The sequence below is a fragment of the Micromys minutus genome, assembly GCF_963924665.1.
Source record: "Micromys minutus genome assembly, chromosome: 3".
Taxonomy (NCBI): Eukaryota; Metazoa; Chordata; class Mammalia; order Rodentia; family Muridae; genus Micromys; species Micromys minutus.
This window is the reverse complement of record NC_137972.1, coordinates 21,678,230-21,818,935: the sequence shown is the minus strand read 5'-3', so window position 1 is coordinate 21,818,935 and position 140,706 is coordinate 21,678,230. Positions and strand designations below refer to the sequence as shown.

At 46.9% G+C, this 140,706-nt stretch overlaps 7 protein-coding genes across 21 annotated transcripts; 6 read left to right on the top strand and 1 right to left on the bottom strand.

Moving 5' to 3' along the window:
• Positions 1-2,432: 2,432 nt before the first annotated feature.
• On the top strand, positions 2,433-6,926 carry MLF2 (myeloid leukemia factor 2). Of its 2 annotated transcripts, none has more exons than XM_080915075.1 (9): positions 2,433-2,616; positions 3,133-3,210; positions 3,440-3,566; positions 3,803-3,838; positions 4,747-4,800; positions 5,094-5,222; positions 5,389-5,548; positions 6,002-6,214; positions 6,391-6,926. In XM_080915075.1, the coding sequence occupies exons 2-8, from the start codon at positions 3,161-3,163 to the stop codon at positions 6,187-6,189; spliced, it is 744 nt and encodes a 247-aa protein (XP_080771201.1). In that variant the 5' UTR covers positions 2,433-2,616; positions 3,133-3,160; the 3' UTR covers positions 6,190-6,214; positions 6,391-6,926. The 2 variants fall into 2 exon arrangements, with proteins under 2 accessions (XP_080771201.1, XP_080771202.1); XM_080915076.1 differs by lacking the exon at positions 2,433-2,616 and adding an exon at positions 2,683-2,731.
• Positions 6,927-25,551: 18,625 nt separating this feature from the next.
• On the bottom strand, positions 25,552-32,416 carry COPS7A (COP9 signalosome subunit 7A). Of its 2 annotated transcripts, none has more exons than XM_080914301.1 (8): positions 32,250-32,416; positions 31,694-31,898; positions 29,617-29,692; positions 29,341-29,429; positions 28,161-28,363; positions 27,213-27,318; positions 26,903-27,054; positions 25,552-25,885 (listed from the first exon to the last, which is right to left on the bottom strand). In XM_080914301.1, the coding sequence occupies exons 2-8, from the start codon at positions 31,853-31,855 to the stop codon at positions 25,840-25,842; spliced, it is 834 nt and encodes a 277-aa protein (XP_080770427.1). In that variant the 5' UTR covers positions 31,856-31,898; positions 32,250-32,416; the 3' UTR covers positions 25,552-25,839. The 2 variants fall into 2 exon arrangements, with proteins under 2 accessions (XP_080770427.1, XP_080770428.1); XM_080914302.1 differs by lacking the exon at positions 25,552-25,885 and adding an exon at positions 25,901-26,740 and having other exon boundaries at positions 32,250-32,412.
• A 23,459-nt stretch (positions 32,417-55,875) lies between these two features.
• On the top strand, positions 55,876-62,939 carry PIANP (PILR alpha associated neural protein; the record flags this gene model as incomplete). The annotated part of the gene is made up of 7 exons (XM_080914402.1): positions 55,876-55,882; positions 57,781-58,065; positions 58,256-58,433; positions 60,285-60,871; positions 61,577-61,658; positions 62,362-62,583; positions 62,918-62,939. The coding sequence occupies 7 exons, from the start codon at positions 55,876-55,878 to the stop codon at positions 62,937-62,939; spliced, it is 1,383 nt and encodes a 460-aa protein (XP_080770528.1).
• A 6,147-nt stretch (positions 62,940-69,086) lies between these two features.
• Positions 69,087-98,403, top strand: ZNF384 (zinc finger protein 384). 11 transcript variants are annotated; one of them, XM_080914274.1, is made up of 12 exons: positions 69,087-69,102; positions 70,225-70,284; positions 85,675-85,745; positions 86,029-86,266; positions 86,502-86,549; positions 86,749-87,085; positions 87,860-87,952; positions 92,600-92,824; positions 93,469-93,651; positions 95,045-95,123; positions 96,539-96,697; positions 97,123-98,403. In XM_080914274.1, the coding sequence occupies exons 3-12, from the start codon at positions 85,680-85,682 to the stop codon at positions 97,495-97,497; spliced, it is 1,803 nt and encodes a 600-aa protein (XP_080770400.1). In that variant the 5' UTR covers positions 69,087-69,102; positions 70,225-70,284; positions 85,675-85,679; the 3' UTR covers positions 97,498-98,403. The 11 variants fall into 11 exon arrangements, with proteins under 11 accessions (XP_080770400.1, XP_080770395.1, XP_080770401.1 ...); XM_080914269.1 differs by lacking the exon at positions 69,087-69,102 and adding an exon at positions 69,115-69,359; XM_080914272.1 differs by lacking the exon at positions 69,087-69,102 and adding an exon at positions 69,586-69,726.
• A 2,287-nt stretch (positions 98,404-100,690) lies between these two features.
• On the top strand, positions 100,691-108,919 carry ING4 (inhibitor of growth family member 4; the record flags this gene model as incomplete). 3 transcript variants are annotated; one of them, XM_080914760.1, is made up of 8 exons in its annotated part: positions 100,691-100,727; positions 103,878-103,949; positions 106,561-106,727; positions 106,894-106,999; positions 107,149-107,254; positions 107,467-107,614; positions 107,854-107,915; positions 108,033-108,919. In XM_080914760.1, 8 exons carry the CDS (start codon positions 100,691-100,693, stop codon positions 108,070-108,072), a joined length of 738 nt encoding a protein of 245 aa, XP_080770886.1. In that variant the 3' UTR covers positions 108,073-108,919. The 3 variants fall into 3 exon arrangements, with proteins under 3 accessions (XP_080770886.1, XP_080770885.1, XP_080770884.1); XM_080914759.1 differs by having other exon boundaries at positions 106,894-107,008; XM_080914758.1 differs by having other exon boundaries at positions 106,894-107,008; positions 107,146-107,254.
• A 321-nt stretch (positions 108,920-109,240) lies between these two features.
• On the top strand, positions 109,241-122,249 carry ACRBP (acrosin binding protein). Its single transcript, XM_080914584.1, has 10 exons — positions 109,241-109,718; positions 110,063-110,278; positions 110,451-110,545; positions 110,916-111,033; positions 112,922-113,399; positions 114,145-114,277; positions 119,897-120,076; positions 120,173-120,340; positions 121,446-121,529; positions 121,949-122,249. The coding sequence occupies exons 1-10, from the start codon at positions 109,679-109,681 to the stop codon at positions 122,069-122,071; spliced, it is 1,635 nt and encodes a 544-aa protein (XP_080770710.1). The 5' UTR covers positions 109,241-109,678; the 3' UTR covers positions 122,072-122,249.
• A 15,039-nt stretch (positions 122,250-137,288) lies between these two features.
• On the top strand, positions 137,289-138,407 carry LPAR5 (lysophosphatidic acid receptor 5; the record flags this gene model as incomplete). The annotated part of the gene is made up of 1 exon (XM_080914986.1): positions 137,289-138,407. The coding sequence occupies one exon, from the start codon at positions 137,289-137,291 to the stop codon at positions 138,405-138,407; it is 1,119 nt and encodes a 372-aa protein (XP_080771112.1).
• Between the last annotated feature and the right edge of the window lie 2,299 nt (positions 138,408-140,706).

Below are 140,706 nucleotides of genomic sequence, written 5' to 3'. Positions count from 1 at the left end.
GCCATGGTGGCACACAACTGGAGTCCTCGTAGCCAGTAAGCTGAGTGACCATTAGTTGAAGTTGTCCCAGCCTGGGCTATATAGCAAACACATGTCAAAACAAACAACACTCACAGGCAGGGAGGATAAAAGACCGTACATCTCAAGGTAGCAGGGGCTGTCTTAGCGGTGTCTGCTGTTTAATACACTAGACCCAGCACAGGGCAAGTGCTCATTAAATAGCCGTTGGTTGGCCAAGCAATGTAGAACTTGCTTTGATGGCCAGCGGAAAGGTAGCATATACCTTTAGTTCCAGAGCTGCAGAGTGAGACCTTGTCCCAGAGAGGGTGGGACAGGGGTGGGAGGCTTGATTTCAAAAGAGACAAGAAAAAAAGAACATTTGTGTAGGATACCTCTAAGTACAGGCGGCAGAATACTCACTGAAGTAACTTCTTTGTTTTGTTTATTTGTTTTAAGACAGGATTTTTCTGTGTAGCCTTGACTGCCCTGGCGTGTTCTCTGTGTAGACCAGGCTGGCCTCAAACTCACAGAGATCCACCTGCCTCTGCCTCCTGAGTGCTGGGACTGAAGGCCAAAGTAACCCTTTTAAATAATCAGATTTATTTTCTATTTATTTTGCTTACGTGTGTGTGTGTGTGTGTGTGTGTGTGTGTGTGTGTGTGTAAGTACCATGTGTATACAATTCTACAGAGGCCAAAAAGAGGGCACTGGATATCCTGGAACTGGGTTTTATTTATGACTGTGAGTCATGAAGTGGATCCTGGAACCAGGTCCTCTGCAAGACAGCACGTTCCTTTTTCATGTTTTCTGTGTATATTTTGTGTGTCAGTATGCCAGGTGCGTGCACAGCCTCGGATGTCTGCAGAGGGTGTCAGGTCCTCTGTAACCATACCAGATTTCTCTGGAATGGCAGCAAGCATTTTTTTAAAATGTTATTGTCAGCTTCCAATTCAGAGTTTATCCTGTCTCTGCCTCCCAGTGCTGGGATTAAAAAAGCCAGCCCCACCAATCGGCAGGCACAGTGCCACTGAGCTGGCTCTGAAGCCCTGAAGTACTCTTGATGAAATGTCAAACTGCTTTTCTTTAGAGTAAGAAGAAAGGACAATCAAGAGAAATTTAAAGGTCTCATATATCAAATATTAATGGAAAACAAATGTCTTTATGTATATTTTTTTCACTTTGTCAATCTGTCAGTTTAGCTGTATCACAGTTTTTCCTGTTAGCACCTTTTCCCTCTAGCAATGATCAAATCGAAAGAAACTGGGAATCTCTGCTCCCAATCTTTCGCGAGGAACCACGGTCCCTTTTCCCTCAGGGAGTTGTGAAGAATAAACCTTTCTCTTTAGATCAGGTTCCACACGGTACCAATTTGGCTGACAGCCAGAGTAAAGAACTTGGGACAGTTTTTAGTTTGGACCTCTGTGGGTCAAAGTCTACCCAAATACAGTTCAAATCCTCTGACCCAAAGGGGAGGGCTCTTCTCTCCAGCTCAGCCAGATTTTGTGCAAGACAATTAGTATGTCAAAATACCAGTCTCTGGCTTTGGAGTCAGGCCTCTTGGGCTTACTTTTTAGCTCCGCCCCTGGTGGTTCTGCTTAATTTAACTCTCCACCCCTTTATTCTTTTAAACTTTAGTCCCTTGACCTACCTACATGCTTAGAGCAAAGTTTTAAAGACATAAGAGCTAGAGAAATGGGACTGGAATGTAACTCAATGGTGGGGCATGTGTTTGGCAAGCCCGAGGCCCTCAGTTGGATCCTGGGCACTAAAACCAAAACGAGAAAACCGACAACAAAAAGCAAACAGACTTCAGAACTAATGCTTTTGCCCAGGCCAACCCTTCACAGACAGGTCCTGGTGTGATCCAGAAGCTTAAGTCAACACCGTGTCCTAAGGCGCTGAAGATCCAGCCTGGCCCAGGAGCGCTCTCTGGCGGCCAAACTCCCAACCTGGCATCCCTTCCCCGGTTGGCCTTTTCCAAAGCTGAACTAGACCTGGCTAAATTGTCACCTCCTCCTTTGCGTCACTCGGAGGACCCCGCCCGCCGGAGCGTCTCTCCAGAGGGACTGGCCCCCGCGCTCCCCTGGTTAAGCGCCCTTCCTGCAGTGTGTTTAAAGGTCCCCGTAGGGATCCGCCCCACCGGTCGCCCCCAGACAGCCCGCCTCCCCGGGCAAAGAAGGTGCGGCACACCCTGCCCCCACGCTGCGCTCAACTCGTCCCTCCCGATTCCGCTACGCCCTCCCCCACCTTTGCTGGAGCCTCTTCCTGTCCCCTGATCCCCGAGCCAGCTTAACGAGACCTGCCCCCGGCCCCAGAGGGCCCGCCCTCCGGGGCTCCGGCGAGCGCGCGCCGCCCCTCCCGTACAGGTGGGTGGAGCTCCCGTAGCCCGCCCCCAGGGCTGTCCGTCGTGACGTCACTTCCGTTCGGGCCGGACGGAGGTTCGGCTCCTCGGGCCGAGGGCGGGGGTACGGAGGTGGCAGCTGAAAGCAGGAGGCGGTGCGGGAGGCGAGAAGCTGCCGCGCGGACCAATCCCTGCGTCCCGGGCCGCGACCCTGCTCCTGCAGCGCCCCGAGGAGAGGCCGGCCGGATGGGCCACTGAACCCAAGTCGGGGACCGGTGAGGCCAGAGCGGCGCGGCCAGCACGGTTGCAGGGATGCGAGCCCGGGAGTGGACCTCCCTCTCCGGCTCGCCCGGCGGGAGACACGGGTTGGGGCAGTGGAGGACCGGCTCGGTGGGCAGTGAGGCCCGCCCGGGGAGGCCTGGTAGCGGCCCGTGGCTGCAGAAGAAGGCGGAGTAGTTGGGGTCATTCGTGGGGTGGCAGGCCGCCGTTCGAGATTCTCATCGAGGCTGGCGTCGGAGGAGGAGCTGACCGTGGCTCGGGGAAGAGGATGGCGGGCGGGCGGGGGTGGAGGGGCAACACTAAGAGGCTTGGGGAAAATTCCGTGACCGGCTTGGAGAGCTACTCGCTCTTATGATTAAAAGGTTATACGGTCCACCTGCCGAAGGGTCTGCCTGGAGTTTGGAGGGGTCAGTGATAGTGTGTGCAAGAGACAGCTTTTAAGAGAAGCTAACCTGAGCTGGTGTGCATAAGGCTGGCCGCCTGCATGAAACTCAGCCTCCGTATCTTCACAGTGTGGAGCCCCCTGGAGCTGAGATCAGGATGTTTCGCTTCATGAGGGACGTGGAGCCTGAAGATCCCATGTTCCTGATGTGAGAATTCCCTCCCCCTCGTGCACTCACCCCACTCTGGTTCAGGTCTGAGCAGTTCAGACAGACCTCTGGGTTCCGGTGTCTGGAACCGGTTACAATTAGCTGGATACTCAGCTGCAGCTCTCGGAGGGAAGTTGGCATCTGTGCCACTCTGTGCCCTGTCTTATTTTGGGGAGGTGAAGAAGACTGAGGTCTGATCTGCCGTCTATATTGTACGCTCACTCCACAGGGACCCCTTCGCAATTCACCGTCAGCATATGAGCCGCATGTTGTCAGGTGGCTTCGGATATAGCCCCTTCCTGAGCATCACAGATGGTAACATGCCAGCAACCAGGCCTGCCGGCCGCAGGATGCAGGTAACAGTTGGAACGTACTGAGACCAAGGGTGATTAGTGAAGTATGCTGCAGTTCTTGTCCTACAACCAGCTTGAAAAGGACATGATCTGTGTAGGAGGCAGAGGAGTGGGGTGGGAGAGTCTGGGAAAGGGGCTTTGTGACTCGTGTGGAGAGATGGGGGGGAGTGGAAGCACTAGCTTCGTTTGGTATAGTAAGGTGGTAGAATGAAGTTCTAACTTCCGTTCTTATCTTGTAGGCTGGGGCTGTCAATCCGTTTGGGATGCTGGGAATGGTGAGTCCTTGTCTTCCTCTGTTCCTCTATCTCTCTCTCTCTCTCTCTCTCACACACACACCCCTTAGATGTTATTTCCAAATGAGCCACTTTGGTGGCAACGTTAATCTCGGGTGGTCTCAAAACCTTCTCTTTGGATAGTTGACATAGTTTAGAGCCCATTAAGTATAAATCATGGAGCTAGGGCTGGAGAGATAGCTCTGGAGTTAAGAGTACCTGGCTGTTTTTCCAGACAACCAGGGTTTGATTCTCAGCACCCACATGGCAGCTCACAACTGTCTGTCTCTAGTCTCCGGGCATCTGATGCCATCTTCTGTTCTCTACCATGCACTGCATGAATGTAGTGAACAGACATACATGCAGACAGAACACTCATACATATAAAAATAAATATAATACTTGAATACTGCTGACACCTGGAAGTTCTTATCCACTGGGGAAAGCAAAGTTGGGTAGCAGTTCTTTTGAGGAGGGTGAGTTTGGGACACTTTACAGCTCTAAATATTCAGAGGGTTTTTGTTGTTGTTTTGTTTGGGGTTTTGGTTTTTTGAGACAAGGTTTCTCTTTAACAGCCCTGGCTGTCCTGGAATTTACTCTGTAGACCAGGCTGGCCTCAAATTCCGCTCTGCATGCCTCTGCCCCCAGTGCTGGATTAAAGGCATGACCATCAGTGTTTAGCATGCCCAGAGGTTTTATTTCATTGCCTTTCGGTCACTTCCTTAAAGATAGGGAAACACGCAAGTAAGAGAAGAATCAGAGCAGCCCCAGAGCCCAAGGAGGTGGCCAGCAGTTTATGGAAAGGAGTTTGAGTGTTCTGACTAGATATAAGAAGGAAAAGGGGTCTGTCCTCAGGTGAGTGACAGGCCCACAATTGCTGACACGTCTTCCTGACTCTCTTTTTTCCTCAGTCTGGTGGCTTCATGGACATGTTTGGGATGATGAACGACATGATTGGAAACATGGTATGGCTTGCTCCACAGTCTTTCCCCGCCTTGATCTCCGTGGCAGCCAACATGGTGGAGGGGGGAGGGGTTCTAGTGAAGAAACTGGGTTGGACTAAGTTAAGCCAGAGCACCAGGGTCCTGTGCTTGTTCTTATACCCCTGAGTGGTTACGTATGTTATTGTTGGGTGCTATTGGAGCGATTGTGATGCATTTCCCATTCCCGCATATTTTAAGAAAGATGTGGCAAGAGCAAGCAGCTGAAGGGAGCTCCCTTCTGCAAAGTAGGCCCTCCTCATTCAGTCCCTCCTCAGGAGCACATGGCCGCCGGAGGCAACTGCCAGACCTTCTCCTCCTCCACTGTTATCTCCTACTCCAACACTGGGGACGGTGCCCCCAAGGTTTATCAGGAGACATCTGAGATGCGCTCTGCCCCAGGCGGGGTGAGTAAGGAACTCCCCTGTCTCAGAGGAGGCAGGGTTGATTGGCACCCACAGGAGCCAGGGACCTCTTTTCTCAGGAATGGGTCATGGGTGGTGTACTCATCCTGGGGTGATGTAGCCAGGACTTTGTGGGGAGAATTGGATGTGCCTGTTCACTTTGTCCCAGATCCGGGAGACTCGGAGGACAGTCCGGGACTCAGACAGTGGTCTAGAGCAGATGTCCATTGGGCATCACATTCGGGACAGGGCTCACATCCTCCAGCGCTCCCGAAACCACCGCACAGGGGACCAGGAAGAGCGGCAGGACTACATCAACCTGGATGAAAGTGAGTGTGCCTTCCTTCCAAGTGGCAGCCCCTAATCCCGTTCCTGTGCAGCAGAGCCTAGCTTTCTCTACCATCCCACAGGTAGCTCAGGCAGAGCTGTGGGGGAGCCCTGTGCTTAGGCTCTGTTGTCAGCTTCGGGGCTGAATCAGGTGTTGCCAGGAAGGGGCAGAGCTTGACTGACGTCAGGTGCTGATGATGTATCCTCCCGTATTGGGATCAGTGGTTTTTCTTTTCTACTCCTTGTCTTTCTCAAATTAGTGCTTTATTAACTTCCCATGGTGTGTAACTCCTGGCGTCTTTTCTCCGGTAGTTGTGCCTCAGGCTTGCCAGTGACATCCAGGAACTGTGTTGAAGCCAAAATGACTCCCAACCCACATTCTTCCACGCGTGATCTCAACCTTTGCCCCGGTTTCTGATCTCGGAAGGCTTCCATGTCTGCTCTCTGTTCTTTAGGTGAGGCAGCCGCGTTCGATGATGAATGGAGAAGGGAGACATCACGATACAGACAGCAACGTCCTCTGGAATTTCGGCGGCATGAGGCATCTGTGGGTGGGGGACGAAGGGCTGAGGGGCCTCCCCGCCTGGCTATCCAGGGACCTGAGGACTCCCCCTCCCGACAGTCCCGTCGCTATGACTGGTGAAGGCCCTAGGCTCTCAGCCTCTCATGTAAGTGCCCAGGAGGGAGGAATAGAAGTATGGCAGACCAGAGAAGGCTGGGTGGCAGACCAGTGTAGCTTAGCTGTCATGGGAAGAGAGACTTGCTCCTTCTGAGTGGCTGGAAGACACCCCTAGACGCCAGGCTTCTGTGTCCTTTCTCACAGGGTCACCTTTCCTTCCTCCAGGTACAGACTGAGAGGCTGAGAAATCATCCTTGAAATGACTGTCCTTTCCAACCTCCATCCCAATTTAATATTAAATTAACAGGCAAGCTGGCCCCGCTTCTCCCTGGGGTCTCAGGGAGAGCCTTTGACTGCCCCCCCCACCTTCATTTCTGTCTTCATCCCTCACCATGTGTCCCCACCCATCCCGTATCCACTAACTTGAGTTTTCATGTTGCTGCTCCATCTCCAAGCCGCCTCATGAGCTTCCCGAGCCCCTGCCACACATAACAAGGGTTTTTGGGGCAAGCTCTGGGTTTAGGGATCTCCATCCCTCAGCTCCCCTGGACCCTTGCCCACTCCTTTCTCAGAGCCCCACTGCAGATGCCATGGTCCTATAAGGGCTGTGGAGAGGGTGGGCTAGTTCCCAATTCTTTGTCCCTTCCCCCCACATCACAAAAAACACTTTCCTATTCCCTTCTCTGCCTTTATAAAAATAAATGATTTGTGCAACTTGTAACTAGGTGTTTATGGAATAAAGGAGAATGGAAAAAAAGTAAGATTCTGTTCATCTTTTGTCTCAGTTCAACCTTCCCTGTGGCCCAGCTGTCTCAGTTAGGGTTTGTTTTTTTTGTTTTTTGTTTTTTTTTTTGCTGTGATGAAACACCATAACCAAAGCATCATATAAAAGCAAGCATTTATTTGGGGGATTGGTTGTTGCAGAGGGTATGTCCATGACCGTCATAGTGGGGAACAGAGCGGCAGGCAGGCAGGCATGGTGCTGGAGCAGTCACCCTACATCTGGTCCACAAGCAGGATCAGAGACTGAGAATGGCTTGGCCTTTAGGAACCTCAGATTAACACATCTGAGTCCTTCCTAGATAGTCCACCACAACTGGGAACCAAGCATTAAAGTATATGACCCTTTGGGGCCATTCTCAGTCAACATCACCACACCAGCTCCTTCAGTAAGGATGGGGCTGTTGCAGCTCAGGGATAGGCTGAACGGTGGAAGAAAGTGACTGACTTGGCTGCTCCCCTGGTGTTTAACTGTAACCTCATTCCAGGGTCATATTAGGGTACAAGGTGTAACCTATGGAATTGTCTGTCCTTTCCTTTGGGCAGAGTTGTTAGCCAGGACTGGGCAGACATGCACAGGTAACTTTACACAAGTCTTCAAGAGGGAAGGATTTCTCAAACTCAACAGCCTCCAGTTGCTGAGAATTTGAGCCAGGGAAGGAGATCGGTGGAGAAAGTAAGCTGGAACCCGAGCAGTCTGGAGGACAGGAAGAGCTCACATTTCTCAGCATGTTCAACTCTTGCCTTGCAGCCAAATGGGTCACTCTGTCCCTCCTGCATGCTGGGCAAGCAGTCTGCCACTGAGCCAGGTTTCTTTTGTCCCTCTGCAGACAGGTCTCACTGTAGCTAAGAACAACCCTGAGCTCCTGACCCTCCTGCTGGGATTATAGGCATGTTCCACCATGCTGAAGCATTTCAGGTTTCCCCTACTCAGCTATTTTTCTGCTGATAAAAGTCAAAATACAAGGCCGGGTATGCTGATGGTGAGTGTCTTCAATCCCAGCATCTGGAAGCAGAAACAGGTGGCCAACCATGGCTACATAGTGGGAACTCTTGTCTCAAAACAAGAAAAAGGAACCATAAGGTTTTTGTGTGGCATTCAGGCCCTGACTTCTTAACCTAGAGCAATCACTGGCTGGAAGTCTGGTGAAGACTCATACGCTGCCCGCAGCACCGTTGCCTGGGTTTTGAAGCTGGTAGACTGAACCTCAAAGCATCCCCACACGTTTCAGTATAACCTCTGACGGGTGAGAGACTGGTTGAAGAAGACCAGAGGCTCTGTCTTCCAATCACCTGCTCTTCTCGCTTACCTGAGCCTCAATTATATAGTTACACTCCAACTGTAAGCAATCTGAGGGTGTAGCTCATGCCTGGCTTCCCTCAGCATTCCAGTGCTGTTCTCTGGAGTCTTGTTTGTTTTGTGGGGTGGATTCTCCCAGGTTTACAGGCTTGTGCTAGCCCAACCAGCTTTCAAGTGTAGCTATGGATGGACTAGAGCAAGACCAGGGCCCTGGCTTCACTCTTAAATGTCACAACCAGGGCTTCACATCTGGGGTCCCGGTTTTCAGGCGTGTAGGTGAATTGTTTGTGTAGTGCTGGGGATGGGACCTGGGGCTTTTTCACACATGCTAGGCAAGTGTTCCACCATTGAGCTACAACCCCAGTCCTTAGGAACTAATGCTCCCCTGGTCTCTAGGGTTGGTCATGGTCACCTTGCTTCAGCCTAGTCCATGTGATTGTAGTGCTTAGCAGGACACACAGGATACAAGGTACCTCTCAGGCAAGACAGTGAGTTCCAGAAGAACCAGCCATCCTGGGTACCCTCCAGCACCTCGCCTCTGAGTGGTGGCCTTTGATCTCGGCACTGGGGAGACAGAGGCTGATGGGCCTCTGTGAGTTCAAGGCCAGCCTGGTCTACAGAATGAGTTCCAAGATAGGCAAAACTATGAAGAGTCTCTGTCTCTCTGTCTCTGTCTCTCTCTCTCTCTCTTCCTCTCACACACATACACACTTTCTTTTTGTTTTTCCAGGCAGTTCCTTGTGTAGTGTCCTGGCTGTGCTGGAAGTTCCTCTGTTGAGCAGGCTGGACGTTGAACTTTAGGATCCGCCACTTCTGGGATCAAGGATGTGTGCCACTACCACTGGCTAAGAGACCCAAACAAACCAAAAGAAATAAAGTTACTCCCCTAGGAATGCTAGGTTTTGCTCTGGTCAGCTCTGCTTCTGGGCTCGGCCTCCCTCTGCAATAGCTTCCACCTCAGCCCCAGACAGCACACAGACATACTTAGGTCTGGCCCCACCCCAGAAAAGTATAGGTCAGAAGAGGCGGGTCCCCAGCGGGAGACCAAGTTGAGCAATGCAGAGGAGCACACTCAGTAGTGAGCAAGCCCCAGCCTAAGTCCACTGCTTAGGAGCTATGACTCTAAGAAGGTTCTTCATCTTTCGGAGTTAGTTCCCCTAGCCTATGGGCTTTTCTCGACGCCAGAGGCGTGGCTTCATGGAGTCACACCTCAGGACTGTGAGTGGAGTGCAGAGGGCACATCATATGGAATACAAACCAGTGTTCTTATGTTGCTATTACTCTGTGGTGCTCCTTCAACTCCTGCTCTCCTCAGAGCTCCTAAAACGCTTCCGGTATGAACCGGAAACCATCCTCTTGGCCTGGACTTGGCCCCTAACCATCATCCTTTGTTTCCCCGTCTCAGCCCTCTCTGTGTGACGCCGTGGTGCCGGGTGGCAACAGTGGCTTGGCTCCGCTCTGCTGCAGTTTGCAGTTCTCTCTCCTGTTGTAATGGCCTCAATCTTCCCCTACTCTGTGTCCAAGTCCTATAGATGACGTTACCTGGAGAACCAGGAAGTGGCCTGCAATTAGATGACAGCAATGCTGGGCATGGTGACACACATCTTTAACCTCAGGACCTTCACTTCGGAGGCTGAGGAAGAACTGAATTCAAGACCAGAGTAGGCTACAGACTGCAGTCCTTGGATGCCAGCCCAGGCCATATAATGTCTCAAAAGAAACTAAATTAAACTGAAGTAAACCCAGCAGTCTGTTCTGTTAGTTCAGATTCTTCCCTCCTTCCTGTCTGTCTGTCTGTCTGTCTATGTATCCATATACTTTTTGGGTTTTTGAGGCAAGGTCTCTCTACATACCCCTGGCTCTCCTGGAATTCATTATGTACACCAGGCTGGCCTAGAACTCACAGAGATCCACCTGCCTCTGTCTCCTCCTGAGTGCTGAGATTAAAGTTGTGCACCAGCCTCAGCTCATATATTTTAAGTTTACTGCTCCCAAGGTCTAGGGGTGAGGAAGCAGCAAGGGCCAAGGATCTCTTCTCTGAGGCTGTTCTTGTTAAGCTAGGGGCGAAAGCAAAGAAGCCTTTTAGCTCTTTCTGTTTTGTTTTGTTAGTGGGGAGATAGGTGGCTGCTGCTGTTGTTGTTGTTGTGTTTTAGATAAGAGCTTGTTATGTAGCTCAGGCTGGCCTTGAACTTGCCACTTCACTGCTACCTCAGGCTAAGATTATAGATGTGGAACCATGCCCAGCCTTTGTGTGTACATGAGTGTGGCACTGGAGAAGCACCTTCCCACTAAGATCTGTCTCCATCCCTTGTGGGACACGGTGTGGGACAGGGGAAAAAAGAAGGCCTAAGTGTGTCATTACAGGCCCTGGGAGGTAAGAGAAATACACCACTTGCTGGGGCTGGAGGAGAGGCCTTGTGTGGCTAGTTTTCCACACACTGTTGCTTCACCCTTAGGTAGAATTGGTTTTGGACACAGAGCTGGTCCTGCTTGAGGGAAGGGAACAGTGGGATCTGCCGTGCTGAGGCTCCTGGTCGGCCTAAGGCCCTGTGCACGCCCCTGAGAGAGGGCTTTAGAGAGATTGGGGCGCCTTGCCCTTCCTCTGCCCTCTTACATTCCTCTGAGCGTGTCACCTCTCAGATGGGCATAGGGTGTCCCTCCTTGTTTCTTGTAACATCAACATCCGCACCTCTTCCTGCCTGTCCCCTGCAGCGCGGGGCTATAGGCTCCTCAGGGACAGAAGTAGTAATGTCTTCCAGCTAGGCAGCTGACCAAGCAACTGAGGGGGTTGAAATGAAGAGATGAGGGGCCTAGAAAAGTGCTGTGGGACTGGGGTTGGGGCTCCATAGGACTAGCAGAAATAGCATAAAGGTCGAGGTGACAATGACTGGGAAGTGGTTTATGCTTCTTAGTGAATGTAGACAAAGAATCCTGGGCTGAGTGTAGCTGAGTAGACAGAGAGCTTGCCTGTTTTGTACAAGGCCCTGGTTCCATCCCAGCAATGTAAACATCACACACACACACATACACACACATACACACACACACATACACACACACACACATACACACACACCACACACACACATACACACACACACACACCACACATACACACACACACACACACACATGTTTTGTTTTGAAACAGGATCTCACCATGTAGCCCAGGTTAGGCTTGAATTAAAAATCCTCCCATCTCAATTTTCCAAGTCTACAATCCTGATAGGCATGTGCCACCATGTTCAATCTTACTTTGGCATGTTGTACAGTGCTGGGTTGAAGCAACATCTTATACGTGGTGGATGAGCACTAACTGCTCTTGAATTTCGGGGTGGGGGTGTTGAGAGGGTCTTATTCTGTGGTCCACACTGACCTGGAACATACGGCAATCCTTCTACCTGAACCTAAAAGTTGAAGCTGTAGGCTCTACCACTGTGTCTTGCTATGCACCTTAGGTCCAGTCCCAGCACCATTTATAGGTCTGTCTGTCTGTCTGTCTGTCTGTCTATCTCACTATCTATCTATCTATCTATCTATCTATCTATCTATCTATCTAGGTCTCATGTACCTCTGGCTAGCCTTGCATGGTCTGTACAAACAAGGATGACCTTAAAGTTCTGATTTTTTTTTTTTTACCTTCTCTACTGAGTGCTGGAATTTCAGGCGTGTGCAAACCACATGCAGTTTTCTATGGTGCTGGTGACTGAGCCCATGGCTTTGTGCGTACCAGGCAAGCACCCTGCCAACTAAGTCACTTTCCCAGTTCTGTGTCATTTATTTTAAGTTTGTTGAGATTTATAAGACTGGATATAATTGGACTTTCTAAATGTTCTATGTATGCTTGGGAAAAGGATGTATATTCTGTTACCCTGCAGGCAGCATTTCTTTCTTTCTTTTCTTTCTTTTTTCTCTTTTGATTGTTGTGGTGGTGGTGGTTTTGCTTTTGTTTTTTGAAGCAGAGTCTCACTACATAGCCTTGGCTGGCCTAGAACAATGTAGACCAGGCTGACTTTAAACTCATGGTGATTTGCTTGCCACTGCCTCCTGAGTGCTGGGATTAAACATGTAGACCACCATGTCTGACCTTTTTAAAATAAAAACAAAAAGAATTATGTGTATGGCTATTTTGCGCACGTATGTCTGTGTACCATGTGTGTGCCTGGTGCCAACGGAGACCAGAAGAAGGTGTCAGATCTCCTGAAACTGGAAACTACAGACGATTGTGAGCTTCTATGTATATGCTAGGAACTGAACCCCAGTCCTCTGGAAGAGCAGCCAGAGCCCCTCATTACTAAGCCGTCTCTTCAGCCTGAGAATGTTTTCCAGGTGTCATTTGATCCAGCTTGTTCTAGGTCTCGCTGTTTGTTCAGTGCCTGCTTATTGAGATTTGGGGCTGTTTCTAGGTTCTTTCTGTGGCTGTGATAAAATACTCTTGAGTCACAGCAACTTGGGGAAGGAAAAGGTTAGAGTTTCTCATCCAGGGAAGCCAAGGCAGGAACTCAGGCAGGAACCTGGAGGCAGGAACTCAGGCAGGAACCTGGAGGCAGGAACTCAGGCAGAAACCTGGAGGCAGGAACTCAGGCAGGAACCTGGAGGCAGGAACTCAGGCGGGAACCTGGAGGTAGGAACTCAGGCAGGAACCTGGAGGCAGGAACTCAGGCGGGAACCTGGAGGTAGGAACTCAGGCAGGAACCTAGAGGCAGGAACTCAGGCGGCAGGAACTCAGGCAGGAACCTAGAGGCAGAAACTCAGGCAGGAACCTGGAGGCAGGAATTCAGGCAGGAACTGGTGGGAGACCCACTGTCTCCTGGTTTGATCCCTGGGCTTGCTCAGCTCTCTTTCTTAGACAGCCCAGGCCCACATACCTAGGGGTGGTTCCACCCACAGTGGGAAGGGTCTTCCTACATCAATTGACAATGAAGAAAAATCTTCTCAGCTATAGTCACAGGCCATTCTGATGTTGGTAATCCTTCAGTTGATGTTCCCTCTTCCCAGTCTACTCTAGGGTTGTGTCAAGCTGAAGCTAACTATAACGTGAAGGTCTAACAGGTTCGATCACAGTTAACAGGACACCATCAGGCCTTGCTCACTCCTCCTTTCTGTTTTGCTAAACCATTAAATTACATTACTAAAGCTAGCTCCTAGGGTCTAATCCCTTACTTGGCCACTTCCTCATGCCTGACTATAGCTCCAAGGTCCAGCAATCAAAATCCATTATTTGGCCACACTGGCTAACCTGTCTAATCATGACTTACCATTAATCCTGCCACAGACTTCCATTATTTTCTCCTCCAATACCCACTCCTGCAGAACGCCTGCTGCTGTCTTTGCAGATCCAATAAGCCTCCTTTGTGCTGAGAATTTGGTATCTGGATGTGTTCAGGGCCAACTCCAAGGCCCCTTCATAACAGATGCTTTCAAATGTACTTGCGGATCTACCGATTTTCCCTTAAGATTATCTTCCCTGGGTTGAAGCTAGCTCCATCTCCAATGGTTAAAAGCACTGACTGTTCTTATGAAGGACCGGAGTTCAATTCCCAAAACCCACACGGCAGCAAACAATGCCTGTAATTCCAGTTCCAGGGGATTTGGCCCCCTCCCAGGCAAAACACCAATGCACATAAAAATAAATTAATTTTTAAAAAATCTGCCTTCCTGTGGCTTAAGGCTCTATAGTTACAGACTTTACATTTACAGACATTATTTTCTTGGAAAACTGTTTTTTTTTTTATCATTATGTAATGTCCCTTTTTATCTGCTAACTGATAATACTACGACCATTTTTTTTTTTTTTGTTGAAAAAAAATGATTTTATTATTTTGTGTATATGGGTATTTTGTGTGAATATAAGACTTTGTATTATATATGTGGTGGCTGGAGGCTGTGGAGACCAAAAGAGAGTATCAGATTGCCCTGGAGCTACCAAGTGGGTGTTGGTATTGAGCTTGGGTCCTTTGGAAGAACAACCAAAATGTCAGGTCTCAAAGAAACCTAGAACAAGTCTCTCTCAATCCCTGTGGCTCCTCTCAGCGTTTCTCACCCCACCCACTGGGCTTCCCTTCCCTTCGCCCAGCTTCTAATTCCTATGTGAACCGGCCATTTTGGCAGAGCCAAAATCTCTCATGGCCTCTTGGTTTCACTCTTGGTCCACACCACCACCACCACCACCACCACCCCCGCCCTGCCCGCCCTGCCCCACCCTCATTCCCTTCTCTAGTCTCAGTTCAGCCTGGACCCTTCATATGCCTCTGGCTGAACTCTCCCTCATATCTACAGTAATTCCTGTCTCCTCCTCAGCCATAGCTAGGAACTGTTATGTTCTCATTTTTGTTCATTAACCTTGAGCCATCTCTCTTGCCCATTAATTGAAATTTCTTTCATTTTATGTGTGTGTGTGTACATGTGTGTATACATATGTTTGTATGCAAGTGTGTGCATGAGTGAGTGTGTATGTGTGTGTGTGTGTGTGCGCGCGCCAGAAGATAACCTTCCTGGGAATCAAACAGGACATCAAATAGATCAGAAGTCCTTTTGTTTGCTGAGCTGTCTTGCCCGTGCCAACTGAACTTACTTTGTTTAGTGTTTGATGGTATATTTTCCCCATTCTTTTAACCAACTTGTAGGATTTTGGGAAACTGCATAAGGTTGAACATCTTAAAGTTTGTTTTGATGAATTCTGTTTTCACTGATATGTGTAAACAGATGATTTTATTTTTAGGAGCTACTAATACATTTGATTTGTTTCTAGCATTTTATCTGTTTGTAGCTTCCCACTTGTGGTCTCTGTCACAACTTTCCAGATTGTGTTGGTTTATTTGGGTAGTTTATTAGGTTATTCTTTTTCTTGTTTTTGTGTTTTGTTTGGTTTTGAGAGAGGGTTTCTTTCTCTGTGTAGCCCTGGCTGTCCTGGAACTCATTTATGTAGACCAGGCTAGCCTTGAACTCAGCGTTCTGCCTGCCTCTTATTTGAATGTTCTTTAGTGTTCTATTTTTTTTTTTAAGATTTATTTTTATTATTTTTGATGATTGATTGTGAGTCTAATCTTTAATGGCTGAGCCATTTCTACTGCTCTGTTTTTGATATTTCTAATTATGTGCAGGCATAGTGTTTGTGTCTAGATGTGGTCCTCACATGAGTGCTGATGCCTGCAGACCCAGAGGCACTGATTCTTGGAGCTGGTGCTTGTGAGCAGCTGGTGCTGGGATGCTGGAAACAGAACCTGTGTTCTTTGAAGGAGCAGCACACACTATTAACCACAGTCTTACTCGGGGTTTCTATTCCTGCACAAAACATCATGACCAAGAAGCAAGTTGGGGAGGAAAGGGTTTATTCAGCTTACACTTTCATATCGCTGTTCATAACCAAAGGAAGTCAGGACTAGAACCCAAGCAGGTCAAGAAGCAGGAGCTGATGCAGAAGCCATGGAGGGATGCTGTTTACTGGCTTGCTTCCCCTGGCTTGCTCAGCCTGCTTTCTCCCAGTCCAGGGATGGCACCACCCACAATAGGCTGGGACCTCCCCCCTTGATGACTAGTTGAGAAAATGCCTTACAGCTGGATCTCATGAAGGCATTTCCTCAACTGAGGCTTTTTCTCTGTGATAACTCCAGCTTGTGTCAAGTTGACACAAAACCAGCCAGTACACCCACCAAGCCCTTTTATTTTGTTATTTTGAGAGAGGGAACCTAGGTTAGCGATAGCCCTGCCTCTGCCTCCCAAGTGTTGGGATTACAGGTCTGTGTCATTCCCTGTAAGTAATGTATTGGGTTTTTTTGGCTTTTTGTTGGTTTGTTTCACCAAATTCCTCTGTTACTCCATCACCTCTCTGTATACATATTTTAGTGGTTGCAGGAGGGGTTGGCAAGGTTCTTCTATAAACGGCCCGCTAATAAATATGTTGGGCTTTCTTGGCCTAATACCTGTTCCAACACTCAACTTGGACTCTGTAGTAGGATAGCAACTTTATGCAATATCTAAGCAAATGAGGCATAGTTATATTCAAATTTTATTTTTAAAAGGCAGCAGGTGAGGGCAGGGCGGGGGTGGGGGGAAGTTCCATGGGTAAAAATGTCTGCCTCGGAACCCGAGTTTCACTCCCAGAACCTGTATTATAAGAAACCAAATGGCTCCACATATTTGTAATTCTATTGCTGGGAATATGGGGACCACAGGACCCCTGGGGCTCAATAACTAGCAGCAGCCTAGCCTACTGGTGAGTCCCAGGCTGGTGAGGGTCTCAAAAAACAAAAACAAAACAAAACATGATGTTCATGCCACCGGCACATGAACATCACACACACACACACACACACACACACACACACCAGGTACCAACAGACTTAACACACTTTAAGGAGTAGGGCTTACCAAGTTCTTCCCTAGGACAAAGGACAGGTATACCATTGTCTATTTAGAATTCATTTTACCACTGTGATTGAAATCTGAAGGTATGTTAGCACCATCCTGGTTCCTTTACCTTCTTTTATGTTTAGCTGTCAAAATATACAGCATCACATATGCGCGACGAGAATAAAATGCTACAAATAATGAAACTTCACATACTGAAATTTTATGCTGAGTTCTAACATAAAATAATTCATCTCAGGGCTGAGGATGCATCCAAATGTGTTTGCCTAGCACAACTAAGGTTCTAGGCTCATTCTCTAATATCACAAGAAAAAAGAATGGAAAATTTCATCTTGAAGGGGTTAGTACACAGAGGTGGGGGTCAGGGAAGGAAATGGGTTGGTTGGCTTGGTTTTGGAGGCTGGGTCTCCATGTAGGTCTTGCTAGACTTGAACTCGTGACCCTCTTCCCTCCGTCTTCTGAGTGCAGCAATTTCAGGTGCTGCCTCTCTATTCCTCTTCTCCAAAGCATTTCTTTTAGCTTTATGTGTGTCGGTGTGTTGCCTGTGTATGTTCCATGTGAGTAGCTGGTGGCCGGGGAGGTCAGAAGAGGAAGGGCATCGCCATCAGATCCCCTGGGACTGGAATTAGTGATGAGTGTGAGCCACACTGTGGGTACTGGGAGTTGAACCTGGGTCCTCTGGAAGAGCAGCCAGTGCTCTCTTAAGCACTGGGCCATTTTCCAGCCTCACTAGGCTCCTGCTGTTCTTGATGCTTCAAGTTTCCTTTGGTGTCACTTCCCTGTTCTCTCAGGTTCTTCCTTTAGCATTCTCAGAGTGTATTTGATGACAACAAGATTCTCTCTCACTCAGTGTCTGTGTTTCCTATTTATGTCTGAAACATGCTCTCACTGAGTACAGGATTTTGAATTATTTCCCCTTAACTATTTAAAAGTCATTGGATGGGGACAGATGTGGTGGCATGTCCCTTTAATCCCAACATCTCTGTAAATTTGAAGCCAGTCTGGTCTACAAAGCAAGCCCCAGGACATCCAGGGCTACACAGAACCCCCCCTCCCAGTCTGAAAAGCTATTCTCCCCCCACCCCCCAATCCTCCCACCCCCCACTCCCCCCAACCCCTCTCAAAAGTCACTGGAAGGCTGAGTGTGGCAGCACCACCTTTAATCAGTCACCTCATTGACACAGCAGGTTCCAGCTGGGGCTACCTAGTGAGACCTTGTCTGAAAAACAGGAAACGGAAAAAAGAGGAAAAAAGGCACCCCAGTTCTCTTCCGAGCCTCGAGTTTGAGTTTCAGTCACCCACTATGAAGGGCGCAGCTTTTGGCTGTTTTTTTTTTTTTTTTCCTTCATTGTCGGAGTTTGAGCACAATGTGTCTAGATGTGGATTTTACCAAGTACATTTTGTTCACTGATCACGCCTTTTGAATCTGTTAGGTTTTTTTTGCTAAAATTTGGAAGTCTTAAACTATGCTTTTTTTCCCCCCAAATCATTCCCCTTTATACTCTTTCCTCTCCTTCTGGGACTCTAGTTGTCATATCTTTGGTGTTCCCTCAGAGATGCAAGGTTCTGGTATTTTTAATTATTTTTTACCTTATTCAGATGGATAATTTCAACCATGCCTTGAAGTTGCAAAGCATTTCCTCTGTCTTCTCTATTCTATTATTAACTCTGTCCAGTAAATTTTCACTTTATTTTGGTGTTTGGAGACAAGGTCTGGTTATGTGCCTTCAGATGGCTTGGACTTGTTACATAGATCTTTCTGACGTCAAAATTTCAGAACTCTTGCCTCCATCTGCCTGGTGAATTATAGGCCTCGATAATTTGTAAAACTTTACTTACTGGTATTTTTTTTAATGTATTTTTGATCTTTTGAGACAGTGTCAATGTAGCTAATACTTTCTGAACCTCAACATGTAGACCAGGCTGGTATTGAACTCACAGAGATTCAATTGCCTCTGTCTCCTGAGTCCTGGGATGAAAGGAGAGTGCCACCATGCCCAGTGGAATTATTATATTAATGTGTGTGTGTGTGTGTGTGTGTGTGTGTGTGTGTGTGTGTGTGTGTTTAGCAGGTTTCAGCTGGGGCTACCTAGGGAGACTTTGCCTAACAAACAGGAAAAAAAAAAGAAAAAAAAAAAAAGGCATCCCAGTTCTCCTTGGAGCCCAGAGTTTCTGAACAAAGCTTTGCTCTGTCTGTCTCCCACATACATATACACTAATATATTATATGTATTACATATTATACACACACACACTGCCTCCTGGGTTCTCTCTGCTAGCACCTTGCTGAGACCGCTGGGTCTTGCTCCATGCTCACCATCTGGAATGCTAAACAGACAGCTGGGTCCTCTGCTTCAGCTACCAACTCTTAAAAAACTGGACTTTAAGAAACTAGAATTGCCCCGGATTTTCCCCCTTCTCCTTCTTCCTTCTCCTTTTTTTCTTTCTTTTTCAAATATACCTTTAAAAAAAGATATGTTTATTGTATGTATATGAGTACACTGTAGCTGTCAGACACACCAGAAGAGGGCATCAGATCTCATTACAGATGGTTGTGAGCCACCATGTGGTTGCTGGGATTTGAGCTCAGGACCTCTGGAAGAGCAGTCATTGCTCTTAACCACTGAGCCATCTCTCCAGCCCCTTCCTTTGGTTTTTAAAACAGGGTTTCTCCATGTAACAGCCCTGGCTGTCCAAGAACTCACTGCAGACCAGGCTGACCTTGGACTCACAGAAGCCTGCCTGCCTCTGCCTTTGCCATTGCCTCCTGAATGCTGGGATTAAAGACGGGCAAGGAAACTGCTACTACCCAGCTTCCCCAGACTTTCATGCCTAGGCTAGCCAGAAGGGAAACTTTTCTCCTGGAAAGAGATTATAACTAGTCACACTACTTTGCAGAGACAATGATGGGTCAATTGTGGGCTGGACCACACCCTGACCTAGATTGCTCAAATATGCATCTGGTTCTCCACTTAAACCTTAATCTCACTCCAGGACTTCAAAGATGAACTGGGGACAGGGATCTTTGTCCCTCCTCTCAAAGTGGCCACTCCTTTCTAGTATTACTTTGGCTTAGGCTTGTGGAGTACAGCTGCAGAACCTTGCTCCATGGGGCTCAGACTGGGCTCCTAGGTCCAATAACAGGTGCCATGGAGTATCCTGCTTATTCACACGCGTGCACACGCGTGCACGCGCACACACTGCTGTACTGCATCCTGCCTCAACCTTCAGGGGAGGCAGAATGCAGTCTATAATGGTGGTCCTCTGTCCGTGTTTTCCTTAGCCAGACCAAAAAGAGAAACAGCGGGGTCTGGATCAAATGCTGTGGGTTCTGGTGTCCTGTGTACCTGGGTGCCCTGACATTCTGCTGGGAATAGGGAACCGAGGTCCTGGGTCCATGCTTTCCTTCAGGGCATCCTCAAGCTTGACAAGAAGGTAGGGCCCAGGCCAGGAGAAACCGGTCTGATTCAAAGCTAGTGCCAAGAGTAAGAGGGCCTGAAGAGAGAAGGCCCTCATTGGGAGTTTAGGCAGGCGGAGCTCTTTAAGATGAAGGTCTTCCCCAAGGTGCCTTAAGGAAGAGAGGATCCTTGCTTCTTCATACTGTTCCATTTGATGGTGGATGCGAATGCATACGCTTTATTTGGGGTGAATGGGGAATTAAATACCTTTTGTGGGAATACCCAGGAAGGGAGGCAGAGGGCTCAGGGCTACCTCATTGGCCTGGAGAAGAACTTCAGGTGTTTGTGCTATATGCCCCAGTGCAGGAGCCTCAGTGGAGTGTCATGGTAACTTGTTCCAAGAGCAGGTAGAGGCAGGCAGGTATTGGCTCCACTCCTGCTGGCACCCTGGTACACAGGAATCTTCAGAATGCGGTTTTAGTTCATCCAACTTTACCCATTCTCATGTCTATCTGATAACAAGGGCCCCCATGCCTTACACTCCCCCTTTACAGATTTCTTTTTATGTCTATGAGCATTTTGCCTGCATGTATGTCTATGTACCATGTTCACCCAATGCCCACAGTGCCAGAAGAGGACATCAGATCCTCTGGAACTAGAGTTACAGGTGATTGTTGAATGGAAAAAAGAAAGAAAAAGGAAAGGACATGACTGCTCCTGGGTATGGTGGAGGAGAAGGTTTATTATAGACATGTGGGAGAGCATGGCCAGAGGCAGACGTCTGGGAGAGTCCAGAGTGGGCATGACCGAACCATGGAGGGAGAAGTGGAGGGAAAGGGAGAGTGGAACCAAGTGCAGCAGCCAGGAGGCCAAAGATACAAAAGGAGGCGGTTAACCAAAATGTCTAATTATATAAGGAAGAGCCTCTGGGGGAGTTACGGTTGTTAGCTGCCATGTGGGTGCTGGGAACTGAACTCAGGTCCTCTTGAAGAACAGTCAGTGCTCTTAACCAGCTGAGCCATCTCTTCAGTCCTGTTTTGATATCTTAAAATAGGCATCTCAGCCACTTGTCCTGGGTTTGAAAATTAACAGTTTTTAAATGCTATGAGGATACTGGGAACCAAAACTGGGTCGTCTGCAAAAGCAACAAGTGCTCTTAACTATCAAGTCTTTTCTCCAGTCCCAGAAAACAGATTCAGGTAAAAAGAAAAAAAGTCACCTGTGATGGCTTGAATATGCTTGGCCCAGAGAGTGGCACTATTTGAGGTACGGCCTTGTTGGAGGAAGTGTGTCACTGTGGAGGTGGGCAATGAGACCCTCCTCCTAATCACATGGGAGTGAGTCTTCTCCTAGTGGCCTTCAGATGAAGAAGTAGAAAACTCTCAGCTCTGCCTGCACCATGCCTGCCTGGACACTGCCATGTTCCCACATTGATGATACTGGACTAAATCTCTGAACCTGTAAACCCGCCCGATTGAATGTTGTCCTTTATAAGAGTTGCCTTGGTCATGGTATCTGTTCACAGCAGCAAAACTTTAACTAAGACAGAAGACATCACCTCAAACTCTATTTCCCAGAATACTTAACACAAACTTGTTCTATATAATTTCAGGCTTTTCAGTCAGCATATAGTTGCTGTTTGGTCTGTCACTATGTACTATAATGCTGAATTCTGTGCCAGAAAGTCTAGGCCTAAGAGTGAATTTTGTGGTATAAACCTTGTTCCTTAATTTAAAACTATTGGTTAAATAAAGTTGGCTATAGCCAAATACTGGAGGGACTGGAGGTAGGTGGGTTTTGAGTTTCCTGGTTGGAGGTGGAGAAGTTAGAGGAAGTGAGAGCATGAGGGAGATAAGTCATGAGCACTGGCCACCAAGTGTTTGGGGATATACTGCCTGAGAGGTAGCCATGCCAGCAGTTAGAAAGTAGAATAGGGGATCCCCTAGTAATTGTCAAAGCCAAATAAAATCTCCAGAGTCTGATAGTCTGAGTCTCATTTATATGTAAGCTAGTCAGGGATAACCATAAATTGGTTCTACTACACTAAATTTTAGACTTAAAAAAGAGGAAAGGGCTGGACAGGATTGTCCATTCATATCTAGAAGGTTGTGGGTTAACACCTCTGTGAGCAGGAACTTGCCTGTGGCCTCTCCCAGGATGGCCCATTTCCTCCTCAGATCTCTCCAGTTGCAGTCTTCGATTTGTTTAAAAGTCATATCCTTTGTTGGGTTTTGTTTGGTTTTGTTGACCTCAGGCAAGATGTGGCTTCCCTGCCAACCACTTTTTAGCTCATCCACTACTCCTCAACACTTAAGCCTTCTTATAACCATGCACGTAGCACCAAAGGAAGACAAGTCCTGTCTTGCTCACCTTCCGCACTCAGTCACCTTTGCTCATCCTTCCCAGATGGTGGCCCGGCCTTTCTCTGTTCTGCAGAGCCCTGCAAAATCAGCCTTCGGTTCCAGGTCGTCATAAGTCTGGGCAAGAGTACTTCATACCCAGGACTCCACAGCTTAGGCCCAAAGGCCACAGAGGATGGAAAAAACACATTCTAGATTCTAGCATGTGCAGTGTGTGTATGTGCACATATGCATACCACGTGGCCATGAGTGTATGGAAGTCAGAGGACAACTTGAGGGACATTTACCTACTAAGCCATCTCAAAGTCCCATTTAAAACTTACATATACACAGAGACTTGGGGTGGCTTCCCCGATACCTCCTACTCTGAGATAGGGTTTCTTTGTGTAGCTTTGGCTGTCCTGGAACTTACTCTGTAGACCAGGCTGGCCTTGAACTTCTGCCTCTGCCTTTCCAGTGCTGGGATCAAAGGTGTGCATTACCTGGCTTACATAGGAACTTTGATGCTGGTGGTCCATAGAAATACTGCCTTTGGTGAGCACTTTTCATCATGACTACCTATGTTTCCATTTCTCCCACCCTCTTAAAAACACACTGGATTGCCCTGTGGTGGAAATGATCCACCATTACTGTGACTTCATCTTGTTGGTGTAGTCTTTCTGTTCTTGCTGTAATAGTGAAGACTATCTCAGTAGACACTAACCATTTATCCTGGTAGGATCCTCAGTCTAGTCACCATGAAGTGATTCCTGATGAGCATCACTGAGCCTAGAAGCCAAGTTGGCCACACTTGAGCCTTGATTGGACCACGATCTTACCAAACACGATCAGACCCAAAAACTGCTCCCACAGAGTCACACTCAAGCCCACTGGCTCTCGACTTAACTGCAGCCTTGTGACAAACACTAAAGCAAGAGTTCAGCTCAGCTCTACCTGATTTCTTACCAAGTGACCAAAACCAGCATGCTGGGGGATTTTGTTTTGCAACAGGGGCTTGCTACGTAGACCTGGGTAGCCTGGTACCACATAGCCCAGGCTGACCTCAAACTTGTAGCAATTCTACCTCAGTGTCATAAATGCAGGGATTACAGGCACACACCGCCATACCTAATGAACATGCTGCCTTAAGCCTCTTAAAGTTCGGGCTGGTTTGCTGCACACAGTAGCAGATGCTTTGTTTCCATAAACAATGTTTTACCCACCTGTTAGACTGTTACCCAAGTAGAGGAAAATTGCCCTCCCACTTATGGATTTTAGTAGCCTTTTAATGTATGGATTTCACAGGATTGTCATTATTGTTGGTATGTGTGCGTCTGTGTGTGGCTATGTTGGAGCGAATGCAGGTGCCAATCACTAGGTCCTCATGGAGCTGAAGTTACGGGCAGATGTAAGCCATGTATTGTGTGGGTTGGGACTCCAACTTGGGTCCCTTGCAAGAGTTGTATGCAGTCTTAAACAATGAGCCATGTCTCCCTCCTCTGGTAATTTCTGACCTTTAACAGAATTTTATAAAATACCACATAGGAAGTTCCAGGTCAGCTTCCGCTATGTAGCAAGATCCTGTTTCAAAAGACAAAGGGGAAAATTCTATAAAACACCGACTGTAAGTAGATACATACAATGGCCCATGCCTGTAATCCCAGCACTGGAGATAGAAGCCAGATAGTCAGGAAATCCTGTCTCCAAAAAACAAAGCAAACTAAACAGACTGAGCAGAGGACACGCGGGGACCAATCTCCCTTCACACAGTGAAACCAAAACCACAGGGAACAAAACTATGGAAACCCACTACTTTGTAAGCGAATTTCTATTTTGTTTTTAAAATTTCAAGGTTTTCCGGCTGGAGAGACGGCTCAGCCGTTAAGAGCACTGACTACTCTTCCAGAGAGCCTAAATTCAATTCTCAGCAACACATGGTGGCTCACAACCATCTGTAATGGGATGTGATGCCCTCTTCTGGTGTGTCTGAAGACAGTGACAGTACTTATATACAAAAATAAATCAATCAATCTTAAAAAAACAAAAAACAAAACACAAACCCTGAGCACTCAGGCATAGCGGCACAACTTTAATTCCAGCATCCAGGAGACAGAGGCAGGTGGATCTCTGTGAGTTTGAGACCAGTCTGGTCTACAGAGCAAGATCCAGAATAGCCAGGGATACACAGAGAAGCCCTGTCTTGAAAAAACCAAAACCAAAACAGAAACAAAAACCCGAGAGCGATTGCTACTTCCCCAGCAATTATCCTCCCTTCCCTAAGCTCTGAAAGCAAGTGGCCTGGTGCATCACAACCACACAGCACTGTGCTGTGAGGGATACAATGTGAATGTCACCCCCAACCCCCTCCTAAGAAATGAAGCCAGGCAATTCAAACCCAGCTTGGGATTTTAGAGCCGTTAACTGTAGAAGGCTGGTCTGGAACTAACTTACAAGAAAAGGAGGTAACTAGATTACAAGGGGTCTGAGGTCTGGCTCACAACCATCAGAAACTGGCACCTTCAACACACTGCAGCATCTGGGGCATTTATTTCAGAGGCAAGAGAATCAATTAGCTTGTTTCAGAAAGCTGAGAAACCAAGAGTGCCAACTAAACCAAGTTTGGCGGTGCACACCTGTGATCCCAATGCTTGGCTGGAGGCAGGATCCTAAATCCAAGGTCCTTTGTTCAGGGCCAGCCTGAAATACAAGACTGTCTCAGAACTGGAGTAACTACCCCCAAACACACACACCAAACCACCACCAGGGCACCAGTAGTTGCCCCTACTTTCTGGTCTAACGACAGCACACTTTAGTAGTTAAGAGCAGCTCTTCTATAGCCTGGCTCGGTGGTACATGTCTTTAATCCCAGCACTCGGGAGCAGAGGTAGGTAAATCTCTGTGAGTTGAGCCAGTCTGGTCTACAGAGTACATTCCAAGAGAGCCAGGGATACACAGAAAGACCAATGTTTCAAAGGAATAAATGTTGAGTGATTGAATTTGTCCTAAACCACCAGCTAGAGAACAGCACAGGCCCAGTCAACAGTAGACCCATTAGGCTCTCAGACAGCACTTCACACTTGACTGAGGGTTCAACTGCCCCCCAGGTTAGTTAGCACTTGCCACCTCTAGGAAGCAAGCAGTGCTCTAGGCCAATCTCTTCTGGCATACATACATACTTCTTGGAAACTCTTAATTTGGACAAAAGGGACAGAGACCAACAAATCTAATAGTTTTATGTTCTTTCACTGTGAAAAGTCAAGTTCACTACCAACACCTCCCTTGTGATTCTCTGAGGTGGAAGGAAGCGTACTACACTGCAGGTCCCTGGGCAGGGACAGACGGTCAGTCTGCATCTCCACTGTCAGGACATGGCGGTGCTCAGTAGGTGCCCGTTACTGCTGACCATGGGCTGAGGGATGGAGCAATCTGTCCAGGGTCTAGGCTTCCTAGCTGCTAGGCCCATAGTCTGCAAAGTATCTGGTTCTTTTCACTTGGCACTTGGCTTTACAGTGGACTGGGGATTAATCTTCTCCCTGTTAACAAACATCAAAGACAAAAGAGGCCCAGTTCCTGGCATTTTTGTACATAGATTTCTCATAGATTTATTTCTGTGTCATGTTATATATAGACCTATTGATATATACTTTTTATTTTTAATATACAATCTATATTTCCTTCCCCATCAAAACCACAGGAGGAGATATAAATCCTTCCAGGATTTTCATGGGCTTCCTAAGATGATTAGCTAACAAAGAACCATTTCTTAACATCTCAAAAATAGCTGTTCTCAGGCTCTGGGGTCACTGAAGCAGCAGTCCCAGGCCCAAGGAGATGAAAGAGGACAAGAAACAATGTAGTGTGATGGGGTTCTGGGAGGAAAATGTCCAGCGACTCCCAGGATAGCAGACTGGCTCCAGAACTCTAAGGCTGGGATGAAGGTGGAGACCCCCTTCCCCATGGCTTTTCAGATGCAGCCCATTAGGCAAGGCAGGGAGGAGGAACTGCAGATTAGGCATGCAGGGGTAGGTGTGGGTGAAGTGCCATCACCCTCCGCAGGATTGCCAATCTGCTCAATGACAGGGGTAATGGGCAGACACAGTGCTGGAGAGTGATGAGAGCAAGCGTGATGGGGAAGAGGCATGAAACATGTAAGAAGTACCAATATAACATGACCTGTACTGGCCTCCTCCCTACAGAGGATGTGGCTTATGCTTGGGGGTGGAGGAGATGAAAAGTCATGAGCTAGCATTATCAGCTGGCCAGGGGCACAGGAAGGCTCTGAGGACTCCTAAGGGGTAGGCAGGTAGGCAGCTGGGACCCCACATTCCCAGGGAAGAAACAAGTCCTTTCAGTTCGACTTGGACCAAATCTTGGCGCTCCCTCGGAGTCTGGCAAGGGGAAGAGAGAGAGAGGGGATGCAAGGGGTCCCCTAATTCGTAGAGGACACCCCCACTCCCAACCCCATGCATATGACTAAAGCAAGTGGAGCAGCCAGGTCCCTGAGGTAAAAGTGGGGTACCCAGAGACAAGCGGCTCCCACATGGGCTCACCCCTTGCCCTTTGAAGCTTTCTTGCTGGGCTGGCGCTGGTTGGTGCCAGGAGCTGGTTCTCGCAGCTCTGTCAGGTGCTGCTCAGGATCCTGAGAGGTGGCTGCAGCAGCAGCTGCTGTTGTAACTTTAATGGTTTTCTTAAGGTTGGCAACCTATCAGGATGAGAGAAATGAGGATAGCCAAAGGAGGTTCCAGAACATGACAGGTCCTGATAATTTTATCAGTCTGCCTCAACCATACCCCAGCCCCAGTGCCCAGGCCAGGTGCCCGGGCTGGGGCGCTCTAGTTCATCTCGTCCCTGTCTGCCCACCTCACTCTCGATCTGCTGCTTCAAGCCCAGCTGCTGCTCCTTGTGCTGGTTGGCACGGCTGACTTGCTCTTCAATGCCTGACAGCACCACCTCACAGCCTACGCACCTGTGGGAATCAGGGCGGTCGAAAAGTGTCAGCAGTAGGAGGCAATGATCAGACTCATAACAATGTGACAAACAAAGACAGAAACAAAAGCCTCAAAAGCAAGCCTGTCCTCACCTGGGCACCTGGGCACCTGCTACAACCATATTCTTTCTCATCAGCAAAAAAACCCTCATCAGCAGGATAAGAAAGGAATAAGGAAGTAGCTGAGTGGCAGAGACAAGGTGAGTGGGCGTGGTGTGTGCTTAGAGAAATGGCTCAGTGGTGAAGCCCACGTACTGCTCCTCCAGAGAACCTGAGTTTGAGCTCCAGCATCCACATCAGGCAGCTGGCTCACAATCACTAGCTCCGGGAGGATCTGACCCTTGTGGCCCTGTGAGCACATGCATTCCCTCTACCCCTCTATCACATACAAACACATAACTAAACTAACAAAATGAGAGTAGGAATCAGAAAACAAAATGGGAGAGCCAGGCATGGTGGTATACACCTGTAATCTCAGGACTGGAAGCAGAGGCAGGATTTTCAGTTCAAAGCCAGCTTGTGATACATAGTGAGATCTCAATAGTTAGACAGGGGTAAAAGAGAGGAAAAGGAGAGAGGCCCATCACGGCCCCTGGTGTTATGTGCTGTTGTACTAAACCCAGCCTGAAACAGTGACAAGCCTCCCACTAAGAACCATCAAGAGCACCTCCCATTCCTTTCCCCCAGGGTCCCCTTCGAACCTCTGTGTATTCAGAAGCCTTGGGAGAAAGCACTGGTCTCTCCTCTCAGGCTAACCCTCCGCAGCCCAGTCCCCGCTCTGCTGCTGTGTAAGGAGGAGTCAAGATCCGACAACTTCTCACCACTCTTGCAGGGTGTGGGCGATGGCACTGAGGTCCTGGCGCTGGATGTCCCGTCCAATGCTGTAGTCAACCTCTAGCCGCTGATTGCGCTGGTCCAGAGATCCACGGAGAACATCTGCATATACAGCCTCGATCACAAGGTCTTCCAGCTGGCGCACGTTTCGAAGGGCGAGGGCCTCTAGCAACACTGCATATGGGATACACTGGGCCCAGAGGTTAGACCAGAATTTGTGGGGTTCAAAAGCAAAGGACTTTCCAAAATCCTCTTCCAGATTTTCTCCACTGTCCAGGCTCATATCCCTCCACTCCTATCTGTAAACCACTTCCTGGAAAATGTTGGTTCTGAAGCAAATCCTATTACTGCCTCAAAAATATCACCAGAAAGATAATCTTTCAACCTATATTTCCTTCCTTCCTTCCTTTTCTTTCATGATATTCTGACACATGGCCTCATTCTATAGCCCAGGCTGGCTTAGAACTCACTACGTAGTCCAGGGTAGACTTGACCTCACATCAATCCTTCTGCTTTGGACTCCCAATCGCTGGGCTTACATGAGTCATGACATCAGACTCAAAAAAGACAATCTTAAAACACGTGACAGATGCTCTCCTACTATGCCCACCTCCTACTGTAGAGAAAGAGTATGACATCGTCCTGACACTATTTCTTTGGATGTAGCTAAGGAAACTGTTTTAGATCAGGTTGGCATCAGAGGATAGCAGAGTCTGGAGTTACTGTTTAGTAAGCTGACTTAGCTGTGTTACAAACCGGTATTACCTTGGAGGAGTCTACAACCGCAAACCTGATGCCAGCACAAATCACCAGGGCTCCATTCTACTTAACAACTGAGAGCATGAAGCACTGTAACAAGACTGTGCCCATGGCTCACACATCTTACTACAGCCCTGGAGAAGAGCCCCAGTTCTAGCTCTGAGGTTTGTTGGCCTGGAACTCCATATGGTGAATGAGATAGGTCAGCATTCTAGTGGCTATTTTGACTCCAACACAAAAGACAAATGACTTAGAACTTCAGTTCAAACTGAGACTCCTGACTAACGACTGCAGTAATGGAGCTTCAGTTCAGACAGGGGAAGACAATGGCTCTCCTACAGACCCCCAGGGGACTCACAGCAGGAAGTCTCTGACTTTGGACTGGCAGCTGGTGGGACTGTCACTTACCTTAACTTTGGCAGCCAGAGTGACAACTGACAGATGTCGAAGCTTATTCTTCTGGGCCTCAGTAAGTGGGGGGAGATTCCTGGCTTCAGCTAGAGACAGGGACAGAAGCCCAGGGATCTTGTTTTCATCAGTTCCCTACAAGTTTTCTGCACCAATTATGGTCTCACAGTGCCCAGGTTCACTTATGGCATTGAGGTAGGGCAAGCCAGGAATTCCTTCCAAGTCTCTCCAGAAACCACCCTTCTGCTACCACAGACAGCTCTGGCCCCTATTTACCTAAGTAGTCAGCATAGGTCCCATAGGCAAACACCGTGAGCAGCCGGAAAGTGGAGGCAAAGTCGCTTTCTGCCAGCTGCAAGAACACGAGGGAGTATGTGACAAGAAGGCCCTGTTTTCAGCTTTCAGACCCCAGCCTTCCCAACAGTGCTTATCCTGGTCCATCAGGGGTTCCTTTCTGTCCATAGCCCTTTGCTGTAGGTCTAATTCCTACTCTCAATCAGGGCTGAAAACTTGCAGTGTCCCAAGCATCACACATACACAGCAGACATTGTAAATTATGTGGTCCCCAGAGGGTATAGTTTGTGGCCACTGCCTCAGAATGTCCTCATAGTGACGTCTGACATTATCCATAGCATCTCCCCTCCTGCCACTTATCCTGGCATGTAACCCTGCAGGTTTTCACCTAACTATCTTTTAACAAGGCTATGGACCCAGCACCTGCTAGCCAACAAGGACCCAGTAGCTGCAGCCCTCGAAGTAAATTATTGATAAATAGCTGACTTATGTATTTTCATCCATTTATCTGATCTCTTTCCCTGGAATACAAGCTGGAAATGCTTCTTCTACTTCATCTTAAGGATATATTTTAGCTCAGTGTAGATAAAATCAGGAACAAAAGCCAGTTTCTTGTGAAAACAGCAACCCAAAAAACATTCTATCCTCTGATTCAACAAAAGGTCTTCTAATGCTTGGGTCGGTTTAGCCACACTCTACCGTCAGACACTCATGCTAGGCTGGTGTCACAGGATTGGTAATCCACCTGCTCTATACTTTTTAAGCTCTTGACTTGGCCACTTATTTCTCTGACTGGTTCTCATCACTGTGTTCATAGCAGTTTGCCACTGCCTCAGGGAAGAAGATGGCATCTTCAATATCTACCTTAAATGAATTAGAATGTGGGAAACTTTGGCGGGTAACACGGCATAATTCAATATGCTCATAGTCTCCGATTTTAGATGTCAGACTTTCCCACAATGTTACTTCTTAACTGTGAGGGGAAGTGCTGTTTTAGGTTTTTTTTTCTCACTGCAGTTCTGAGAACTGAACCTAGACTGAACTTTGAATACTACAAACAAGGGCTCGTTCACTGAATACATTCCTACTCCTGGTCTAAAATTTGTGGTCCCCTACCTTAGCATCCCAAGTTCCGACATGGAAGCCACGGCCTCACAAATGCTAGGCAACCACTCTTTATCAGCCGTTTCAGGTTCTCATCACCGTTTTAAAGAGAAAACTGAGACTTACAAGGTTTTTTTGATCCAGGTGACATGATTTGTTGTCTTGTTTTTAAAACAGTGTTTCTCTGTGTAGCTTGCACTGTCCTGGAACTCAATCTGTAGACCAGGTTGGCCTTCAACTCAGAGATCTTCCTGTTTCTACCTCCCAAATGCTGGTGACAGGAATTTTAAGAGGTTTCACTTGGCACAAATCTTTAATCCCAGCACTTGGGAGGCAGAGGCAGGTGGATCCCTGAGTTCAACCACAGCCTGGTCTACAAAGAGTTCCAGAACACAGAGAAACCCTGGCTTGAAAACAAACAAAGATATTCTGGTGTACAAACTGAAATTTATGAGTGGTATTCTGAATGACATATTCTTTTCCTTAAAAATTATAAATTTGTGCTTCCTTCGGCAGCACCTATACTAAAACTAGAACGATCCAGAGAAGACTGGCATGGCCCCCAAGCAAAAATGACACTCAAATTTATAAAGCATTTCATATTTTTAAATTAAAAAAAAATTTTTAATCTTATCCATGAAGCATAGGCAGGAAGATTCCCGCACATTCAAGGCCAGCCCTGATGATGATTACCAGTTTAGGGTAGCCAGGACTACACAGTGAAACCCTGACTCAAACTGGGTAGGAGGAGAGAGCAGTAAGTTCACAGGCCCCTTTTCTGTAAGACACGGAAATACGGGTGGACCTTTACTTGACTGCTTACTTTTCCAAGTTGACAGCTAATTACCAGTACCCTGTTCACCTGAGTGGTTGCTGATTACAAAATGAGCCCACCATTCTCAGAGGAAACACTGGTCCCAAGGTTCTTTGTGAACTACCCAGGCAAGCAACACACCTCTTTAACATTAGGCATATCCAGCAGTTCCCCAAACACGTAGACACCAGGAGCCTCCAGCACTTGGTGGATGAGTGTGGCCAGTGCTGCCCCCTTAGCCGACTTGGCGAGGAGCAGAAACTGCTCCTGGTTCTGCCCTGTCACCTTCACCTCCGCACTCATGGCTGCACGGAGGTGCGGGACTCTGGCCTCAAGTTTTCTGGAGCTGCAAGGGAAGAGGAACGTAAAACCAAAGGTCCTTGAACCCTATGAGTGGCCAGCTCAAGGACAGGGAACTCCACTCAACAGGTACTAAGTCACTTTTGCAGTGAGCACTCGGGCCAAGGGTTCTAAACGCCAACTCCAGGGTTCCTTAAAGTCGGCCACATCCTGGCTGCCACGCCCACCCTCTCCCCAATCCCGGGCATAGCCCCAAACCCCACCACGTGCACCCCATTGAGTTCCAAGACAGACTAGCCAGGGAGGGAAGAGATGGCACATGGTGTGTACCCCAACGACGACGAACCCCTAGTCCTGAACTCGTGTCCTGCACGTGCCCGCAACCACGTGACCTCACCTTCTCGCGCCTCCACCCTCTTCCTTAAAGAGACAGACACGGCTCTGCGGGTCTGCGCCCAAGGCCAGGTCGTACTCTGGGAAGAACTGCGGCCCACGGCTACTTGGAAGCCTCGTCTTCCAGCGTACGGGGCGGGGCGGCTACTCCGTCACCTCCGGCAGCGGCTCCCAGCCTTTCCTGCCACCTCCACGCAGGGTCGCTCTAGCCACGCGCTTCTATGGCCAGCTTCCGGCCGCACTTCCGCTCTCGTGCGTCGGGTTCCCGGCGGCTATGGCCTGCTTCCGTTTCCCGGCCGCAGTGGACGCGAGAGCGGCACCTAGCTTCCGCTCTGTCGATAAAGCTTTATTGGTGCGAGAGCTGTGGCTGCGGGGTGCCGAGAAAGCCCCAGCTCTGGGCAAACGAGCCTCCCGGGAGCTTCAGGAGAGGGGACAAGGGCGGCGCCAAGTTCCTACAGTGACCCGAGCCTTAGAGGAAGGCGAGAAGACGCAGAAAGGAAAAATAGAAAGGAGAGAAACGTGGCTAGAAGTTAATAGATAACAATAGAAGCTAAGGAAGTAAATAATCGAGGTAGTCCAACGACTCATCTTTTTAAAGAACAGAAGAAAAGTTTAAAGGGCGGGGCGGGGAGGGGAGTGGTGACACATAGCTGCTCTCTGCGTTTTGGAGGTAGAGGTAGGAGGTTCGGGAGTTCAAAACCAGCCTCAGCTACATGGCTAATTCCAAGCCAGTCTGGGCTACGTGAGAACCGGTCTCAAAAAGAAAGCAAACCCCCAAATGACTAAGGAGAAAGAGAAGTGCATTGGTTAGGCTTTTGAGGTTTTCTTTCGTTGTAATTTCACACCGCATGACCAGACTTTTGGCCATGGTTACTACACGTAATGGTTGAGTTATGTTTTTAGTATTTGAATCTCAATTACCAGGAGAAAAGTACAAGTGGAACCAAGGCAGATGAGGAAATTTAAAAGTTAAAGGATTCAGCTGGGCACTTGTAATCCCAACATCCAGGAGGCTGAGACAGGAGATTGCTGTGAATTGGATGCTAGCCTGGCTACAGTGTGAGAGACGCCGTCTCAGAATACTTTAAATTTCATGGTGGTGCACTCCTTTAATCAGGTGGGTTTCTGAGTTGGATCATCCAGCATAACCAGAACTACTTAGTAAGACCATGTTTCAAAAGGAAACAGAACAAAAATCCTTACAGAAACCGTTTAAGGGGCAAATTAAGGTAAAGCCAGATTTACTAATTTTTTTTGTTGTTGCTCTTTTTTTTTTTTTTTTTTTTTTTTTTTTTTTTTTTTTTTTAGGGTTAGGGTTAGTGTTTGGGTTAGGTTTAGGGTTCGGGATTTATGAATCAGGGTTAGGTTTAGAGTTACAGGTTAGGGTTAAATTTAGGGGTTAGGGTTAGGTTTAGGGTCAGATTTACTGTTACATAATCTGTAATCCCATCACTCAGTAGGCTAAGACAGGAGAATTGAAAGTTCAGGACCTGAGTTCTGGAAGTAACCTCTGGAAGTAACCTGTGAGATAAAGAAACATAGGGTCCAAGTGCATGCCTATCTGAGTCCATTGCTTCCCTGCAGAAAGCAAGGCATGGGGGTGCACTTGGGAGGCTAAGTCAGGAGTATCTTAGGCCCAAAGACTGTCTGGGCTACATAATGAGTTACAGGCTGAGAGCGGGAGGGAAAGAGAGGAAGGTAGGGAGAGAGAGAGAGAGAGAGAGAGAAACTGCTCTTCCAGAGGTCCTGAGTTCAATTCCCAGCAACCCCATAGTGGCTCACAAACATCTATAATGAGATCTGGTGCCCTCTTCTGGCCTGCAAGCATACATGCAGGCAGAACACTATACATAGTAAATAAATAAATCTTTTAAAAACGGCAACAAGGGAAAATGAGGGGTAAACTGATCTAAATTTGATTTGCCCTTACCCGCATGACCTAGTTTGCTTTCTATTGCCATGCGAAAACACTGGCCAAAACCGACTTCAGGAAAGATATTATTTGGCTTTCATGTCCTGATCACAGTCCATCTTGACTGGAAGTCAGGGCAGGAAGTGAGCAGACACCATGAGGGATGCTGATCACTGACTTGCTCTCTAGGGCTCACATTAAACACCTTTCTTACACCTCCAGGACTGCTTACCTAGCAGTAGTATCACCCATATGGGTACTCACACACCAATCATTAATCAAGAAAATAACCACAGGGCTGTAGAGGTGACTTAACATTTAAGAACACTTGTGTGGCTGGAGAGATGGCTCAGTTTTTAAGTGCCCTAGCTGCTCTTCCAGAGGTCCTGAGTTCAAATCCCAGCAACCATATGGTGGCTTACAACCATCTGGAATGAGATCCGATGCCCTCTCCTGGTGTGTCTGAGGACAGCTATGGATAATAAATAAATAAATCTTTAAAAAAAAAAAAAAACAAAAACACTTGCTCTTGCAGAAGACCTAAGTTTAATTCCCAGCACCCACAGCATCTATAACTATAGTTTCAGGGGATTAAGTGAATGGGCCATTAGGCACCCATCATGCACATGGTGCACATGCATACATGTAGGCAAAACACTCAAACACACAAGTACTTTTTAGAAAAGTCCATAGATTTGCCTATAGGCAATATAATGGGCTCATTTTCTCAAAGGAAGTTCTCTTTCAGACGATTCTAGCTTTTGTTAACTTGACCAAACAAACCTAATCACCATATAATAGCTTTTTTAAACCGCTGAGCCATCTCTCCAGCCCCTAAACAAGATTTTTAGACCATTATTGTGATAGCTCACAGACAGAAGGAGTAAGATCAACCAGAGACTATTACAAGTGTTCAGGTGAACGACAAAGTTGATTTGGACTAAGCGGAAAGAGTAGAAATGACTTGGCAGACTCAGAGTATTATTTGCAATTGGATGAGATGTAAGGCGTGAAAGGAAAAGTTTTAAGAATAACATCGTAGGGGCTGGAGAGACTGCTCTGTGGTTAAGAGCACTGGCTGTCCTTGCAGAAGTCCTGGTTTCTGTTCCCAACACCCATAAAATCGTTTAACTGTTTAATTACAATTTCAGAGGGTTCTGGCCTTCACAGGCACTGCATGCATGTCATGTGCACACACACGTGTAGAAAAGATATTCATAACACTTTGTTTTTTATTACAGAGTTTCTCAACTGTTTTGAGACAGGTTTCCAGGTGCTGGCCTGGAACTCACATAGATCCACCTGCCTCTGCCTCTTGAGTGCTGGGACTAAAGTCACCACCACATCCAGCCTAAAGTCTTAAAAAGAAAACAAGCTGGTCATGATGGCTAAGCCTTTACTCCCAGTACTTGAGGGAGGCAGAGGCAGGAGGATCTCTGTGAGGTCGAGGCCAGCCTAGTCTACAGAGTGAGTTACAGGACAATCAGAGCTTCATAGAAACCATGTGCTGAAAAAAAAAGAAAGGAAGAAAATGATATTACAGCCAGGAGTGGTAGCAATATATGTATAATCCCTTGAGTTGGGGAGCTAAAAGAGGATCACATGTTTAAGGCTAGCCTGGGCTACATAAGAAGATTCTTTCTTGGGAAAAGATTTGAGCAAACAAAAATAAGCTGAAGTTGTAGAAAGCTTTTAAGGTGTACATCATGGGCTGGAAAGATGGCTCAGCCGTTAAAGGCTAAGCTGGTGGCTAAAGACAGAGTGGTAATCATTTAAATTTCATATAACATTTCCAGAAAGTGGGAAAAGAAAGAATTCTTATTCTATGAGTCGAGAACTATTTCAATAAAATTAGTCAAAGGCAAAATGAGATTGGAAACTGTAGGTCAGCATCACAAGCCGACACTGAAATCTTCAGCAAAATATTTGCAAACTAAACCCTAAAGTGTGAAAACTAGGGCTGGAGAGATGGCTAAATGGTTAAGCGCACTGACTATTCTTCCAGAGGTCCTGAGTTCAATTCCCAGCAACCACATGGTGGCTCATAACCATCTGTAATGAGATCTGAAGCCTTCTGGTGTATCTGAAGTGTACTCACATACATAAAATAAATAAATACATCTTTTTTAAAAAGTGTGAAAACTATCAGGACTATCTTGAAGTCAGACATGGCACATGCCTGTCATACCAACATTTAAGATGTCAGAGCAGGAGGATTGTTCTTTGTTATAGCCCAGTATAGGTTATGGTGTGAAATGAAGTCTTAAACCCAAAGAAATAGAGAAGGCTGTGTGTGTGTGTTTTACACTTTATATTTTATTTATTTATATGAATTTATATGTGTGTGGGTACATATGTACAAGGAATGTGTACAGTGTAGGTGTCAATTTCAGTAGTTAGTTCTCTCCTCCCACCATGTAGGTCCTGGGTATTAAATTCATGTCACCAAGCCATCCCAGTGGTTCCCAAGGAGATATTCCCAAAGAGGACCAAGATATAAACACTAGCTTCGTCAGATACCAAGACATACATTATGACTTACGTAAGACCACAGATATAGTCCTGTGGTAGACCGCATGCTTAACATATGTGAGACTCTAGATTCAGTCTACAGTACAAAAAGAAAGTATATTATTGATACGTGTGTGTGTGTGTGTGTGTGTGTGTGAGCTTGTGCATGTGCGTAGACAGATGGGCCACTGGACCATAATAGCCTAGAAACAGGTTCACACACACAAACTTCATTTGTGACTGCACCTTGGAGCAGAAAGATGCAGAATATACATTTCACTAACTCGGAGAACTGGATATATATGAAGAAAGAGAGAACTGGATCTTACGGGTGGACCTGGGATCTGAGGACCAGAGAGAATGGAGCAGACTACCGTCAGGTGCTGTACACAGCCTTACTTCAGTTTCAGTGTATGTTTATACACAAATGTAACAAAGCTTATCCAAGAAAGGTTGTTTGAGTTCAGAAAAACATGTAAATAAGCACCAGGAAACACATATTTACAGAGCAGCCCTTTCCCAGAGCATTCTCAGGACAGACAACTTAAACTCAGTTGCCTGGCACATGCTATAGATCATATCTGGGGAAGCATGAAAGCACACTGAAACAGCACTTAGGAAATCCTTTCACCAGTCTGGGTTCTACAGCTGAAAGACCCCCCGAAGGGAGACCCTCACTCAAATCTCAGGAGAGGCGCGCACCCAGCGAGGCACTGAGACCAGACTTGCTGCAATCGCACGAGGAAGTTTATTGAAAGTGAAACAGAGTGAGATCTCAGGCCAGCATGCTGGGGTCGAGACTCATACACCACCCAGGGGTAGAGGAGTTCGATCCCGGCCTGAACGTGTAAAGGGCTTATAAAGGCAAAAACCACAAAAGAGGGGGAGGAGAGGGGGAATGAGGAAATTCAAAGGGGACAATGAGGAAATTCAAAGGGGAAGAATCATACATTTTTTAGCCGTACACCCGAGCACACCTAGGTCGTTGAAACATTCCACAGAGGTCATCCGGACCTTCTGTGGTTATTTTGGGAACTCAAATCTCAAGAAACTTCCGGGAGCAATTACCTGCAGAGGCGAGGGCCCTAGGGCAAGGAATCAGTGTCCTTTGACAACTTTTTACTCTTCACAGCTACATTCTGAGATCAAACGAGAATCAGCACCTTCTGTAAGTTGAATGTAAATGTTCACAGCAGGCACAAAATCCATGTCCAAGAACAAACCAGGGCACAGGATGAAACTGAGGTACAAGATGCTCTGCCTTTTTTCCTGGCACCTCTTCTCATAGCTCCCCAAGACAGTGTTCACCATGGGTCCTTCCTTTGACCTTCTGGTACCAGTGTGACGACGCCTGCGCTGTCACTGACACTGAGCCTTGGACAGAGACCTGGAGGATTGAAAAAGAAACACACACAGACACACAGATAGGTCACACAATAATGGGTGAATGCCAACCAGGCTTTACTCGGGACTGCTTTTCTATGGGGTGAACAACAAAGTTTGGGGAGGCCAGGTGCAGTCACGAGTGTACAGAACAGGATGTCCTCAGGGTAGAGATAGCTCGGGTGGATTGTTCTAGGGTGTGGTTAAGAACCACAATGGATACAAGGAAGGAGTTCTTTAGCAAAACAAGTAAGGGAGGGGAAAATAAGGTCAGGTTCCAACACCAGTGCAGTAGAGAGTAAACCTAAGGTTCTAGCAGAGAATTTAGAATATATTCATGAATTCAAGACTGAGACATATTTATTTTTGCATTTGAAGCAATGCATGTCTACAGTCCTGCCCTCACACCTCTCAATCTCTTCCTCTGCTTTTAGATTAGAATCTGGGATATGAACCAGGTGAGAAGTACTTAATACTCATAGTAACTGTACAGCAAAAAGATTGATATATTTGGCAACAATTGTTCATCAAAAGACAAGCCAACAGAAGGGGATAAGAGTGCTTGCCTAATATTTACAAAGTCTAGAATCAATCCCCAGCAACACATAAACCCAGTCTGGTGGTACAAACTGTTGGCATTAGGACAGCTCCTACCCCTAGTGATGGCACCACCCACAGGTGACAGGAATCTGGCACATCCATCGCCATGGAAACAGCCAAAGCATTCCCAGGATACACAGGTTCAGAAGCCCACCTCCACCTGAGAGCAAATGATGTCACTACCCCCATAAAAGACTGAAAACCCTCCCCTCTCTCTCTTGACCCTGATCCCTGTCCCATCCCTGTTCTATTAAACCTCTCCACGTGGAACCGTGTTGGTTTGATGTGGTTCCGTGATGGTTTGGTGTGGGCATGAGCAGAGAAATCTAATTAACACAAACTGTAACACCAGCACTCAGACTAAAAGAGTCTTAGCTGACTACAGTGAAAGTCCCCAGAATTAAAAAGGTTTGGTCTCACCTTAGGAGACTAGGGTGAAAGGGTCATCTTGGATGCCTAGTGTGTGAGGCCAGCTGGGTTATATTCAAGCCTGTCTAAGAAAGACCACCCACGTGAGAAAGACTTGGGGGACTAGGAAGATGCTGGCCCGAGGGCAAAGTGCTTTCCATATACTGGAGGACCTGTATTGACTTTATCAACGTCGTGTAAACTAATGCTGGGCACAGTACAATACACTTGGAATCCAGTTCTAGAAATAAGAAGGGAGACGGGAGGATCCCTGCAGCTCACCAGCCAGTTAGGACTAGCAGAACCAGCAAGCCTCAAACCAATGAGAGATCCCATCTCAAATCAAGGTGGGTAAGTCCTGAGGAATGACACCCAGGGTTGTTTCCTGGCAGCCGCATACACATGAGTAATAAAATATGTGGCCAGGGTGAGGCCCTAGGTCAAATCCCCAGTATGAAAAAGAGAGAAAGAGAAAACAAAGATAATGCTTCAGTATACTCACACTTATTTAAAAGATGTGTTCAAGATGCATAGAGAACCACACAGAAAAAAGAAAAACAAAGCCGTATGAATGTGAGCTAAAGGTTTGAACCAACACTTCACAAAAGACATCTGCAAGGTCAACAAGCAGAAGGAAAGGGCCCCAGCTTCATTTGTCATGAAGGAAATGCAGAGTTACAGCCACAATAAGCAACACTGTCCACAGCAGAGATGCTAAATTAAAGCCCAAAATACCAGATGCTGACTGGGGTCCAGACAAAGAAACTCTCCTGCACAGACACTGCCAAGTACTAGAGGTTAAACATTGTGCTTTTACATATATTGGCCTCAAACTTAGCTGTTTCTTCACTCAGAGAATTGGAATACAGGAGTGTACCACTATGTCTGGGTACTTAAATCACTTTGGAAAAAAGAATTTAGTCTTATCTAAGAGAGTGGGATAATTTAACTTCCACATATATAGAAAATACGGATGATATCATTACATATATTATGTTGGATATATGGTGGGGGGAGGCTTGTGTCTGCTCCACCACAGGGCTGGGGCCGCTGGGGGAGGCAGGACGAGGGAAGCTGGACCACACTTAACCAAGCAGGGCTTGTGTTAGGCTGTGGGAAGCTGCAGGAACACCGCTCTGAGGTTAGGAAACACAGTCTGGGGCCGCGGGGACAGACAACTGGAGCTCGCTCGGGAGTCCTCGGGCCTGTGACAAGGCCTGGCATGGCCCGGTTCCCAGGCTTTTAGACACCCAGACACCACTGGATACCTCATAAGTGCTGGGAATGGAGTGGGGGCCCACAGGCGGGTTCCTGCTAGGGGCCAAGGTAGAAGAGGTAAACTACGTATGGTCCTGTGGCAGGATCCGGTCTAGTTGGACAGTTGGCTTGGGCTTAATGGTGGCCGCAGGTGGGAACAGAGAGGCCTTCTACCTCACAGATTAGACCACATCTCTGTAGGCAAAGGACTTCTCTACAGCTCTCAACAGCAGGTCCGATGAAAAGAGACAGTCCATGGTTTTAAGGCATTTATTATCATTGTAGAAAGTGGATGAGTAAAACTGTACCCCACTTCTCAGGGTGGGCCTGAGATTAAATACCTTTTGCAGGGAGGAGTGTCTGGGAAGAAAGGCTAATTGCCTAAGCCTCCAGGCCTTTAGGTACCTCACTAAGATGAAGATCTGCCTTAAGGCTACATGACTTGTGGTTAAGTCCTCACCTGTGGGCTTGGGCGTTACCCTAAGTGACTGATGGCCAACAACCTCTCTACAAAGTGCTGGGGGCTGTAGCTCTGTGAGAAGGGCCTGGCCTCCTGGAAGTTTAGGTTAACACCACCTACCTCCTCTTAGGGTCACCAGGGCTTCGACCTTATCTCGACCAGGAATCAGGATACCTTTCACAGCCCACCGCCTGTTTTAGTTAGGGTTTTATTACTATGAACAGACACCATGACCAAGGAAAGTCTTATAAATAACAACATTTAATTGGGGCTGGCTTACAGGTTCAGAGGTGCAGTCCATTATCATCAAGACAAAAACATGGCAGCATCCAGGCAGGCATGGTGCAGGAGGAGTTGAGAGTTCTACATCTTCATCCGAAGGAAGTCAGGAGCAAACTAAACATCCTCAGGCAGCTAGGAGGAGTGTCTCCAAGCCCACCCCTGGAGTGACCCACTTCCTCCAACAAGGCCACACCTTCTAATAGTGCCACTCCCTAGGCCAAGCATATGCAAACCAGCACACCGCCCCACAATATTATCTTCAAAATTAAACTATATTGTTAAGGAATACATACCCATTCATAGAAAATATTAAAGAAAAATAAGGGGGCCAGATGGTGGTGGTATAGGCCTTTATTCACAGCACTCAAGGCCAGGGGGGTCAACAGATTGGGTTTTAGGACAGCCATGGCTACTCAGAGAAACCCCCGTCTCAAAAAACAAAACAAAACAAAAAAACAAAAACAAAACAAGAAGAAGAGGAGGAGGAGGAGAAAGAGGAGGAGGGGAGAGGAGGAGGAGGAAGAAGAAGGGAGAGGGAGAGGAGGAGGAAAAGGAAAAAATATAATAAGGGTGCTGAGGCCATAGCTCATAGAGTATGTGCCTAGCATTACATACCAGGGTTTGAGACATAGCACGGGGTAAACCGAGCATGGGAGCCTTTGCCTGCAGTCTCAGCTCTCAGTACTGGAGGCAGAAGGGTCAGGGGGTGCAGGTCCTCAGCTGCATAAGCAGTTTGGGCTATGTGAGATCCTGTCTTTGAGAAGGAGAGAGATCTTCTTATGTATTTATTTCATGTATATAAGCACACTGTATCTGTCTTCAGACACACCAGAAGAGGGGCATCAGATCCTATTACAGATGGTTGTGAGCCCCCATGTGGTTGTTACACTGCCTTTCACTGGTGAGCAATGAGCGGTATGAAATTGGGCAGGGACACACTGTCTTTTGAACTACATTAAAAGCTAGTTTATATGGTGATTACCCAGTGTGGATGCTGTTACTCAGTTTATAACCTCTGTACGTGCTCATTACATTTTATGTTTTGCTACCTTACATTTATGGCTATTACATTACAAGATAAGAGAGGCTTTAAAATGCCTTTGATTCAGGGCTGGAAAGATAGCTCAGCAGTTAAGAACACTTATTGCTCTTCAAGAGGACCAGAGTTTGGTTCCAGGCACCGCCAGCGGGCTTACAACTGCCAGCTCCAAGGTATCCAATACCCTCTTCTAACGTCTGCAGGCACCTGCATGCGCATGGTACACATAAACTCATGCAGGCACATACATATACACATAAAAAAATAAAACATAAATCTTTTTTAAAAAACAGGAAGAGGTAAGACTTAAACAAAAGCAGAGTTTTTCTTAATTTGTAGACATTATATTTATTTGTTTATTTGATTTTTTTTTTTTTAAAGATAGGGTCTCTAGCCTGGCCTTGAGCATTTTGTACAGTTGATGATCCTCCTGCTTCTCCTTCCCAAGTCTGAGATTATAGATATTTGCCACTGTGTCTGCCTGACCTATGTAAAAGGTATTTTTGTTTCGGCGTATTTGATCATGCTGTGAAGTCCAAGATTGTGTTATTTACTGAACAAACCTGATTTTAGTTGTGGTGTGGCTCAGCCTTAGCACACACCTTTAATCCAAGAGCTTTCTGCTTGAATATTGTAAACAGGATTAAATAAAGTCAGCCATAAATCAAAAGGCGGAGCAAGCAACCAGTCGACAGGAAGTGAACATAGGATTATTAAGAAAAAAACCATAGAGAGTAAGAGGGAGCCAGGAGGATGGATAGAGAGACACACAGGAAGTAGGGAGGACACTCAGTTTGGAGGAGGGTTTTGGAGATGGCATGAGAGAGGGGCATTCCTGCTGGAATGACAGTTGATCAGGAAGGTCAGCTGGGTGTTTTCTCTGCCTCTCTGAGCTAGTGGGCTTTCACCCTCGGCATCTGGCTCTCGAGTCTTAATTGGTAAAAACCAACTGAGATTTTGTTTAAAAAAACAATGTTTGGTTTAACAGGATTTCACTATGTAGTCTTTGCTGGTTTGGGGCCAGTCATGATACTGTACATCTAACTCCAGCCCTCAGGAGGCAGAGGCAGGGACATCTCTTAACTTTGAGGCCAACCTGGTCTACATAGTAACCAGGGGCATTTAGTGGGGATATGTCCTTTTAAAAGAAAGGATTGTCTTTTTTTCCCTTTATTTCCGTGGTGCTGAGGATTGGATCCATGGCATCATGCTACAAATACCATTTTCACCGAGAAAAATATCAGAAGTAGTTTCTCTAAAAGCAGGGCGAACGAACAGCTTGTCACTCACTGCTGGTATTCATGTTGCACTAAAGGTCCTGGTCCCCATAACAAAAGGAAACTGAAGGCATAGCATTGGAAGGGGGAAGCTAACTACTGTCTTTTGTTGATAGCACGATTACTTTTGTGAAAATGCAAAAAAAAAAAATGTATAGAAAAATTGTTAGACGGGAAATTTGTCAAGGTTGTTGGGTATAAAATCTTATTGCAAAGCAACTGTATTTCTATGTATCAGCAAAACCAACCAACCAAAACCACTGAAAACACGATCTTTTTTTCTTAAGAGAGTATCTCTTTTTTTAATTAATTAATTTATTTCACGTATGTGAGTACACTGTTGCTGTCTTCAGACACACCAGAAGAGGGCATCGGATCCCATTACAGATGGTTGTGAGCCACCATGTGGTTGCTGGGAATTGAACTCAGGACCTCTGGAAGAGCAGTCAGTGCTCTTAATCTCTGAGCTATCCCTCCATCCCTGAAAATGCATCTTGAAAAAAAATTACAATAAAATCAAAATAGGACCTCAGCAGTAAATAAAACAGAAGATATACCCTATCCATATGCCCCTCCCAAAAGTCATACTTCAATGAAAGACACCTAAGAAGACCCTAAAATGTGGCTGGAGAGATGGATGGCTCATCAGTTAAGAGTTCTTCCTGTTTTTGCAGAGTTTGGTTCCCAGCTGGAGTGATCACAGAAAAAGGAGCCTCAGTTGAGGAAATGCCTTCATGAGATCCAGCTGTAAGGCATTTTCTCAACTAGTGATCAAGGGGGGAGGGCCCAGCCCATTGGGGTGGTGCCATCCCTGGGCTGGAAGACCTGGGTTCTATAAGAAGCAGGTTGAGCAAGCTAGGGGAAGCAAGCCAGTAAGCAACATCCCTCCATGGCCTCTGCATCAGCTCCTGCTTCCTGACCTGCCTGAGTTCCAGTCCTGACTTCTTATGATTATGAACAGCAATATGGAAGTGTAAGCTGAATAAACCCTATCCTCCCCAACTTGCTCTTTGGTCATGATGTTTTGTGCAGGAATAGAAACCCTGACTAAGACAGTAGTGAATATCATAGGACCAGATAGAATGGTTGTTGGACTGGGAGCAGAGTCACTGTTTAATGGGCTCAGGGTTTCAGTTTTACAAAATGAAGTTAAGCTGTATATTTATAATGCTAACCCTCAAGAAATCGAGTCAGGAAGATCGAAACTTCATGGTTGGGGCTGAAGAATTGGCTCAGCAGTTAAGAGAGAGTACTTGCAGGGTTGGAGAGATGGCTCAGTGGTTAAAGGCACTGGTTGCTCTTCTAGAGATCCTGAGTTCAAATCCCAGCAACCCCCATCCCAAAGGATTCCGTACCCACTTACCTGCTTCGTTCTGCAGGTACTAGACATGCACAGGATGCTGATATAGAGATGCAGGCAGAACTCATCAAATACATGTTTTTTAAAAAGAATTCAAGACCAAATATTGGCATTTATTTATTTTTGAGCTGTATGAGTGTTTTGTCTGCATGTATGTCTGTGCACCATGTGTGTGCCTAGTGCCCAAGTAGGCCAGTAGTGTTCACTCCTGGGACTGGAGTTACAGAAGATGGTGAGTGTTACCTTGTGTGTTGGGAATTCAACTTTAGTCCTCTGTAAGAGTAAAGAGTAATCCTTTTCTTTTCTTTTCTTTTCTTTTTTCTTTCTTTTTTTTTTTTCTTTTTTTTGGTTTGTTTTTCAAGACATGGTTTCTCAGTGTAGCCTTGGCTGGAGCTCACTCTGTAGACCAGGCTGGCCTCAAACTCAGAGATGCCTGGTTCTGTCTCCTAAGTGCTGGGCTTGAAGGTGTGTGCCACCACCTCCCAGCGAGTAACTAGTAATCTTAATCACTGAACTTATTTTCTATCTTCTTTATATTTCGTTTTAATTAATTTTTTTGAGATAGGGTCTGACCATATAGCTGAGGATGGCCTTGACCTCTTGGCTATCCTGCCTCAGACTCCTGAGTGCTGAGATTCCAGGTGAGTGGCTTCAGCCAGTCTCTATACTAAGGCCCTGTTCTAAAAACAAACAAACAGCCTTTTTCCTCGTTGCGGGTCTGAAGGCAAGACGGGTCACCAGCAGCAGCTCTACTGGAGTCACCCACGGAAGTTCGGCCAGGGCTCTCTCTCGAGTCTGCTCGAACCACCATGGTCTGATCCGTAAACACGGGCTGAACATGAGCTGTCAGTGCTTCCGGGAGTACGCGAAGGACATAGGCTTCATCAAGTCGGATTAAGCCATCTTGAATGGATTATTCGACTGTCTACCCAGTGAAACCGGATGATGCTAGTCTTTGTGTACAAAGAGTAAAAAAGTAAAGACTTAAAAAACAGGCAAAGACTTATGGAGATGACGGAGAGGGATGGCATTACATCATGCATGTGTTTCCTACTGTTCATTTTGGGGTCTCATGTATCCGACACGGGCCTTGAACTTTTTCTCTGTGTGTGCATGTACTTGTTTGCTTGCATATACAGGTGGCCGTGTTTGTGTTTGTATGTGCACACAGAGTCCAGAGGACAGTGTTGGTGATCCCTCCCGGTTTCTGCCTCTGCAACTGGCTTTCTCTGTCATTACTGGGAACCGAACTCAGATCCTCTGCTGGTACTGGGATCCTTGTACTGAGCCATCTCTCCAGTCCTGACCTTGAACCTCTGACTCTCCTGCCTTCATCTGCTGCCAAGCCCAGTTTACGAGGTGCTAGTGATTGGATTCAGGGTCTCATACATTCTAAGAACGCTACTAACTGAACTATATCCCCAACCCATGAACGTACATAATACCACAGGACTGTAGACTTACACTGGATGATAAATATTATGTTCTGTGAATTTTGTCACCTAAAACTTTTCCCATTTATACATAACATAAAATACGGTTAAAGAAATATATAAGGCAGCTATAGAAAAAGCTAAGTATTAAAAATAGTGATTTCAACATTTTTGTCCTTGTCTTAGGGATTTATTGCTGTGAGGAGATATCGTGACCAAGCCAACTCTTATAAGGAAAACATTTAATTGGGGCTGGCTTACAGTTTCAGAGGTTCAGTCCATTATTGTCATGGAGGAAAACATGGTGGCATGCAGGCAGACATGGTGCTGGAGGAGCTGAGAGTTCTACATCTTGATCCACAGGCGGCAAGAAACTGCCACCCTAGACCTAGCTTGAACACGTAAGACCTCAAAGCCTGCCTCCACAGTGACACATTTCCTCCAACAAGGCCACACTTAACTAGAGCACTGTTCTCAATGGGCCACACGTTCAAATACAAGAGTCTGTGGAGGTCATTCCTATTCATACCACCACAACCCTGTTTAGTGTGTACATGTGCTCCCCTCCTTGAGACAAGGTTTCTCTGGGTACCCTGGGTATCCTAGAACTTGCTCTGTAAACAAGGCTGGCCTTGAACTCACAAAGGTCCTCCAGCCTCTGCCTGCCAAGTGTTGGGATTAAAGGAATTTGATTCTACCCCCAGCTCTCTGCATATAATTTAGAATAATAAAAACAAACATTTTTTAAAGAGAAAATTGTTCAATCTATACACACCAAGAAAACATTGAATATTTTCATGTTATGTTTAGTTTTACATGTACTTTATGCTTATGGTAACTAGTAAGATTTCAATGCATACCATCAAACCTATAAAAAAATCAAGTACTGACAAAAATATATTCATATAATTTTATTCCAAATGCTCTTAAAAATCTGTACATGTATCTCTCTCTCTCTTTTAAATAAAGTTGTAAGGGAAAAAAAAAGAGAGAGAGAAAATACTTAAAGAGGGACAAGGGGATAGAAAGACTAGCCGAAGTCGAACAACAGAGATGGAAACAATACAAAAAGGTTATGAGGAAAAAAAAAGACAATTAGAACCTAGAAACAAAATGACCTGCTGGGGGAATCATACAGATGCAGATAGAGAGGCGTCTGATGGGAAACAGGAACCAGCAATGAAACCTCGGAGGACAAGGTAGGAGCAACCAGAACAGCAGAATGTCCAAAACATACTGGTAAAAGACTGGTATGGTGGCTTAATCCCAGCAGGCAGAGGCATGCAGATCTCTTGAGTTCAAGGCCAGCTTGGTCTACAAAGAAAGCTCAGGAAAGCCAGGGATGCTACATAGAGAAACCCTATCTTAAAAAACCGAAACCAAACCAACTACAACAACAAAATGAACAGGGAAAGGAATTATCCTGCTGACCGACCTTTGGGCATAGAAACATGGAGATCTTAGGCAGTGTTCACACGAGAGATTTAAGGTGGTAAGTTAGGGCAAAGCCTGCCTGAGAACAGATTCAAGATGAGAGAGCACACATGCGTCAGAATTCTATGCCTGTGTAAAAGGACCAGTGATTTCTATTCATCAATAGAGGAAGATCTCACAGACCCATGACAAAGTAAAAAAGGAGCCATAAAGACTGGAGCAAGGGCTGGAGAGATGGCTCAGCGGTTAGGAGCACTGACTGCTCTTCCAGAGGTCCTGAGTTCAATTCCCAGTGACCACATGGTGGCTCACAACCATCTGTAATGGGATTGATGCCCTCTTGTGTGTGTCTAAAGACTTATATATAATAAGTAACTAAATCTTTAAAAAAAAAAAAAGACTGTAGCAAAAGCTCAGCTGTAAGACTACTACTGGCTGCTCTTCCACTGGATCTAGATCTATTCCCAGAACCCACGTGGTAGCTCACAACTCTCCGCAACAGAGTAATTGACACCCTCTTCTGGCCTTGCAGCATACTGCATAGATGTAGCACACTTAAATGCAGGCTAAGCATCCATACGCATAAAACAAATAATAAATTCATCTTTTCAAAACAAATGGGACCTACAAAATGGCTCATTGGTTAAGATCCTGATGACCTTAGTTAGATCTCTTGGTTCTATATAGTTAAAGGGGAGAGGGAAGTTGTCTTATAACTTCCATACTTGGTCTGTAACATGAGCACCACCCCCAACACATAAGTGTATACAGAACATTTATATTTCAGTGACCTTAATATAGTTTGTTGATAGGACACACTTGTGTAGCTTGTGTGAGGCCCCTGGGTTTATCCTTAGAACAGGGAGGAGAGAGAAAAAGAGATATTTTTATTACTATTTTTTGACATCTCTGTTTTGCTTATTAGCTTTATTTTTGCTTTATGTGTATGAATATTTTTGCACAAATATGTATGTGATGCCACGTGTGCCTAATGCCAAAAGATGTCCGAAGAGGACGTCAGATCCTCTAGAAGCGGAGTCACAGATGATAGTGAGCCACCACCAACCACTCAGCCATCTTTCCTGCCTCAATGGTGTTTTTGTGTGTTTGTTCTTTGTTTTTTGAGACAGGATCTCACTCTGTAGCTCTGGCTGGCTTTGAACTCAGTACATGGAGTAAGCTGGTCTTGAACACACAGAGATCTTCCTGTCTCTGCTCTGGAGTGTGGGGGATGTCCTGAGTGAAAGTGTGAAGGGAAGGGGAGAAGCTCAGAGAGAGGGTGAAGCCTTCTGTGGTTTGAATTAGAATGTTGACAGTGTGTGCAAAATCTATCAACCCCAGTTTCTTCTTTTAGGGTGTTTGCTGAGACTGCTTACTTACAGACACAGTCTATAGAAGCTAGCTAACTCCTCCCTCTGTGCACTGACATTCAAGGTTGTTGGGTAGTTGGCGCTGTTCCCTTAAAGTGCACACAACCCACCAGATCCCAGATTTTCTGTCCTTGTGTTTGTATATGTTCTTTCTCCATCCCCTCGCCACCTCGGGCTGGGCTCTGTGGCCAAGCATGCTACCCAAGTGCTGGGATTAAATGTGTGCACCACCACATCTGCTATTTTATTACTACATTGGTATTTTTGTGAAATGAGGATTGAATCAGAGTCATCAGCATGCTGAGAAAAGCTCTGAATTATACCCTGAGCTCTGTCTGGGGGAAAAAACATGTTAAAAAAGATTCATTTACGAGTGTTTGCCTTGGGCTGGAGGAATGACTCAGTGGTTAAGAACACTGATTGTTCATTCAGAGGTCCTGAGTTCAATTCCCAGCAACCACATGGTGGCTCACAACCATCTGTAATGGGATCTGATGCCCTCTTCTGGTGGGTGTGAGGACAGCGACAGTGTCATTAAATAAATCTTTTTTTAAAAAAAAACGAGTCTGCCTGTATGTGTATATGTATGTATGTATATGTTGTAAGACCCCGAGGAGTCTTAGCTTAGGAGCACGACCCACAGAGCACAATTAGACGATAGATCGTTGTAATAACAAGAGGTTTTTATTCCATGTACATGGGGTTGCTCATCCTTGAGGGAGAATCAGCTTGAACTCAAAAAGCACACATTTTTTATACTTTTTTGTGAGGGGGTGAACTACTATTTTACCATTGGTCAGCAGTATAATTCTTAGAAAGAGGAGAAGAAGGGGGGAAGAAAGGGGGGAAAAACTTGGGCAGCAAGGTTGTTGACAATTTGCATTCTCCTTGAAATTCAGTACAGGGAGGGAGAAGGGAGTTGTTTTGTCTTAACTCAGCTTGGTCAGCATAGCCTGACCTGTCCACTAAAACTTTGTTTTTACATTTTCAGAGCCTTTTTATATATTTCAAAACTTTGAGGGGTTTTGTCCTTGTTTTGTTTCTTAGAATTGGGTGGTTAGAGCATGAGTTAACTATGACACGCGTCAGGACCCTATCTAGAACTTTCTAGAGGGCCAAATGGCTATCAGTAAGTATATTCTGTGGTTTTTCTGAGAATTATTCTGGGCCATTGTTTTTATTTGTCAGGCACAGGCGGGATCTCATAGCCTTGGGATGACTGGAAAATCTCTGAGTCTGACTTAACTATTTCTGTGTCTTTAGGGTCTCACGTTCTAAAAGAATGGGGTGTTTTGAAAAAATCTCAGAGCCCCCCCAAAACTTTGTTTTTCTACATCATATGTATGTATGTATACCATAGATGTCCTAATGCCTGCAGTGACCAGAAGAGGGGGCCAGAGTCCTTGGAACTGAAGTCAAGTGGCTCTGAGCAACCACCTGAGCACTGGGAAGCAAACCTAGGGCCTCTGCAAAAGCACTGGGTACTCTTTACCACTAAGCCTCCCTCCAGCCCCTGTGTGTGTGTGTGTGTGTGTGTGTGTGTGTGTGAGAGAGAGAGAGAGAGAGAGAGAGAGAGAGAGAGAGAGGGAGAGAGAGGGAGCCATTTGCTCTTTTGGACATGTGCTGTTACCAATTCAAAAGAGTAAATTGCAAAAGGTAAGAACTTTTATAAGAAAAACTTTAAGACAATACACTAGATAAGGAAAACACTGCCTGTCCAGGCCGTCCAGGATTGGCAGGTTAGCAATTCAATGCAATTGTCATCAAAATCTCAGGGACAGTCTTTACAGAATTTGAAGAAGAAAACAAACCTATGGTTCTCACAGAAATTCAAAAGACCTCCATGAGCCAAAGCAATTCTAAGTAGAAAGAACAGTCAGAGGCACTACCTCATCTGACTTCAAACTCTACAACAAAGCCATAGTGACAAAGACACCATAGTACTGGAACAAAACAAACACACAGGGCAGTGGGACATAGCCAGAGACCCAGAGATAAACCTGTACAGTTATGGAAACCTAACTTTTTAAGACAGGGTTTTTTTGTGTAACCTTGGGTGTCCTGGAACACAGAGATCCCACTGCCTTGGCCCCCTAAATGCTGGAATTAAAGGTGTGTGCCACCACTGCCCTGGCTTTTTCCCCCTTCCACTTTTTACAGAAGTTTTGAAAATATGCATTGGCACAAAGAGATGCCATTTTCAATAAGTGGTGGTAAGACTGGACATCCACCTGTAGAACAGTAAAGTCAGGTTCTTGCCTCTTTTTTAAAGATTTGTTTTATTGGTGAGCACACTGTAGCTGTTTTCAGACACACCAGTAGGGGGCATCAGATCCCAAACACTATGTGATTGCTGGGAATTGAACTCAGGACCTCTGGAAGAGCAGTCAGTGCTCTTAACCACTGAGCCATCTCTCTAGACCCAAGTTCTTGCCTCTTACTATGCACAAAAATTAACTGTATCAGTGACGTTAATCTGAAACTGGAAACACTGACACCGCTACTGGAAAGAACCGGACAAACACTGTAGGTCACAGACAGGCACAGGCAGGAGATTGCCAAGTGGGAGCCTAATAACACAGGAAATAGCCCCAGGAACTGAGAAATGGGATTGCATAAAATTTAAAAGCTTCTGTACAGCAAAACAAATTATTAACAAAGTAAGTAGTCTATAGAATTGGGGGAAATCTTTAACAGCTATATGTCAAACAATACGTTGCTATCTAGAATAATTAAATAACTGTAAACATTAAGTACACATGAACAAACCTGCCCATCCGTAAGTGGGCCAATGAACTGACTAGAAGCTTATCAAAAGAAGGACAAGGGGGAGGCCTGAGAGATAACTCAGCAGTTACGAGCATGTGCTCGTCTGGAGGGCCCAGGTTTGGTTCCCAGCACCCAAATAGTGGCTCACAACCATCTGCATGTCCAGTTTCAGAGGACTCACGCCCTCTTCTGGCTGCTGCGGGCACCAGAATACGGACACACATGCAGGCAAATCACCCACTAGAAGAAATACTTTTTTAAAATGTATTTCTCTCTCACACAATACAGCCTGACTGCAATTTCCTTCCCTTCTACTTCTCCCACCTCCCCAGATCCATTCCACACCTCCTCTGTTTCCCTTCGGAAAAGAGCAGGCCTCTCAGGGGTATCAACCAAACACGGTACAAGACACAATGACAAGGCCCAAACCTTTGCATCAAGACTGAATGAGGTAACACTGTAGGAGGGAAAGGTCCCAAGAGCAGGCAACAGAGTCAGAGACATCCTGATTCCCACTGTGAGGAGTCCCACAAAAAGACCAAGCTAATAGCCATGACAGCAATCACAGGACTTAACACAGACCCATATAAGACTCCACTGACTGCCGCTTCAGTCTCTCTGAGCTCCTATGAGCCCCACTTAATTGATTCCGTGGGCTGTGTTCTCTGGATTTGACAGCTTTTCCTCCGACTCCTCTTCAGGGATGCCTGAGCTCCAAGGGGAAGAATCCAATGGAGATCTCCGATTTGGGCTCTCTCTCCACCTAATGTTTGCCTGTGGGTCTCTGCATTGGCTGCTGGAGGAAGCCTCTCTGGTGATGACTGGGCTAGGCACTGATCTATGGGTAGACCAGAATATCATTAGAACTCATTTCATTAATTTTAAGAATTATATTTTTAAATAAATAAAAAGAAGTATAGTTGGCTGATAAATATTTTTAACGTATTCAAGGGTCTGAGGAGATGGTTTAATGGGTAAGAGTGCTTGTTCTTAAAGTGTGAGGACCTAAATTAAAGTCCCCAGAATCAGGCTGGAGAGATGGCTCAGTGGTTAAGAGCACTGACTGCTCTTTCAGAGATCCTGAGCTCAATTCCCAGCAACCACATGGTGGCTCACACCCATCTGTAATGGGATCTGATGCCTTCTTCTGGTGTGTCTGAAGACAGCAACAGTGTACCCACATACACGAAATAAATAAATCTTAAAGTCTCCAGAATTCACATAACAAGTTGGGTATGACTATGTATGCTTGTAACCCTGGGCAGGCGTTGGGGGCAGGGAGGGAGAAGCAGAGCTTGCTGCTCAGCCAGCCTAGCTGAAGTGGTGAGTGTCTCCGAAATGGGGAGAGACGCTGTCTCAGTGCAGTGAGGTGAACACGGATAGAGGAAGACATCAAATCACCTGCTTTGACCTTCGCGTGTGTGTGTGCATCAGCATCTGCAGACACATGTATGTAGATGGTACACGCATGCAGTGGCGAGATAGCTCAGGATAGATGTGCCTGCTGCCAAGCCTGAATGAAGAACTGAACTCAACCCCCAGATCCCAGGAGATTTTATCTTTTATCAGAATGAGCTTTATCTAGAAAGCCAATGGCAGCAACTGTTGGCATTAACTTGGAGAAAGAGGAAGCCTTACCCACTGCTGGTAGGAGCATAAACTAGAGTGTTCTCTGTACGAATCAACGTGGAGGCTCCCCAAAACAATACGATTCGAATTTCCACATGGTCCGGCCATAATATCTTGGGCATATCCTCAAAGGATGCTGCATCCTCCTACAGAGACACTTGCTGGTTCATGTTTATCACTGCTCATTTCACAATAGAGAGAGAGCAGATCAGCCTAGATGTCCATCAGCAGATGGGTGGGTTGGGAAAATGGGCATAGAAACTTCACTGAAAGCCACAATGAAAAATGTAAGTATGAAGCCTGCAGGGTAATCACTGGAAGGTGAAAATATTAGATTAATTAAGATAACTGTGGCTCAGAAAGCTAGACACCGCGTGTTCTCTCTCAGATGGGGACCCTAGCTGCTAATTGTTAAATAAACGTATGTCGTGGGAGTGAATGTGGGTAAATGCTAGGAAACCAAAAAAGGTTCATAAAAAAAAAAAAAAAAAAAAAAAAAAGAAGAGGCCTTAAGTGAGTGGGCAGGGAGAACAATAAGACACATGAGGTAGGAAAGCAGGAGGGGGCAGAATGGTAGAGGGGGGGCAGGAAGGGGTGGGCAGATGGGAGGAGAATATCCCAAAATGAAGTATATGTGAAGAACCACAAAGGAACCTGCTGTGTTGTGAACTGAGTTTTACAGAGAATATGAATTACAGGATGGGAAGTGGGGACCCTTGCCTGTAATGCCAGAGCTTGTAAGGCAGAGACAGGAATATCATTGCAAATTTGAGGCCGGTGTGGTCTCCATAGAGAGTTCTAGGACAGCCAGGGCTAGATAGACTATCTTAAAAACAACGGATAGTGAATTACAAATTGAACCCTTTAGATTTACATATGTAGGAGAGAAGGAGAAAGGGGAAGGGGGCGGCGGGAAGCAGTGGAGAAGCAGATAAGTAGAAGAAAGTCTTTGGAGAAAGCCCTCCCGTAGTGGGAAGCAGAGAAAGGAGGACTGGTCTTAAGAAAGTTCGACATGCTTGCACACAGCTGGAGAAAACCAAGTAGAGAGGGTCAGGAAGGCCTCGGGATGGGAACAGTGGCTGCGACGACAGCTTTGGGTCTGCCAGAAGAGCAGTGGTGCAGGAAAATGGGGAGGGAGGGAAGAGGGGGAGAGAGGGAGAGAGAAACAGACAGAAAGGCAGACTGGGCATTTGATGAAAGGAAGAATCCAGAGAAATAAGCAGCCAGCTGGGTGGTTCTGTGATTCAGTGCTCCTACCACCAAGCCTGATGACCTGAGTTCAGTCCTGGGGAGAGACATGATGGAGAGAGAGTCGCTGCTTCAGTAAGCTGCCCTCTGATCTCCAAACATGCACCAGGGCACAAGAACACAGACGGACATTTGCCAGACCTGTAATAGCAGTACTCAGGATGCTGAGGCAGGAGGATTGCAAATTCAAAGCCAGCCTGGGCTATAGTCAGACAGAAATTCACCCAGACAAATACTGGGAACACTGTCTGAGTACAGCAGTAGTAATAAAGACACCAGAGCCTTGCACATGCTGAGCACGTGCTCTACCAGTGACTCACGCCTCGAGCCTGTCACGTGACGGCTCACTGTCTCCCTTACTAAATCGTAAGTCCTGAAGATTGTGGTGACTTTGTTCTTGCTCTTCACTGTATACCTTGGTCCAGTGCCCTACCCAGCTTGTAGTTAATGTTCGAAAAATATTGGCTGATGTCTGGGTGTGGCGCTGCATTCCCATAATCCCCAACACTTAAGGAAATGAAGACAGAAGGTCAGGAGTTCAAGATTACCCTGAGCTACACAGTGAATTCAAGGCTAGGCCAGACCATATGAGACTCTGTCTCACATAAATAAGCATTTGTTGAAAGGAATAAAAAGGAGGAGAAAACCCAGTAAAATTAATTGATCCTGATCCAAAGCATCATGTACAAGGCACTATTTTGCTGAATGGGCATTCATTTGATCAATCGGTCCTCAGGGGGTTGCAGCGAGTCCACTAGAGCTTTTCCGACGCTCCCTGGGAGCCTAGGCAGCGGGGCGTGAGTTGTCCCAGCTCCCTTGCAATGCCTTGAGCAGTGCTTTCCTATGATTTGCACTGTCTTTCTTCAGCCACTGGGAGACACTGGGCGAGAGGGCATCTCACTGACTCACTGCTGTTTTGACTTGGAATGAAAGGCTGTCGGGGACAGGCAAGGGGGAAGAGTAGCTGCTGTGGATGCTGATCCCAACAGCAGGCTTCCTTCCCGGAGGTGGGGAGGTGGGAGTGCCGAGTAATGACGGTGCTAAGGGCGAGGACCGTGCTAAGGAGGAGGATGGATGGCCAGGAGGGGTGTGTCTGAGGGCGGAGCAAAGAGATGAGGGGATGCAGGCAGATGGAGAGAAACCGCAGGGGATGCTACAGAGAGAATGGAAGGGGTGAGCGTGGGCTGGGGCCGTCTCAGACCTTGTTCACCAACCACCGAGGATGGAGCTTTTACCATGTGACAAAGGTGCAGTCAGGATGTCGGGTGAAGACAACTAGCAAGATGTTTTCTCTCGGTGTTTGCGGGAAGATGATAAACAGCAAACAAATATAAAACCATGGCCCAGAAAAGACGAGGAAACACGGATGAAATGGAGGCCTCTTTAGGTTTTGGTCAGAGAGCAGAAGGTCACGAAAGACAGCTGTAGGTAAACACAGAGAAACCTTGGAGGTAGAAGGAGGCAAAATCCATGGATTCTGAGGGAGTGGCTTCTGATGCTCTGGAGCGACAGGGAGTCTGCTTCAGCAGAGGCACTGTTTATGAAGGGAGCACAATTTTCTTTCCATTGTACTTGTTTAGTGTGTGCTCGTGCACACGCTTACACAAGGTGGTCAGAGAACAACTTTGTAGGAGTTGGTTCTCTCCCTCCACCCAGTGGGTCTTGAGTGCCAAACTCAGGTTGTCACGTTTAACATCTCACCAGCCCTTGAATGTTTTGAAAGGGGAGAGCATGGTACGGTTTAGACATTATTTTGTAAAAGATGAAGACAGAAACGAAGGAGCTCCTAAGAGGGTACTACAATCCCAGATTCGGAGTAACAGCGTGGATCAGGCCTCTAACAATAAAGGCAAACGGGGTAGATCCTGGACATGTGCTGAAAAGGGAAGAAACTGAAAATCAAAACAGTTTTAGATTGAACAACAAGGAGTTGTCTCGTCCTAGGACAAAGAGCACTGGGCAGAAGAGGGGTGGGGGTGGGGGTAGCTCAAGCCATCTGTTTGAGTCACGTTAGGTTTGCCTGGCTATTAGACATCAGAGTGGATATGTCAAGTGGGCGGTTGGACAAATGAGTCTGGCACTCATTTGTAAATTTAGGACTCACTGACATTTACAGAGTGTTTAAGTCCTGGGACTGGATGAGATCACTGGACAAGAACGTGGAAAGAAAAGAAGGCCAAGGACTAAGCCCTAGGAGACTCTAACATGTGGAGGTCAGAGCTGAGGAAGACCAGAGAGGTTGGAGGAGAACCAGGGACATGTGGGTTCCTAGAAGTTTGGGGTTAATGCAGGGAGAAAGGTTAGATATGAATGGCGAGGGCCAGAGGAATTTTATTAAATTTATTTAGTGTGTGCTCACATCACTTGTTCAGGGGGTTGGTGACAAGTTGAAGGCGACAGTTCTTGCCTTCCATCATCATGTGGGTCCTGGGGATAGAACCCGGGTAGTCAGACTTGGCCCAGGTCAAGGGAGTTTTAAGAGATTAGAAAAGGGCTCTCAGAAGCCTGAATTTAAATGAGATTGGTGTGGGCCATTTGTGAACGGCCAGGGAGAAAGGTTCCAAGAGGGAAGAAGAGGGTGCAAACCCCTGAGGCAGGCTTCTAGTGCTTCCTTCTAGGAACATTCGCCGCAGAAATCCTTAGGAAAGAAAATTGGAGATACCCAGAGGCTGGAATCTACAGGGCCTCCTTGTAAGCCATAGTTAAGTCTTGGATATTCTGATTCTTGGAAAAGCTAAGTAAAGTAATGGTCTTGAACCATTTAAGGACTGTTTGGGTTGCTTCAGAGAGAATGAATTATGCACTGGGTGAGAGTGGTGTGTTGAGACCACACTAAGTTGTGTATGCAGTCTCCTCTCCCACTTCTCCTTGGTCTTCTTACCCATGGCCTTGAACTCCCTTTCCACCCTGGCCAGAGTTGGGGACTCAAATGTATGGGTGACTCAGAACCTCAGAATTGCTCCGGGTTGCAGGCAGAGGGGGTCAGAAATCATGGGGTCTTATGAAGCTGAGCTTAGCTAGAGGGGAGTCTTGCCATCACAACCTGAGGGATTGGAGGTCGCGCCCCCCTCCCATCCCTGCTCCTCTTCCGAACCTTGCACCTGGGACAAAAGCTGAGCTCGCAGCGTGGTAAATGGAGGGTTAAGTCGTGCGTGGTCTACAGACGTGAGAAGGAGAGGCGGAGACCAAGTGGTTCTAGTCGCCCGCCGAACCCAGCCGAGCCCAGCCGAGCCCAGCCGAGCCCAGCCGAAGCGAGCATCTCCCGCCGCCGCCGCCGCCGCCGCCGCCGCCGCCCCGCGCCCCGGGCGCCCGCCCCCCTCCGGCTCCAGTTCCTCGCTGCCAGCCAAACCTCCCGACCATGCCCGGCGCCCCACCCGCTTCTGCGAGCCCCCAGCCCCGCGCAGCTCCGAGCGCCTGCAGTCGTCGCGTCGCCACACCAGGCATGCAGGTGAGCGAGAGGGGACCCAAAGCCCCTACTGGCAGGGAGCAGGCTCTGCCCTCCTCAGTGCCAGCTCCGCGCCCTTCGCCCCCCACCCCTCCTGGCGCGGTCTCCAGCCGCCTCCAGTCGCCCAGAGCTCCTTTCCACTGTGCTCTCCATCCCTCCGCTGTCCTGACTCCATCCTACCCTCTTGGTGCAGCAGTCAACGTCTCCGCGTCTGCCTCCATCCCGCCTTTAGCTCATCCTGCAGCTTCGTGCATCCTCCTGCCTCAGGTCCCCTTTCCGCTCTGGGTGCTCCCTCCAAATCCTATGGCCGATCTTTTTCTCATTTTCCCGGTTCGCGCCGCTTTCCAGCCCTGCCCAGGGAGCGCAGGCCTGTAGGATTGGCGGGATTGGGGGGCTCTGCTAGAGATGGGGCCCGGTTCCCCCACCCCACCCCCAGTTCGTCTTCTGCGCACAACAGGTCGGTGAGGAGCGCGAAGGGGGTGGGGTGGCGCACCAGCTTGGGGACTGCGGACTTCCTGGAGGGGGTGACACAGGGGTATCAGGAGTGTGAAGGGGCTGGAGTTGACATTGGTGGTGGTGATGGTGGGATGTAGCAGACGAAGGGGCAGGTGCTCCCTGGAATAATCGGCCACTGGTGTCGCTGAGTCCTTATCCGCTCCACTGGTTCGGCTACCATTTCTTTCCTCCGGTCTCTAACCTACTCCCACCAAGCCTCCCCCCCCTCCCCCCCCCGCGCCCCGGCCTTTTTCCTTTCCCTTCTCTTTCACCTGGCCTCCAGCTCTGTCTCCATATCTCTTTACATTTCAAGAAACAATTCTTAACTCCTCCATCTTTGCTGTTCTGTTTCCCCCGCATCCCTGTCCCTTCCTTTTTTGCTTTTGCCTTCAACACCGTGTTCTAATCTATCTCAATGACTTTCTCCTCAATCTCTGATCTCCACCTTTTCTTTCCACTCTCTTTGCTTCTGTCCTGACCAGACCCCCCCATACTCCTGCCCCCCCATGTCTGTTCTCTTTTCCCTCCCTGCTGTCTTCTCTCTTCAGCATCCTCTGCCAGTCCCCTGTAGCCCCTTTTCCCTCCCCATCTCTTCCCTTCCCAGCTGCTGACCATTTTCTCACTCTTGACCAACCTTTTCCCTCTCAGTCCTTCACCTCTCACACCCCACTCCCTTCCCTAGCTTATTCCCTGGGGATATCCAACATGCAGACATAGACTAGGAATCCAGAAGACACAGTGTGTCACATGCTCCTTCGCTCTGAAGAATCTAGCCCCCCTCGGGATTCGCCACCCTCAGTTTGGAGACTGCACTTCCTTTCAGAACCAACCATCTAGACTCTCCTAGGACTTTTACCCAGAGCAGCCACAGTTGAGGGGGCGGCTTCCTTTGAGCTCCACCTTCTTTCAGAATGCACCTATGCATTTGGGTGGTTAAACATCAGGAACAAACCCCAAACCTCGTCCTGTAGCTTTCCTCCCACCTACTATTTTCTCCCATTTGTCTTTAAAGGCAGCTAGGCAGCTAGCTTCTAGGCTTCATCACAAAAGATCCTGGCACTACAAGAGGTGACCAGGTTTCTAGCATTCCCCCCCCCACAACACTCACTAAGATTGACTTCCCTTCCCTCCCCCACTTGAAAACTCCCTCCCTAGCGGTAGGTGCTCAGGGAATCACAAGGTTCTTGGCTCTAAATTAAGATCCAAGAAGCTTGGAGCTGTGGGCAGAGGAATTGAGAAGGAAGGAAGCCAAAGAGGCAAGAGTAGACAGACACCGGGGCCAGGAGCTACCAGGACCCATCCGGGATGTTGTAGGTGGGGCAGGGGGCTAGTCTAGGGAGTTTTCCCCCAAAAGTATGACGAGAAACAGAGGGTTGGTTCTAGGAAGCAGAAGCATGGCTGGTAACTATGCAGCCCGGGTGGGGCAGGAAGGAGCAGAATTCGTGGATGGAAGAGCTGGGGGGCATACACAGGCCAGAGTGGGGTGTGACACTCTCATCTTTCCTTCAGTAAAGGCCAAAAATCTGGGTCACAGCTGAGGAAGACCTCAGATCCAGAGTGCAGAATGTGGTAAGTCTGGCCCAGCAGGGGGAGCTTGGAGACCGCTTTCCCTGGGGAATTGGCCCCTTTCCTGCCTAGGCTAACTCGGGGCCTATTGAGGACTACTAGCCTCTAGGGGAGAGACAAAATGTGACCAGGGTCTTCCTAACACATACTTGCTCTGGCAGAGAAATCTGGAGGGAGGTACCCAAGACTCCTGGTGTGAGCCCGTGGCCTGGGTCTCACCTGCTTTCTCTCCCTTCCTATAGGCCTGCTCAACTGCTGTCCCAACTCCTCCCTCTCTGGCCACTGCTGTTGTTACCCCTATCACTGCCTGCTCAGGGCTCCTCCCATCGATCCCCACCAGCCCCAGCTCGTCCCCCATGCGTCCGGGGTGGGCCCTCAGCCCCTCGCCACGTGTGTGTTTGGGAGCGGGCACCTCCGCCAAGCCGATCCCCACGGGTCCCAAGATCACGTCGGCAAGTTCTGCCAGGCACTGCACCTCCTGCTACCCCATCGGGCTTTGAGGAGGGGCCTCCATCATCTCAGTACCCTTGGGCTATAGTGTGGGGTCCCACGGTGTCTCGGGAGGATGGAGGGGACCCCAACTCTGTCAATCCTGGATTTCTGCCCCTGGACTATGGCTTTGCAGCCCCACATGGGCTGGCTACTCCGCACCCCAACTCAGACTCCATGCGGGATGATGGAGATGGGCTCATACTTGGGGAAACACCTGCTACCTTGAGGCCCTTTCTGTTTGGAGGGCGTGGAGAAGGTGAGTAAGCAGGCTGGTAGGGATGTGAGGGATTGGGGGTGGGTGGGAGGGGTTGAAGACTATGGTCTGCCGAAATTGAGGCCTTATCTGTGAGTGTCTTCAGCAAATGTGCCAGGTTCTAGGCCGGCAAAGGATGCAGCGGTGGAGATGCTTGTCTGCACTCTGAAAGAGTTCAGGTCCATTGTTGAAGACAGATGTTGAAACACTTGGGCATGAGTCAACATAATAAACACCCTCAAAGAAGCACTTCCAGCGTGTTTTTAGGAAAATAAGAGAAGTGAGAGACTGTTTTACCCTGGGGACCAGAGCAGATCAAACAGTTGCCACGTGAGCTAGATCTTAAAAACAGAATAGGTATTCCAGGCAGAGGGAAGCCATGGAGGAAGGTCACTACTAGGGAATGTGTGAGTACATATTGCGATGGCCACTAGTTTAGGAAGATAATCTGATACCTCTACCCCATTTCTATACAGGAGGATAGTTCTCTCTGACCTTGGAGCCTCATCCTCATCACATGTATGTGTAAGATTTGGTACATGTAATGTGTGGGAAAGTAGAGGAGCTGACAGCTAAGGAAAAGTTGATTACAAGAGAGGAGGGAGAGTCCAGAGGAGACAGGCAGTGTGGATTCCTATGGCAGCACTCAGCCACACCCACTTTGAGCCTGCCTCAGGCCTCCCAACAGCTGTCTTCCCTCTTCATCAGGTGTGGACCCTCAGCTTTACGTCACAATCACCATATCCATCATCATTGTTCTTGTGGCTACCGGCATCATCTTCAAGTTCTGGTAAGCTGGGGGAGACGCCCAAAGGTGCGTAAAGGCTAGACACGGGTAAACATCAAGGATGCAAGTTTCACAGGAAATCGTGGAGGGAAGGGCTTGAGGAAAGCTCACCGGAGTGGAGGACTGAGGGAAATCAGTGTGGATTACTTCAGGAAAAACACAAGGGTAGTGGGAGGAAAAGGGAGTTCTTTATCTAAACTGGGGCTTTGGTGGGCAGCTCTCTGCGACAGAGAAAACTAAACCAGGCTGCAGAACCCTTTCTTGGGGCTTCTGTGGAGGAGGGAGAAGATCAGGAGCTCCCTTTGTACTACTACATTTAATAGTAGGTCACATAGTCCTTCACACTTTACTGAGAGAATCGTTAGATTCAGGTGCCCAAGTCATTAGCTGACTTTGAGCCTGAACTAAATCTGCCAGGTACCTGCAGAGGAGAGCAATTTCCTCTGGACATCAGAGTGACGGGGGGCAGTTTTAAGGGGCTTTGTATAGGTGAGGATGAGGCATTAAGCTTCTGGCTCTCCAAAAATGGTCTAGAGGGAAGCAGAAGGTATAGTCTGATGGGAGCTTGGTCTCAGAAGCCAGTTTCTTTGCTGTGGAGAAGTTGGGGGTATTGGGGAGGGAGAAGCTGGGTTAAGCAGGGATGCTGGACTGAGATAGAAAGTACTCCAATGTGTGAGAAGACCTCTTTTTCCTTCTGATGCATAAGCTGGGACCGTAGCCAGAAGCGGCGCAGGCCCTCAGGGCAGCAAGGTGCCCTGAGGCAGGAGGAGAGCCAGCAACCGCTGACAGACCTGTCTCCTGCTGGAGTCACTGTGCTGGGGGCTTTTGGGGACTCACCTACCCCCACCCCTGACCATGAGGAGTCCCGAGGGGGACCCCGGCCTGGGATGCCCCAGTCTAAAGGGGCTCCAGCCTTCCAGTTGAACCGGTGAGGGCAATGGGATGGGAGGGGCTGATGGGATGGGAGGGTGAGGAGGGAAGAAGGCATTGTAGGTCTCTAGACCTTCAGTTATCCTTCCCGGGTGGGTGGTCTTTCCTAATGCAGTCCATGATTCCCCTTCCTGATCTGGTTCCTGGCCTCCTACCCCCCCCAGGGAGCTAGTCAGGTCCTCTCCAAGGGGAACGGGGCTCCCTGCACCCCAGGTTCTGTCCTATTCTCCTACCACCCTATAATTCCAGCTCTGCCCTCTTAACCCTAACTTCTCCTTCAGCTTCAGCCTACTCCCTGGTTCCTGATTACGCATTTTCCCTCTTCCTCTCAGGATTCCCCTGGTGAATCTGTGATGCCCCCCCCATGTGGGGTGCTGCCAAGCAGGAGGCCAAGTGGCCAGCATAGCCACCATCCACTGAGGGTGGGGCAACCATGGGGAATCGGAGCCATGGTGGGGGGCTCCTAGCTCCTGTCCTTGCACACAACCTGGGACACTCACTAATCCCGTGGGCAAGCCCAAGCGTTTGTCCTCCAGTGACTGGGGTCTCCCATTCCCACCCTTGCACATTCACATGAAAGCCTTGCACACTCACCCACACCCTCACAGGCCATAGCACAGTCACGCTGCTCCTCTGCTGTCCCCATTCACGTCTGCTCAGCTGGCTCCTTGCTCTCTTCCCTGTGTTGCCTGTGTTCTGCCTCCTTTACATTCTCTGTGCCCATCTCAGACTGGGCATGAGCATTTCTGGCCCCAGTATATGGCATAGTGTGCCCACTGTGCCTCATCAACATTCACTGGTCTAGCTTCTGTGGCCCTTGCATGCTGCCCTAGAGGTGGGTGGGAGGTGAGCTAGGGGCTCCTTGGACCATTTGTCATGGCCCATTCATGTCTTATGTTTCACCATCCTTCCCTCCCATTCCAAGGATGCTGGCTTTACTGAGGGCTCCCCAACAGGAATGGGGATAGTGAGGCCCAATTGTTAGACTCTGTCATCTGAAATATGGGTTTGGGAGAGTCACCTGCTGCACTATAGGAGAAGGGACTCCCATGTCCTCCCTTCCCTCCCAAGTCCCTTGTCTTGTCTGTCCTGGCTGTCTGTGTGTGTGTGTAAGGAATTTGGAGCCCCCTTGATAGGTCCTCAACCTCCCACCCTCCCCTAAGGCCTCCCTAAATGTACCTAGGCTGCCAGGAACTGAAGCCAGCTGGTTCAAGGCCATCGGGAGCTCTGCCTCCATCTCCACCCTTCTCTTCCTGGGTCCCTTCACATCCCCTCATGTCCCCTCCTTCCCTCTCCCCTTTCCTTTCTTCAGGTTCTTCCCTTTCTCATTCATCTCTTCAGCTCCCTTCTCCTTCTTACCTGGCTCCTATGCTGTGATATATATTTTTGTATTCTCTTTCTTCTTGTGGTGATAATCTTGTGGGATGTAAGTTTCAAAATTTTCAAATAAAGCCTTTGCAAGATAACTGAGTTCCCTGTTTTGTTTTATAACGCCCCCTACTCCCAACACACACGTGCACACACCACATACACAGAGAAGAGAATGGGCAGGAAGAATGGGAAAGGGGAGATATGGAACTTCTTTAGATTAGATTGTCACCTGGCCTACTCTACCTGAAGTACCTTAGGACAGGACGAAGGAAGGAACTGGAGAGAGGCTCCAGAGGAGAAAGAGCCCTGCAGGAGAGAAACTGCAATCTAAAGGCTATGTAAGGCTTGCTTGTTCCTTACTAGTAAGGGTCAAGAGACCAAAGTCAGAGAAAAGTGGGGACATTTCTTAGGACAGGCAATGGGACAAGCCTGATTGATTGCCCTGATTGACTTGAGACTCTTGTCTCTCACCCTGTAGTCCAGGCTAGCCCATATTAGATGCTCTCACCTTGGCTCCTGGGATTACAGGCAGTGAGTCACCACAGCACATTGGGCAAGATGGCTAAGGCAGAGGATAAAGAAAGTGCCAACGGGAGAGAAAGACGGCAAACTAGAAAGGATGAGCACCCAGGAGAGGGTGCTCTCTACCTGCTCTATTTCATCCTTGTTCCTTAACATGGCCCTGCCCACAACTGCCCACCAAAAGGCTATGCTGCACCAGGAGCCCTGTGTGCAGCTCAGTGTGGTTTTCCCACTAGCTAAAGTGTGGGGGTGGGATCAAGGGGTGTGTCTGGGCACGGAACACAGGCTGCCCAGCAGGGAGCAGTCACCTTTGAGGTCCCAATTCTAGGTTTGGCTCTTTAACAACCCTAGTAAAAGCCCACACATTAGTTTCTCAGCTGTTGCTAGGCTCTGTTGCTGTGGTAACCACCTAGGTCTTGTGTCCTGTTTCTCAGGGGCCCCAACCCCCATCTGTGCCTCACCTGCTCTCTGGAAATGGGTAGCTCCAGGGAAGGAGACAATATAGTATCCAAGAGGGCAGTGTGGGCTGCCTGGAATGTACCTGCCTCTATATGTTTTATCTTTGATGCTATAAATAGGAATGTATATATGTGTGCGCACGTGTGTGTGTGTGTGTGTGTGTGTGTGTGTAGGTGTGTTTTAGATGCCGAAGAGCTGTACTGTATATTGAAGGGAGTATGGCTGAGCCCCTAAAGCACATGCTGATGAGTGTGGGAAGGAAGGAGTGTATTTCTTAGGACAAGAGTAGTGTTAGGACAGGCTGCTCCCGAGGAAAGCCGCAATTGGGGTAAGGAACAAACTGGCAGAGGTATGAGGCAAACAAGCCTTCTGAGGAGGGCTGTCAGCACACTGCACCAGGAGGTTCCAGAGGGAATGGAAAGGGAGGCTGCCAGGAGGAAACTGAAGGGGCATGTCGGGGTAGGAAGAAGGGCTATGTGGAAGGGGAGGGAAGAAGACTTCTTAACCTTTCCAGCTTTCCCCATAGGGCTGGAGTCCTTGCCAAGGAGAGTGGGAATGAAAGAGCACTTAGTGTAGAAGGGCAAAGTGCTCATGTTTGGAGTGCTCCCGGAGCTCTCACCTTCCACAACTCTCTCTTTAGAGGGACAGTGTGACCCTGTGGCTCATCCATATGCAAAAGGCACACATGAAGTCCCCTAATGAACAAGGAATTAATTGCCATCTGATTAGACTGCAGTCCTCCTAAATTTAAATAAATTAAACATACCAGTGAGACACTGGAAGTCTCACCTGTTCCCTTTCCCCAGATGCCCTCTCCGCCAAGGAAAGGCAGATGGCTAGAAAGATGGGAGAAAGAAGATGTCTGGATCGACTAAAGGAATTATGCCAGTCTGGGTCAGTGTCTTGCTAATCATGACAACTAATGCATGGGCCCTGGGGAACAGACCTTAATTTTTCTCTTTCTTAAAGCTCCAACAGTGACTCGGGCTTCAGGTCTTCAGAAGGCTTCAGGCAACAGTGTCACAGAGGAAAAAAAGAACAAGGACCAAGCTGTTCTTTTGAGGACTAAATGTTTCTTGGAGGCCACAAGTCACAAGCCTAATTTGAGGATCTCCTATCACCAAACTGTCTTTGTGAGGGAGTGCATTAAATGACTCAGCCGAAGTTAGTTCTCCTAGGCACGTTTCTGGAATGCTTACCGTGGTGTTTGTGGCACCCCAAAGCAGAGAATGGGGAAACCCCCAGGAGGAGGGATCTCCAAGCAGAGCTCAGGGTGTGGAAATGATTCAAGATGGGAATTGTGCCAGATGGAGAACCCCAGGCTAAAATTAACAGCCCTCCTCCCCACCCCACTTTGTGTCCCACATTTACTGCTCTATAGCTTTGTTCTAGGGATTTAAAAGTTGCTTCTTATAGCAAAAGGCAGGAGGAGGGCTGCCAGAGGCACGGGGGCTCAGAAAATGGTTGATAAATGTACAGGGGAGGCAGAGCTGAAGAGCCAGGACTTAGGGGAATTACTATTCTGTTTCCATATTTCTTTCCTCCTCCTCCCTTCTTCCTTCCTTTTTTTTTTTTTTTTCATCTTCTCTTCTTATTCTTCTGAAGGCAGAGTCTCTATATAACCCAGGCTGGCCTGCCCAGAACTTTGAATACCACCACAGCCTCTTGAATGCTGGACTTACAGGCCTCACCACTTAAGCCATGATCCTGCTAATTTGCTACTGAAATCAACACAGACTGAGTGCTGGGCTCAGAACTGTAATAAAAAGGAAGAGACACCTGTGATTCCAGTGTCTGGGTGACAGAGACAGGAGGGTGAGGAGTTCAAAGGCATCTTAGCTGTGTGCTGAGTTTGGGTCAGTCTGGACTCTGTGAGACTATCTCAAAAACAAAACAAAACAAAGCAAAATGAAACAGTGGTGGGAGATAGACCCGATCTACATAGTGAGTCAGAGCTACATAGTGTGACCCTATTTTAAATAAACATATAAAGGTAACTTTTGCTATTCCTGGCTGTGACTTTGAGGGGAGAAGTCACTTAAAACTGACAGTCCCACTTTAATTATCTGTAGACTAAGATCACAGTTCTTTGTTAAGAGTAATTTTGCTTTCTCACTAGGGGGACTCATTGGCTTGAGCCAAGAGGGACCTGAGCTCCTGCTGTGTAGACCTGTGGCTACAAAGACTTACTAAATAAACAAATAAACACTGATTTAAATACTAAAGATTCTTTCCAAGTTTGGAGCTGAGGTGGATTTCTGGTAATCATGTCCTTTAATCAGCAGCCATTTGAAGCAGAGGAAGCCGCACCAGGGGCCTGCAGAACAAAGGAAATTTCTAACAGTTATAGTCTCTAGAGAGGTAGGGGGTCTCTGAGCCTAGCAGATTAGTGAAAGTAGCAGATGGGCTGTAAAGCAAGCATTTATGAAGTTAGTGCTATTGTCCCATCTTACCCTGGGGCTGTTACAAGATAACAGTTTAGCAGTTTAGGGAAGGCTGGAGATAGGATAGAAGGAAGTTTATCTCTACAGGGGCTGCGACTGTGACTTTACACAAATATTATTTCAGTATCTTTTGTGAAGTTTCTTCTTCCCAGGCAGTCTTAGTAGGGATTCAGATATACAAATTAATTAAAATTAACAGTGAAAGCAGTAGACCCAGAGGCTCAAAATCCTATCACTTAGGAGGTGGAGGAAAGTGGATCAAGGCTTCAAGGCCAGTTTTAAATACACCAATGTAAGATCCTGTCTCAAGACAAAGACATAGAAGGATGGTGGGAGGGAAAGACAGATGTTTCTCTGAGTTCAAGGACAGGTTGGTTTGCAGAGAAACCCTGTCTCAAAAAAGCAAACAAACAAACAAAACCAAAAAAGAAAAAAAAAAAAACTAACTAAACGGCAAAGACACAGTAAATAATATGAAATTAAAAAAAAAAAAGCCTTGGGTTGCAAATCGGGAAAAAGTTTCCTGCAACAGTTCACAATGAATTGTTCATTTATGTAACAAACGTTTACTGGAATGTGTAATAAATCCTGAGATCCGTTGATAGCATCGGGAGCAATTCAAAGTCCTTGCCCTTAAGGAGCTGGGAGAAGGTGAGCTAGCTGTAAACAACATCAAGTATGTTGAGTGTTGTGTTCAGAAGTAAAGCCGGGTAAGAGAACAAGAGAAGGCCAAAGCAAAAAGAGTAACGGTATGGTCGGAGGAAGACCGACTCAACTTTGACAGCACTGATCCCGAAACCTCAAACAACTATGGACATTCTTACCTTTCTTGAATATTCAAATTGAGTTTTCCCACCCTAGTTTAGCAACGAGGCATTCGTGAAGACCCAAGGAAAAAAAAAGGCAAACTCCCTACAAAAAACAAAACAAAATAAAACAAACAAACAAACAAACAAAAAAAAAAAACCAAGAAACTAGTCCACTCAGAAATGAGCTGTGACCCCTGTCTTTTAAGATTCCGTAGGGTCTCTTAGGGGCTGAGGAGTTGGCTCAGCTGTAAAGAGTGTTTGCTGCTCTTCCGGAGGACCAGAGGTTCGGTTCCCAGCACCCACACAGGGAAGCTCGAAGCTGTCTGTAACTCCGGTCTGTTGAGGGTACTTGCACACAAGGTATATATTTGCACAGATATATGCATATAAAAGTAAAATAAATCCAGAAGAAGGGGGGGAATCTAAACTGCCTTTAGTGTCTTGATGCATAATTCATGAACCTGTTCAGCTTTCATCCTCCCACTTCCCCAGAAGTCTCTTCCGGAAGCCCGGGAGCGCTCTTTGCTCAGCTTCAGCCCTTGAACAGAACCAGTCTTCACTTCCGTTTGGGCGTCACATCCACGGAGCGCTCTACAGATCCCTGGGTAGGAGCTACTTCCGCCCTTACTTGTCGTAACTTCTGCCCTAAATATGCCCGATCCCTAACAGCGCCGGAGGTGTTCTACCCGTTCCCGGAAGTGACTCGATCTCTGAACTCTACCCCTACCCCCCCTTTCCTGCTGCCACCCTCCTACCGCTATTTTCCCCCCTCCCCCGTCCCCTTTTCGTTTCCGGTTCTCCCGCCTTCTCGGCGGAACGACTGCTCATTGAGGCTGGGGGGGGGGGCGGGGAGGGAAGTGGGCGTGGAGGAATTGGGGTTCCCGGGAGCACGAGCCGCAGCACCACTTCCGGGTGAGTGTTCAAGAGGGCGGGGGGCCCCCACACGCTGCCTCGCGCCCCCGCCCTGCGGGTGTCTAGCGCGCAGCCCGTGCGAGTGTTGGGGGTCTGTCTCGCGCCTGCAGTGCATGCCCGCGCGCCCCGCCTTGCGTTCCCTATCCCGCGCCCTGCGGGTCCTCCCACTCCCTCGGCTCCTTCCTTTCCCTGTGAACGCCGCCCCTCCCGCGCGCTGGCTCTGGCGCCGGCGCCGCCGCCGCCGCCGCCGCCGCCTGGTGAGTCTCGCGCCGCTGCAGTCGGTGCGCGCCAAGCCCCTTGCTCCTCCCCCTCCCCTTTTCCTTGGGTGAGAGGGGAGGGGGGGTCCACGATCTGACTGTGAGTGTGTCTGTCCCGGAACCGGAAGTGGTTGTGGAGGAGCGGGCGATGAGGAGGAATGGGGGGGTTTAGGGGGCGGGTGCCTGTCTGGTGGGTGGCAGAGTTCAGCTCCCTAGAGGGGTGAAGGAGGGACGTCCCAAAGACGGGTCTTTGAGGAAGGAGTGGGACTTGACATCGGAAGGACCCGGTTCGGTGTCTCGGGGGAGCGAAGGTTTTAGGGGGACAGCTGGGAGTCTCCAATTTATAGACCACTGAAGGTTGAAGGAGGTACTTCTTGGCACAAGGCCTTGGGTAGGAAGGGGGCGAAGTCCTAGCTGAAGTGTGTGTGGGGGGACGAGGCTAGAGGAAGTGGTTGGGCCTGAACTTGGCGCTGTGCCTGACACAGGGCTAGGGCATCCCCCTACCCTCAGCTTTGCTTTCTAAAGCCACTTGCCAGGAGCAGGACCCCCCTTCATCTCTTATGTTCTGTGACTCATGGTTACCTGTAGCCCTGGGGGAATGAAGAACTAAGTGTCTGAGCCTAGGAGTGGAACCCAAATGCTGCTGATAGAATTCATCTTAGTTTTGGGGAACTGGCTTTATTTCCCTCACGTACACTTAGTGGGTGTCACTGAATGCCTGTGACTCTCGACCTTCCATCCTTGGATTGTTGGTTGGGGAAGCTGTCTGCTTTCCAAATTGCTGACAGTCAACTTCTGAGGTTCTCTACAGTTCTGTGGTGGCCTTTCCTTACTGGCCTCTGTAACCTAGACAATTTGTTTCCAGAAAGTTCAGGAGCCCTGGAAAGGAGAAGGATTAAGACGACAGGAGGAAGAGAGAGAGAGGGTAAGACAATCTTGGTTTAATGATTTGGGGAGAGATGGGTCATCTCAAATGGTTTTTCTTTCTTTCTTTTTTTCCTTAACAGTGCGATAGAATTATTGAAGTAATCAACACCAGCGCTTGCAGTGAGAGAGAAAAAGGCCTTTTCTTACTGTTTCTTTTTCTTTTTTTTTTATGGTACCCAGGAGGTTTTTGTGTAAAAAATTAGTACTGTTTCTTTGTTACCTTTCATGGCCACTGGCATTCAACAGGAACGAAATGGGAAATGCTCAGATGAAGTCACTAAATGGGCTTGCATTTCTGTCAGAGAGATGTATTCTACTGTGGAGACGCAAGAACTCTGATGACAAACATAGTCTTTCTGGTGCAGCTTATAGAAACAAACAGAGCCAAGTTTGGAGTTTCCCATTCTTAGTGCCAAGTGGAGTGTTTGGGTGACTCCGTTGAGTGATGAGACTCTAACATGAGATAATTTGAGTTTGATGTTGTCAGGTAATATTTTTTGGGGAACACTGCTTCTTGGATAGTTTGAAATAAAAGAGATTAAATTATATGGTGTCTGTTCTAGTAAATCTTGGGGAAAAAAATCAAAATATGAGACCTAATAATGGTAATACTGAAACCTTTGTATTTTATTTGTTGGAAACAAGATTGTGTTATGAAGCTAGTCTAGCCTGGAACTCACTAAACCAGATTGGCCTTGAACTTGAGGCAGTCTTCTACTTCTACCTAAGTGTATGGACTATAGGCATATGCCACTATGAATGGCAATAAAAAGGTTTTTTTTTTAATTTTAAGATTTATTGATTTATTATATAAGTACACTGTAGCTGTCTTCAGACACACCAGAAGAGGGAATCAGATCTCATTACAGAGCCACTATGTAGTTTCTGGGATTTGAACTCAGGCCCTCTGGAAAAGCAGTTAAGATGGCTCTTAACCACCGAGCCATCTCTCCAGCCCAGAAAGGCTTTTTAGTTGAAAAATAGTGGTTATAAACAACAGTTAGGAGCACCGGTTGCTCTTCCAGAGGTCTTGAGTTCAAGCTCCAGCACCCACATGGCAGCTCACAACTGAATATAACTGTAGTACCATGAGATCAGTACCCTCTTCTGTTACACAGATGAAACACCCATATATTTAAAATCCATAAATAAACAAATCTTTAAAAACAATAAAGGGCTGGAGAGACAGTTTGGTTGGTAAGTGCTTGTCATGTAAGCATGAGGACCTAGGTTTGCTGCCCAGAATCTATGTGGGAAAGTTGAGCATGGTAAGCCCAGCCCTAGGGAGGCAGAAATGTGGATGGATCCCTGGGGCTTACTAGCTAGCTAGCCAGCTTACCAAAATTGGTGAGGCTTAGGTTGGTGAAAGATACTATCTAAAAATAAAGTGGATGGCACCTGAGGTTGTCTTCTGGCTTCTATGGCCACTTTATAAACACAGAAAAGACAGAATAGCAAGTAACGTAAAGTGGTCGCCACATCAGGCAACACCGCATTAAGCCATGACCTCTCTTACCTTTGGGTGGTTGGAAACACCGTAAGTGGCAGGGTAGAAGAGGACAAACAGTGAGAGAGTGCTCACCCTACTGCCAGCATCTCTTCACTGCCAATAATTCCTTTTGAAATCAAATCTTTTGTACCTTTAAAATTTGTTTTGTTTATGATTGGGGAGGTCAGAGGACAACTTTGAGGGAGTTGTGAATTCTGGGGCTCAAACTCAAGTCATTAGACCTGGTGGCAAGTGACTTTTTCTGCTGAGCCATCTTGGCAGCTATCTTTTTTACTTTATTTTTTAAGGTGGGATCTCATGTTGCCAAAGATGACCTCGAACTTGTGATCCTCATGCCTCCATCTGAATACTAGAGACATCAATTTTACCTCACTCAGGTTTAAGTGGTGTTGGGAATCAAGCCCAAGGTTTTATGCATGCTGGGCAGGTGCTCTACCAGCTGAGCCACATCACCAGATAGAGCTCGGAGACTGGAAAGAAAGGTGCTAATTTAATTATGATTTGTTTTTTCCTTTCTGTGGATCTAGCCTTCCCTTCTTACTGACTACATAGTTGAGGCTTGGTGGAGTAGCAAAGCTACACCAAAAAGAGGTCATTCTTAATCGGACCTCTTTCCTCTTACTACTCCTTTTCTGTTCTCTGGAACAGATGTCCTAGAGCAAAGCCAGTTCTCTAGTTCTTTTCCTTTTTGTTTTTGTTTGTTTTTGAGACACAGCCTCACTGTAGCCCAGGTTGGTTTTTGCATATGGAAGGTGTGGCAGTGGGAAGAAAAACTATGTGTGTGGGTGCTTGTGCTATGGTGCAAGGAGAGTGGTCAGATGTCAGCTTGTGGAAGTCAGCTCTCGCCTGTGGGTTCTGAGGATCAAAGTTATGTTCACCTTTGTCCATTTAACCCTGTTGACAGCTCTAGATTGGTCTTGATCTGGAGGTCATAATCTTCTTGCCCCAGCTTCCTGAGTGCTGGGATTGCAAGCATGTGCCACCACACCTGACCCTTTTTGTTTTGTTAATATGTGTGGTTATTTGCCAGCATGTATGCCTGTGTACCACTTGCATGCCTAGTGGCTGTGGAGGACAGAAGAGAGTCTCCTGAAACTGAAGTTACAGGTGGTTGTGAGCTGCCCATGTGAATGCTGGGAATTAAACCCAGGAGACAGCAACAAGTGCTTTTAACTATTGAGCCATCCTTTACGCCTTCTCTCCTGCTCCCTACTTACTTTTTCTTTTTCAAGATTTTAGTTATTTATTTTATATATATGACGAGTACGTTTTAGCCGTATTCAGACACACCAGAAGATGGCATCAGATCCCATTACAGATGGTTGTGAGCCACTGTGTGGTTGCTGGAAATTGAATTCAGGACCTCTGGAAGAGCAGACAGCACTTTTAATGGCTGAGCCATCTCTCCAGCCCCCTATCTTTATTTTTGAGATGAGGTCTCACTGCATAAACCAGGCTAGTCTCAAACTCTCCTGGATTCTCCTGCTTCTGTCTCCTGAATGCTGGGATTAAAGGCTACACTAACTATCACACTGAGCTCTTTTTTGTTGTTAAATGTGTCATTATAATTAAAACTGGTAAAGATGTTTTATGTAGAGATGGTGTCCCTTGTAATATCAGTGGCCTTCTTTAAGTTGTGAGAATTTTAGGGAGAGTGAGTGGGAAAATGTAAATGGGAATTTGAGTGAGAGGTAGCTGGGCACCATTTGCATTGCTATTCAGCTATGACCTTCATTCCTGGCTGACCAGCCAACCTCATAGCAAGGAATATAAGGATTTAGGACAACTTAACAGCAGAAAGGTAGTATAGCTTGTCATTTTTTAACATTTATTTTTGTATGTACTCACAAACACATGAAGTCAGAGGATAGCTTGGAGGAGTTGGTTCTTTCCTTCTACTATGTACATTCTGGTAATGGAACTCAGGTTATTAGACTTGGCAGCAACACTTTCACCTGCTAAGACATGTTAGCATGTCTGTAGTTTTTGAGATAGGGTCACACATGGTATCCAGATTGGCCTGGAACCATGTAGGGCAGATGCCAGACTCTAACTCAGAGTAGTCCTAGGCAAGAGCTGCTGTGTCCTACAAGTGACAGCACTCTCCTCGTGTGTGGTTTTACAGCTACATACTAATGCTTTGTAAGCACTTGTATGTCATTTTACAGCTCCATACTTACGCTTTGTGAGCAGTGATTGTTCTGTGCTTGCTTTGGGCTGACCTTTTATTAGAAGTGCCTCTTTATTTTATTTTTAATTTTTTATTACATTTTTCATATGGGGTGCACCACAAATCACATGTGTACTTTGTCTGTACTGTGTGAGTCCTAGGGATTAAACTCAGGTTGCTAGGCTTGGCAGAAAGTGATATTACTGGCTGACCCTATTACTCTAATCTTTTTTTAATTAAAAAATATTTTAATGTGTAGGAGCATTTTGCTTACATGTATGTATCTGTACCGTATGTGTGCCTGTTGTGTGTCAGAAGAATCGGGTATGGATGGTTGCAAAACACCATGTGCTGGGATCTGGACCTGGGTTTTCTGTAAGAATAAGTACTTTTAATTTCTGAATCATCTCTTCAACCTTGGCTTGGAACTTAGTAATCTGAGCTATATCCCAATCCCTGTTTTAAACTACTAATTTACTTTTTTGAGATAGGGTTTCATATTTCTTAGATTGGCTTCAAACTTGTTATGTAGACTAAGATGGCCTTAAACCACCTTTAAAAAAAAAATTATGTGTATGTCTATGTAAGTACCCATGCCTTCAAACCAGAGGATTTGGATCCCTCTAGACTTGGACTTCAAGGCAGTTTTGAGCTACCTGATGTGGGTGTTGGGAACCAAATGTGGATCTTCTGCAAAAGCAGCACATACTCTTAACCACCAAGTTGTCATTATTGTCCCAACCCTAAACTTCTTTTCTTACTTCCACCTTCTCATTGGCCTCCTAATGAATTGTGCCTTTAAAAAGCTATTCCACAGTTCAATCAGGTCAGCTCCTTCATGACGAAGGGGAACATGGTAAGACCAGTTGATTCCATGAACATGGGCCCAATGTCACAATTTCTGTCTGGGAAGTAAGTTCCTGGGTCAGAAGCAATTGGGTGTGGCATCCCATGATGGTGGATAATCAGGGAAAAAAGAGAAAAAGGAAAGGAAAGGACATGACTGCTCCTGGGTATGGTGGAGGAGAAGGTTTATTATAGACATGTGGGAGAGCATGGCCAGAGGCAGACGTCTGGGAGAGTCCAGAGTGGGCATGACCGAACCATGGAGGGAGAAGTGGAGGGAAAGGGAGAGTGGAACCAAGTGCAGCAGCCAGGAGGCCAAAGATACAAAAGGAGGCGGTTAACCAAAATGTCTAATTATATAAGGAAGAGCCTCTGAGGGAAGGTATGCCAGCCATACCTTGTAACGTGTAGGGACTGAAGGATACTGGGAGAACCTGGAGGCCAGGTTAAATAGGCACCTCAGCTATCTGCCCTAGGTTTGAAACTTAAAATATTCTGTAAGGCCACCAATAGTACTTTTGTTAGAACTAGGAAAGGCAAATCCATAAGTGTCTAATCTAGTAAGGGAGAAGTACTTTTCCTGAAGTAGTCAGCTTGCCATCAGGTTGCTTGCTGGTGCCAGAAATGATGCCTTATGGATGAGCAGCCCCTGAAGCCAGGTCAGCAGTGAGTGGAAGTCCATGTTGTCAAGCCCAAGCATAACTTCCATCTCTGCAACCATGGTTTTTTGTTTACAGGCGCGTTGGTTAATGACAGTGATGGGGTTGTGGGAGAGGCTCATTGGCCATAGAATGGGTCATCCTATCATCTTGCTGTCAGGATGTTGGGAAATGTGGGTCCACTGTCACAATTTTTGTCTGACGAGTAAGTCCTTAGAAGCAATTTGTCGTGGAATCCCATGATGGTGGATAATGAGTGAAAAAAAATTGATTTTTGAAGTCACCTTTTGATGGGTATTTACATAGGACACCAGTATCTTAGCATCTTTCACTTATTTGGAGAGATCTACCCAAATTCTTATTTCCCAGGTGTGTGTTTCACCAATTTCCTAACCATGTTCTTTCCAAGTCCCTGACTATTCAGCCAGTCTATTGGCTACACCCCCATTGTCTTGGTTAGGGTTTTACTGCTGTGAACAGACACCATGACCAAGACAACTCTTATAAAGGATAGTATTTAGTTGGAGCTGGCTTACAGGTTAAGAGGTTCAGTCCATTATGATCAAGGCAGGAACATGGATGGCATGGTTCAGGAGGAGCTGAAAGTTCTATATCATTCATCTGAAGGCTGTTAGCAGAATACTGGCTTCCAGGCAGCTAGGAGTAGGGTATTAAAGCCCACATCCACAGTGACACACCAACTCCAAGAGGGCCACATCTTCTAATAGTGCCACTCCCTGGACGGAGCATATACAAACCATCATCACATTCCACTCCCTGGCCCCCATAGACTTGTTCAAACATAGGAGTTTATGAGGACCATAACTAAACATAGCATAATAAAAAATATATTTAGTCCAAATTCAAAAGTCTTCATAGTCTATAGCAGTCTCAGCAATGTTAAAAGTTCAAAGTCTCTTCTGAGATTTAGCCAATCCCTTAACTGTAATACCCAAAGCAAGACAGGAAACCAGCTGGGCAAACTCCAAATTCTGCATCTCCATGTTTGATGTCAAAGCAGTCTTCAGATCTCCACCTCCTTTTTCATTTTTGTTGACTGCAACAAACTTCTTTCTCCTGGGCTGGTTCCACTCCCTATTAGCAACTTTCCTCAGATATCCCACAGCTCTGGCATTTTGAACATCTTGGGGACTCCAAGGCAACTTCAGTGTTCTTATTCCAAAGTCTGGGATCCACACATCAACTTCTGGGCTCCACCAAAGGACTGGCATCACTTCTCCAGCTCTGCCCTGTTAAGCTCAGGTTGATCCCCTCCACTGCTGCCGCTGTTCTTCTTGGTGATCATCCCATGGTACTGGCATCTCCAGTACACTGGGGTCTTCCTCTGCAACTAGGCTTCACTAATAGCCTCTCATAGGCTCTTTTTATGGTGCTAAACCTCAGTTCCTTTGTATGACCACTTCAGTCCTGTGCCGTCAACTACAACTGAGATTGCACCTTCCCCGGCCTCTCATAGTGCCAACCTCAGCTGCTCTCCATGACTCCTTCCTGCCTTCAAAACCATTATCACCTGGATGACTCTTAAACACTACCAAGTCCAGCTACAGCACAAGGTACAACCTTGGCCTTCTCTGAAACAGCTTCTTTGTGCTCTTAGGAAACACTTCCCAGAAGATTTCACCTCAGTAATTCTGGTCTCTTAATTTCTTAGCTCAAACTAACCAGCATCAATTGTCCCAATAGTCCTTTCTATTTTTTACTCTAAAGCCAGAGCCACATGGTTGAAGCTGCCAAGTTCTGCTGCTTGCTGGGGCTGGAACATGGCCCCCCTTATTTTGTTACCAGCTTTCTGTTTTCTAACTCCCTCATTGCCTATACTTGGCTGTCCTGGAGCTTGCTCTGTAGATTGACCTTGAACTCAGAGATCAGCATGCCTGGATTTAGGCTTCACCTAGAACTTGATCAGTCTCTGGCTGGCCTGCCTTGAACTCAGGCTTTATCTCCAAGGATTAAAGGTGTGTACCACCATATCTGGATTTAAATTTAGTTGAGTAAGATTTTGCCCCAAAGTCCTGGTCCTACTTCCTTAATCTGCTATCTCCTAGAACAAAGGATTCAGTTCATTTCACTTCCTTGTTTGTACCCCTTTAATACTTGAACCATATATTTTATTTTATTTTATTTTATTCTCAGCTTGCTGTGCTTATTTAAAATGCTCCTCATGAGACTTAACCAGAGAACAAAGTCTATGATGGGCATTTCTGAGACTTCCTTTGTCAATGCAGTTAATCTGAGTCTCTTCACCTTGGCCTTAAGCAGACTCTTTAGACAAGGGCAAAAAGTAGCTACATTCTTCACCAAAATACCACAAAAACAGTCTCTAGGCCACATACTGCAATTCTCCACTAAAACCTCTTGGGCCAGGTCTGCACAATTTAAATCACTCTCAGTACCAAAGTCTTCCATAGTCATATTAGGATATCCCATTAAGCCCCATTTAAAGCAGTTCACTGCTTTCCAAATCCAAAGTCCCAAAATCCACATTCTTCCAGACAAAAGCATGGTTAGGCCTATTACAGCAACACCCCAGTCCCTGGTACCACTTCTGTCTTAGTTAGGGTTTTACTGCTGTGAACAGACAAAATGGCTATGACAACTCTTATTTTTAAAGATAGATTTATTTATTTAGTGTATATGAGCACACTGTAGCTGTCCTCAGACACACCAGAAAAGGGTATCAGATTTCATTACAGATGGTTGTGAGCCACCATGTGGTCACTGGGAATTGAACTCAGGACCTCTGGAAGAACAGTCAGTGCTCTTAACCTCTGAGCCATCTCTCCAGCTCCTAGGATGAAGGTCTTAAAGATCACACCTACTCCATCCACAAGGTCACACCTTCTAATAGTGCCACTTCCCAGGCCTAACATATATAAACCATCACATGCATGAATTAGTAAATAATTGCACATCTGGCCATTTCTCTTTTCAAGTAAAATATATGTCCATGTGTTCTACCCACAGTGAGAATTTCCTTTTACCCATGACTTTCAGGGTTATTTCAGAAAGAGGTGGTAATACTGCAGCGTCTACTTCTTGGTTGTCCCTGCATAAAATACAGAACCATCAGTAAAAAGGCCCATTTTTTTCCCTACTTCAGTCAACTAACTGATGATAGGGCACACCCATGAGGCTATGGACACAGGCTTGGAAGCAGACAGTCCTGTAATAGAAGTAGAAACCATAGGTATTTGGGGAACGTCTTCATGATGTAACTTGCTTGTGCCATCTATGTTGGGATTACAGGCTGTCGTGGGTTTGGTTTGTTTTAAAATGTAATAGTTATATATGTTTGGGGGACCTTGGTGTGCCACTGTGCATATACATAGGTCAGAGGACAACTTGTAGTTTTCAGTTCTCTCCTTTTACAACATAGGATCTAGGGATTACATCAGACTCAGGTTGTCACACATGGCAGCAAGTGCCCTTACCTACTGTGCTGTCTTGCAAGGCCTTGGCTGGTTTTTAAGACAGGGGTCTTGTGTGTCCCAGACTGGCCTTAAATACTCTGTATTTCAAAGGGGAAAGATGGCCTTGAATTCCTATCTTTTTTCTGCCTTCTACAAGTGTATAGGCATTTGCCATCATTGGCTGTTTTATTCATTCATATTCCATTCCAAAATGAATTGGTACCTAAGTGAAGTTTCAAGAGAATAAGATGTTGAATGGCATGTCCTTTTGCTGTTTTCAAAAACTTCATCTAGTGTGGTTGCTCACACTTTTAATTCCAGCACTCAGGAGGCAGAGGCAGGTGATTCTTTGTGAGTTCAGGGTCAGCCAGGGCTACATAGACCCTGTTTCAAAAATATAAAGCAGCCTTCAATTTGGGAAAATGGAGAGATGGCTCAGCAGTTAAGAGCACTTGCTGCTCTTGCAGAAGACCTGGATTAAAATTCCCAGCATCCATGTGGCAATTCACAATGGTGTATGTCTCCAGCTCCAGAGTCTTCAACATGGATATGAAGCATGTACATGGTACATATACATACATGCAGACAAACTCATACACATAAAATAAATTCTAAAACCCCAAATTTCAGTTTGGGAGTTGGGAGCGTAGCTTAGTGGGAGAGCACATTTGGCTAACACTGGAGGCTCCATATTCAATCCCCACTATTACTCAAATACAACATTGAAAACATGCTTTAAGAACTACCTGAAAAATAGTTACATCTTAGAAAAAGTACAGGTGTTTGTGCAAGTATGTGGGATCAGAGACAGGACAGCTTCAGGTATTGTTCCTTTGGAGCTGCCTGTTATTTTATTTGTAGTCTCCCACTGACCTGTACTCACTGGTTAGGCTAGATTGGCTGGCCAGTCAGCCCCAGATTCCTCCTATTTGCCTTCTTGGGGTTTACACACTTGCTAGTGTGTGTGTGTGTGTGTGTGTGTGTGTGTGTGTGTGTGTGTGTGTGTGTATACACATGTGGATGACAGTGGATAACCAGTGGGAGTCTGTTTTGTTTTTTCCACTGTTCTGGGGACTGAACTTAGATCTTTAGGCTTGTTTGTCAAGAGTTTTGACAACTGAGCTCCCAAAGTTTTAGATTTCAGTTCCTAGATCAGCACATGTCCTCAGTGTGCTGCTTCATTTGTATGGTCTTGGTTTCTGTAAGAACCCCTTACTGTATAGTCCTGATTAGCCTTGAACTTGATACAGTCCTCCTTTTTCTAGAGGGCTGGGGTTACAGGCCTGGTTACCATGTTTGGCTGTGTATGTGTGCATGTGTGCTTGTTTTCAAGATTTATGTGTATCAGTGTCTTGCCTGTGTTTATCTACGTGACTGTGCAGTGCCCTCAGAGGCTAGAGCATTGGAAACAGTCCTGAAACTGGGCCTACATGGTGCTGAGAACTGAACCTGGGTCCTCTGCAAGAGCAACACATACTCTTAACCTCTGAGCCATAGCTCTAGTTTCTCATTTGTTTGTTGTATGTATATATGATTGTTTGTTTGAGAACTGGTCTCTCTGTAGCCCTGGTTGTCCTGTAAACCAGGTTAGCCTCTTAGAGATTTGCCTGCTTCTGCCTCCTGAATACTGGGATTAAGGGCATCCACCACAACCATCTGACTGGTTTTTCATTTTGTTTTTTAAAAAAATTTTTTGATAACTTTACACATGTGTAATGTATATTGTTCTTATGTGTCCCCCATTACCCTTTATTCCTTTCCTTTTGGAGGTTCCTATTTCATGTCCTTTTATTTTTAAAATGGCTCAGTTTTAAGATTGCTTGCATAAATATGAGTATGAAGTTATTTACTGAAGAAAAATGACTCCCCATGTTCTAATAACCTTAACTACCAATCATTGCACCTCAGCTAGAAATGGGGGCCTCATAGACCTCAAACTCATGGCAACCTTGAACTCCCTCAGCCTCTGGAAGATTGGCCCTGTAGGTGGGAACCACTATACTCAGCTGCTTTGTTCAGTTTGCTTTTTAAATTTTTGTTTGTTGGTTGATGGATTGTTTTTGAGAGTGAGTCTTTTAGCAAGCCCAGATTGGACTTTAAATATACTATAGTTAAGGATGACCTGCAGTTCCTGGTCTCTGTCCCTCTCCCCCAAATGTTTGCTATCACAGGATTTTTCTGTCTCATCTCGCAGAGCTCTTTTCTTTAACCCCTTCCCCTCCCTACCTGGGTTTACTTTCCTATCCTTCAAGCTCCTTGTTTGAAAAAGTAGCAACTGGGCTTGGTGATACATGCCTTTAATCCCAGCAGCATTTTGAAAGGTAGAGGCCAGTCTAGGCTATGTGAGATATATATTTTGTCTCAAAAACACTGAAAACAAGTTGGCTCTGTGGGTAAAGTTCTGCCCTGCCAGGCCTGATAACCTGAGTTACACAGTAGAAAGAAAGCAGGAAGGCTGGAGAGATGGCTCAGTGGTTAAGAGCACTGACTGCTCTTGCCAAGGTCCTGAGTTCAAATCCCAGCAACCACATGGTGGCTCATAGCCATCTGTAATGGGATCTGATGCCCTCTTCTGGTGTGTCTGAAGAGAGCAACAGTGTACTCGAATATCTAAAAATAAATAAATCTTATTTAAAAAAAAAAGGAAAACAGGGTGTCCTCTGATGACTTTCTGTTTGGAAGTAAGTACAAACTTTCCCACAAACAATATAAATAAAATGTAAAAAAAAAAAAAAATTTTTTTTTTTTTTTAGTTAGGGTCTCACTGTTAGCCCTCCCTGGCTAGCCTTGAACTCACAGAAATCTACCTGCCTCAGCCTCATGAGTGCTAGAAATAAAAGCATGTATCACCACTCCCAGCTAAGATTGTCAGGATTAGATGGTATACATTATAAGGTCCTCATTTTCTTAAGGATGGGTTTTATGATTCAGCTGGGTAAAGAAAGGTACTTTCTGAGCAAGCTGGAGGACTAAGTTTGGTCCTCAGAACCTATGTTAAATATAGAAGGAGATGACTGTGCAGAATTATCACCTAGCCTCTCTACATGTGTACTGTGGCACATAGATGCTGACACCACACATTTAAAAATAATCTCAGCCAGGTGGTGCTGGTGCACACCTCTAATCCTAGCACTCAGGAGGCAGAGGCAAGTGGATCTCTGAGTTCTAAGTTAGCCTGGTCTACAATGTAAGTTGTAGAAAAACAAAGAAACTGACTGGGAACCTCCCCCAAAAGACTCTTAACAGTCTTGAACATGATAAACAATGCTGCTGTATCCCCATCAGTGGCGGTGGGCAGTGGCCTCAGTTGCCTGTGGTAGTGGTGCTGTATGCCTTTTTACACTTCTGTATGTTGTATAAAGGTCATTCCCAGAGTTGAAGTGGCCTTAGAACCCCTAAAGAACCCATGGAGCTTTCTCCGCTTACCTGAGCAGGAGGAAAACATGAGCAGTGTGAACTTGGTGATCTTGTTTTCAGGGATTCTTTATGGGGACATTTTTATTTTTGGATTCCTCTTTTGTGAATTTTCATGTCTATAATGCATTTGCTTCCTTTTCTTTGGTGCTGGGATTAAAAGCATGTCCCACCACTTTCTGGCTTTTTTATTCCATAGGGAGAAATTAGAAATGAGACCTTCCACTTGGTTGGTTGGTTAGCTGGCTGGCTTTTGGTTTTTGCTTTGTTTTGCTTTGTTTATTTGAGACAGTTTTTCTGTGTAGCTTTGGCTGTACTAGAACTCACTCTGTCCACTAGGGTGGCCTTGAACTCAGAGATTCACACTTAGGGACAGTCATCTTCTATTTTATTTCTCTTCAGTGGAAGAGAAGGACAAACAAACCTTGTAACTGACATTTGAGCTCCTAGTTTTTTTTTTTTTTTTTCAAAATTTATACATATAGAGAGACGACTAGTGTTCAAGTCATTATACAAAATAACATTGGTCAGTGGGAAGACATCAATGTAGATCATCATTACCCTCAAAGGCTGGGCCAGGTTGGATCCTCTTAAACTATAGTCAGATTGTTTCTGTTGCCTTAGGAGGTCCTGAAACTCCCTAATATAGAAGGTCAGGCAGGATCAACTAGGTTAGCATCTTAAAGGAATTCCATAGCCTCGTGGTCAGCTACTCACTGCTGTAGATATTCTAAGAAACAGTTAGCAATAGTGTGCTCTGTGGATGTGCCTGGGATGATTGTCTCTCTGAAGGAAGGAACTGACTCCCTTAAGATATCCTCTAACTTCCATACAGGTACATAAAATGCACATACACACTCATACAGACATAAATGAAATTTTAAAAAAATTTAAAGGGACTTGAACATGTACTTTTGATAACTCTTGGGAAGGAGTCTTGGTACCAGTCCTCTGATAATACTTAGGGTGAGCTTTTTGTTTAACTCAGGACCAGGAGTTGCCTGGCATTGCACAGTCATTTAGTATTGATCCTTGCTTGTGTAAAACTGCCAGAGCCACAGATTTGGTACATTCTTTGCCTTGGCTGAAGTGAATTTAATTCCCTTTGTAGACTTTTTAAGAAAATTCAAGGGTTAGCAAGATAGCTTAAAGGGCAAAAGTACTTGCTGACCAAACCTGATGACTTGAGTGTGATCCCTGGAACCCATATGGTAGGAGAGTACTCTTAGAAATTGTCTCTGGGGGCTGGAGAGATGACTTAGTGGTTAAGAATTCTGACTGCTTTTCCAGAGGTCCTGAGCTCAAATCCCAGCAACCACATGGTGGCTCATAACATCTGTAATGGAATCTGATGCCTCTTCTGGTGTGTCTGAGGACAGCTACAGTGTACTCACATAAAATAAATCTTAAAAAGTGTATGCTTTGACTTATATATGCCTGTACTCACATAATGTAAGCAAATAGACATAAATATAAGAAAATGTATGATGCTGTCTCCAAGCAAAGATAATGGCATGGATCTCTTGGAGCTGGAGTTAACAATTATTTGTGTGCTCCATGATATGGGTGCTAGGATTCAAACTCCAGTTATTGAGCAGGGAGCACTCATTACCACTGAGCCATTGCTCCAGCCCCTTTACTACACAGAGTGTGTGTGTGTGTGGGGGGGGGGTGGGGCTGCATGTGCATGTGTGCCTCTGTATGGGGACCTGATGAGTTGGAGTTTGTTCCTTGATCACACTCTTATGATACAAATTGAGGCAGTGTCTCTTGCTAAACCCAGAACTAACTCCTTTGATAGTCTGGCTACCCAGGCAGTCCCTGACTCCAGATTATGAGTATTAAGATTACGGGTGAGCCACCCACCACCCGCCTGGAATTTATGTGAGTTTTAGAGATACAGACTCAGCTCCTCATGCTTGTTGAACCATCTACCCAGCCCTCTTCATTTTTCTTTTTCTCTTTCTCCCTTCCTTCCTTTGTTTTTCTTTTTGTTTGTAGTTTATTATTTTGGTCAGTTTTTGATATGGATTTTTTGTGTATCCCTGGCTGTTCTGGAATTCACTCTGTAGACCAGGCTGACCTTGAACTGAGAGATCTGGCTGCCTCTGCTTCCCAAGTGCTGTGATTAAAGGCCTACACCACCATACCGGCCTCATTTTATTCTTTGTACATGTGTGTGCATGTGTTTGTGTGTTTGTATGCACATTTGCATGCATGTCTTCTTCGTGTAAGAAGAGGGTTTTGCTTTGCCCAGAGCTGGAGCAGTAAGGGCTCTTAACCCTTAACTGCTGAGCCATCTGTTCAGACCCTAAGACTCACTGGAAATCTGCCTCCTGAGTGCTGAGATTAAAGGCATGCATCACCCAGACCTAGCCAGAGCTTCTTATAAAAAGCTGGTAGTCTGTGAAAAATGCTTTCTTTTCTTCCAGATGCTCCAAGTTCAGTTCCTAGTACAATATTGAGTGGCTCGCAACCACCTGTAACTCCAGCTTTAGGGTATTTGATCCTCTCTTCTGGCCTCCAAGGGCACCTACACATACCCACACACAAGACACACACACACACACACACACACTACAGTTTTTTTTTAAAGACTGGTCATTTTTTGTTTCTCACTGAGCAGCCCATTATGTTTATTACCCGGTGAGTTATCCTGGATGGTCTTCAGTCTTATGTGGCATTGTCCCAGGCCTTGTTAATACTCAAAGGTGTGGCAGTGCATGCTGAGAATCCTAGGTAGAGAAGAGACGTTGGAGGATCACAGCCCCAGTTTGGCCAGTGTGGTCTGTTCAGATTGCTCGGGTTCCTGCCAGCTGAAAAACCTTTCCTGAATCTTTTTCAAGTGTAGAATTGTGGTTTCATAGATGTGTTGATTGGAAATCTGGGGAATTTTTTTTCCAAGGAAAATGGATAAAAGGGAAAGGGGAAGTGCTGAAAGATAGCATGCCTATTTTCAGGCCTGTGAATGCTTTGCTATGTGTGCCCTTGGACACAGCATTTCTATAACTCCATTTCTCTTCAGAGTAAAATGTCAGTTCTGGTTTTTTGAAACTTGATAAATACTCTGTGGCTCAATGGGATGAATATAAATTTTAAAAGTGTGTTTTGGGGTGGTGGGCCATATTACTCAATGGTTGTTTCTATTTTATTATTATTAGAGACTTTGAGTAGGTAGTTCATACTGGCCTCAGTCTCCAGATTGTTGAGTGCCACTTTGTCTGGTCTGGACATTGAGGTCATGATTGTTAATTCCCAACTATGTGGTCAGGTGCCAGAGATCAGAATTTCATCAGCTACTCTCTGCCATTACTGACATTCAGTTATTCATAGGTGTGATATGTGGTCTGTCTTTCAGGTAGAATGGAAGAGTCTCACTTCAATTCTAACCCGTACTTCTGGCCTTCTATCCCCACAGTCTCAGGGCAGGTAAGTGATATTTGTTTTGTTCTCCCGAGTATTTATTTCAGCTCTGAGTAGTAAGTTCATCTTGCTGTTGTTTCTACCTACTGTGTGGGAGCTGAAGCAAAGTGAAACACACACTTCACTGAGTCCATTCTTACTGAGAGCGACATGCTGTGGGTCTGGCTCCTTTCCAGAAAGAGAAATCAACTCCTCCTTGATCTCCAGGGAGGACAATGAAAAGTCCTTAGGGAACAGACAGAATCCTTTGCTCTTTCTAAAGAGGATACTCCTCTTCCTTTTCTCTTAGATTGAAAACACTATGTTCATCAACAAAATGAAGGATCAGCTGTTGCCAGAGAAGGGCTGTGGACTGGCGCCACCTCACTATCCCACTCTGCTGACAGTGCCTGCCTCAGTGTCCCTGTCCTCTGGCATCAGCATGGACACAGAGTCCAAGTCAGAACAGCTGACCCCACACAGTCAGGCATCTGTTACCCAGAATATCACAGTGGTCCCTGTACCATCTACAGGACTCATGACTGCGGGTAAGCACCCCTGCTCCTCTTCAATCTGAGGTGTTGATCTCCCATGATCAGTACCCCAGTCTGGAGGGCTCTGAGGACATGGGGAGTGGGGTATGTGTTTAATTCCTCAATCAGATTTTTATTAAGTGCCTACTGTGTACCTAGCAATGTGCTAGGCATTGTGGGGGATACAAAGAAGTAGAAGATGCGGTCCCTGCCTTTGAGGAGGTGACATTCTTTCCTTCTCTGAATCAAGGAGTCTCCTGTTCTCAGAGGTGGAGAAGAGAAGGGAGTCAATCAAGGGGTAAATCTCACTGTTGCTGGGGGGACTGGGGACAGGGGTTAGGAAACCATTATTTTTGTACAGGGTTTGGGCTTTCCTTTAGACTATGGGCTGGAGGGTGGTGGTGAGGGGTTACTTAGACAATTGTATGGGGAAAATGAGATAGATGAGTGTCAGAGATGAACAGCATGACCCCATCTGCTTTTCCTCCCAACCCCAGGTCCTGGTTTGGTGATCACATCCCCATCAGGCTCCCTTGTGACCACAGCCTCATCAGTTCAGACTTTCCCTATTTCGGCTCCCATGATTGTCTCAGCTCTTCCCCCTGGCTCACAAGCCCTACAGGTGGTCCCTGACCTCTCCAAGAAGGTAGCATCAACCCTAACTGAGGAAGGAGGCGGAGGTGGTGGTGGAGGTGGCACTGTGGCTCCTCCTAAGCCTCCTCGGGGCCGCAAGAAGAAGCGGATGCTGGAATCAGGGCTTCCTGAGATGAATGACCCTTACGTCCTTGCCCCTGGGGATGACGATGACCATCAGAAAGATGGCAAGACCTACAGGTAGGAATCAAAGCCAGGGGCAGGATGGGTTGAGGGCCACTATTTGAAGTCTCCCCTATCTGCTTTGGGTCCTGCCCCCAGTTAGGCTCTGTGCTCTAAGCAGCTGTTGGCCTGAGAGCATTTGCATGTCCCGGTGTCCTGATTGTGATAGGAAGGTGGATCTACGGGCACCTGTAGTTGTTTAGACCCTTCCTGCACTCCTTTTTAAAATATAGGTCTGTCATAAGTCTTGACTAGTTTTTCAATGACAAGAGAGTTTCTCTCTTGTAATAAGGCTTCAGACTGGGTTCTAGACAATGTCTGCAGCTTTTTTTTTCTTTCTGTTCATTATTTTCCACGAAATCCTCTGGTAAGCACCTTACCTAATCTGTGTGCCATCCACCAGCTCTTGGACTGTGTTGAGCACTGAGTCCATCAGCCCCTGCATGGTTGGGATGGGAGGAATAGTACACCTAGAAAATGACTGGTCGCTTTCTAATTCATGGAAGTCATTTTGGTCCTCCACTTTCTCTTATGTTGTCCATTCCAAAAAAGCACATGCATAATTGCATGTGGTACTGTGTACAAAGAAACTCCTTACCTTTTAAAACTTGAAATAACTTTAACTTCCTTGAGAACTGTCAGGGTCCCTAGTGGGTTCTGGGCACTTGGTCCCAATGTTTGAAATGGGTTAACTTTCACACAGCTTTGATATAGACAGGGGCAGATTTGCATGGCTGGGAGACTGGTTCTGTCCTTAGTGTACCGAGATGGGCAATGTTGTTCCCATTTTAGGAGCGAAGGGAACTGCGGCACAGGAAATGGACAGAGCCTTGGGCTCATGGATTCAGTTCCCGGCTCCACCACGAACTTGCTGTGTGACCCTGGGCAAGTCCTTTTTCCCCTCTCTGCGCCTCAGTTTCCTCATCTGTAAAATGGGGAAAATTCTTTGTATGCCTCCCATTTGTTGGGAGTATAGATGAGATAATCTTTAAAATGTTGGGAAGTTCAGAAAGATGAGAGCTAAGCATTATTTAGCATTATTTACTTGAATTGTATAGTTCTTCTATGGAGACTGTCCACGAGTACACTGTTTAAATACCTCTTTGTACATGAAAAAGAGGCCCGTGTTGCTATGCAGAATATATTGAGCACTGCAGAATTCCAGCTGTAATCCAGAAGTTCATTGTAGCTTTATTATTACAGGTGTACCCCACTTTATACAATAAGTGTTCCTGGAAAATGTTTACATCATACCATATTATAAAGGTACCTGACAAGTTTGATTCATTTAAAGGCATTCTTTTATTATATCAGTTAAATGAAAATCCCTTTAAACTTGGTTGTGTAGATAACCTGGATTTTTTTTTATGTATTTGCTTAAAGTGAGGTCATGTGACATGAGATGTATTTGCTACTGTGGTGAAGGTGGAGGCAGTCCTTCTGATTGACCAGGGTCTTCATTTCTGCCAAGTTAATTTTTTTTTCTCCATACTAAAAGTTATTGTGGATTTCCCAGCTATGTGTGGATATATACATGGATATGTATATAAAGAATTGTGAGTACAGAGTTGGCAGGATGCCTTTTGAGACCTTCTACCCTCAACGTTTTTGGAATCCTTAAAAGCCCCCATACATAAATGATAAAAAGAGAACCCTGAAAATGAAATGACTGTATTCTAGTTGAAAAAAATTACTTCAGAAACTTAAAATTCTAAAGTCCAAAGTGATCTTATAAATCACAACGAATCCTGGCCACCTGTCCTATAAAGAGTCCTGATTTTGGTGCACGTGTGCCCACTTCGCCCATCACAGTTGTCGGTAGCACGCCTAGGCAGTGGAGGGATCAGGTGCTGTTGCTGTGGACAATTCAACTTAGCTCCAAGTCCTTGTTCCCATCTGTGGAGTAAATGGGAAGGTCAGTCAGACTTCATTATGTGAAAATATTTTGAGGGGAAATCAGAATATTTGAAATTGTTTTCAACATCTTAGAAAACACTGGGATAATAATGCAAAGTGACCATTAAATCCAAGGCCAGTGAATTGCACACCGTCCTTAATGTGTCTGATATCCATAGTGTCCACTGACGTACTGGACTGGGTGGTGTGCACGCTGGCTTTCCCTCCCTATTGCCAGAGCTGTTCTGAATCACATTCTTTATAGCCAGTACCTTACAGTAAAGGACTCTTGGCTTCTAGGACCACCAGAGTTTTAAAATACAGGTTGAATATTCCCCATTCAGAAGTGGTTAAGACTTTGGCTATTCTCAAATTTTGGAATATTTACACATACATAATGAGACCTGTAGGAATGGGACCCCAGTCTGAACATGAAATTTATTTCTTATGCTGGATGTAGTACCTGGCACACAGTAGCAATCTGAGGAGGCTGACAGGAGGATGAGGAGTTCATTGCCAGGCTGGTCTCTATAGCCTCTCAGAAGCCTTTTGAGTCAGCTACTGTGGAGCTTTTTCATGAGACTGTTGGGTTTGCCCACCTTTCTTAGTCCTGGCTCAGAAAGGTATAACTATCCCCCTCTTTCCACCCCTCTTGGAGTAGTGGCTCAAGCCTATGAGCACTCTTCCTAACACTTCAGACTTCCTCACTCTTTCTCTGAAGTTTCTCCAACCCACTTAACTGCTGGGGTGTCCTGGGGCTGCTTGCTTGCTGATTCTTCATGTCTAACTCAAAAAGGCATGGCTTTCTTCTTTTCCATCTGCCAAGATTTACAGCCTGCCTTCCCTGTGGTTTTTCATTTAAACGTGAATAAAATTGTGTTCAGGCTTTAAGTAAGAAAAGGGAATTCATTTGTTTCAAATATACCTTATTTAGATAACCTAAAGGTAATTTTATATAGTATTTTTAGTGAACCTCTGTTTGGATTTCCATCTGTCCCATAAGGCAACATGTAGAATTTTCCACTTGTGGAGTGATGTCAGTACTTAGTTTTGGATATTGGAACATTTCAGGTTTTAGATTTTTGGATTAAGGAGGCACAGCCTGTACTTCAGTGGTCATCAAAGGTCAGTAACTTCACCTGGCAGATGGGTATTCAGCCTCTACTTGAATACTTCTAGTGCCAAGACTGTGTAGTGTTAGGTTAACATGTGGCATCATTATAGCGAACAACTTGCCCTTTGACAAATAGCTTATTTTTGGAGCTTTGGGGCTCTTATAGAATTAGAATACTTGCAAGGTTATTTTGAGTAGAAGCAAAAGGTGCTTAATTAAAAGCACCTACCCCCATCCCTGGCAATAGCAGCAGCAGTTGTGGTTGTCATGATGACCATCTGACCATCATCATGTCATTGAACCCTAGGTTCTTTTGAAACTGGTTATTCTGTTGCCAGACTTTGGTTTTCTGTTGTGAGATGGGGGTCTCAGGCAGCCCAGGCTGGCTTGAATTCCTGATTGTCCTGTCTCCCACTTCATGGGTGCTGGGACTATAGGTATGTGCTGCGGTACCCAGCTTGCCAGTCTGTTTTCAATTATGTTTTTCAATTCTTCTCTAACTAAAGCTCTGTTGAAGATTTCTTTCTGGTTTCTTAACACAGGGCCTCTCAGTGTAGCTCGAGCTGAAATGCAAGCCCATCATTAATTTTTTTATAATTAACTTTGATTTTAAGGGTGATAGGATTTAAATTAAAATGTATGTTGGAGCTGAGGATATAGTTCAGTAGTAGAGCACTTTCCTGGTATGTGGCAAGGCCTAGGTTTAGGCCTCAGCACTGTAAAACGTCTTTTAAACAATGAACATGTTCTACCTGCACTGAGAAATTTTAGTTATGGAAGGAACTTACTTGGCACCGTTAGTTCGGTGTCATATAAGTGACATTATGTCAAGTTACTGACCTCAGTCTTTGTAAAATACTTGTATCATCATTGGCTCACCTGTAGATACTGAGGCTGTTAGCAATAATGATGTTTTATTAATAAAGATTTAGCTTACCTTTGATGGTCATGAGTGTTTGCTGGCCCTTGTAGAGGCAAAAATTAATGTCATTATTTTAAAGATGAGAAGATTGATGTCTAGGTTAGTGGCAACCTGTAATTGAATTCCATTGGACTAGAGTTCAGGTATCTAGACTCTGTTTACTTACCATGCTGATCTCTCCTGCGGTGTTTGGATGTCTCAGTCGCTGATAAACTGGTAGTCAGAGTTTCCTTCAGAGTTACAAAGTGAGTAGAAAACAAAGAGTGGTTATCAAGTTACTGTGATTTTAGTGAATGTGTTAATATAGATATCACAGCAAATGATATTTTCTCAGAGGGAACTTGTTCTTTCTAGTCTTGATCTTACCTGCTTTCAAAAATTCTGAAATGAAAAGAACACAGGAATCTTCCCATACCCTTTGATGTCCAGTTTACAAAGATGGCTTAATTTGGAGAGAGACCTCCTTCTTTGATATTGTTGGATAGTATCAGAGCAGGAAGGATCCACTGCACTGGTTCAGGTGCTGTGGGTGTCATCTAGGAGACTTAGTATTGGCTTCAGTTTTGTGTTAACAAAAGGAAAGGTTTAGTATAGCATGCATTGCTTTTCAATCATTTTTAAGACTTAAGGATTATAATCCACTCCTAACAGTTACCTTGGTCTGTTTCAAAAGCAGTTTTCATTTTATTGGCTTGAGACTAGAGGCAAGGGCAAACGATTAATGGAGCATCAGCTACATAGAGATCAGATAAGGGTTGGGAAAGCCCCTCCAAGTAATTCTGGTACTTTCCGTCTCCATCTCTTTAGCAGTCAGTATGAAAGGGATGTAGGGGAATGATTGAAAACAATTACCTGGGGATGGACGCTCTCATCTAGACAGCTTTCCTTCATTACTGCATGGGAGACTTGAATACTAAGGGACAGATAGATAAACATGGAGAAGCAAGGTTGAAAACTTAACTGATCTAATAAAATCTTTATCAGAGGTTCTCAACCCTTTGGAGGTCAAACAACCCTTTCACGGGGGTCACCTTAGATCATTGGAAAGAACAGATAGTTACATTTTGATTCATTGTGGTAGCTAAGTTACAGTTATGAAGTAGCAATGAAATAATTTTATGGATTGGGTCATCACAATATGAGGGAGTGTATTAAAGGGTCACAGCATTAGGAAAGTTGAGAACCTCTGATCTGTATTCACTCAGCTTATATTTTTCTTCTTATCCAAGTTGAATGCTTAATTTTGTGTACTTAGGGTCTCTAGTCATTTACCAAGCATTTATTGAGTATTTCTGAGTCCTGGGCACTGTGTCAGCTTAGGCAATAAAGAGAAATAAGAAGCTGGGCTTCGTGGCACATAGCTATTATAATCCCAGCATTTGGGAGGTAAGAAACAAGAGTATCATGAGTTCAAGGCCAGCCTGAACTACATAAGACCCTTTCTTTAAATAGGAAAGAGAAAGCTTCTACAAGTCTCACTGTATAGTTGGAACAGGAAATAGGATCAGTTAATCAGTTAGGTGGGCTTCTCTTGGCAGAGTTGTGAGGCTCAGCAGCACCTCCTGGTGGAAAGACTCTAATGTTGCCCTTGCTTGGCCAGGTGCCGGATGTGCTCACTGACCTTCTACTCAAAGTCGGAGATGCAGATCCACTCCAAGTCACACACGGAGACCAAGCCCCACAAGTGCCCACACTGCTCCAAGACCTTCGCCAACAGCTCCTACCTGGCCCAGCACATCCGTATCCACTCAGGGGCCAAGCCCTATAGTTGTAACTTTTGTGAGAAATCCTTCCGCCAGCTCTCACACCTGCAGCAGCACACCCGGTAAGGCTGCTTTTACCCATACCTAGGTAGAAAACCTCCAAGGTCATGTGGCCTGTGCCAACCATTCTCTCCTTTGCCTTTTGAAATCTTAACTCTTTTGTTACTGTCTGAAAATTAAACTATGTATCCTAGCCATGTGGGGGGCTTTGAAAATTGTGATTTCCAATCCCCAGTTCTGGAACGATTTTTGTGGTTTTTTTTCTGTGTCTGTTTGGAAATCTTCTACAGAGCAGACCCTGCTTTTACTATATGCTTCAGTTCAGAGCCATGGTGTGCATTCAACTTCAGGTCCATGGGGAACAGGCGGTATTGGCCTATGTTCAAATTGCTATTTGGAAACAGGGTAACTGTGGTGAGTGTGTAACTTAGGAAAAAGCTGAGGGTTGACAAGACTGAGTGCTGTAAGGTTACTGAGAGCCACGGGTTGCAGTCTTCATCTCACTGCCATTCTAGACACCGACTCGCAGTCAGCAACAACCTAGACATGGGTGTCCTCTTCATTAGCCTCGCAACCGGAGCTGTATTGGGAGGAGGGGGGAGGGGTGCTCTCACCCGTCAAGCAGCATCATCTCACCCAGCAGAGAGCTGAGCCCATGGTGTCGAACTGCTTCCTCCTCCCCCTTCCCTCCTCTCCTCTCCGGCAGGATTCACTCCAAGATGCACACGGAGACCATCAAGCCCCACAAGTGCCCGCACTGCTCCAAGACCTTCGCCAACACCTCCTACCTGGCTCAGCACCTCCGTATCCACTCGGGGGCCAAGCCCTACAACTGTTCCTACTGCCAGAAGGCCTTCCGCCAGCTCTCCCACCTCCAGCAGCACACACGGTAAGGGAGAGGGGCGGGCTGTTGATCCCGCCCCGCTGGCATGCCCTCCCCATCCCCCGCCCCGGAGACATACAACCACCCGCATGCGGGGGGCGGGGGAGAGACCTGGCTGGAGGTGAGACCTGGCTGGAGGAGAATATGACTGGCAACAGAGAGAAAAGAAGTGGATGCCAAGAGAGTCTTTCTGGAGCACAGACTGTATTGAAAAGACACAGTGATTGTATGGTACTTTCCTGATTGATTAAAGACAGAGACAAACTTGGAACAAAGATGACTCTTGCCTTCGTTCTCCTCCCTGAAAATGCCAAGCACACTTCTTACCAGATTTCTTCTCTGGTGCCTCAGGGCACCAGTTACAAATGGGAGATGTAATCAGATGCAAGCTGGCACCAGCCTGGATACAGCAACAAGCAAGATTCCAAGGGATGCTAAAGGAAGAGCACAAAAGGAAACGTGAACTGAACATTCAGAGAGAACTGGAAACAAATAAAGTCCTTACTTCATAAGTAGGATGCTTGCATTTAATATGTCAATGTGGAATTATTAGGGAGAAGGGAGTCTGACAACTTGAAGAGCTGATGGTTTCCATTGGTGATATCTCAAGATGAAGTCCAGATTCCTGGCAATTGACCATCTCACCCTGCTGCTTGTGGAGATGATGATGTTCTCAGCTGAAATCGGTCAGACTTGGAGTTTGCTGTCTTCGTGTTTTTGAGGCCTTGATCACAGAGATGGTCTGAAGTCCCTAAAAAGAAGCAGGTGTTGGTGCATCCTCATGTCTTGGGCTCATCGTAATAGATAGAGTGCCTTGTGGTATTGGGGGAAGAGGTCAACTTTGTTCCAGCCTCAGGATTTCCTGTCACTAAGGGCTTAGACTGAAGGGAATATCCCTAGGAATTTCCATGAGTTTCCACTGAAGTCACTGCTTTCAACAATCATTGTAACTTGGTCTTTGATCACAGAACTATCTCTGGATATGATGTTCAAGGTTAAGGGAACAGTTTCTGCCTAGAGAGTAGAGACCAAGGAGGAAGTGTTGTATATTTTTATTTTTCCTTATAATGTGTTTACCTTCTGTTTCTGAATGCTCACTCGGATGGTTGCTATAGGAACAGATTTGTATGTCAAATCATGCCCTGCCTGTGATCTGGATGCTGAGCCCTCAGTCCCTCTTCTCCCAGCAGAATGAGGATCTCCTTGAGCTGAGCGCTATAGGCAGTGAGCAGAGATCAGGCATTACAAACTGTTCCAGGGCAAAGAGGAGCTAGAGCTGGCACCTCGTGCACATGCGTCTGAGGAGCTTTCTTGGGAGGCAACCTGATGATCTTGTACGGAGCTCTTCTCTAAGTGACCTTGCTCATGTCCATACTCTGCCTCTTCTCACCCTGTATAGAATCCACACCGGCGATAGACCTTACAAATGTGCACACCCGGGCTGTGAGAAGGCTTTCACACAACTATCCAATCTGCAGGTAAGCATCTGGGGTCCACATGAGACCTTGAGTCTGAGACTTGGGAGGGTCGTTTAGCTAGTACTGTGATTCTCTTAAAATTCTCTTAAATTCTCTTAAAAGTTACTGAGGTAAAGCTGGGCCTGCTAGGCTTTAATCCCAGCTGCTTAGAAGGCTGAAGCAAAGGATCCAAAGTTTGAGACCTGCCTATGCTACAAAATGATTTCAGCCTGAGCAACATTATAATAATAGTGTCTCAAAATTTAAAAATAAAATTGTTGTAGAGTTAGCTCAAATAGTAAAGTGCTCACCACAAACATGAAGGCTTGAAATTGATCTCTAGAATGTTTATGGAAAAAAAAAAAAAAAGGTGTGTGTGGAGGGGGTGGCTGGAGAGATGGCTCAGAGGATAAGAGCACTGTTTGCTTTTCCAGTGGTCCTGAGTTCAAATTCCAGAAAACCACAGGGTGGCTCACAACCATTTGTAATGGGATCTGATGCCCTCTTCTGGCGTGCAGGCATATATGCAGGCAGAATATACACCCATAATAAATAAATAAATCTTAAAAAAAAAAGAAATTAGTAGTCTTGGTGTGTGCTTGTTGCTGGGAAAGTGGACACAGGCATCCCTGGAGCTCACTGGCCAGCCACCCTAAACAAATTGGCTAGCCCCAGGCCACTAAGAAACCATGTCTGAGAAAACAAAGTGGGTGGCTCCTGAGAAATGACACCAAAGTTGTCACTGGCCTCTGAATGCATGTGCACACATGTACATCTGAACACACACCCCAAAAGGTTACTTTTTAAGGACAGGAGGTTGATAAGATGGCTCAATCTGAAACATACTTGCCATACAAGCCTTGTATGACATGTATGCCTGCAAGCCAGAAGAGGGCACACCCTCGCTTGTGTGTATGTAGACCTGTTGTGGCTGTTGATTCGTGAATACAGCACAGTTGATGTCTGCTTCTGTAGCTTTCCACCTTATTTGTGACAATATTTTTACTGAATCTGAAGGGGGTTTTTTTGTTTTTTGGTTTTTTGTTTTGACTAGACTGGTAAGCCTTAGGGGTCTTCCTCTTTCCACAGCACTTCACCCTACTCTGATGTGGATACTGAGGATCTGAGCACAGTTCTTAATGCACAGCAAGCACACTATCCACTCATTATATTGATCTGTGAGCCCCTGAAAAGGAACATGTAGTCCCCATACCTTGCATTAAGAGCCATTGGAAGCCATTGTAACCTTTAAGGATATGCCATCTGAGATGCATTTCCTCTCTTAGTCACTATTCCTAAAGTTTTATTCAAAGCAGTCTCTACTGTCTTCCTGTAGAAAGGGGGGCTAGGATAGCCTATGCTCACCTTGGGGCTGTCTCTCTATAAAGTCTAAGGAAGAACTGGAACTTATGTTGGTTTCTCTCATTGGTTTACAGTCTCACAGACGGCAGCACAACAAAGATAAACCCTTCAAGTGCCACAACTGTCACCGAGCATATACAGACGCCGCCTCACTGGAGGCTCACTTATCTACACACACAGTGAAACACGCCAAGGTCTATACCTGCACAATCTGTAGTCGGGCATATACATCAGTAAGTACTTTGTGTCTCCAGCCCCATCCCTTACAACAGCACTCCACTGTGTCCTTTCTTGATGGAGATCTGTTGGTGACTGGCTTGTCATCTGCTTTCCCTTCCTCTCACTTATTAGTCAGTACTCAGAGATAATTAGCACCATAAACAAAATAACTCTTCATTCTAGACATAAAAGGCTAGCTTTGTGAGGGAACAAGATTTCAGATATTTTCTGAGATTCTAGAACAAGGTTATAATGGCTCCTCTCAGAGGTCTTTGAGAGAAATAGGTTTCTGTCTGCCAGCTCAGTGTCCACAGTGACTTCTAAAGATTCTGTTCCTCCTTCATAAATAGATATTACAGAGTAAGAGCCCAGGTTGACAATTGCAGGTTAACTTTTTCCCTTTTATCTTAACTTTTTTTTTTCTATCCACCTCTCTCAGGAAACATACCTTATGAAACATATGCGCAAACACAACCCTCCTGATCTTCAACAACAAGTGCAAGCAGCGGCGGCGGCAGCAGCAGTGGCCCAGGCCCAGGCCCAGGCCCAGGCTCAGGCTCAGGCCCAGGCCCAGGCCCAAGCTTCACAGGCATCACAGCAGCAACAGCAGCAGCAGCAGCCACCTCCACAACCACCACACTTCCAGTCCCCTGGGGCAGCTCCCCAGGGAGGGGGTGGTGGGGACAGCAACCCAAACCCTCCACCCCAGTGTTCCTTTGACCTGACTCCCTATAAGCCGGCAGAGCATCATAAAGACATCTGCCTCACTGTCACCACCAGCACCATCCAGGTGGAGCACCTGGCCAGCTCTTAGAGATCCGTACTGCCATCCATTGGAAAGAGAGGAGAAGTCCTGGTCCCTTCTTTGTCAACTCTTCTTGGTGGGAAAGTTCTCTTCTTCCTTGACAAGTCCTGTCTCCAGCTCCTTGGGTCTCAGGCATGGCTTTTCTTCGCAAGATATCCATCCGTAATCTCAGCTGCTCCTGATTGGCCAAGGAATCCTGAGCTGATAGTGTTATCCAACAGCCCCCATCCAAGCAGAGCTTTTAAAACTGGGGCTTGGTGCTTGAGAGAAGGATCCGCTGTGACCTCACATCTTGTCCAGTGTGTAGGCACTTACCTTTCTCTCCATCCTCAAAGTTGGGGCTGATAGAAGACTAGTGGCTGGCCCTCCCAGATAACAGAGAAGGAAGCTTAAGTGCTCACCAGCCTTCCGTTCTATGCTTACCTGTAAAAGAACCAGAGTTTGCACGCAGCCTGACTCCTGTGAGCCATTTCTTCCCCTTACATGGTCTCACTTCATAATGGGTAGTGACTATACCATTTTATGTAAGGGGGTAATAGCTATACATGGTTACCAAGGTGCCAGAGATTCCCCAGGTGACCAAGGGTGGCTTAAGAGTGTGAGTTATGATTTTTCCTTACAACCTCCTTCCTTCTCTGCCAACCAAGGGCCTATATACTCAGTCTCACTAACCCAGTCCGAGGAGCTCTGGGAGCTGTGTTAGATGTGCTCTCTGCAGTACCATCTGGGCTTTTGCAGAGGAGGAGAATTCAGGGCACACAAAGGACTGGACTTAGCCTCCCTAGGTGCCACGGTCAGATGCTGGACATGGATTTATATATAAATATATATATATAAATATATATATATACCTGCTCATCAAGGCCATCTTTGTTGTAACCATTTCTGTGTTTATAAATGCATTATCTCTGAGAATTTTCATATTGATGTTTTATTTTTGTCTTATTTTTTTTCTCCACCTTGTCCTCTGGCCATGGCATTTTAATTTTCCCTTTCAATTTTTTTAATCATGGGAGATTTCAGATAAAAGAAAATTAAAGTAATCAGGAATTATACAGTTGTTATAAAGCAATTTAAAAATGAAAAACTTATGTACAAACTAAGGGGTGTTTTTAGAACATTGTATAGAAATAAATTCATGTTTAAGGATGAGAGGCAGTAAGCAGCTCATGTAAGCTAGCATGGGAAAAAGCTATTTGGGGAGCTATTCCAGGACAGCACAAAGGATTTAAACTGGAATGTGCAGAGCATGGATGCTTGGGTGGTAAGCCACCTTGTGTTATTTCAAGGCCTTTTCAGTTTAGAAACGTGTGTACAAATGCTATCTTGGGGATTGCACTGCCTACATGTGTGAGAAGAGATTTCACTTAACAAAATGGCCATATTCCTTAACCTTTGCCTTCCAAAAACAAACAAACAAACAAACAAAGCAGGCCATGGTGGTGCACAATGTTACTCAGGAGGCAGGGGGTTGGGTCTCTGAGAGGCCAGCCTGGTCTACAGAGTTCTAAGATAGCCAGGACTACATAGAGAACTTTTGTCTGTTGCAGGTGAGGTGGGGGCACAGACATGTATGGCCTTTTAAAAGGACCTGCACTACCTGTGCCTCCCCTATTTTATCCAAATTCTCCTGGGCATGTGTATATATACATAGTGTCTCATTAGACTGCAGTGCTTAAGACCAGAGGTTTTCAGTGATGGAAACCATAACCAGCTACTGGGTTTAAGACTGAAGAAATACCTAAAGCAGAGCTTCTCATGACAATAATAGTTATGTTCACCTAAAATGGAAGACCATTGTATTGGACAGAGCATAACAAGAAACCTAAGACTTCTCACAGTTTACCATGAAAGGATTCAGCTAATTTCCCAAGACTGCTTCATGAAGATTAAATCCTTCATACGGTACTGAAAATTTGACGAATGTTCTCATATCTGAGAACTGACCAACTGTCATTACTTAGTGATGTGGATAAATAAGTCCCATTTAATTTGGGGCTGGCATCCAGGACAGTACCTCAGTATACCCCATTGGTTAGCTGCCTGGTGCATTTTTTACGCACCGACTACGGAGAGTTTGACAGCTGTGTTCTCATCACAAGGATTAGAATCAGCACCTTCTTTGTGGGTGAATATTCATTTCGACTTTCACTCGATGATGCCTACTGTTCTCATTGTATAGAAAAAATTGGGCAGAGTAAATTACCCAACAGCATGCTCTTAGAATGGCGTCCATATCCGGCTGCCTTGTCTTACCGTCTGCTCAGTAGTAAACTTGAGCTTTTATTGTGTCCTTTATATATTTGGGCTAAGGGAGCTAAAATTTTATCTTAAAAGTGTTATGTGGTGTAATTACTGTGAAAGGTGTATCAACTTGAGGTTACACCTATTTGCAAGAATCTACCACACTATTAAGGGGTTTGAGTTCTGTTTCTCTAAGATACCAACCTGCCAGGCTCTTGCTTTTGTTCAACGGGTGATACCTTCGACTATTGTGAAGGCTGATGTCTATCACATACCTTGATAGCCCAGTCTTTTCAGATCACGTTAATACCATAGTTAAGTTCAAATACAAAACATAAACATGAGATCTCCCATAGCTCATGCCTTTCGTTCCAGCATTTGTGAGGCAGAGGTAGGTAGAATTCATGAATTCGAGGAAAGCGAGGGCTACACAAACTGTTGTAGAAGAGTGAGTGATGAGAAATGTAAAGGGTTAAATTTTGCAAAGCCCGACAACTTCTGAAGAAACATCTACCTTCTGCTTGGGCTGGGACTTTGATGACCAAATTCATAATAATTAAGGCAAAACAGCTCGATTCCCTATTTGTTGAGAGCGGTTATTTACAGAATATAACTAGACAAAACAGATTCGCCCATTTACCAAACATGCCTAGTTTTGGAGGGAAAAGTTTGCTAGAGAATGCAAAATGGCGACTTCGTGTGATGTCATACCTGTCGCAGAAACATACTGGCGTCTTACTAAGGGCGGAAGCCAGGCTAAAGCAGCCTCCCTGTGGGCGACCCTGAATAGGCGCGCAAAAAACGTCCAACGCCGGGCGGATGTATCCGGGGGCGATAGATTAGCAAGGGCGGAAGTTCTTTCGGATACGGAAAGGCTGTAATCCAAGAATGGTTACAGCGCCTGTCCGGTTTCACTCACTTCCGGGGAGGATCGGAAGTTGCTTTGTTTTGCTTCAAGATGGCTGCTGGGATGTATTTGGAACATTATCTGGACAGTAAGAGCCTACTGGAGAAGGGCGTCATCGGTCATAGAGTAGTGTAGAGGGTCCGGGTTAACAGACTATATGGCCCCGAGGTTCTGGTAACCAGAAGATCACAGTTGGGAAAGGATTCCGAGGGACGATTTATTCGAGGGTGAAAAGGGAGGGGGTGGGGCAGTGGGAATAGAGGCCTCGCTCAAGGTATGGATGAAGGAAGGGCTGCCCCTTGAGATCGGGGCTGGGTTTTAAAGGGGTAAGGGTAGCAGATTAAGTATTTTCTGATTCAGTTACTGAAGGTAGATTGTTTTCCTAAATTGTGCGGGGTCGTTAATCACTCACTGCCATTTGCTCTAATGCCTTTGGTCATTTATGTCTCAAAAGTGGCTTCTCATTAAGTTTGCTAAGTGTAATAGAACGACCATTGAGTTGATCGCTGAAATGGTTTACCTTATAAGGAAAATCCAGTTCTCAAAAAAGAGTCTGTCTCTCCCTCCCCCCCCCCCCCCCGCCGTTTTGTGTTAAGAGACTGTGAAGTGAGAAATAGGCTGGGGATGTATTAGATTTTTATGCCAAACTAAAGTATTAGCATCTTAAAATAGCGTATTGATTTTATTTTCTTTTAAAGATTTCATTTATTTAATGTATATGAGTACACTGTACAGACACACCAGAAGAAGGTATCAGAAGTCATTACAGATGGTTGTGATCCACCATGTGGTTGCTGGGAATTGAACTCAGGACCTCTGGAAGAGCAGTCAGTGTTCTTAACCACTGAGCCATTTCAGCTCAAGTATTGATTTTAATAAAAGAAAGTAACTGATCAGTTAATGGTAGCAATCCAAGTCAGAAGTGCAGACCTGGTCTTAGAGAAAGACTGTAAGTTTTCAATATTAAACATGGCAAGATTGTTTGAATGCCTTTGTGATTGAAAGACAAGGAAAATCCAAGGTGAATTCTGCTTGGAAAATAAACTATACCATCAGCAGTGTAGGACACTCGGCAGTAATGCCAATATTACTTTACCATCTTTGCCTTAGAAGTAGGCATAAAATCTGAAAGATTATTCAGGAAAAAGGAACAGACAATAAAAAACAGTGAGCTCAAGGACAAGATGTTCGTGCTGACAGTACAAGAAAGCCTCTGATCTAGTGTTGGCAATACTAGGAGGAAGAACGTCACTTGAAAGAGAAGGTAGTACCAACTGCCTCAGACTTTTCTTTAGAGTAGGATGAAAGATGAGTTATTTGATTTGGTAATCTGTTACTAGTAATACTAGTGACTAGTGTTCACAGACTTAAGTTCAAATAGTCAGTGTTCTTACCCACTGAGCCGTCTCTCCAGCCTGAGATTTTACTCTTTTTGGGAAGGTTTAACTAAGAATGCATTTATTCAGTTGACACTTTCCATACACAAGGCAATTCTAAACATGAGGGAAATTTAAAATTGACCCAGGTATGTGTCCTGGAAGGTTGGGGAGACAGACCCACAGTAACTATTAATTATTTAATTATGGTTGGATCCATACTAAAAATTCTAGCTAGACCATCTTGACAGCCTGTGTGTGTAAAGTGTTTGTCAGCATCCGGGAAAGTCCGATTCTGAAACTGAACTTTGAAGAATAAGCAGATGTGGAGTGCGGGAGCAGGCAGTGTGGGTGGGGTGAGGAGGACAGGACTCCTGGGATGTTGCTGGCAAGTGTCAGTCGTCAGAGCAGGAAGATGGCAAGGCTGAGTGAGCAAAGCCAGGTAGGCAGTGTAGAACACAGCCATAGGTTACAAGCATAGTGAGCGCTAAGGTTGAGCGCAATGAAGATGGAGGTAGAAGCTCAGAGAGAGAAAGCTAGTGTATAGAATAAGGTCACCAAAGAGGAAGAGGTTAGGGCGCTTGCAGAGACAGGAGGTTAGCTGAAAGAGGGGAGGGTCTTTTGAGAAAGGGAAAATGAATTCTGTCACAGATAAATCCCTCATTTTCAGGGTTGGGCATGTGGCTCAGTTGATAGGTGCCTACCTCGAAGGGGACCCTAGGTTTGATCCCCAACATTGTACACTGCTGGCATGTTGACACAGGACTATTAGGACCCAACACCTGAGAAGAATCAGAAATTCATTGTTGGTCATTCTTGGCTGCAAAGCAAGTTTGAGGCCAGCCTGGGCTACAGAGACCCTGTCACGCACGCACGCACATACACACACACACACACACACACACACACACACACACACACACGAAAGAAAGAAAGAAAGAAAAATCACTTTCAAGTGAAGGGAATACTGAACCATACTTTCATTTTTTAAAAACTGAATTGCATTTTAGAAAAGTATTTTAGGGCTGCAGAGATGGCTCAGTGGTTAAGAACACTGACTGCTCTTCCAGAGGTCCTGAGTTCAATTCCCAGCAACCACATGGTGACTCACAACCATCTATAATGGGATCTGATGCCCTCTCTTCTGGTGTGTCTGAAGACAGCCACAGTGTACTCACATATATAAAAATTAAATATTTTTTAAAAAAGAAAGAAAAGTATTTTAATTATTTTTATTAACTATGCATCCATGGGAATGGTGCTTGTGTGTATGTATATATGTATATATACATGTATGTATGTATGTGTGTATGTATATATGTATATATACATGTATGTATGTATGTATACATGAATGCATGTCCCCCTTGTAACTCAGGAACATTGTATCCTCCACAGCTGAAGTTATAGGTACTTGTAAGCCACTCAGTATGGGTGCAGGGAACCAAACTTGTCTTCTGGAAGAGCAGCCAGTGGTCTTATCTGCTGAGCATCTCTCCAGCCTCTGAACTTTACTTTTGTCGTATTTTTCTGTTCTTGGTTTTGTTTTCTTAAGACAATATCTTAATGTAACCAGATGGCTTCAAACTCCCTATGTGGCTGAGACTGATTTGAGTTCTCAGTTCCCCCACCTCCTCCTCCTCCTGTCTCCAGCTTGAAGGTCATTTTCTTAAGGAGCTGTCGGGCTAGGGGTGTAGATCAGTGGCAGCACACTTGCCTAGCGTACTCAAAGCCCCAGGTTCCATCTGCAGCGTCAACAAAAATAATAAATAAAAGGTTAAATGAGAAGACAGCTGCAGCAAGCTGAGGAGCACTTGCCAAGACTTCTGTGTCGTCCACTAACTCTCTCTGTGTCTTCCCAGGTATTGAAAACCTCCCCTTTGAACTGCAGAGAAACTTTCAGCTCATGAGGGACCTAGACCAAAGGACAGAGGGTATGTATAGAATAACTGGCTTCTGTTGATCACTGTGTGTTTGCCTGCTTTCTCCTACGATAACATCTGGTAAGCTGTGACTGATTTGGGGTTGGGGGGTAATGTATATAATATATATGTATGTAGCATGTATGTATATATGTGTATCTCCATATCGTGTGTGCCTGGTACACAAAGAGACCAGAAGACAGATTCAGTCTCCTGGAATTGGAGCTAAGGATGGTTGTGAGTCACAATGTGGACACTGGGATCCAAACCCAAGTCCTCTCTGCAAGAACAGCCAGTGCTCTTAACCCCTGAGCCATCTTTCCAGCCTGACTTTCATGGAATTCTTAAAGAAGATAATGGTCATCCTCTTTTCTACTTTCCCACATCAGAGGAAGTATTGAGGCAGTACCTCAAGGACTCAGTGATGCTGAGCTGGCAAAACAGTTCGGGGGTGGGGGGGGCAGTGTTTGCTACCAGGCCTGATGACCTGAGTTTGAGCCCCAGGACCCACACGATAGGAAGACCCTCCTGGAAGTTGTCCCTGTGACCACAACCTATGGGCCATTGCACACACTCATCCACACACATACAAATTATGTACAAAATAAATAATAATAAGGTTCAGAGGTATTGCGAGTTTTGTACCTTCTTCCTCAAGAATTGAAGATACCAAGCCTAGACATTTCTCCTGGTTTTGTTTGTTGCTGATGCATGAGAACCACAAGTTCTACCTCATTGCAGTGTTTGTCATCATCAAACACAGCACCTTAGACTGCATACAGCTGCGTGGTTGGCTGCTGGGAACTTTGCTGGGAAGCTATTAAAAAGAAAGGGCAGGGCATGGTAGCATAGGCAGTAGACCTTTGTGAGTTTGAGGTCAACCTGGTCTATATATTGAGTTTTAGGCAGGCAAGGGCTACATAGTGGAACCCTGTTGTGCAAAAAGAGAAAAGAAAATTCTGAGGTCATCTCAGGTACCAGAGTTTGAGGTCTGCCTCAGCTACATGAGACCTTTTCTCAAAAAAGAAAAGAAAAAAAAAAAAAAAAAACAAGAAAACTAAGATACAGTAATAAAAGCAAAAGAAAGGAGACAAAAGGCATCAGTTAACATCTGGAGTGCTGCGCTGTATTCCTCAGCTCAGAGACATCGATGTCTCTCCTTGGACGCGGAGCTGACTTGGCTCTACCGAGGTATCCCCTGGGATCCTAAGGAAGGCTACACTGCGATGCTCAGGTTGCTCTGCTCCAGATTGAAGGTTCACTTTGAAGGTCCTATTATGTTCCATCCTATGTAACCGTGTTCAAAGAGGTAACAGACTAGGACGTGAAGCCATGACCTAAGTTGCTCTGGCTAAGTATCTTCATGGACATCTGCCTCTGACAGCTGTCTGCGAGAGGGTAGAATCAGCTGGACTCCCTTGCAGTGCCATTGTCACTCTTGATTCTGTGCACCAGGACCAGCTAGAGATTACAGAATTATGTACTCCTCCCACTTCTTGGAATGCAGTGCTGTATGGGCATGGCGTGTTCCCAGATGCCCCCACTGCCTGGTGCTGCCCTGGGTTACAGTCTTGTGCCTCTTTCCATTGTCATTTTTATGAGCCCTACATAATGTTAGAGGGTCCAGGTCTTCAAGTCAGTGTTCTGGAACATCACCAGCCCTCTAGTATTAAGGTGTTTTGAGCATTATCTAAGATGAACAAACAAACAGAAAAAAAAAATGACAAGAATTGTGGGCAAGTTACAGTGATGAGCAACTTAAGATGAGCAAGCTGAATGTGGTATCTCACAACTCTCAACATTCAGGAGACGGAGGCAGGAGGATTTGCTTGTTTGAGGTCAGCCTGGACTATATAGTAAGTTCTAAGACATCTTGAGCTACAGAGTGAGAGTTGGTACTCAGGGTGGACAGAAAGGATGCAAAAGCAGTGTTCCTTGAAGGAATTAGACATGTTAAAATTTCAGACCCCAAGGTCTGGCTGCTTAGGCGGGAGTATCATAAATTCAAGGCCAACCTGGGCAAGACCCTATCTCAAAAAAAGAGATCTGGAGGCCAGGGCACCAGTGAGTGACACAGCCTGGTTTGCAGGAGTCAGGGCAGGGCTGTCTGGAGATGCCATTAAGAAAGAAGATGGCCTTTGGAACCAAACTCGCAAGACAAGCAGCAAGCAAGCCCTGCAAAGAAGCATCTTGAAATGCCATCAGAAGTGTACTTCATGTTAACGTGTTGTACAGAAAATCCCACAATGCCTTTGCAGTAGTCTCAATTCCAACTGTGGCAGCCATGTTTTCTGTACCTTGAAGGTACTTTAAGACAGACTCAGCCAGGCACACTGGCACATGCTTATAATCCCAGTGTTAGAAAATCTAAGGCAGGAGGATATTTCAAGTTCAAGGCCAGGCTAAGCTACATATTAACACTGTCTCAAAAGAAGCCAAAAAAGGCCCAAATAATTTGAGTATGTTGCATTTCCTGAATACAAGACATAGTACCGGTGAATGTTCAGTACAGTTCACTTGAAGGTTTTGATGGCCATTGGAAAAGGTCCAAGGAGCAAGAGGAAGAAGTATGTTTCATCTAGCCACCAGGAGCCATTGTGACCCAGGCCTGTCTCTGTTGTAGACCTGAAGGCTGAAATTGATAAGTTGGCCACTGAATATATGAGTAGCGCCCGCAGCCTGACCTCCGAGGAAAAATTGGCCCTTCTCAGACAGATCCAGGAGGCCTATGGCAAGTGCAAGGAATTTGGTGACGACAAGGTGCAGCTGGCCATGCAGACCTATGAGATGGTATGGCCCTGTTCACAGCTTCCCACCTATCTCCCATCTAGTCCTCAGGGTCTTAGACCCCCTCCTCTGGCTGTGTTGGGATCTGTTTTGGGTCTGGGAGATTCATCAATCCACCTTAGGTGTTTTCTTTCATCGGCTTGGACCTCTTCCATTCCTTCCCCCACAGGTGGACAAACACATCCGGCGACTGGACACAGACCTGGCCCGTTTTGAGGCTGATCTGAAGGAGAAACAGATCGAGTCAAGTGACTATGACAGCTCTTCCAGCAAAGGCAAAAAGAGTGAGGAGGGGGGCGGGGCTGTGAGATGCAGGAGAAGAGGCCAACTCCAGCAACAGGAAGCAGTACCGCCTGAATCAGGAACAAGGAGAACTTAACCCTTTTTTGTCTCTGCCTTCCGGCTTACTCTTTCTTCCTAGAAGGCCGGACCCAGAAGGAGAAAAAAGCTGCCCGTGCCCGTTCCAAAGGGAAAAACTCAGATGAAGAAGCCCCCAAGGCTGCCCAGAAGAAGTTAAAACTTGTGCGCACGTGAGTATGCCAGAGAAAGCCCACCTCCCAGCCGGCCCTGCTTCTTGCCACTTTCCCTGTCTTCTGTGCCAGTAAAACTGTCACTGTGGCATCTGCTCGATGGAGAAGAAGCCACACACCTCATTTGCCTCACCATGATCTTCTACCATCTCAGAGCGCAGGTTGTAGCTTCCCTTCCTGCAGATGACATTTGTCTTCCTCTTGGCATGCAGAAGTCCTGAGTATGGGATGCCCTCAGTGACCTTTGGCAGTGTCCACCCCTCTGATGTGTTGGATATGCCTGTGGATCCCAACGAACCCACATATTGCCTTTGTCACCAGGTGTCCTATGGAGAGATGATTGGCTGTGACAACCCAGATGTGAGAACCATTTGCCTCAGGGTTGGGGGAGGAGCTCTGAGGGTGTGAGGGCGGGAATAGAAGGAGGTGGTTTGCTTGAAGAGGGGTGCAGAATGGGATGCTGGTTAGGTTGGGTTGCTTGGGACTTGAGGAAGTTTCTAAACTGGAATAAAGGGCACTTCTCAGAGTCCGGCGGTGGCCCTTCCTCTACCCTGCTCAGGTCCCTCCTTGATGACTTGTGTTCCATCTTCCTTTTCCAGTGTTCCATCGAGTGGTTCCACTTTGCCTGTGTGGGGCTGACAACCAAGCCTCGAGGGAAATGGTGAGTGACAGGACTGTGGCAGGGGAGGCTGGGCTGTCCCAGCGCCCAGTGCAAGAGAACACACAGGCTTGTCTCATTTTCTGCTTGCCTTACTCTTCTCTTCATGTTGGGTTTTAGGTTTTGCCCACGCTGCTCCCAAGAACGGAAGAAGAAATAGGTTTCCTTGGATTCCATCACAGACTTCTTCTGAATCCCCCTGCCCTGGGCTAGTGGACAGAGAGAAATGCCTGTGCTAGGGACGGGGAGTCCAGGGAGATGAGGACAGTGCGCTGACATCATCCCTTCTCCCTTCTCCCCACTCGGTGCTGAGGCTGCATCCAAACCCCAGTAGGGAGGGTACCACAGCCGCTGACGGTGTGTTCCTTCCACCTCTCCCTCAGCTGGAAGTAACCCCACTCACTGTCCTTCTGCCTCCGTGGTGAGGTTGGTGCTGTATTTCAGAGGGAGGGTCCTCCATTCCCCCTGCTTTGACTTAAGGACTGGGGCAGTGGAGTGGGGCATTCTCCCAGTCCCCTCCCCCCATTGGGAGCTAGGTAGGACAGACTGCCTTCTCTGTGCTCTTCCTTTTCCCCACGGGGAGGGATCTTCTAAGTCATTTGGGCTGTGGCCTAGTTGAGTGGTTACCCCAACCTCTATGGCCCAGGGATTTCTGCTGACTCTGAATGGGAAAAGGGCAAGGTGGAACAGATAACTCACATGTAAAAGGAGGTGGGGTAGGTAAATAAAAGCTGTCCGTGCTAACCTGCTGTGTTTATTCTAGAGACTGTTTACATATGTGTGGTAAGCATCCTTTTTGCATCCTCTGGATTGGATGGGAGGCAGGAGGATGGCTTGCCAGAAATAGGACAAGACATAAAACCCAAAATGGGCCTTGTCCTGTGGTATCCACAGCTTCTCCACCTGGAGGGGTGCCTTGCATTGGGGGACTCAGAACTTTGTAATTACGTATCTGCTCTCCGTGAAACACCTTTCACCCTATTCCAATAAATCATGTATTTGCTTTATATGTGTGTGCTGTGATAGTGTTAACTTGATTTCTCCTTTTAAATACAGCATAGATACAAAACAGGTACTTTATTTCCATCTCCCACTGAGTTGTGTTAGGCGCCTCCCTCTTGGAATAGTATCCCTTAGAGCACTAAATCATCCTTACACATGTGTTCGCCTTGGTCAGCCCTGCGTTCATTTTAACTTTGGGTCTGTTTCTTGCCTAAGAGGTGTCCTCCCTAGTTCCCCCCGCCCCTCCCCACCTTCATTTCAGACATTCCAGCTCCGCTGCCCACGGCACTGCCTATACTCAACAGCCTGGTCTCCAGAAAACTGCGGACGCTGCTTCACGAAGCCCACCATCTTTATCTGAAGAAGGAGTGATAGTACACACCTCCTGGGTCGAGGTGTTAAGTGGCAGGAAAGAGCACCCAGACAGCTAGCTCTGTGGTTGGAGAAATGGGATTTTAGGTTCATTTCCCGGCAGCACAAAAATAAATCCGAAGAAAGTGGTACCAAGCAGTAGAGGTCCTACGTTGTTGAAGACACGCTGTTGAGCCTGGACTGGAAGGGCTGCAAGTAGCCTGTGGCTTCTGACTTCGCTCCTTGGCCCGCTACTGGTGCAGCTCAGATGGGGGTCACCTCGTGGCCTGGCCCCGCCCTCACCTCTTGTGACGTAGCGGCCGTGCCTCCTGCCTTCCGCGCTAGCTTCCCGAGGGCCCGCCCGTTGGAGGTCGCTTTGTTGTGAAAACGCGGGTGGATCTTCCCAGGCCGTGATGAAACTAGCTGCTGGCTTCCTTCTGATGCTTCTGGAAGGTGAGAGGTGACGCTTGGCCCGCTGGAAGCTGCTGCGGTCTGAAACCTCCGGTGGATCTTCCCCTGGGCTCCCTTACGCTCCTGAAGGGCTCTGTCCCCTGAGCTTCCTTTTTTTAATGGGTTCTGAGGCGGCTGTCTGCAGGTGGTTGAGTTGTACCTGATACAAGCCTGGGAGAGGTTGGTCTTTTATCTCTTGTACCTTCCACTATAGACACACACACATACATACACACTCCAGTTCTTAGTTCATTGACGGAGGGTCTACTGATAGACTGTGTCTGGCCACTGGACCCGGAGTGCATTGTGGGTTAAAGTCCATTCTTGTCTGTCCCCCTACCCTGCAGTGCTGCTCCTGCCTGAAACAACCCTTTCAGCTGAGGAATCTTTAGCCACCACGCCAGGCAGCCCTCTCTCATCCAGTGAATATGAACGCTTCTTCGCCCTGCTGACCCCAACCTGGAAGGCAGAGACCACCTGCCGCCTCCGTGCAACCCACGGCTGCCGGAACCCCACTCTCGTTCAGTTGGACCAATACGAAAACCACGGATTGGTACCAGATGGTGAGGGCCAGACTGGTGGGAAAACCTAGGCATCCAGAGGTCACCTAGGCTCAGGGCAAAAGCTTCGCGCTCGTTTGAGAGTCACCCCAGAACCTGTTCTCATTCCTGGAGACCTTGACTCAGCCCTGGCCTTCCTGTAATCAGCCTCTCCATGGGCGCTGTCCTTCCTCAGGTGCTGTCTGCTCTGACCTCCCATATGCTTCCTGGTTTGAGTCCTTCTGCCAGTTTGCTCAGTATCGTTGCTCCAACCATGTCTACTATGCCAAGGTGAGAAAGGTTGGATCTGCTGATCCAGGGCCAAGGGAGTGCTGTCGGGGTGGGAAGTTGAGGAAGGGCTCCGGGAAGGCCGTCATGTTAGTGCACATACCCCATCAGTTTGCCAAGGAGGGCATAGTCTCACCTTGGGTGTTCATGCTGGCTGGACCACCCTCATTGCTGTGTAAAGAAGAGGTCAGCTGGGAAAGAGTGAAGAATGCCCTTTCTCAGAAGTAGAGGCTCCCTAGAGGAACTGAGTTCCTCCCTCCCTGCACAGGAATTGTGGGGGCTGTGACTTGATGGGAAGGGACTGAGCAACCTGCTGGGGCAGGAGTGGCTACTCTTTGGCAAAGGCATTCGATTTCCCTTCTTTCCCTTGCAGAGGGTGCGCTGCTCCCAGCCAGTCTCCATCCTATCCCCCAACACTCTCAAGGAGGTGGAGTCCTCAGCAGAAGTTCCTCCCACTTCCATGACCACCCCCATTGCATCCCATGCCACAGGTGAGACCACCAGAGTGGGGAGCGCAGTTCCCAGCTCCGGCTAGGCAGTGCACAACAGTCACTCCATTCCTGGGAGATCCAACGCCCCCTTCTGTCCTCCACAGGCACTGCATGAATGTGGTGCACTGGAGTATATTAAGGCAAAACACCTGTACACATAAAATGAAAGTAAAAATAAAAGCCCTGTGGGCCTTTTGTAAATTGATATCTTCATTTTAGAGAGTATTTGGACTGGGCATATAGTGCAATGGTATGAATGTATACTTGTTTTATGCATACGTTCTATACATGATTCACCTCATTCTAATAGAAGGTGTTAGTTGCTAGTTCTTTAGACTACATGGCGTTCTCTAGGTGCCATGGATAAAAGGTAACATTTGCTCTAAGAGTTAGGGAACAGGTACCCTTGTAAAACAAGGAAAAGGTGACACATACCACCAGCATGTTATAGTAATGTCCTTGTTTGTACATAATATGTCCAGTGTGTGTAGATCGGAGGTCAACACTGGGTGTTTTCCTCAGGCACTGTGGTTATTTGTTTTGAGACAGGATAGAACTATGAAGTCCTAGCTGATCTGGAACTCACTATCTAGAACTTACAAAGATCTGCCTCTTTCTCCAGCATGCTGGCATTAAGGGTATATACCCCTATCCCCAGCTTAGACCACCTTAGTTTTTGAGACTGGGTCTTTCAATAAACTTGTTGCTGGGCAGAGAGATGGCTCAGTGGTTAAAAGCACTGACTGCTCTTCCAGAGAACAGAGATTCAATTCCCACCAACCACATGACACCTCACAACTATCTGTGACTCCAGTTCCAGGTGATTCAACATCCTCACACAAACATACATGCAGGCGGGCTGGAGAGATGGCTCAATGGTTGGGAGCACTGATTGCTCTTCCAGAGGATGGGGGTTCAATTCCCAGCAACCACACGGGGGCTCATAACCATCTGTAATGGGCTCTGATGACCTCTTCTGGTGTGTCTGAGGACAGCTACAGTATGCTTATATATAATAAATGAATCTTTAAAAAAACATACATGCAGGCAAAACAGCAATACACATAGATCATAAAAATAAAGATAATCATATCCAAAAAGAAAAAGATACACATGGGGCTGGAGAGATGGCTCAGCGGTTAAGAGCACTGACTGCTCTTCCAGAGGTCCTGAGTTCAATTCCCAGCAACCACATAGTAGCTCACAACCATCTTTAATGGGATCCGAGGCCCTTTTCTGGGTTCTGGCTGGTGTGTCTGAAAACAGCAACTATGTACTTTCGTACCAAAAAAAAAAAAAAAAAAAAAACTAAAAAGATGCATAAAAAGGAAAGGGGGAAAAAAAGGACTCCCAGCTCTGCTGAGCATGATGGTCACACACCTAGGACCCAGGAAGCAGGGGAACATTCCAGACTAGCCAAGACTACATAGTGAGACCTTATCTCAATAATAATAATAATAATAATAATAAGTCCTCACTGCATCCTGCTTCTACAAGCACTGAGATGATAAGTAAATGTTACCATACTAAGCTTTTATGTACATTTTAAGGGCTGAACTTGGGTCTCCATACTTGCAAGTACTTTACCAACTAAGCTGTCTCCCCAGCCCCAATATCTTGATCCAAAACAATCCAAACCAAACAGACAGACAAAATGCTTGTGTCAACCTCACTTTAAGATAGGAGCTCATGTAGTTCCAGCCTCAGGCTCAATATGTGCTGAGCTGGCTGGACTTGAAGTCCTGATCCTCTTGTCTCTACCTCCCAGCTACTGAGCTTACAACTTGTACCTTCACAGCTGCACATATAAATGTGGTTTCTCCGGGGGATGGAAATCTGATCCCTTCTTTCTCTTCTCTCTCCTGGTCCCTCCTAAACCTTGCTGCAGCCACAGAACGCCAGGCCTTCCAGCCTTGGCCTGATCGGCTCAACAACAACGTGGAGGAGCTGCTCCAGTCATCCTTGTCCCTGGGAGGCAAGGAGCAACAGAGCGGCCAGAGGCAAGGCCAGGAGCAGCACAAGCAGGAGCAGATCCAAGAACATAAGCTAGAAGAAGTGCTGGAGCAAGAAGAACAGGAAGAAGAGGAAGAGGAGGAGGAGGAAACAAAGCAGGAAGAGGGGCAGGGGACAGAGGAGGGTCTAGAGTCTTCGTCCAGGCTTCGATCAGCATCCAGACTGCAGTCAAACCCAGAGCCCAAGTTTCAGTCCCTGTCTTCCAACCCTTCCTTCTTCACTCCCCGGGTCCGAGAGGTGGAGTCTGCTCCGTTGATGATGGAGAACATCCAGGAGCTCATTCGGTCAGCCCAGGAAATGGATGAGATGAACAAACTGTACGATAACTCCTGGAGAAGCCAAAGCACTGGCAGGTACAGGAAACTGTGACTTCTCCATGGGCCCTGCCATCCCTGCTGCCTTCTCTGCAAATGCTGGTCTCCAGACCCACTCAGACCTGCTTAGGCTTCAAGCACGCTAGCCATGGCGGGCCCCTCCTCTTCTGTGCCCATCCTTGTTTTAATTAAGCCTCACCCTGGGTTCTGGTCTTATCTCTGGCCTTGATTGGCACTAAAGCCTTCAGAAAGTTACTTCTCCATCTTGTTGTTATTGTTGTTCTTTAATATTTACTTAATTTTACTTAGGCATAATATGTGTATGATTCTGTGTGTGTGCGCGCATGTGTGTGTGTGTGTGTGTGTGTGTGTGTGTGTGTGTGTATGCACTCGCGCACGCGCGCGTGTGTAGATATATGTGTGCAGGTGTCGGAGGAGGCCATAAGAGGGCCTCAGATCCCTTGGGTCTACAGGAAATGAATGGTTGTGAGCTGCAAGAGTGGGTGCTGGGGACCAAACTTGGGTCTTCTGGAAGAGCAACAGGTCTCTTAACCACTGAGCCATTTCTCCATCCACTGTTTCTCCATTTTTGACTTCTGTTCCTCTTGGAAAAGTAGGCAGTTGATCCAAGGTCCTCTCAGACTCCAGGATGGAGCTCCTCTGCTAAGCATGCTGAATAGTGCATATGACCAAGACCAAGTGCTCAGCGTAGGGGAAGAGTGGATGTGGTTTTCTGCCCCAGCCCTCTAGCCCATCCCTACCAGTCTGTACTGTCTTCTTGCAGCCTCCAGCAGCTGCCCCACACGGAGACCCTGATGGTGCTATGCTATTCCATTATGGAGAATACCTGCACCATGACTCCCACAGCCAAGGCCTGGAGCTACATGGAGGAGGAGATCCTTGGCTTCGGGGATTCGGTATGTCCACCATATTATTTAATGGACATCCCATGGGCCTGGCACTGTGTGAGCCATGGGTGATGGGGCTGGGTAAGGAAAGCTTGAGACATAGTTGAAGAGGCTCCTTGGAAGGACGTCTATTGTAGAGGAAGGCTCTAGACCTAGTCTGGAAGCCAGTCTGGTCTGGAATGCATACATCAGCTTTTCACGTTATTAGACTGTGAGCCATCCCTTGAATCTTCTTCAGCACCTTCAGTACCTAGCTGTGCCTTAGCCTCAGCTCTATTTCTTTCTAAAAGGTTTCTAGAGCCAAGTCCTGTTGAGTCTGGAGGCGTGGGCTGTAGTCCCAGCTCCTTAGGAGGCTGAAGCAAAGGAGTCACCAGTTCACTCTGGAATGAGCAACAGAGTGAGTTCAACTTAGGGAAACCCAGCTACAAAAAAAAAAAAAAAAACAGGGAAACAGGGTTGAGGATGAAGCTCAGTGGTAGAGCATTCGCCTAGCATGCAGAAGACCCTACGTTCAACCCCCAGTACCAAAAATTAACATATAACGGAAAACACTTAAACTAGGATTTTCCTAGAAAAGCGGAACAGATAGAATGAATACACCGTGAAAGGGGGTTTATTAGATTTGCTTACATGATACAGTCTGCACGGTCCAACAATGTCTGTCTCACACCAGAGAGTCTGATAGTTGCTTAATCTGTGAGACTAGGTGTCCCTGAGCAGCCCCAGTCTGGCACTGAAAGACCGAGGATTCCTGGAGAGCAGCTGGTCTTCAGGCTACATTGGAAGTCAAAGAAGCCCTTCTAATGTCAGTGAAGGAATGTCGCACCAACAGGACAGACAGGCAAAAAGCAAAGCCTCCTGTCTCCCTTTGACCTGGGCTACTACTGAAAGGCGCCACCCACATTTAGGATCAGTCTCTTCCCTGCAAATAATCTGGTCAAGAAACCCCCTCACAAGAGTTCCAGGTGGCTTGTTTTCAGTCGGTTTCGAATCCAGTCTAGTTTTCAACTAAGATTAACGATCAGACACTTGCCCCGTGTCTGCCGGCACCCAGTCATAGCTCTACATGTCACGCCTCCCTTCCAGATGAAAATAATGACAAGGTTACGATTGTGCCTGCACGTGATATAATCGCCCCACACATGACTAAACACTGTTTAAGAAGAGATGACAAAATCTGTTGTAGAGGAATGCTTAGTCTTTCAGTGTCCCATAATTGATGTCTGATAATATATACTTACCACCCTGAAACATTGATAGTATCTCAGTGGATGCTACGTTACATGATAAAGAGATAGAGGAAAGAAAACACACATATCTGTTTAATATATATGTGACTGCACAAACATGGTCAGGAGCCCTCGAGTCAGGCACAATCATTGCGGTGACTGGTCACAAGGCCTTCGCTAACTTTACCTTCCTCTGTTCCTCGTCCTGTATTTCCTCCCCTCAGGAAGCACCTGGGAAGGCCTTGGCTCTGCCCATGGAGGAGTAATTCATTCCTTTATCCCTGAAGGGTCTGGACCCTCAGTCATTCTGCCTGGATTAGGTTGTAGTTTCCCACTGACCATTATCACGAGTCATGGTAACACCGAGAGATGTCGTAAAGCAGTGGTTCTCAATGTGTGGGTTGTGACCCCTCTGGGAGTTGCATATTATATCATCCTGCCTATCAGATATTTATGATTCATAATAGTATCAAAATCACCATTATGAAGTAGCAATGAAAATAGTTTTATGGTTGGGGGTCACCACAACATGAGGAACTGGGTTAAAGGGTCAGGACATTAGGAAGATTGGGAACCAGTGCCCAGAGGAGCTCTGCAGACCAGACATGATTTTATCTCCATTGTGAAGCTTTCCCCTGGTAATCTGATCAATCACCCTCCTAACAATTATCCCTTTATTACCCCCAATGACTTGTATCATGAGCCCAAAGTGGCCAATGGGACGTCTTGGTTTCCAATTAAGTGGAGTGTTTACTGTGACTCCTGGCAGGAGCGCTCACCCTTGTGGAACCAAAACTTCTAGGCTAGCAGAGCATAAAGCCCAAGGAACAGGATGCAAAACTGTTCCTAGGGTGTCACAGAGGTGATAGTGAAGAATTCTGCCCCCATTGCCGCTCCTTCACTCCTGGCTCTAGAAAAAAGAAACACTGTGTACTGGAGGTTGATTCAGAACATATACAGTCTTCCGGAAAACACTACCCCAGCCCTCTAGGCTACTTCCATCTAATTGATACTGTTACTGTCTTTAAAAAACCAAATCCAGGGGCTGGAACAATGGCTCAGAGGTTGAGGACTCGCTGCCCTTCCAATTGACCCAGGTTTAATGGTAAACATTCATATGGTGATTCACAAATATCTGCAATTCTAGTTCCACAACCTGAGGAACATGAGGGAATCCTACACCCTCTTCTGGCCGCCAAGAGCAGAAGGTACACAGGCGCTAGACAGAGAGACATGCATGGACCCAGAACACTCATACACACAAATCGAAACTTAGAAAGTCCACACCCACCATCTGGTCAAGCCAGCTGCGTCAGACTGGTGGGAACACGGTAAGACCAGTGGCTTCCATGAATGATGTACATCCACTGGCCACTTGCTGGGCTGAGAAACAAATTCCTTGATTAGAGAGCAAAGCTGAGGGAATACCATGATGGCGGCTAAGGCATTCTGTAAGTCCACGGATGCTAATTTCACCAGAAGCATTATGTGCAAGACAGGAAAATCAAAAAGTCTTCAAGTAAGGCAAACACGCCATACTTCCCCAATGCCACCTGCCATGAGGTCGGTGGCTGTCTCGCCGGAGACCAGTGCCATAATCTGTGCCAGGGTTCTCTAGACGAACGAGAGTGAAGGTTTACTAGAATGGGTGTCATGATACGGTCTGGTTGTTAGTCCAGCCGTGGTTGTTCAGTCTACAAGTCGGGCTGTCTCAGCTGTCCCAGCCAGGTACTGAAGCATGGAGAGTTGTCTCCTGGGCAGCAGCAGTCTTCAGCTGGGAGCCATTGAAGTGGGTTCTAATACCAGTAAGGGGATGCGGCATGGGCAGCGGCAGGGCAGACTTGCCAGCATGAGTGAACCAAGTAGGCAAAGAAACGCAGCTCTCCTTCCCATCCCCCTTTCATCTGCGCTACAGTCCGATATTTAGGACAGGTCTTCCTGCTTGAAATAAGCTGGTCAAGGAAATCCCTCACAGGAGTGCCTCCTGCCTTTCTTTCCTTCTAGTCGATTCTAGATGCGGTCTAGTTGACAATCAGGACAACCATCACAGCACTTCGAGGGATCTGTAAAAATATTCTAGTTCCAACATTTCTCCACACTTAGCAAGTCTATCCCCAGAAAGATATTTTTCAGTTTTGTTGTTGTTGTTGTTTTGCTTTTTTTTCTGAGACAATTTTCTTGTGTAGCCTTGGCCGACCTGGAGCTGTCTCCACCAGGCTAGCCTCGAACTCACTGAGGTCGGCGTGCCTTTGCCTCCTGAGTGCGGGCATTAAAGTGTCACCACAATCTCTAGCTGAAAGGTAGACTTTTGAGTGTTCCTTCATTGTCATTGTCTGAGCCTAGGTCTCTGCCGCATGCACAGCTTTGGAGCTCTTAGGCACAAGTGACCTTCTCGAAGTGTTAGGACTGATTAGCAGTTGAGTGTGCAGTACACCCTACCTCTTACATTTCCCTGCTTTTGAAACCGTTCAGCAAACAACCACTGAGTGCCCACCTATACCACGCATTCACCCGTTCCTTCGACAAACACCGATAGGGTGCCAGCTATCTGCTAGACACTCGGGATGCTAACAGGAGATTCAATGCTTGCTCTCGAGGAAACTAGTTGGGGAGAAGATAAGGAAAAGTAAACCTGGGGTGTGTTCGATGGGAGGGTGTGCAAGGCCGGGGTGTGCTCCGTGGGAGAATGCTTGCATATCTGAGGTACTTGCCTTTGATGCCTGTTGCTACAACCAGCAGACCTGCACATCATGAGGGGGATCTGCACTGTGGAGGGGAGAAGGAGAGTTCCAAGAAAGCACCCAGGGTCATGAACAGGCCGTTCTCCATGATTGCGAGGACCAGAGAATGTTCTTAGAGGAACTGGAGTTTAAATTGAGACCTGGGGGGAAGTTAACAAGGCAAAAGAAGGGATACAGGGGAAGGTTCTTGGTGGAGAGAATAGTGTGTACACAAAGGCTCTGCAGCAAGCAAGAACCGGAAGTTCATGAAGAGCTCAGAATGAATGTATTTTCTGGCCGGAAGGGGCTTGAGCCTGGTGCAGGAGGCCAATACAGAGTCAGCAATATTATCAAAGGGTGCGGTAGTTTTGTTTTTTTTTTTTTTTTTTTTTTTTAGAAACATGTAAGTTCAAAGGTCATGGAGACTCAGGGTAGTATGGTTGGATAAGGGAACAGAGTCCATTTTTCCTGAGCACTTAGTAGCAGAAGGCAGAGTCAAAAGGATAGGGTACTAATGGGGAAAGCCTGAAGTCCATTTTATGTTGCAGGAAAAGGAAAATGCATAAAAGTTTGGGGTCAGGGTCATGTTGTTGTCTTCCTTGCCGACTGCTGTGGGGTAAGCATGGCTTGCAAAGGAGCCCATGCCCTGTTTCCAGCTGCCCCTTGGGTAACGATGGGCTCCCCGAAGGCGTGTTTGTCCAGATTTTTCTGGTTGGGCTGAGGGGTGTCCAGCCCTCAGGAGATGGGCATAAGTCCACTCTGAAAGAGCTTCCAGGAACTGGCGGGTTTGGAACTAGGCATTTGACAGAGGATGGCTTTCAGGGATAGAATGGCCTGGACCCATGTCCAACTTTGAGCAATGTTCTTAAACTACATTGGAGTAAGTGCCAATATTATTTGACAGTACTTTGGGGATTAAAGGTGTTTGTTTGCTGTTTCTTTGACACTTTGACACAGTGTCTCACCGCACAGACCAGGCTGGCCTGGAACTCAGACATCCACTTGCCAGTGCCTCTAGGGTTCTGGGATTAAAGACCTGTGCTACCATGCCTGGCTGGGGTTTTCTGTCTGTCTGTTCGTTTGTTTTCTTAAGAAAGGCTCTCTGTAGGTCTAGCTGGCCCAGAACATGAGGATCTTGAGCTCCTGATCCTCCTGCTTCTTGCGCCTTCCGACAGGGTAAGTCCCTTACTGCTCATCTTTTTTAGGCAGTGTCTGGCCAAGTAGCTCAGGCAGGTCTCAATTTTATGGTGCTCTTGACTGCTGGTCAACACTTTCACCTCTGCAAATATGATTAGCATGGTCATTCACAGAGTAGAGAGGAGAATTAATCCCTCTCAGGTTGCTTAAGTAAGAAGGATTACCTTCCCCCATGTTAGATGCCTGTGAGTTCCTTGGTGAGGAGGACTCTGACCTTGGGGAAGAAGTCAGAGCCGGTAATAAAGATGTGGGTGCCACCTGTAGATGAAGATGACCTGGCCTGGGAGCTGAGTAATCACCCAGAAAGCACTGAGAGGGGGTCCCCGAGGAATTCCTAGGAAGGAGGAGAGGGGAGGCACGCCTAGCAAAAGGCCTTAGGGCAAAACCACCAAACCGAGCAGTATGCTTGGAGGTCTGACGCAAGGGAATGGTAGGTAGCCTGCCAAGCAAGACTCAGCCTCTCACTCCAACTTCTGTCCCAGGTCTGTGACAATCTCGGACGGCGACACACACCTGCCTGTCCCCTCTGTGCATTCTGCTCCCTGAAGCTAGAACAGTGCCACAGCGAAGCCAGCGTACTGCGCCAGCAATGTGACGCGTCCCACAAGATACCTTTCATCAGCCCCTTGCTCTCGGCCCAGAGCATATCCACGGGCAACCAGGTACCTCGGCCGGAAAGCTTGCAGCAGGGGCTGTGGGAAGGAAGGAAGCCTGGGAGCGGAGAGGCCTGCGCCTCTCACACGTCCCCTGTCCCATAGGCGAAGATCCCAGATAAAGGTCGCTTTGCTGGGCTAGAAATGTACGGAGGGCTCACCGCAGAGTTCTGGTGTAACCGGCTCGCCTTGAAGGGCTGTGAGGATGACCGAGTCTCCAGCTGGCTCAGGGCTGAGTTCCTTAGCTTCCAAGATGGGGATCTCCCCACGAAGGTCAGATCCTCTTCTTCAACCTTAGCTCCCTCGGCCATCCCCAGTTCTTTCTAGGTACTTGTTCTAAATAGCCTGGTCTTGGGATCCTGGCTCTGAGACCCAAGCCTTTGGTGGCCCCTGCCATTCTTCAACAGAGCACCTCACACCCTTCCCCCAGCAAAGCAGGCTCACATTCAGCGCAGCAGTGGGAACGCTGCCGCGTGAGAAAACTCCAGCCCTCGGGGACAAGAGATGGTGATGGAGGTTCTGCTACAGCCTTGCCAGTCATTTGCTGGTTGGCTTTGCTCAAGTCACTGCTCACGCCGGCCCAAAGTTGTACCCACTGTGGCCACCAACACTGCCCAGCCCTGTGGAATCTGCCTCCCTAGCTCGGCCTGAAGCCGCTTCCCAGCGAGTCCAGCCAGTGCTTATCCTGACCAATGATATCAGCACATTTCCCCTCGCCTCCAAACGGCCTCCTCTGAGTAGTTAACCATCTGTTGTTGCTGAGACCTAGTCCCCAAGCCCGCTCCACAGCTTGACAGTAGGCAGGGTCCACGGGGGAGTGACTGTCCTGTCATTCATCAGAAATCCTCCTGCCCCTCCCCCTCACTCATCACCAATGGGGTTCCTGATTATCGAACCACCTTCTTATGTTCTATACTGTTCTTCTGTCTCCCCATTCCCACCTCTCTCTCTCTCTCTCTCTCTTTCTCCCCCCCTTTCTCTGTGTTATGTCTGTATGTGTGTGTCTATGTGTATATCTATGTGTGTCTGTCATCTGTGTCTGTGTGTTGCTAGAGATGGTATCAAGCACCTGTGTGTGCTAAGCAAGCCCTTGGCCATTCATGTACTGGACCCTCAAGCACTTCCCTCTGCATCCCAGTAAGCTGACCAATAGGACAGGCCCTCCTGGTTCCCCTTAACTCCTGACTGCTTCCCAGGGATCCATGAGGGAGGGTGAAAGGAGGTGAAGGAAGCACAGTGGGTGGCACCCCCCCAGCTGTGCAAGGTTCGCTTCTTTAGATACCTGTCCCACCCAGGGCAGGAGGCCACTGCCCTTAAGATAGACACTAGTGTCATGTCAGGATTTTGATACTCTCTTTCCCTGGCTCTCCTGGTGTAGATTTGTGACACAAACTATGTCCAGTACCCAAACTACTGTTCCTTCAAAAGCCAACAGTGCCTGTTGAGAAACCAGAACAGAAAGGTAAGTGGCTAGCCCTGTCCTCACCTCCCCACAGCCCCTTAGTGCGCCTAGGAGGGCCTGTTCCAAGCCCTTCTTTTCCAGAAGCTAGGCTGTGGAAACAGTGCCCCGTTCAGCAGTTCTGAGATAGAGGCTCCACACTGCCTTCTCTTCCTAGCCTTGGGGTGAGCCAGGCCCTCTCAGGCAGGAGTGGGCAGGGACAGCTGGGACAGACGAGAGGGATAGGCCCTGAGAACCCAGAGGGAGAGCCTCAGTAGGAGAGTGAGTTTCCCTCTGGCCTCCTGGCCTTATGCATAGTCTAGGGTAAGGTGCTTCCTCTCGGCCTCCTCCATCTGCATTCCTTTCCTTTTGGCCCTTTCTCTCTTACCCTGGGTTCTGGCACCTCCTCAGCTCATGCTCCCATACTCACCCTCCCTTTATAGATGTCCCGAATGAAGTGCATGCTGAATGAGAAGTACAATGTGCTGAGCGTGGCTAAAAGCGAGGAGATCATCCTTCGATGGAGCCAAGAGTTTAACACTTTCTCTCTAAGCCAGTTTGGATGAGCTGAGAGGTCTGTGCTGTCTCCACCCCAGCCCTACCTTTCCACTTTGTCCATCGGTCTCAGACAACATCTGTCAGTTGGCTTCCAGGTGCCCCTCATGGGCCTCCTACCTGGCCCCTAACTTGCATTTTCTTTGGGTTGGGCGAACAGTCCCGGAGAGGTGCATGATGGGAGCTCCGTATGCCTCGAAGAATACCTTCAAATAAAATGTTTATCTTCAGCCCATGTGCTCTATTTAGTATGGTCCCCACCCTCAGCACTGCCCCCCCTCCCTAGGGATCTACTTCCTGACCCCCAGTGTGAGGACTCCATATACCAGTGAGAAAACTTCCTGAGAACAGCACTGAGGGAGGCATCCCACAGCAGGCCTAAGCAGTCATGGAGTTGCACCAAGAGGGCTGAGGCTGGCACCCAAGGGGTTGGGAGAGCCATGAGGGTGTTCAGGCCTTCGTCTCTGAAGCTCCTGGTTCAGTGTGATTTTCAAGGCCAGGGCCTGAGATTGTGTCAACCCCAGAAAGAATGACATAGCTTGCCATTTCCCTCTGTTAGGAGGGAGAAAATCAAAACTCCATTCTGGAGCTCTGAAGTCCTTGACGCTGACCACTTTGCCAGATGCTCTCGATGATGAAGCACCCACTTTGGCACTGCTCTTGGATAATTTGCACACTCACAGAGTAGCCTGGTGAAACTGCAGTCTCTCCTATAAGCCCTAAGACAGTCACTGTCTTAGGGTTTCATTGCTGGGAAGGGACCCCATGACCCAGGCAACTCTTAGAAAGGACAACATTTAATCGGGGCTGGCTTACAGGTTCAGAGGTTCAGTCCATTATCATCAAGGCAAGACCATGGCAGCATCCAAGCAGGCATGGTGCTGAAGGTTCTGAGAGTTCTACATCTTTATCCAAAGGCAACCAGGAGGAGACTCTGATTCCACACTGGGCAGAACTTGAGCATAGGAGAACTCAAAGTCCACCCCCACAGTGACACACTTCCTCCAACCAAGGCCATACTTCCTAATAGTGCCACTCCCTGTCATTTAAACACAGGAGTCTATGGGGGCCCAATCTGTTCAAACCACCACATTCATTAATATTTTTTAATAATTTTTATTTTATACATAAGTATACTGTATCTGTCTTCAGACACATCAGAAGAGGGCATCAGATCTTATTACATGTGGTTGTGAGCCACCATGTGGTTGCTGGGATTTGAACTCAGGACCTCTGGAAGAGCAGTCGGCACTCTTAACAGCTGAGCCATCTCTCCAGTCCCATTAACAATGTTTTATCTCAAACAAAACAGTACTTGGTTGGGGAGGTGTAGCTCACTAGGTAGCATGCTTGCCCAGCCTGGACAAAGCCCCTGGATTCAGTCAGGCATGGTGGTACATGCTTTTAATCCCAGCCCTTGGGAAGTGGAGGCTTGTCCTTAACTGCACAGTTTAAGGTCAACTTGGGTTACATTAGACCCTTCTAAAAAGGGGGGCTGGTTGTGGGGAGCTAGAGAGATTGCTTATCAAATAAAATCATTCACCGAGCAGGACTGGTGTCTTCAATTGAAAGTCCTGTGCCCATGTAACAGGGGTAAGGTGAGAACAGACAGCACAGTGCTGACAGGTAAAATGGCATGATTGCACATTGCATGCATACATATCACACGCACACACACGCACACACACACACAGTCTTCACAGGCTCTGTGTGATGGCATATGCCTGTAATCTAAGCACTTAAGAGGTAAAGAGAAGACAGCCTGGGCTTCATGAGACCCTGTCTTTGGTTTTTTTTGTTTGTTTGTTTGAGACAGGGTTTCTCTGTGTAGTCCTGCCAGTCCTGGGACTCACTCTGTAGAGCAGGCTGGCCTCAGACTCACAGAGATCTGAGCACCTCTGCCTCCCAAGTACTAGGATTAAAGGTGTGCACCATCATCACAGGGCTTGATGTCTTAAAAATAAAAAGGAGAAATTAGGCCCTGAGTTCCAGCTCAGCCTGGTCTACAGAGCAGGTTCTAGGTCAGCTAGAACTACAGAATAGACCATGTCATTAAAAAGAAGAAGAAGAAGAAGGAAAGAAAGAAAGAAGGAAGGAAGGAAGGAAGAAAAGAAAAGAAAGAAAGGATGAAAGAAATTAGATGGACAGAGGGAATGCTCAGAGGTCGAGAATCCTTCCTGCTCTTGCAGACCGAGGTTTGGTTCCCAGCACTCATGTCTGGTGATTCACACACACACACACACACACACACATATAAAACATTTCCAATTTCTATTTTTGTTTTAATTTAAATATAATTACTTAATTTCTCTCCTTCCTTGTTCCTCTCTTTGATTCCTCCCATGTCCCCTCCTCACTCACTCCCAAATTAATGGCCTCTTTTTCTTTAACCAGTATTGTTACACACACACACACACACACACACACACACACATACAACTGCTGAGTTCATTTAGCATTGCTTGTGTGCATACATGGAAGCCCTGATGATCGGTCCACCTACTGGTCCACCTACTAGTGGTATTACTGTTCAGCTCTTACTTAGGCAGCCGTGTCTGCTGAGGCACAATGGGTGTTGTTTCCTGTTGTTTCTACTTCCTGTTCCTCTGGTTCTTACAGTCTTTCTTCCCCTCTTTAGAAATGTTCCCCGAACCTGCAGGAGGAATGTTGTAGGGTACACCGGCAACACTTGATCTGTGTGTCATGATTAACTGTGGTTTTTCTGTAGCATAAAATGCCTTTTAAGCCAGATGGTGGTGGTGGCACTTTAATCACAGCACTCGGGAGGCAGAGGCAGGAGGATGTCTGTAAGTTCGAGGCCAGCCTGGTCTACATAGTAAGTTCAAAGCTAGCCAGAGAGACATAATGAGACCTGTCTCAAAAAAAAAAAAAAAAAAAAAAAAAAAAAAAAAAAAAAAAAAAAAGAAAGAAAAGAAAAGTTGAAATTTGCTCTAAACAGTAGACCCAGGGTATACAGTTGGATGCTAGAGCACCTACTTAGCATGCAGGTAAGGTCTTCTATTCAATCGTCACGAAGGAAAAGATACAGTAGTATAATGTAGCCTCCATCCATCAGGAGAGATTAACCCATGGCTTATCATTCAGCAGAATGCTCACGCTGCATTTTGCCCAGGGTTGGCCAAACTCCTTTAACCACAATCCCTTTGTCAGCTCCCTCCCAAAGGCCTGTCTCTGCTTACTAATATGTATTGAAGGGCTCTGCTCAGCCCAAAGAGCAGACAGGGACCACCACAGGCCTCCTACCTTCAGGAGCTCCCAGTCTGAAGGAGACAGATGGAGAAGGGGAGGCATCCAGCCAGGCGGCTGCTTTGCTAGAGGACCTGGGTGTGTACTGGTGGGCAGGCAAAGGAAGGAGAACACTTGGCAGACCTATGGGCTCCAGGCAGAGGAAGCTATAACCACGAGCCACATGGACTAAACCACCTAGCTGACCCAAGAGAGGAAGAACGGCGACAGGCAGGGAGGAGACAGGTGAGAACATCATGAGGGGGGTGTTAGTCATCAGGTATCAGTGGGTGGGTGTGCCACAGAGTTCCCGGAAACTGCAAGTCTGTGAGCCATAGTTGCAGAGTTGGGTGACTGGGATTAGGGCTGGGTTTTCACCAGCTTTTAGAACTTGCTTCTCTGGCCTGATTGGGAAGGTTCCTGTGGTCAGTCAAGGCTTGTCTCCTCTCTGACTCTGTGGGTGAGTGCCACACAGGTGGGTGTGTCAGGCCCCACCCTGGAGCAGGTCCTACCAGGGAAGCTCAGCCCAGCCCGAGTGTCTGCGGAAGCCAGCTTGGGGCAGCTGCAGAGGAAGAGCAACTAACCCGAGCACAGGTATGGGGAGGTGTGACAAGTGGGGCTATACCACCAGAAGTGGGGGACATTGGTGAGGATGGAGAATGCAGGTGGGCCATAGGCTCTGGGAAACCCTTTTAGATACAGTGAGAAGGTAAGAGGGCTGCCCCATGTGGTTAGATCTTTTCACAGAGAACCTGAAGAGGCAGCCAACGTGCCTGAGACGCCTGACAGGCTGAAGCCCCACTGCGGGCCTCCTTAGGGTCTTCCCCTAAATCTTTAGGCTCCTGCTTTCATGCTGATTCTGAGCTGCCTGAGGAGAGTTCTCTGAGGTCTGCTCCCCTCAAACCCACTCATCCTGCAGGGCCAGGTCCTGTTCTGGAAGACACGGAGCTGATCTGAGGCAAAGTGGCTCAAGAGCCCACTAGTAAGGATATCTTACTCAGGCTTCCGGGGTATATTTTATTTGGTTATTCGGTGCTGGGGATGGAATGCTCTATAAGCTAAGCACACGCCCCACCACTGAGTGTCTCTTTTGTTTGGATGTAGCCCAGGCTGATCTCAAAATCTGTATGTAGCCAAGGAGGACCTTGAACTCCTGAGCCCTGTCCCGGGAGTCCCAGGATTACAGGCGCAGAGTACCACACCACATCGGGTGCATGCAAGTGCTGGAGGTTGGACCTAGGTCGTGCCGGGCGAGCATTCTACTGAGCTGAATCCCTAGTCTTCTGAGCCTTACGGGTGAAGGAGGTCTCACTATGCTTTCTAGGATAGTCTTCAATCCTAACCTCAAAGGAACCCCCACCCCTGCTCCCACCCCCCAGCCCCCCCGAATCGTATCCGCTTTCCAATGCTAGGAAGCAGTCTACCACCGAGCTACCCCTGCCTTTCCAGGTATATTTTAACGGGTCTCGAGGAAGCACTGCCCCGACCTGAGATGCTCATATGGAACAGAACAGTGCCAGGCTGCACAGTCTTTCTGCCCCCAAGGCTTGACAAAAAGGCCCATGAGTACCTAGGAGAGGAAATGAGCCATTGTGCGTTGGGAGTCTGTGGAAGGCTGTCTGGGACTTTTGCCACACTGGTGCAGGCCACTGCCTGCCTACTACCGATGGTTATGGGCACTCAGTGATATAAGAGGGACACACAGACCGAAGTCATAGCCCTGGGTTGGGGTGCGTGGGGAAGAACTGTGACCCCCTTGCTTCCCAAACAGCAAGAGACACTAGCGGTCAGCTCAGTCTGTGCTGTCTGATGCTGTTAGTTCTTCCTACCCTGCTGTTCTCAGTGTGCATCCCACTGACACAGAAGCCTTTTATTTTGTCCAGGGGCATAAAACAATAACAACAACAACAACAATAATAGTAGCAGCAACCAAGGAGGAGACAGCGGAAAAGGGAAAAACTATTGGGAATGTTTGTATAGCTGAGAGGCCAAGCATTTGTCTGGTGCACACAAGACTCTGGTTCATCCCCAGCCTAAAAAAATAAAAGGGTGTGGGCCTCTGAGGCCGTTGGCATGATGGAAGGTCAGAGTAAGGTCACCCAGCCTAAGGCTCCAGGAGATTATTCAGAAGGGGCAGGACCTGTAAAGCCTGCAGCGAGGGTAAGATGCACACAGGGCCCAGCTCAGCACTTGCCTGGGCCGATAGCAGTGACTTTGGATTTTTTTTTTTTTTCTTTGGTTCGAACTTTATTTCCTGTTTTTCCAGCTTTGGAAGGTAGGGTGGAGAGGTGGGTAAGCTGTCATCTACACATCAGGGGAACTAACCACTGAGCTCTGGAACACTTTCCCAGACAAGCATTTCGAAGGAGGAGCGTATTCCCAGCACTCTTGGAGCCTGAATTCCTCCAAGTCAGCAAGAGATCTGTGAAACCCTATCTCAAGTGGGCGAGAAGTGGGAACACTCACTGGAGAGAGCTGGCCAGATGCAGGGAAGGGAATCAGTGTGCCCAGGAGGGAACCTGAGGGTGATATGTTGGAAGGGAGGGCAAGAAAGGCTCTGGTACAGACAGGATGACTTTTGGTCAGAGAGCAGGGCAGCCACTGTCAGGGAGATGATGCCATGACAAAGCAGAATCCCTGGGCCAGAATCCACAGGATGGCTAGCTTTGCTACCTGGGACATAGGACACCTCTAGTCTTCTTTCGGTGACCTCAGAGACTCCCTCTAGGCTGGGCAACATCACTCTGGATTCTCCAGGGATCAAACCTTCCCATCTTTCCCTGGCCCTCAGTCTTAGGAGAAGCTGACTGGCAAGAAAGGCCCAGAACACACCTTTTTGTTGTTGCTGTTTTTTAAGAAAGTCTCAACATGTAATTAACCCTGCTGCCCTGAACTCACTATGTGGAAAATTGTACACCATCACCCTGGACTGGTTTTTTTTTGTTTGTTTGTTTGTTTTGTTTTGTTTTTTTTTGGGGGGGGGGGTCAGTTTTTTTGCACCTAGATTTTTTTTTTTTTTTTTTTGTGGCCTAAACTTGGCTGTGTAGACCAGGCTTGGAACTTAGGATGATCTTCCAGCTTTCTGCCTCCCAAGTGCTGGCATTACAGGTGTATACCTGATCCCCTGAGGCAGGGACAAAACTAAAAAGTCTACCGTGTGGCTCTCAGCATGCCCTGGAGCCCTGTAAGGAGTTTAGGGGATGGGTATAATATCATTCTTGCACCCACGCCTGTCAGGGGAAAGGTAGACCTGCTCAGCATCCCCCCATCAGAAACAGAGGAAGTGTCTAACTAGCAACTTAGGAACATAAAAAGACAAGTGGTGTTTCTTGTGTTTTGGCTCAAAAAAGACCCTGAGGCTATCCCAGAGGTAACTGTAGTCACAAAGACCTGAATTTTGGCTCTGTGGAGAAGGCAAGAGGGTGTGGATTGGTAATGAGAGGTACAAAGCAAAGCATTTGGGGTATGTGTGTGTGTTCATGTGTGTGTGTGTGTGTGTGTGTGTGTGTGTGTGTGCGCGCAGGTAGGAGGACACAGAGACTGTGGTGGGCAGGCAGACTCTTCCCTTCTTCATTTTTGTGAGTCCTTTGCAGCGATCTTCTGCATTAGTGGCTGCCTGCTGAGGAGGGTGGCTCCATTAGGCCGAGCATGGGGAACAGGGTGCAAGACAGATCGTGAGTGAGCCTCCGGCCGCTGCTTTACTTTTGGTTCTTACTTCCTGCCTGTAGGCAGAAAGTAGCCCTGCCCTGCTCCCTTATCTCAGTTAAGAGCAGCACCCAGCCCAGCTCAGAGGGCAACAGGACTGGTTCCAGAGGTCCCAAGAAGGTGAGGAACACAGTCCCCAGATGGGAACTGTGGAACCCAAAGACAGAGACACCTTGAGCAATCAGTCTAGTGTGTGTGTGTGTGTGTGTGTGTGTGTGTGTGTGTGTGTGTGCGTGCGTACGCAAAACTTCACGCTTCTGGTTCCTCTATGATGGCTGTGGTTTCTTTGGCTTTCTGTGTCTGTGGCCCGGGATATTCTTGCATATATCTGTATGAGCATGTGCTGGTTCTGTGTACATCTGTGTAAGATTTTCCCTAAGGCAGGGGACAGGGTTACTCTTTCTCCTCTGGCCCATGTGGCTCTGCACGTGTAGCTGCATGTACCCAGGCACTGATTTGTATGCTAATGTATGCATGCCTCTGTGTGTCTGTGCATGAAAATGGTGTGCTTCTGAAAAACCAGTGTCCATGTTACTAGGCCTATGTGCGTCTCCATGGCCCTCCTCCTAGCTGGTGGAGTGAAACTCCTCAGTGTTTCTTCTTTTTAGAAGCAGCAGCTACTTGATTTCCATCTTCCCCACAACCTGGCCTCCTTCGCCAAGGCAGAGCTGGGGAGAGGGTTTGTGCTACCTCTCTTCCATGCCTACACCCCTCCTTTCATGTATCGTTTGCCTCCTCTTTGGCGGTTTTTCCCATCTTTGCCATCTGGCCTGGCACTGGGCCCAAGCAGCACCAGAGCCAGAAAATCTGAGCTCAGGAAAGGAGGGGATGGGGTAAGGGGCCAGGAGGGAGGAGCCTGGCAGCTTGGCCTTTCTGTCTGCTGGAAAGAGGTCACTTTTTCACAAATAGGCTCCACTATGAAGAAACCCAAAAAATTTCTCTCTGGAATAGGGTAATGAGACCATCACTGTTTCCTTCTCAGGGGGATCCCATGGTAGCTGCTCAGAGAGTCCATCTTTGTCTGCTTAAACCTTGTAACTTGTTTTCAACAGAAAGGCTTGACATTCTTGGAAAAGAATAAATTCCTGCCCTCACTTGGTGTCTAGAATGCTCTCCCTAACTGCAAGGAGTTACTGATTTTACAAGGAAGGGTTAAAAATGACAAGATCTTGCTGTTTTACTTATAAGCTGTTTTCAAAAAATAAATTTTGGAAATTGTTATTTTTTTTACTATTTTATGTGCACTGGTGTTTTTCCCTGCGTGTGTGTCTGTGTGAGGGTGTTGGATCCCTTGGAACTGGGGTTATAGACAATTGTGAGCTTCCTTCCATGTGGGTGCTGGGAATGGAACCATGATCTCTTGGAAGAGCAGCCCGCTGCCGAGAACAGCTGAGCCATCTCTCCAGTCCCATTAATTTTGTAAAACTAATGTATATGCATGTGTCTTTTTGTCTGTGGATCTGTTGAGGTGTTCCACAGAGGTGTTGGAGTCACTGGGGCTGGAATTCCAGGTTGTGGGCCACCTAACAGGAGTGCTGGGAAGAGAACTCTAGTCTGCTGCAGGAGCAGTGTTAGCTCTTTCCTGCCAGCTCTCCAGGCCCCTTCCTGAAACTGTAACTGAGTGTTTTCATACGGCCTGATCAGACCTGGTGTCCTGTAATGGAGCAGAGGCAAAAGTGTGGCAAATGGTTAGGTAGTTCCAGGAAGAGAAAAAAGGGGCTAATAAATTTGTTGGATAGAAACCATATTCCTTCCAAGTGACCAAAGAGATTCCCTCAGGGGACCTAAGTGCTGCAGCTGGTGTTTGTCTAAGAGTGTGATCCTTACCCTAGGGCTTTACCATCTAGTCAAAGGAAGGACTAAATACACAAAACAGTCAATGGGCTAAAAGCACTTAAACGCACCAAGCTAAAAGGACTTTTCCTTTTGAACACAGGTGTCCCTTTTGGCTCAGGCTGGCCCCCACGGCTGGGCTCCTCCTATCTCAGCCTCCTGAGTAGCTGCGACTTCAGAAATGCACTACAATCCCCTTGCTTAAGTGCTTAAGTACATCCGTTGTGAGGAGACATATCTGTGCGTGTGTGAAAGAGAGGCAGATGTTTGCTGCCAGTGCTCTGAGAGGATTAAAAAGGAAGTGGGTTATGGGAATGTATGTCAACCAGACAAATCAGGAAATGAACTAAGTGGCCCATGAGCATAGGCAATTCTAGAAGAGCAGGCACTCTGTGCAGCACCCACCCACAAGCCCTTCTATTCGTTGTTGGGAACAGCAATGTGCAGCGTGGACTTTGGAGCTAGGTCATCCTAGATTTGGGTGCTGCCTTCATTCCTCAGGGAGCAGCTCTCCTACTTTGCTTTGCTTTCCTATAACAATGATGATAAACCCCTGCCTCAAAGCCCTGTGGGAAGGATTAGAAACCACACTCAGAGATTAGCAAGGCTGGGGAGGGGTGACCAACAGCTGTCACTTCCCAGTGCACAGGTACTGGTGCAGATGCTGATGTCACAAAGATGAATGAGCCACCTTCTGAGGCTTCCCCCTTCCAGGGTTCACAGTCTAATGAGAGGGACTAAGAATGAGCTGTCACCATCCATGTAGGGACTGCTGAGTGTACCCCAAACCCCGAGTAGCACAAAGAAAGGGACTAGACTACCTCTGCCTGCTGACAGAGCCAGGGAAGGGGGTCACAGGTTTGTCAGGTGAAGAATGGCAAGAAGGGCATTCCAGGTTGTAGAAGTACCAGCCACAAAGAGGCCTGAAAGCACACGGTGTGAGCAATATCTGCTGGCTTGCTGTTAGGTGGGGTGAGGGGTGACTTTTTGCTTCCAGAATGCTTACGTCTTATTTGGTACTAGTATCTCCGTATCTGTGGGGAGTTGGTTCCCAGACCCCTTCAGACGCCAAAATTCTTGGAGGTATAAATCCTACATATATTGTCCTATATACCTTAAGGCTTTAGCCCAGGTCTACCGTAATCCCAGCACATGGGAGGTGGAGGATGGGGGAACGGGGTTCAAGGCTACCTTTGGCTGCTTTGTTTTAGGGTAGTTTAGTAGATCATCTGAGACCCTGGGTCATCCTCATCTCCATCCAAATCATCCATCTCTAGGTTGCTTATGACGTATAATACAAGGTAAACAGATTTTTGTTGTTGTCTATATTTCATTCTCTCCCTCTCTCTGCCCCCCCTCTCTCTGTGTGTGTTTTTAAGGCTGGAGTGATGGCTCAGCAGTTAAGAGCACTGACTGCTCTTCCAGAGGACCTGAGTTCAAATCCCAGCAACCACATGGTGGCTCAGATCTCATAATGAGATCTGATGCCCTTTTCTGGTATTTCTGAAGACAGCTACAGTGTACTCGTATACATTAAATAAATAATATTATTGTAAGAGATTTATTTTTATTTTATGTATAGAGATGTTTTGCCTGCATGTATGATTGTGCACCACATGTGTGCAGTGTCCATGGAATACTGAGAGGGCACTAGATACACCTGGTCTTTTGTTGAGGCAGGGTTTCATGTAGCCCAGGCTGGCCTCTACCCTTCAAGTGCTGTGATTAAATGCAGGATCACCATGCCCCTGGCTCAGATGCAACATACTCTGTGTGTGTGTGTGTGTGTGTGTGTGTGTGTGTCTGTGTCTCTCTCTGTATCTGTGTCTCCCTGTCTCTTGACTCTGTCTCTGTGTGTGTGTCTGTGTCTCTCTCTGTCTCTCTCTCTATATGTGTGTGTGTGTCTGTCTCTTGACTCTGTCTCTGTGCACGTGTCTCTCTGGCTTCAATTTCCTTCTTCTTTAGCTTCTAAAGACATTTTTAGAGTTATTCCTTAATTTCTGTATGTTGTGTCTGCATGCATGTATGTGTATCATGTGTGTACTTGGTATCCATGAACCTCAGAAGAGGGCACTGGATCCCCTGAAACTGGAGTTGTAATCCCATCATGTGGGTACTGGAACCCACATCCTCTGCAAGAGCAGCAAGTACTCTCCACCACAGAGCCATCTCTCCAGCCCCTGGCTTTTTAGACTTTCAGTGCTTGGACTACAGACATCTACTACTAAGCCTGACTTAGGATTCATTTTTTTTTTTTAAAAAAAGATATGTCTAACTCTATAGCTTTGGCTCATCTGGAACGTGCTATGTAGATGAGGCTGGAGTCAAACTCCCAGAGATCCTGCATCTGCCTACCAAGTGCACTACCATGCCTGGCCAGATGCAGATTTAAAATTGACATTTGTTTTATCTGAGGTTGGTTGAACATGTATTGAGCACAACCTGCACGTGGAGGGTTGACTGTAGTTCCGTTATTTAAATTGGTGTTTTATGGAGGAAATATTTATTACATCTTAACCGTTTTACTATGCTTGTTATAAATCTTGAGAAGTCAGTTGCTAGAGGGACAACAACAACAAAAGTCCCATAAATGTGATAGAGTCAAGCATACAGCCTAGTTCCACAAGCTAATTTATTCAGATGCTGGGGATAAAACCCAGGGCTCTGACTCTGTAGGCAAGTAGTTTATCACTGAGCCCCAGTCACATCCTAATGCAAGCATTTCAATACTGACTTATTTATTTATTTTCAAGACAGGGTTTCTCTGTGTAGCTCTGGCTGTCCCGATTCTCTATCTGTAGACCAGGCTGGCCTTGAACTCACAGAGATCCTTCTGCCTCTGCCTCCTGAGTGCTGGGATTAAAGGTGTGCCTTTTAATAGATAACTTTTATTCCATATATATATATCCATATAAATATATATATTTTATTCCATATATATATATATATATATATAGGCATGGATGTGTCACTGGTCACGGGTAGGTCAGACAACTCAAAAGTTGGTTCTTTCTGCTAATTTATGGGACCCTAGAATCCTCTCAGGTAGCCAGGCCTGGAGACAGGTACTTCCACCCACTGAGCCATCTCACCACCCTTTTTGAAAAACAAGTGGTGCTTTGCTTATGCCTATGGTGTTTTGTCTGAATGTTTATCTACACCAGACAGCACGGAACCCCATGGGACTACACTTATAGATGGTTGTGAGCTGCCATGTGGGTGCTGGCATTGAACTTAGGACCTCCGGAAGGCAGTCAGTGCTCTTACCTGCTGAGCCACCCCTCCAGTCCTAGATTAGTATTCTGAAGATAATGACTTAAAATCTGAGACAACTCCTTTTCCTAGAAGCCATGTAGACACCTATGCCCACAGCAATGTTATTCAGCGGGCAGGCAGAAATACCCCCATCTCTACGCGGAGGCTAATGACAAGCAGGGTGTCCTGTACACACTCTGTTGCACAGGCTGGGTTTGTAGCTGGTGGAAGAGAGCAAGCTTACTGTTAGTTTGTCTGGTTGAGACAGGGTCTCATGTAGTTCAGACTGGCCTCGAACTTCTGTGTAGCTGAAGATGACTGTGAATTTCCGTTCCTCCTGCCTCAGCTTCCAAATGCTAGATTGCAGATGTGCACCATCACATGTGGATATACTTAGGGTTAATAAGGCTCTGGGTCCCACCCCTTACCAGCACTGAAAGAAAAAATTCTATCACACATTACAATGGGAACGGATGAGTGGAAGGAAGGAAGGAAGGAAGGAAGGAAGGGAGGATGGATGGATGGATGGGTGGGTGGGTGGGTGGATGGAAGAGGTCTTGGTTACAGGATGCTAAGGGAAATAAGCCAGACACTGGACAAACATTATTACTCTATTCCTGCAAGGCATCTAGGACAGACAATCTGAGGCCGAGGAAGGGGTGCCATAGGCAGTATTACTTCATGACTATAGCACGTTTGACATAATGAAAAAATTCTAGTTTTGGAAATGATTTGTGGTGAGAATTATGTATCAATGATATGGAGTTATTAGACCTTTTAAAAATTGTATGAGGGGTTGGAGGAATGGCTCGTCATCTAAGAGCACTTGCTGTTCTTCTAGGCTTTCCCCAGCACCTGTGTCAGGTGTCTCTCAACTGTCCGTAACTCCAGCTCCATGGGATCCTGGAGTCTGGCCTCAGGCACTGTCCTCATGTGTACAAACCCACAACCAGACACACAAATACACATAATTAAAACACTAATAACGAAGTCCTGGAGAGCTGGGTGCACACCTTTAATCCTAGCACCCAGGGTGCAGAGGCAGGAGGATCTCTTTGAGTTTGAGGCCAGCCTGGTCTATATTCTGAGTTCCAGACCAGATAGGGCTGCCCTGAGAAATTTTGTTCCAGAACAGCCAGATATACGCAGAGAAATACTGTACTGAAAAACACAAACCAAGCAGAACAGCAACGAAGGAGATGGGTCAGAGGTTAAGAATACTCGTGCATTTATTAAAAGATTTATTTATTTATTATAAATAAGTACACTGTAGTTGTCTTCAGATAGACCAGAAGAGGGCATCTGATCCCATTACAGATGGTTGTGAGCCACCATGTGGCTGCTGGGATTTGAACTCAGGACCTCTGGAACAGCAGTCAGTGCTCTTAACCACTGAGCCATCTCTCCAGCCTACACTTGTTGCTCTTGCAGAGGACCTGGGTTCAGTTCCTAGTACCCACATGGCTGCTCACAAATTCTGTTACTCCAGTTCTAAGTCATCTGATGCCCTCTTCTGACCTCCAAAGGCACCAGGGACATATGTGATGCAAGTCCATACATTCCAGCAAAATAAACAAGAAATTAAAAAAATATATATTTTAAAATTAGTAAAACTGATGTTAGAGATGGGTGCTATGGGAGACACCTGCATCCCCAGCTGAGGCAAAGTAAAATCAAATTTAAAAAGTAAAAAAAAAAAAAAAACAGAGCTGAGGATGTAATCGTAGCACTTGGAAGGCAGGCGGCTCAGGAGTTCAAACACATAGCAAGTTTGATACCAGCCTAAGTTGTATGAGACTATGTCTTTAAAAAAAATGGTGAAGGCTAAGTTATATTCCATTCTAACATATACACAAATTGTGCACGAGGCCTGGATAGAGAGGCGGCCCCTGCATGCTGCAGATTGTCTACCTCTTAGCTGTCCTTGGGATGTCAATTGGTTCTGTCCCAGCGCCCCAACCGTTTGAGGAAAGCTCACACAGGAGACACCGAGAGAAACTCTGCCAAAGGCGGTGAGTGGTTCTCAACCTGTAGGTCGAGACCCTGTCACATATCAAAGGTCCTGCACAGCAGATATTTACATTATGATTCATAACAGTAGCAACATAGGTTATGAAGTAGCAGCAAAAATGTGATGGTTGTTGTTGGGTGGGGGGCACTAAAGAGTCTCAGCGTTTGGAAGTCTCAAGGGGAACGCTAAAGTGTTCTTAATGTGCCTGTGGCCAAGGCTGGTGCCTTGGAATCACCCCAGTACATTCTTATTCTTGGTTTATAGATAGAGATGGAAGGTTAGGTCTCTCTGAGCAAACCCAGCCCACAAGGGAGAAGGCAAATAGGATGAACAGGACTGGCGGCTTGTACAGGGCTTGAGAGCCTGAACTTTATTCCTTAGATAAGGCCACCCACCCACCCCAGGCCCAGAGGAAGGTTCTACCACCCTCCCCACTGGTCAGACCTACTAGCGGTGTTTGTGGTTAGTCTTCCTCTAAAGGAATGTGAAGCTTGTGGGCGGGACAGGGTTTTTGTTTTGTTCATTACTGTGGACATTACTGTAGGCAGATTGGAACCTTCTAAGGATTACAGTAAGCATTTAAGGGAAGGTAGGCTGGCAGTTGGAAGGACCGAAATTGAAGCATCTTAATGTCCAAACAACGTCTTGAAGTGGATGCTAACTCAAATGCCTTTCAGACCCACCCAGATAAGGAAAAACGAAATTCAGAGCAAATCACCTCTCTGAGGTCACAAAGTTAGGCAAGTGACAAAGTCAGGATTCAATGTATAGCCTGCCTGGAACCCTGGACTGCAGGACCTGGGCATGACACTGTAGGACAGAGGAACTATAAAAGGCCATTCTGCTTGTTTGGATAGGGAAAGACGGCCCAAAGAACCTTGAGGACTCGGGAGACCAGTGGTTAGCTAAGTGTTTAGACTGTGGTTCTGTTTCTCATAACTTTACTTTTGGCTTGCCTTTCCACTACAGGTCTCCGCTGCTGAAGAAGTTGCACCACCAAGGGCTTCCAGCCTTGGCCCCGAGGTCACAGACCGCACGCCCATGTCTTGCCTCTGGTTCCCTGGGGACAGACTCTGTATAGTCAGTCACCAGGCTACCCCCCTGGAGGTGAAAGCCATGCTCTGACCTTGGTGTTCCCTATGATGCCTCAGACTATTTTCTCTTCCCACCTGGACATGATGTTTGCCAATTCTTCAGCCAACACCTCTTCTACCAACAGCTCTGTGCCCCTGTGCCGTGACTATGGGGATACACATCGTTTGCATATGGTGGTCTACAGCCTGGTGCTGGCGACCGGTATCCCTCTCAACGCTCTGGCTCTCTGGGTCTTCCTGCGTGTACTGCGCGTACACTCGGTGGTGAGCGTGTACATGTGCAACCTGGCAGCCAGCGACCTGCTCTTCACCCTGTCGCTTCCCCTGCGCCTCTCCTACTATGCGCGGCACCACTGGCCCTTCCCAGACTTCCTGTGCCAGGCGTCTGGCGCCATCTTCCAGATGAACATGTACGGCAGCTGTATCTTTCTGATGCTCATCAACGTGGACCGGTATGCGGCCATCGTGCACCCGCTGAGACTGCGCCACCTGCGGCGGCCCCTCGTGGCGCGGCGGCTCTGCCTGGGCGTGTGGGCTCTCATCCTGCTGTTCGCTGTGCCCGCCGCCCGCGTGCACAGCCCTTCCACCTGCAAGTACGAGAACGTCACCCTGAGACTGTGCTTCGAGAGCTTCAGCGATGAACTGTGGAAGGACAGGCTGCTGCCACTGCTGCTGCTGGCCGAGACACTGGGCTTTCTGCTGCCCCTGGCGGCTGTCGTGTATTCGTCGGGCAGGGTCTTCTGGACACTGGCGAGGCCGGACGCCACTCAAAGCCAACGGCGACAGAAGACCGTGCGCCTCCTGCTGGCCAACCTCATCATCTTCCTGCTGTGCTTCGTGCCCTACAACTCCACGCTGGCAGTTTATGGGTTGCTACGGGCCAACCTGGTGGAGAACAGCCTTCAGGCCCGCGGTCAGGTGCGCGGGGTGCTGATGATAATGGTGCTGCTGGCCAGTGCCAACTGCGTGCTGGATCCGCTGGTTTACTACTTCAGTGCCGAGGGTTTTCGTAACACTCTTCGCAACCTGCGCACCCCGCTCCATACCAGGCCTTTGACTACCAATGGAGCTAGAGGGGTGCTCACCGAACCACCCTCAGAAAGCACCCAAAACACTGGGCAGGATGCCACCAGTCAGGGTCTACTCCAGCCTGCCAATCTGGGCGCAGCCACGGACAACTGCTCCCAGGATTCAGCCCTCTGAAAGGACGAAGTCACAGTTACTAGTCTGAGGTGGGCTGGGTTCTTGGACTTTGAAGCAACTCCAGCTCCAGCGTGCAGAAGGGAACAAGTGTGTGAGCAAGGGCCTAGGACAGGAAGTTTGCTGCCGATGACAGCTTTAGCTTCCGACTGTTACACAGAGGAACCCTGATCCACAGTGTAGGAAGTCAAACAGTGAGCATGCCCGTGGCTAAGAGCTGGTACACGAGCAGAAGATGGATCTCCCAGATTTAGGTCATCGGTAGGAGAGCTAACGATCCCCTGTCCTTGGTGAGTCACCTACACAGACATTCATCTGTCACCTTCAAAAATAAAACTCAGGGCTGGTGGTGGAACCGAGAACCCGCAGCCTGCACATGCTGGGCCAGCACATTCCCAGCCATACCTGCCAACTACTGCTCTTGCTCAAGGGCAACGGACACTGTAACGCCAGCCCCGGCTTCCCTGCTCAGGTGGGAGGCGTGACACAAAGGTTTATTTGCCGTGGACCAAACAGTTCTGACCCATTTCGTGACTTGTAACAACTTGGACTTGACACCTGGCATGAGGTGACTGGGGCAGGGCAGAGCTGTGTGTACAGTCCCTCTCCCTTGCTAGTTCTTGGTTCCTTTTCTAGGTCATCCTTTTTTCTTTACAGCTCTCAGGGCCTCTTCCATCCTGGGTCTTTAATATTCAGTCTCTCTTCCCTCTCTCTCCCTCCCTCTCCTCCCCCGAACCCTACTCCTTATGGAAACCGAACTCCTTTTGTAGCAGAGGCTGGCCTTGAACTCAGAGATCTGCTGGCCTTTGCCTCCTAAATGCTGAGATTAAAGGTGTGTGCCACTAAGACAGACTTTGACCTTTTTTGTTTGTTTGTTTGTTGTTTGTTTTTAAGATGGGGGTTGGGTTTGTCTGCATAACAACCTTAGTTGTCCAGGAACTCGCTGTGTAGACCAGGTCGGCCTGGAATCACACAGGTCCACCTGCCTCTGCCTCCTGAGTGCTGAGAGTACGGGTGTGCCCAGCTTGCCTATTGGTGGCCTTAAATTCCTGACCCTGCTGTCTCAGCACGTCCCGTGTGCTGGGGTTACATACTGTGTGCATACTGTGCCCAGCTGCGGTCAGGATTCTGTGGAATTTTTATATTTTGACGATGGCGCTCTCTACATGGCCACCATGCTTTGCTTCTCTGTCCCTTAACTCATCCTCTCCATACTCTATCTTGCCTCCCCCCTTTCCCTCCCTCCTCTCCTCTCTTATAGCTCTCTCTTCCCTCCCCTCTCTCCTCCCTCTCCTGCCCTCTCTTCCCTCCCCCTTCCGGTCCTCCCCTCCCCCTCTCCTTCCTTCCCTGTCCTCCCCTCCCATCCCTATCTTTCCTCTCCTCCCTTCCCCTCCCCCTCCCCCTCCCCGCCTCTTCCGCCCTCCTCCTCTGACCTTTACCATTTCTGCAGTCAAGCATCAGCTCTCAAACTGCTCTCAAATGCCTTTGTGCAAAACTTGAGGGAGCCGAAGAGCTTTTGTTTCCTCTCTTTCTCTTAAGATGTTTACCATGTTATTAATTAAGGCTGACATGTTTCTGAAACATGGAAACGCAGAAACACATGTCCCATTTAGCCGTGAAAGCAGAAATGTCATCATATTTCATGAAACCTCTGGCAGCCTCCCTACACACTGGTATAAGGAGGAACACGGACAAGGGACATGTTAGCATTAGGGATATAGTGTTGACCGACCTCAGACGTCCTCAGAGAGCTGGATCACACTTTGAGATTGTTTGTTCTGAAGTATTAGAGTTTACATCTAACTTCCTCTAGGACGTATAACTCTAGGAAAGAGGACACTGATCAACAAATTGCTCATTGTGGTCCTTAAGGCTCTCCGAAGGACACAAACACTCAGGGCCAAGCTAGAACATTTCTGGAGAAGGAAAAAGAACAGTGTCAGCCAGGAGAGGAGAGTGTACAGGAAATAAGGGGCTGTAAGGACAGGAGGAACCTGTCTCAAATAGCAAAATGGTTTCTTTTCCTCTTTATCCAAGTAGGATTGGGTTGTGAGAGGAGCTGCAGAGTTGGTGCTGTGACATTTTTAGACCCTGACATTGAGAACTGATGTCATATATGTGTCCTATATGCACTATGCCCCTGTGTCTCACAATACAGAGGGATTTCCCAAATGCTTCTGTTTTACTCAAGATTTCAGCCTATTGTATCTGTTGGTGATTTGCAGGAGTAACATGACCCCTGGTGGCCAAACTAGGGAACTGACCTCCATTCCTTAGTGATAGGGTGATATCTCAGTCTAGA

Coding starts and splice junctions, on each gene's coding strand:
- MLF2 (XM_080915075.1), top strand. CDS start 3,161: ATGTTTCGCTTCATGAGGGACGTGGAGCCTGAAGATCCCATGTTCCTG. Junction 3,211..3,439: donor GAAGATCCCATGTTCCTGAT/GTGAGAATTCCC, acceptor CTCACTCCACAG/GGACCCCTTCGCAATTCACC. Junction 3,567..3,802: donor CTGCCGGCCGCAGGATGCAG/GTAACAGTTGGA, acceptor CTTATCTTGTAG/GCTGGGGCTGTCAATCCGTT.
- ACRBP (XM_080914584.1), top strand. CDS start 109,679: ATGAAACTAGCTGCTGGCTTCCTTCTGATGCTTCTGGAAG. Junction 111,034..112,921: donor CATTGCATCCCATGCCACAG/GTGAGACCACCA, acceptor ACCTTGCTGCAG/CCACAGAACGCCAGGCCTTC. Junction 121,530..121,948: donor TGAGAAACCAGAACAGAAAG/GTAAGTGGCTAG, acceptor CTCCCTTTATAG/ATGTCCCGAATGAAGTGCAT.
- ZNF384 (XM_080914274.1), top strand. CDS start 85,680: ATGGAAGAGTCTCACTTCAATTCTAACCCGTACTTCTGGCCTTCTATC. Junction 92,825..93,468: donor CACCTGCAGCAGCACACCCG/GTAAGGCTGCTT, acceptor CCTCTCCGGCAG/GATTCACTCCAAGATGCACA. Junction 96,698..97,122: donor GTAGTCGGGCATATACATCA/GTAAGTACTTTG, acceptor CACCTCTCTCAG/GAAACATACCTTATGAAACA.
- COPS7A (XM_080914301.1), bottom strand. CDS start 31,855: ATGAGTGCGGAGGTGAAGGTGACAGGGCAGAACCAGGAGCAGTTTCTG. Junction 29,693..31,693: donor ATATGCCTAATGTTAAAGAG/GTGTGTTGCTTG, acceptor GTGTTCTTGCAG/CTGGCAGAAAGCGACTTTGC. Junction 28,364..29,340: donor CTCTGGCTGCCAAAGTTAAG/GTAAGTGACAGT, acceptor CTCTGGGCCCAG/TGTATCCCATATGCAGTGTT.